The sequence below is a fragment of the Cavia porcellus genome, unplaced genomic scaffold (genome assembly GCF_034190915.1).
Source record: "Cavia porcellus strain 051 isolate PalLab524CR breed Dunkin Hartley unplaced genomic scaffold, mCavPor4.1 scaffold_26, whole genome shotgun sequence".
NCBI lineage: Eukaryota > Metazoa > Chordata > Mammalia > Rodentia > Caviidae > Cavia > Cavia porcellus.
Window position 1 is genome coordinate 44,572,545 of NW_026947509.1, and position 142,752 is coordinate 44,715,296.

Below are 142,752 nucleotides of genomic sequence, written 5' to 3' on the forward strand. Positions count from 1 at the left end.
CAGGGTGTTTTTGAGTGTTCAGAGTGGGTCCCTGAGCTTCTCGGAGAAGTGAGCATTTCCCTGAACACACACAGGGCCTTTGATGAAGGGCCCAGGCCAGGTGTGTTCTCCTTCTGGGTCCACTCTTTCACCACGGAAATATTCTGCATTAAAATTCTTCATTATTCAGTTACAGCAGGCACTGCACAATCCTCAACCCAAATCTGTCATTACCCGTTTTAAGAACTGCTCTTAGATTCCGCAGATACTGTTCTAGCCCTGCCCATGTAACAAGGCAGTTACCGTTTCTGGAATTAAACTTGGTGATTTTTATGCGTTTAGCTCATAGGCACCTTAAGAGCAGCTTATTTCACCTGGTTTGGTGGTACACTCCTGTAATCCCAGCCCCTGGGACGCTGAGGCAGGATGGCTGTTAAATTCGAGGCCAGCCATGGACTACAGGGCAAGACCCTTCTGCCTCAGCCTCCTGAGTGCTAGGATTACAGGCATGTGCCATCACCCCTGGCTCTCTCTTGATTTCTGTAGTCTAATTAAATGAGCAACTCTGATTCAGAGTGTCAAAGGGCAGGGTCTCAGCTGTACCCTACACTCACCAGGGGATTTAACCCCATACTGGGTACAGAAGCAAGAGTTTGGCTGTGTTGTGATCAGAAAATCCCAGTAAGGCCGATACAGGAATCTCCCTTTATAATTTACTATGCCGTCTTCTTTTCTCTGTTGCTCTCTATTCCTATGATGTACATTACAGTCTATCAGGAGAGGCCCTCGTCTCCCCGCAGCCTTCCCTGGCAGTGGCTTTATGTCCTTCCGCACTTCCACTCCTCAGGCCTGGGGGGCTAAGACTGACCTGGCCAATGAAGTACCATGGGAGCGATGCTCTGCCACTTCCAGTCATCAAAGGCCTCCTGCTTCCTTTTGGTGCCTGGTAGCAGGGTCACCACCCCTGTAAGGCCAGGGGCCCCCTTCCAGGATGTGGGTCCAGCCAGGGGTCCCACTGGCACGGTGATGCACAAGGGAACCAAAGCCTATCTCCACCCCGAGTCTCCCAGTCACCCAGGGCCAGCCTCTGGGAGCAGGGTTGCCTCCATCCCGGTCTCTGGTGCATGGAGGATGAGCTGGTGTCACGTTTAGTGACTGTGGGGTTGGTTTGATGCAGGAGCTGACCGCCAGCTGAAGGGACAGCTGAGTCCTACCTCTGGCAGGCAAGCAGCAATGCCGGGAGTCCCAGTCTCATTGGTACAGTACCGCGTGCTCCTCCAGGCTGATGCAGCGGGTGATGCGGGGAGCAGGGACCAGGCCCCATGGATGGTGGCTGTGGCTGGCTGGGGCCAGCTCCCAGCACAGACCACATGGGTAGCGGGCCTGCGCCTGTGCAAGGAAGCGGGCGACAAAGCGGGCAGAAGAAAGTTGAATTCTTATGATGACGGGTATCGTTATGTGTATCTAGAATGCACCAAGAAAAACTGATTTAAAAAGAGCAGGGAATGTGGAGTGGGAACGTGGAGTTGTAACTTGGAATCGCCACGAGCCTCTGCCAGTCCTACAGGCTGCAGTTGCCCCAGCGGCCCCAGATGCCAGGCCTTTCTCCCCGGTCTCCGGCCTGCACAGAGGCTCCCCTGGCACACACTTCATCACTGTCTCTTTAAGTAGTGGGAAGGAGGTGTGTGTCTCACCACAGTGTCCAGGCTGATTTCAAATGCCTGGGCTCAAGTGAGCCTCCTGCCAATTTAAACGTTGTTTCACTACAGTTATTTATTGAAAATGCTAAACACCACTAAAAGCAACTGCTTTTTTAATTTTTTTAGTACATGTCTTACTTTCTTATTGTTGGGAGGAAATACCTGACACCCACAAGCCAGAGGAGTAAAGGTTTGATTTCGCTCAGTCTGTAGTGTTTCAGGCAGAGTGGCCCAGCAGAGGGCTGCAGCCCGTGATCCTTGAGACAAGTGAGGTTTCCTTCTCTCCCTTGCACCCCACCCAGGCTACAAGCCTAAGGGCTGGGGCCACCCAGCAGGCAGGGTGGGCCTTCCCTCTCCGCTGACTCTACTGTCCGCACCCAGAACTGCCCTAAACTGACCAGGGGTCTCCCTGGTACCACGCATCCAGGACCTAGTCACTCCCAGTAGCCCCACCTTAGGAGCGCTATCCTGTTTGTAGTATGTGAAATCTAAATCCTATGTTTGGAGTTGCTACAAGCAGATAACATGGTCTCACTCCGTTTTATCCTCTTTCCTTCCCTCTTCCTCCCTCCCCTTTGAGAAAGATTTACTTCCCTTAATCAGTCATTTTGTTTTGTTTTTTGGAGACAGGATCTTGCCATGTGATTCTGACCAGCCTTGAACTCACCATGGAGCCCAGGGGAGCCCTGAACTCTCAGGGATCCTCCTGCCTTAGCCACTGAAGTCCTGTAATTACAGGCTTGCCCCACCACATCTGTCGCCCACTATCTACCTTTTATTTTGTTCTTTATTTATATGTTGGGTTTGCCGCAGAAGAGAAACCTTGGGATACTGAAGCTTGTGTGTCTGATTTATTTCACTCCACACTGTGGTCTCAAGGTCCATTCTTCTGCAAGACTCATTCACCTCTGTGGCAGAGTGGTCCACTGTTATCATATTTTCCTTATTCATTCATCAGTTGTGGACAGATAGGCAGCTTCCACAGTTTAGCCATTATGAATTGTGTTGCTATAAACATACGCATGCATGTGTCACTGCAATACACTGCCTGTAACTTTTTGTCTTTTTCATTTTTATTGGTATCAGGGATCAAACTAACAATCACACACTTGCAAAGCAGGCGCTTATGCCGCTGAGCTAACGCCCCAGCCCACTGCCTGTAACTTTTTCAGGAAGAAACCTAGAAGGGAAATTGCCAGATCAAACGCAATCCCTACTTTCAAGTTTTTAAGGATTCAGTGATTACACTAGTTTACATCCCCACCAAAAGTGTAGAAGGGTTCCTCCCTTGTTTGGAGACAAGGCCTCCCTGTGTAGTTTACACTGGCCTCGTGATCCTCCTGCATCAGCCTTCTGAGATCTGGCTTACAGGAGCGACCACACCCAGCTAGAAAGGTCCCTTTTTCTCTAGAGCTTTTGCTGGCACTTGCTATTGTTTCACATCTTAATAATGGCTATTCTTTCTGGGGTAAGACAGAATCTCGGCATTGTTTTAATTGCATTTCTCTAATAGCCAGCAGTGTTGAACATTTCTTCATGTATTTGTTGGCCATTTGTCCATCTGTGAAATACTCACTTCCACTGACCAGTTTTTGATTGTCTCTTATTTTAGGGAGTCTCTCTCTCTCTCTCTCTCTCTCTCTCTCTCTCTCTCTCTCAGCTCTTTGGCTATCCTAGATGTCAAGCCCTCTGAGGAATAGCCAGGAAAGCCTTTTCTCCCATCCTGCAGGTTTTTGCTCTGCAGCAGCTTTCTAATTTGATATGATCCTGCTTGTTTGGTACTATTTCATATGTAACCAGGCTTCTGTTCAGGAAGTCCTTCCCGACTTTTTGCCTCCCAGCAGGTTAGGTACTCCAGCAGTCAGTTTTCCTAGCTTTATTACGAAGCTGAACAGGAGGCAGGGCCAGGGGAGGAAGTGGTCACAGGGACCTCTTGAAGGCCACAGCTTTTTTCATTCATTTAAACTCACCAGTTGGCCCATATGACCTTGAACTGCCTCTGCTCCAGAGTGCTGGGACTACACGCTATTTAACTGCACTGTAACGAGGATTTCATCTTTTTGGCTCTCTTTCTGTCCTGGGTGCTGGGAATTAAGCAGTGATTTCAATCATGCCATAGGCCTAAAAGCAATGGGAGTCCCTGACCACAGACTTGAAACCTTTTTTTCTGTCTTTTAGAAACAAGGTCTCACTATGCAATTCAGGCTAGCCTTGAACTCACTTTGTAGCCCAGGCTGGCCTTGAACTCGCAATGATTCTCCTGCCTCAGCCTCCCAAATGCTGGCACCAAATGTGTGCACCATCACACTGGGCTTTTGAGACTCTTGAAACTGGCCACAATAAACCTCTCTTAAATTGTGTCACGTTTTCTGACCCAGAGATGAGAAGTGACCAACACACCACACAAAGAGTCACAAATATTTGCCTATGGCACCCAGAGGGGAGTTTAAGGGTCGGGACCAACTCAGCCATGTTCACCTTGTTTTGAGTTCTGAGTGTCCTTTTACCAACCAGGCACCAAGTCTGTACACATTTCACATGAAATTGGGCCGGGGATGCAGCTCAGGGGTACGGCTCCTGCCTGGCAAAGTGCGAGGTTCTGAGTTCGATTCCTAGTACCCCAAATATCAAAACTGGAGTGTGCTCGCTTAAGCACAGCACAGGGAGAGGAAATTCGTATTGAAGCCAAATGCTCTGGGCAAGAATTTACACACTTGGAGGCAGCTGGGAATCTTAAAGCTGTTTTTTGTTCTTGCTGTTTGTTTTGGTACTGAGGACTGAACCTAGGGCCTCATGCATGCTGACCACTGAGTTCCACTCCAGCTTCGAACAAAGTACTTTTTTTTTTTGTCTTTTTCCTTTTTATTGGTACCGGGGATCGAACTCATGACTGCCTGCTTACAAGGCAGGTGCCACTGAGCTAAATCCCCAGCCCCTCGAACAAAGTACTTTAAACACAGTACACAACCTCCTGATGCATTGGTGAAGATAGAGATTGCTGCAAAAGTTAAGCAGAGGCCAGGCATGGTGCCACACACCTAGAATCCCAGCACTGAGCACTGTGACTACAAGGCCAGCCTGGGCTACCTGGCAAGACCCTAGACCCTGTCTCAAACAAACAAACCAACAAACAAATAAATAACAAAAACAATAACAAAACACCAAACAGCCAAACAAGCAAAACAAACAAAAAGGTGATCAAGTGACGCATTTTTTGTTGTACTTCATTTTTGGTCCTGGGAGCTGAACCCAGGGTCTCATATGTACTTAAAGAATACTCTACCCCACTGACATATACCCTAACCCTAAGTGAAATATACAACTTTATGATGTGTCACTAAACTTTCAAAAAGCTGTTAAGGTGACAAGTTCTGTGCAATTACTTCTGTTTTTGTTGTTTTTGGTACCAGTGGTTGAACTCAGCTCCGCACACATGCTGAGCATGTGCTCCACCACTGCGAGCCCTACAGAGTGGGGTTTTTGTTTGGTTTGGTTTGGGTTTTTGAGACAGGTCTCACTATGTAGTTCAGGCTGGTCTGAAACACTCTGTAGTCCAGTATGGTCTCAAATTCTCTGAGATAATCTTGCCTCAGCCTCCCAAGTATGGGGATTACAGACATGTACCAACACACCTGGCCTTATTATTTTTATTTTGGTACCAGGAATTAAACTCAGATCTTGTACTTGCCAGGCAGGCACTGTGTCATTAACCTCATCCCCAGCACCTCTCACGAAATTTTTAAAGATAAAGATATTGATTATTCTAAACACCTTGTTCTTTGTTATGTAAGGAAAATGACATCCTACAGTTGGGCTAAGTTTTTAATGAAAGTAGAAAGGAATAAATATTACAAAACAAAAGAATTTTGAATACTGACTAAAACAACTTGCCAGGTGTGATAGCATACATATGTAATACCAGCTACTTGAGAGGTTTAGGCACAAGGATCTCAAGTTCACGACCAGCTTAGGCAATTTAGTGAGACTTTCAAGATAAAAAATAAAATAATAAAAAAAAGTGGTGGAGCACTTGACTAGCACATGCATGGATTAATTCCCCAATACTACAAACAAAACAATTTTAAAAACCAGCCTTTGGATTATCCTTTATGTTAGCTAAAGTTTATATGTCTTTTGAGTCTGACAACTGAAAATTATGAAAGCTGCTAATTTCTCCCAGTGTTGGAATGACTCAGCTGGCTCACCGATACAGATGGCTATCACACACAGACAGCATTAAAGAGGCTTCGGGTACAGCTCAGCAGGGGAGCAATGGCTGACACATACAAGGCCTGGATGTCACTCCTACCCCGCACATGTACACGAAGAGATAATAATGACATGAACCATCTCACTTGAGACCCACATTTCAGGAGTGTGCATGTGTATAATCTATTATACAAAGAAAAATTCCACACAAGTTACCATGACATCATAGAGACACATTCAAGGAGAAAAAGAAGAACATGGTATCTTCCATGCTAATCTCGGAAATAATAATCTGCCGAATATGGATTCGTGGGACAGAATTATGTACAGCAGTCAGCAGTGGCCTTGGAGTAAAAGAGAAAGCAGCTCGTGTTTGTGGCATGCTGTGTGCCTTTAGGAAAACTCCTTACCATACCTGGGCTCCAGTGTCTTTCATCTGTAAATGAGACACTACTACTATCTCCCTGGACTGCAGCAAAAGTCAAAGAAAGTGCGTGTAAAACTGGAGGGAGTGTTAGCACACAGAAAAAGCTGAATAATTATTAGGTACGCAATGATTATTAGGTACTAGTGTGATGAGTGAAGTGTTCAACATATGTATCTGATCATAGATTTATATATTTTTTCTATTTACCAAACAACCTAATGTTTAAATTTTTTGTTTTTCAGCACTAGAAAAATGGGAGACTTAATGGAAGGTCTTTTTGCCCATCTTAAAAACATAAATGATCTATAAAAACTCAGTTTAAAGATTCTCTTTGTATTTGTCACAAAGATTGCCAATGCTTTTACATGGAAGAGCAAATGTATAGTTAATACACATAATATAACCCGAAATTGCCAGTCTGTTTGATACCTGAAATACCACTTTGAAATAAGCACAGCATAACAGTAAATGTGACTCTCTTCGGAGCTGTTGGGCGAGTGAAATCTTGAGGAGTCTCTGTAATGTACACGTCCCTTTGCTATCTGCAGCTGTGTCAGGCTGCAGTCTCAGCATATGGACGGCTCCTCCACGGCCTGGGCACCCTCCGTGACAGCCTTCACACACTTGGCCATTGTCTGTGAAGCTCTGCTGATGGAATCTGAAAGATGGTAAGAAGACATACATTTTGTTAAATATAACTTCTTAAAAAGGACACAGTAAAACTTTTTTCTTTTTGGAGACAGGGTCTCATTGTGTAGCCCAGGCTGACCTTGAACTTCCAGCTCTTTCACCATTATCTCCCAAGTGCTGGGATTCTAGATAGAAGCCACCACAGCCAATGCACATATTCAGGCACAATCATGGAAAGCCTAGAAGGCTCTGCACAGTCACGCGGAGCTATAGGTTCTAAGATAGTTCTAAGATAAGGCCTTTACGGGCTAAAGGCTTTTAATAACTACCCTGAGGAGTAATATAATAGTTAGACAATGCACTGGAATGCAATCACGAGAATCACCATGAGTTCCAGGCCACCCTGAGCTACGTAAGTTAGTTCAAGAGGCAGCATGAACTGCATAGTGAAACCAGCTCACAAAAACTAAAGCAGCAACAAATATATATGTATATGTGTATATATATACACACACATATACATCTTATATGTGTGTATCTATCTATCTATCTATCTATATAGTATGTATACACACATACAAGTCTTCAAATGTAAGAAAAAATGCACATAATGCCACCACTCTCCTTTGCACCCTTTCTTTGAGGCAGGATCTTACTACATGGTGCAGACTGGCCTCAAACTAACAATCTTCTTGTTGTACCCTCCCCAGTGCTAGGATTACAGGTGTGTGCCACCATGCCTGGCTCCTAATGTCATCATCATCATTATTATTATTTCCTTTCCTTTTTTTTTTTTCTGATTTTTTTTGAGTTAAGAGTCTCACTATGCAGTTTAGGCTGGCCTTGAACTCACTATGTAGCAAATAAAACTGTATTTAAAAAAACCTCTGTAGTAAGAGAATAACCTTGTTTTCTATTTTAATAAAGTAAGTGTAACATCTCTAGAAGATGACTAACCAAAATGTTAAAAAGTAATCGTATGATTTTGGTTTTTTTTTGTCTTTTTCCTTTTTATCGGTACCAGGGATCGAACTCAAGAATGCCTGCTTTCAAGGCAGGCGCTTATGCCGCTGAGCTAAACCCCAGCCCCTACCGTATGATTTTTTTATAATAGCAAAGTTTCATATTTAAAATCTATTAACTTGTTTCACATTTTTCAAACGTCGCTTCAATTTTAAAAATGAAAGATTAAAGTAAAATAAAAAAAATTGGATATTAGTTTAATGTTTCGAAAACCTTCAAGTTTTCGAAGTAGCACATACTGCCAATCACAAATGATCATAATCACCCTGATAAGCATATGCCGGGATCCTTCTCACGTTCGGCACTATAGTGCTGTGCAGATGGGTACCTACCGGTCATGTAGAAGTCTTTTATAGTCAGCTGAGGTGGAACGAGTGGGTCAGCAAGAAGCTGCTGGTTCACCAGCTGCAAAAAAGGAGCAAGAAACCAGTAAGAGCACTGAAACTGACCCAGGTACCCTGCTAACTACACTGCACACGGGCAAGCTCTTACCTTGGCGAGCTCACTTGCTTGCTGAAAGTAATTTGCTCCTTCAACATCATCATATCGAACAAGGTTAGGGGAGACTTCTTCCAATCTGCTCCTCACCTGGTCCAGTGTGTCATACGGGAGAGTCATACCCGCAATCTACAACAGATCAGATGCCCAACAATGACATGAAGCTGTACTACTTAAGATGGCAGAAGCCAGGTCTGGTGTCCCAGCACTCTGGAATGACCTGACAGGAGAATACTGAGTTCAAACCCAGCTCAGGCAACTTAGCAAGACGCTGGCCCAAAATGAAAAACGAAAAAGGGCTAGAGCTGTACATCAGTACAGAGGCCCTGGGTTCAAACTCTAGTACCGCCCACACATAGAAAGAGCTGGGTAAGTATGTGGTGAGGCTCAAGGCCCTGTGTTCAGTCCCAAGCACTCCCTGACAAGACTCATTACAAAATAAATGACTAAGGGGACAAAGTTACACTAAACCTGAATGTGTCTGTTACTAACATGGTATTGGTCATATACAAAATTTACAGGCAATAGTGTATTGTTATTTTAAATATGGTGAAGATGACGATTTTATTAGACAAGGTCTTGCTAGGTAGGCTGTTCTTTTTTTTTTTTTTTCTTTTTTGCCTTTTTGAGACAGGGTCTTGCTGTTCAGTTCAGGCTAGCCTTGAGCTCACTTTGTAGCATAGGCTGGTCTCGAACTCACAATGATCCTCCTGCCTCAGCCTCCTGAGTGCTGGGATTATAGGCGTGAGCAATCACACCCGGCTTATAGGCTGTTTTTTTTTTTTTTTTTTTTTGTCTTTTTCCTTTTTATTGGTACTGGGGATCGAACTCACGACTGCCTGCTTGCAAGGCAGGTGCTTATGCCGCTTAGCTAAATCCCCAGCCCCCTTGTAGGCTAATTCTTGAACTCATGGTGATCCTCCTGCCTCAGCCTCCTGAGTGCTGGGATCCCAGACATATGCCACTATGCCTGGAAATATTTATTATATAGCGAAGAGTACTAAAAGAAGTGAGAAGTATTGGTTACGCAAAAGATAAAACTAAAATTACCAATTTCAAGTCCTCACTGTTTTAGCCAGACACAATGGCACACCTCTCCCATCCCACCTACTCAAGAGGCTAAAGCAGGATCACAAATCTGAGGCCAACGTGGTAACCTAGTGAGATCGTGTTTCACAATAAAAAGTGCAAACGGCTGGGAAAACAGCTCAGTGTCAGAGCAGCCCTAGCACATGTGAGTACTGGGCTCAATCCCTAGGGATGAGCACAGACCACTCACAGTGACACACACACACACATACACGCACACATGTACGCACGCACACTGGGCTCAATGCCCAGAGATGAGCACAGACCGCTCACAGTCACAAACACAAACACACACATGCGCAACAACCAACTTTCCATTTATGGAACACATTTTTCCCCTAGGCATGATCTGCACTCCCTTTGTTCTTCAGATTGATACTTTCCTTGACTCTGCAACTCATTCTGACAAGCTGACATGTCCCATACCCCTTAAAACAGCATCACTGAGAACTGCCTCGATGATAATACCTCAGAGAGAGCTCGGATAATTTTCCAGTCTTCTCTTGCCAAGCCGGGCGGTGTCACCGCCACTTTGGTCTGCTGAGCTCTGCCCTCAGTGTTAACATAAGTGCCTGACTTCTCTGTGTAAGCAGCTCCAGGGAGAATGACATCAGCGATGGGAGCACCCACATCACCATGATGCCCTGTGGGAAGAAGGAAAATGGTACACCACATTTCAGGAAAAACAGATTCACTGGTGTGAATGACACAGTACAGATCCTTTTTAATTCCTGTTTTTGTCTGTTGCAGTAGTAGAGATATCTTAGTTCCCATGTAAAAAAAAATTTTTTTTTTTGCCTTTTTGAGACAGGGTCTCTCTATGCAGTTCAGGCTGATCTTGAGCTCACTTTGTAGCCCAGGCTGGTGGTCTTGAACTCGCAAAGATCCTCCTGCCTCAGCCTCCCGAGTGCTGGGATTACAGGCATGAGCCACCACGCCCAGCTCCCATGTAAAAAATTAGAGTGCTTTAAAAATTAAAACAATAAAGGAAGGAAGCAATAAAAACTAAACCTATCTCATCCTCACTTCAATTTCCTTTCCTGCCAAAATGACAGTAAAAGCATGTGGTGTGCATCTTCCTAGATTATTGTATATAAAAACAAAACTAGTTATTACACACATGTATACTGCATAACCAAGAACATTCACACTTACAAAGTGGAGACGCTCAGACTTACTAGTGACATTTGGTAAAGCAGCCTTAAGTGGTGATGCAGGCAAACTATGAAGGACTATGACAATATTAACACTAAAAAAGGCACAAACAGAAAATTATGCAAATAGTACCCTGAAGGGCTAGTTAGTACCAGCCCATTAACAAAAACTGGTAGAAGAAAAAAGTTATGCAAAAAAGAAATAGTAGCTTTAGAAATTGACCTGAGTCAAATAAAAGAAAGCTGCACAACACTTAGTTTGATTTCATATATGTTGGTATGTATACAGGAAAATATATGGAGTACACATACCAAAACCATCATCGACTACCTATGGGAAAAACTAGGATAGGATTTTAGTTTATTAATTTTGGTTTAACTATATCAAAAATCCTAAATACTGTATAGTTCTCTTTTTTGAGACAGTCTTGCTTATGTAGCCCAGGCTACCCTTGACCTCACAGCAATCCTTCTGCCTCAACCTCGTGAGTGCTGGGACTATTGGTGTGTGCGATCAAGTCTGGCTCTGTAAAATGTTCTCTATGGCAATAAAAGTCTATTATACAAAATAAAATGGAAGCTGGTAACACTTAGCTGTTAGAAATCCAGGGATACACTACATTCCATTTATAACAGGAAAACTTAACTGCATCTACACAAGTTTAAGAAAATGAACCAAATATTAAAAACCACAGTACTGCATTATTTGTAATTCATTGTCTTACAGCACAGATGATTGCTTAACTTTTTACAGGCTGTATGGAAGTGCTAGCCTTGATTATGTAGCAATGCTAAACTTCTTGGAAAAGCTGATTTTTAATTCTTACTGTCATCTAGTACGTGAGAGAGCACACTCACACTGTTCGTTCCTGCTACTGGGCATTTAGGCAGCTCCTAACTCTAAGGAGACATCACCTGGCAGCTGGGACGACAGCACATGGTTAGAAGCCCAGCACTCTAGGAGGCTCAGGCAAAAGATTAACAAATACAAGTCAGGCAAACAGCCATTTATTAATACTTCACCTCAAAATAAAAAATAGAAAAGAAATGGGGATGTAGCTTAGAGCAAAGATCCTGCGTTTCACCCCAAATACTACAAAAAACAACAAAAATTAGACAGTTGCTCTCAACTGCAATCAACTGTGTTATAATACTGCTTACAATTTGGTTTTAAAAACAGGGTGGGGAGAGAAAGAATTTGCAAATGGAAACGAATATTCAGGCCACTAACTGTCCTGCCCAGGAGTTCTCGCTATACACAATGTGCCATTCTGTTCACAGAGTCCCAGTGCCACTCACCTTGGTAAATGATGAAACAATCCTTTGGCAAATCCTGTCGTGTGACACAACCGCCATCTGCTCCTAGCAGGAACAGCACTCTGGGGGGGGTCTTCCGAATCGCTTCTACCCCAGGCTTATAGCCCAGGTCCAGAGCAGCTACCTGGCTCGCAACCCTAGAAGGCAATCAAGGGACTGTGGTGTACTTGCAGTGTGTTCAGCGTAAGCAATGACTGAGACCTAATTTCTTCTACATTCAGCACTATGGAAGGCTCTTTGCTACTTAAATGTAAGATACTTCAGACACTGGGTCTCTTCATGAGATATTTAATGGAAACCTTAGGTCACCTCTGTTCTACATTTGGCTCACTTGGTACAGTGAGGCATAAAACACATGCTAAAGCCAGACATATTCATGAAAAGAAAAGTAAATGGTGGGGCTGGGGATTTAGCTCAGCGGCATAAGCACCTGCCTTGTAAGCAGGCAGTCGTGAGTTCGATCCCTAGTACCGATAAAAACGAAAAAGACAAAAAAAAAAAAAAAAAAAAAAAAAAAAAAAAAAAAAGTAAATGGTTTAGAAACTAAAAAGGCAAAACTTAAACACCACTCAAAAACCATAACTCAGAGAGAATCCAAGTATGTATCTAGCACTACTTGGTTTTTGGTGGCCTTGCATGTGCTAGGCCAGTGCTCCACCACTGAGCTATATACCCTGACCCTTATTTCCACGCCAAGTTGCCTGTGCTGGTCTCGAGCTTCTGACCTCCTGCCTGAGCTTTCCAAGTATCTGGGGTTACAGGTGGGTACTCGTCCCTAGCTTTTATGGAAGAGGCCTAGCATAACTATGCACAGTCGAGTTGTTCTGGTCCAGCTACTACTGCCCAGCTCTGAGGATCTGCAGTGTATGTGGTGAACTGGAACAATCCAAAACAAGTCAGAAGCAGCTATCAACAATGTTAGGCAAGCCCTCTACTACTGAGCTGCACTCCCAGCCCTCACCATGTTATTCACAAGGAGTTAGAACTGCTGTCCATGTACATCTTGTACACACACAAATAGAAAATGGCTAACTAATTTATAGAACACACGTGATATTAAGTAACTATTGAAGTATTTATAAAATTGTTTGGAGAGTTTTGTTTTGGGTAGCTTTTCGGTTTGCTTTTAGAGATGTAGTATCACTATGTAGTTCAGGCTGGCCTGAAATCACAATCCTTGTCTCAGCCTTCCCAGTGCCAGGGTTACAAGTGTGTGCTACTGTGCTCGGCTATTAAGAATTTCTAATCATAGGGAAATTCTCAGTTAGTAGTGAATGCTTCCAACATGTAACTGAAACATTTTCTAAAGAAAAACAAAAAAACCCAGAACTGAAAAGCAACAGAAACTACCTGTAAATGGTGGAATAAGGGTTACTTCCATTCTTGCATAATCCTCTAACTTTTCTAAAATAAACTTGTGTTACTGCTGGGGGAAAATGCACTGAAAACCTTCAGCACAATTCTAGCATTACAAAAAAACTACTGGAATTTCACAGTGTATAAAACAGCTACTCCAGCTGGGCATGGTGGCTCACGCTTGTAATCCCAGCACTCAGGAGGCCGAGGCAGGAGGATCACTGCAAGGTCAAAACCAGTCTGGGCTACAAAGTGAGCTCAAGGCCAGCCTGAATTGCAGAGAAAGACCCTGTCTCAATTAAATAAATAAATAATTAATTAAAAATTAAAAATTAAAATAAAACAAAACAGCAACTCCACAAACCTGTGCAGGATATTCATAACCTTCCAACCGCCAGCCACACCACTTGTCACCCGGACCTCCTGTGCAATGCTGGAAACAGCAGCGAGAATTGCTGCGCCATCGTTTCTCTGGAGTGCAGAGCTGCCTAAAACCACCATTGGTTTTTTGGCTGCTTTTAAGACCTATTTTAAAAAACAGGGAGAAAAATATTTGCTTTAAAAACATTCCAAGGATTCCAAATACCTCTCCATATCCGCAGTCACACTCTTCCCTCTCACATATGAGCTGTAACAGGACGAATGTCTGATATGCTGGCCATAGCACGCACAGAAACACAACCAGATGCTTTAATCTAAGCATCTTACTGATCCTACTGTGCAGTGGCTGACTGAATAGCAAATTCAAACAAGCTAGTATTAGAACAGTAACAATTCAGCGTAGTGGTGCACACCTGTAATACCAGCACTCCGGAGGCTGAGGCAAGGAGATTACTTTGAATTTGAGGCCAGCATGAATTAAAACTAGAGATGTGTCTCACACACACACACACCACACACAGAGGTTACGCTTTCCTTTGTTTAAGTAAGCACTGGGAATAAAATGTTACCTAAGTAGCCTCCCAGAATGAGTCTGGGGGAACATCTTTTAGAGGTTCAGATGGCAGGTAAGAGTAGACCACACCATGCTGAAGTCCGATGTCTCACCAAATCCCAGACAGGCAAGAAAAGGAGGTATTTCATAGTAATTCTCCTCATGCTAAGAAACTACACACTCGCTGGAAGACAGACTAGTAAGAAGCAAGCAATATACAGCTCATTCTCCCACTCATCCTGTGTCATTCTTAAATAACAGTAGCCGGGGCTGAGGATTTAGCTCAGCAGCATAAGCACCTGCCTTGCAAGCCTGTGGTTGTGAGTTCGATCCCTGGTACCGGTAAAAATACAAAAAACCAAAAACAAACAAAAAAAAAAACAGCAGGCCACCATCAAAGAATCAACATGAGAATTATGCCTAAAAAGCACAAAGAGCAGTACCTTCATTATAAAATCTATTTCCCAGAAAACAAAGAATTCAGGTCAGGCATGGTGGTGCATGCCTGAAAAAAAAATTTTTTTTTGTCTTTTTCCTTTTTATTGGTACCAGGGATCGAACTTACGACTGCCTGCTTGCAAGGCAGGCGCTTATGCCGCTGAGCTAAATCCCCAGCCCCATGCCTGAAATCTTAACACTGAGGAGACTGAAGCAGCAGGATCACCACAAGTTTCAGGCCAGCCTGGGCTACACAGTGAGCTTCTGTGTCAAACAACAACCAAAAAAACAGCAACAAAAAAACACAGAGAAACGCAACCAATCATGGTGGTGCATGCCTGGCATCCCAGCACTTGGGAAGCTGATGCAAGAGCTCAAACCCTCCCACACTACACAGTAAGATCCTGTCACAGAAACAAAAACATAAACAAAAACACAACACATTCTCACTTAAAAAAAAAAAAAAGCCCAGAGAAATGGCACGGATCATCATGTTATAGATATTCATCACAGAATTCAGAAAAGGAATGGAAAAGAAATTACAGAGCTGAAAACCACCCTGCAAACAGAACATGATGGTGAATTGTGACAGGAGACAGGCTATCAAAGATTATTCACAAACTAGAGGAAAACCAAACAGCAAAGTAGGAAGGACAGATGAAAGAGAAAAAGGAGGTCCAACACCTGTACTGCTAACAAAGAACTGCTGGGAAATACACAATATTTAAATTTACAATAGAAGAAAAAGTACCCTAAGAACACTAGCTGCCTATTAACGCAGAGATAAAAACCAGAGGGAAGATGGGGAGCATGCTCACTGAACACATTTTTATTTTTTTGATACCAGGAATTGAGCTCAGGACCTTGCACTTGCCAGACAGGCGCTGTGCCGCTGAGCTATGTCTTCAGCCCTGAACATTGTTTAATATGTTTTTGTGAATCATGGTAGTTTTTTTTTTAATTCAGAACCACCAAGCAGGGCTTGCCCACTTCATGGGTAAGGGTGTGGGTATGTGTGGTACTATAGACTGAACCCAGCCCTCACACATGCTGAGCAAGCACTCACAATGTGAGACAGGTAGGGATTTAGCTCAGCAGCACAGTGCCTATCTGGCAAGCACGAATTCTGAGTTTGATTCCTGATATTGGAAAAAAAATAATAAAAATCACAATGAGAGACATACCACCTTCAGGAAATATTTTGGTGAAACTACTGAACTTCAGGAAAAATCAAATATAAATTATTAATAATTTAAAAGTCAGTAACAACAACAACAACAAAACAAAACTGGATAGGGAAGAAGTAGCTTATCACAGGTTTTATCACAGTGACAAAGGCACTGTTAGCCTCCTGCACTCATAGGTGGGCTTTTTCAGAGGTGGCCGGATTTGGTGTGTGATGCTGGGATTGATTCATGGTGCAATGCTTGGATCAAGGGTGTGAGTGCTGCCTACCCTAAGCAGCCTGGAGAGATAAAAGGAACAGAAAGACCTGTGGTTGTCCCTTGCTGGTCTGCTGCCCTCCGCCTTCCATGAACTGTTTTTCCCCTGCAATGCCTGTCTGCTGTGCCACCCTGCCTTAGAGACAGCTGATGATGGACTGAAATTTCTATAAACTGTGAGCCAAATAAACCATTCCTCCTCTAACTTGTGGGTGTCAGGTAGTTTATCTTAGCAAAAGACAAGTAACACAAGATTTGGTACCAGAGAAATGGGGTTGTTCCTGTGACTGTGCCTGACCAAGTGGTTCAGGATCCTTTGCGACTGGTTTGTGGGAAGTTTGGGAAGACTTTGTGATGGAGGCTGAAAGAGTACAGCTGGAACACTTGAGGCATACTTGGTGGAAGTTTCTTTTTTCTTTTTTGGTACCAGAAATTAAACTTATGACCTTACACTTGCCAGGCAGGCACTTTGCTGCTGAGCTAAGTCCCTGGGCTACTGGGAATTTCTACTCAGAGCTCAGAAGACCAGAATGCTCATACAAATTCTGCCAGTAAAGACCAAGTTCCAGAGGCTTCTGCTGAGGACTGCACTGGCTGCCAGACTCCAGATGATGTGTGCTATGCTTTGGCGCTAAGTTTGTTTGGATTTTGCTGATGTCCAAAAACTTCTCCTGAGACTGAGATCAAGAGCAGTGGACTAATTAATTTTGCAGAAGTAATTACAAGGCAGTCTAATGCTAAAACAGTGGCATGGTTACTGTTGGAGGCTGTTAGCTGGATTTATGTTGAGAATCGAGAGCAAAGAGCCCAGCACAATGATTTAAGTGTTTTGAGTATGGCGAGAAAAGAAGCACAACTAAGTTATCAACTTAAAAGATACAGCAGAAGAAATCTTGATTGCTGATAACAGAAAAGATGGCCCAAGCATATTGTAAGAACCAGCAGGACTGCACCCTTGGCAGCCTCAAAATTACAAAAGTAAAAGACTGCTTTTATTGTGGTGTATGTGCTGCAAAACAAAGCATAAAGACTTTTCCTTGAGAAGACAGCCCCAGAGCACCATGGTCCAGACTGGCAGGGGCCTAGAGAAGTTGTGCGTAGGGATCTGCTTCATAGACCCTGGAGCCCTACAGCCAAGAGAAGCAAGCCTGGGTACTGCTACTGCTGGCAGCAGACCTTAGCATCATCCACGTGGTGCTGATTTTAGGTGCATGCAGAATGCAAGAGATGTTGGGTCAGGAAAGTTTCACCTAGATTTAAGAAGGCCTGGGAGTTGGTCATTAGTTGATAAAAAAAAAAAAAAAAAAAAAAAAAAAAAGGCCTGGGAGGCCAGGTAGTGTGGAGAAATCAGAACGTCATCTTCAAGGAAAACTACAAGGAGAGAGCAGAGCTGGCCCTAGAGAGAAGCCACAGGAGCTAGGTGTGGAGCCACCTAAACCCTTTGGACTTCAGAACTGCCTTGGAGGCTGCACATGGAACTTTAGGCCTTAATGTTTACCTTGCTGGATTGTGGACTTGCTTCAGTCCCATTTCTTGTTATTCCCCTATTTGTAACTTTTAGAATGGGAATGTCTATCTTGTGCCATTGCATGTTAGAAGTGTTTAACTTTTTTTTCATTTGTACAGGGGCTCACAGCTGAAAGTTTGCCTTAAATCTCAGAGAGGACTTGGACATCTCAGCAATGCTGAAACTGTTAGGACTTTAGCAACTCTTGTAGATGGATTAAGCGCCTTTTGCATAAAGGGTCGTGCAGGAGTCTTTGGGCTGGAATGTTATGGTTTGGGTCTGGCCTCATGCAGGCACAGGGACGGCTTTTTCAGAGGCAGACAGAGTGTGTGGTGCTACAACTGATTCATGGTGCAATGCTGCAATCGAGGGCACTAGGAGTAAGGGTGTGAGTGCCACCTGCCCTGAATAGCCTGGGTACAATAGAAGACATAGGAAGAGATGTGGTCGTTCCTTGTTGCAGCACATGTAAGCCAGGTATGGTGGCACATGTCACATGCTTGTAACCCCAGCACACGGTCAGGTGGGGCGGGAGCATTAAAGAGCAAGGCTACATTGTAAGTCCAAGACCAGCCTCAACTACATGTCAGACCTTGTCTCAAAAAGCTCAGTATTGTTATGGCTTGTATCTAGATGTCCCCTCAAGGACTCATGCAGTCATAGAAGGGTGTTTCAAAGGTGGCTGGATTAGAGCATGTGGTGCTGAGACTGAAGGAGCCCTGCTCTGGGTGTGGGTGATACTGCTGAAAGGCAGACAGCTTAATTCTATCCCACAAGGATGGAATACAAAAAGACAGAAAGAAATAGTGCTTTGCTACCTCACTGCCTTCTGACTGCTCCGCCCTGCCCTGCCATGGACTGTTCCCCCTCTGCGATGACCCTTTGCCATGCCAACCCTGCCTTGAAACCTATGAAGTGTGAGCTGAAATCTTTTCTCCTTTAACTTTGGCTTTTCAATATTTTGTCTCAGCAGTGACAAAAGTAACTAAGATAGGCATGGAGAGATGATCTCAGTTTTTGTTTCACCAGGATCTGTTCCCGGTGGTTGCAGGCTGTGCTTTTTGCCTCACACATTAGGCAATTAAGTACTCCACCACCAAGCTAGAGGAGCCCCACAATGCACCATATTTCATGCACTAACATTTTTTCACAATAATTACACATTGTTATTACAAAGACAATGCATTTTTAAAATAGTAATCAAGATCAATAATAATAGACACATAGAAGTTGAGAGCACCTGGCTGAATGGATGGTTTCCTGAAGCAATGTCTTGCAGAACTTTGGGGGACTCGCCCAGGTGGTTGTATCTGTACGTGAGGTCCACTGGACTGCCTATGAGGGCCACTTGTAAGTCGTTATGAAGCCAACTAAAATAAAAACACTTTTTAGAGCCAATAAAGGAAGTATAGCGTTAGCCTCATCAATGCAAAGCCCTACTTTTATTTATAATTACAAAAGTTAGAAGAACATTTAATCTTAACAGAATTTACTGTATACTTTTTGGTACCAGGGCGGGGGCTTAAATTCACAACCTTGCACTTGCCAGACAGGTGCTTGTGCCACTGAGCTAAGTCCTCCACCCCTGAATTTACTGTATACTTTTAAAAATGTGTTCCAAAATTCATGCCAAGGCAATTCAATGCATTAATTTTCTCAGACCTTGATCTAAAGTTTTCTATTTTGTTGTATTTGCGTGGCAGATCAATATCTAATTATTCCCTAAGGTCATTTAAATATAGTTCACAAAGATAAACTATGAAATTCATATTTATGCTTTAGGACAGGGAACTATGAATCTACCTTCTTTGAAAAGAGTTATAAATGCAATGGCTTCTCTGAAACAGAGCGAGGTGGTACCTGTTACCCTGAAGTAACTTCCTCTTTCACTCTCAACAATTTCCTAATTTAGACAATAAATTATATGACTGCCCTATTTATAAATCTCTAAGATACAAAACAACAAAGATGGGGAAGTGTTCTACAAAATAACTCACCTGTCCTCTTTAAAAAGTGTTTTTTTAGGGGCTGGGGATTTAGTTAAGTGGCATAAACATCTGCTTGGCAAGCATGGGGTCCAAAGTTTGATCCCTGGTCCCACCAAAAAAAAAGTGATTTTTTTTAGTCGGGATATAGCTCAGCACAGCACATGCCTGGCAATCGTGAGGTCATGAGTTTGATTTCCAATAGCAAAAAACAAACAAACTTTTTTTAAAAAAGCAGCCTGTGAGGCACGGTGGTGCATGCCTACAATCCCAGCACTTGGCGGGCTGAGGCAGGACGGGGGCCACAAATTCACAGCTAGCCAGAGCTACACAGTGAGGTTGGGACAGCCAGAACTACATAGTGAGATCCTGCCTTTAAAAAAACAAAAAAACAAAAAAACAAAGTAGCCTGAAGAATTATGATATTAATTGCAATATATGATTCTAGAAGATGCTGGTAGGAAAAATAAAACTGCTACAAAAGCAATCATGGAAAAACATGTAAAATATGTAAAATTTAACTGCCAATTATGCATCAGATAATATTCTTCTATCAATACTAAATTTCTTGACTGAGAGAATACTCCTTGGAATTCACACTGAAGTATTTAGGTACCATGCCTGCACTTTGATTCAGGATGATGATCCAGATGAGATACATACATACACACACATGGAACATCATACAACAAATATGGCAAAATGTTAATTTCAGTTAATCTGGGTAAAAAATGTTTAAAAATGGTTATACAAAGGCCATTTTATTTTTTTTTGGTCTTTTTCCTTTTTATCGGTACCAGGGATCAAACTCACGACTGCCTGCCTGCAAGGAAGGTGCTTATGCCGCTGAGCTAAATCCTCAGCCCAAAGGCCATTTTAAACACTTTAAGTTATTTGCAAATTAAAAACTAACAAAATCAAGAGATCAGTCGCGGTGGCTGGCTGTTCAAAGCCACACTCCAATTAGCTTTTGGATTCTCATTAAAAGTAGTACTTATAGGATATCTCTAAAATTCCAATTTTCACATATTTATCAGGAAAAAAACCCCACACATTTTAAAAGTCCTGAATAAATATTACTAACCTCTTCCGAATTCTGGCATTAAAGAGTGGCGCCTCAAAACGTGGATTTGTACCGACCAGAAGGACAACATCTGCCTCTTCCACACCAGCAATTGTAGTATTAAGAAGATAATTGGAACGCAAATCTGTTCTGGAAATACAGTGTATATAATCCAAGTTTTGTTTAAAGCTAATATACACTAAGAATCCATTGAATATCCTCATTTCATCAAACCCATGGCACTCTGGGAAGAAACATTTTGATGGAATATTTCTCAAGTAAACAAAGTTTTGATACTTATTGGTAACTGGATTTTATCATCCAGCTCTTGGTTTGATTTTTATCAAAACATGTGAAAACAAACTGATGGCGATGCTGGGGAATCCACAGCGGTCATTCACAGGAAAGACGTGACTGTTTTACACATCAACTGCTAACCACACGGAAAAACACTGGGCTGGGTCACAGGCTCACAGCTCTCACCCAGCACCCGCAGTGGGGAAGATCTCCTCCGTGCACAGGGTGTCAGAGTCCACTCGGTTCAGCAAATCCTTCAGGGCTATCAGGGCCTCAGCATCCACCAGGCCACCTGCAATTGCTGCCACATCCTTGCCTTGAAAACTCTGCAGCTAGAAATGGATGAAAACATCACCGAAAACCCACTGTTAGCAAAGACCATGATGAGTTGTTCAGAAAACAAACGACAATTATTTTGACATCTATACAAAAAAAGCAACAAACTTCTGACTGGAAAGCTTATAGTAATTAGGGTATAGCTTGCACTCCTATCACGTACATGGCCCTGGATTCCATCCCCAGTCCCATGATAAACAAGTGAAAGAGAAGCAGCAGTGGTTTATGTGAGGTATGGCTAATTAATACCACGTTGGAAGGAAGGTAGATGCATTCTTTGTCTATTTATTTATTCGTGAGACAGGGTCTTGCTGTGTGGTTCCAGATGGCCTCAAACTCGCTACATAGTTGAGGTCACCCTTGAACTTGCAGGGATCCTCCTGCCCCACAGCCTCCAGAAAGCTGGGATTACAGGTGTGTGCCACCATGTAAAATGGGAAGGTTTTATATGTAGGAACAAAAGGGCTTTTAAAATGAGGAAGATGAAGACTCTGGAGCTACAGTTACTTTAAATGAAACCTTTTTTTTGAAGAGTCTGCTATTCCCTCTAGGTCTTTTTTTTTTTTTTGTCTTTTTCCTTTTTATCGGTACCAGGGATCAAACTCACCACTGCCTGCTTGTAAGGCAGGTGCTTATGCCGCTGAGCTAAATCCCCAGCCCCTCCCTCTAGGCCTTTGTTTTACACTGCTGTTCTCTGATCGGGAAAAGTGTTCTCTCTGCTTTTGCTCTTTATTTTGGCACTGCCAATGAAACCCGTGTTGAAAGCAATGCTGAGCACAAGTGATGTTACTGACCTACACCCCTCCGTTTGCACCTCTGCTCATTCTCAGCCTTCTCTGGGAAGGCAGGCTGGGACACTGGTGCCAGTCAGGCTTGCCTTTCCTATGCGCTCAATCGGCCCTAGTGCAACTACTCATAGCAGCCAGCAGACGCGGCCTAAACCCGCGTCTTGGCCTCTGCAGCACTGTGAAGTGTAGGGATCATGAGCCCATGGCCCCCAGTAACATTCTATCAAGCGAAACACTGAGTACAGTTTTGGCAACAGGAAAGAAGTGAAAGGAAAGACATCCCCCTCTTCACAGGTAAGATGCTTCCCAACAATCACACACTACTGATCTGTCTGTCAAGGCTTTACCATGCCAGCTACACGGGACAGCGCGTCCTCCCAGGAGGTGTGGGTTAAGAGTCCCTTTTCATTTCGGACCATCGGCTCAGTGAGTCTCTGACGCTTCAGCCCGTCATAGGCAAATCTAGACAGCAGAAATCATACCATGTGTGGGAGCTCGCTGAAGAGGCAGCTGTAACTTCAAGTTTAACACCCACAAGAAATGTCATTTAAATACAAGATCAGTCAAAGTGTCAGAGAACAATACCTATCAAAATACAAATCAGCTATTCTAGTTTACGAGCAAGAAAGGCGTATTACTTTATGGACATCACTTAAAAGTAAAGTATGAAACAGTTTGATTCTTCAATATTTGTAGCTAACTGAAAACTTATAACACACAAAACAACAGCTGAAAAGCTAAAATTACTTGTAAAACTTAAATACCTATAGAGACTTTATCAATATTCTGTTGTATAAACTCTTTTACTTAACTTTTCTCCAACAGAGAATAATGAATTGACGTATCTTCAAATCAACTGAAAAAATTTGTTAATCTACTTCAATTTATCCATGCAGGGGAAAAAAAGATACCCTTCAACGGTAGTGCAAAAGCTATCATTAAGCCTAGGACAATTAGTGTCAGTTTTATTCCATTCTCTATATAAAAACTCTAATTTCAATAGTCTATCTCCTTTGGGTAATTTGTAAATATGAATGCTTTTATAAAAATGACTGTAAAATTCTCCTGGATGAACGGAAAGAGATAAGGAGAAGCAAGAGCACACACCTGGTCTTATCAGAGATCCACTCCTCATTGATGTCCTCGTGCATGCGTGGCAGGATCCGCATCACCTCCCCCGTTCTGGTGCTGACCACGATGTTACTCCCAATTGCATCCATGACATCAATAGACTCTGTCTTTCTGAGAAAACAAGCAGGTATGGACATTCTCTCTGTTGATTTTGAGAGTAATAGCAGTTTTTGTTACCGGGTTTACGAAAAAAATTGTTTTTAAAATTTTGCTTCTAAATGTCTAAACATAATAGAGCTTAGAGGAAGTGCAATTCAAACACATCCCAGAAATTCCCAATGTGCTAACAAAACCTTCAAAACTGACAACTAAAGGCCTGGGGTTTAGCTTAGTGGCATAAGTGTCTGCCCTGGCAAGCATAAGGTTGTGAGTTTGATACCCAGTAACAAAAGAAGAAAAAAAAAATCTGACAGCTGACACAAAAGCCAATTTAAAGGGCTCACAACTGGCTATCTCTGGGGCAATGTGAATATTAAAATCCTCAAGAAGAGCAGGATTTCTGGCTATGGATGATTAGAGCTCAGCCAATCCACCCTTCCAAAAAAATAATAAAGCTGGACTAAAGTGACAAAAAAATCCACTATTTTGGCCCTTGGAAGACCTACTCAGAGCTGGCAGGCACACACCAAGGCAGGCAGCTTTACGGCATGAAAGCTGCTCTGCTCTGCTCATCTGCACGTCTGCCTCAGAGCTGCTCCTCTCCTGCTCCCACATGGGGCAGGCTGCAGAGCTGAGAGTGAACACTGCATGTGACTGGGAGCAGTGGCAAACCTGCCCACAGATGCAATGGCCTGGATGCCCCCGAGCAGAGGAGTCAGGACGCTGCTCTCGGAGGCTGCAGTGAGAGTGGGGCAAACATTCCCTGCTGAGGCTACACTTAGTTACAGCTGAGCCCAAGCTATTCATAAGGCTGGACAACACTGAGACTCAAACAGCCAAAGAGATGCCAGGCTTGGGGGCACACACCTGTAATCTAAGCACTCAGCAAGCTGAGGCAGGGGGATCACTGTGAGTTCAAGGCCAGCCTGGGCTGCAAAGGGAGTTCAAGCCCAGTCTGAATTGCATGGTGAGACACTGTCTCAAAAAGACCCAGAAATATGAAAAGCAAAAACAGTGCCACAGAAAGTACAAAGCTAGTGCGAGGTGTGGCCCTGCCCCAGCCTGTGCTGCTGGGATACAGAGCCGCAGGGCAGGAACGCACTTGCTAGCCGGAAGGGTCTCTTGCTCTTCTCCTGCTCTGAGCGGCTTCCTCTGAGACGAGCTCCTGCCGTGATGCCTGCTTAACCACACACCCAGAGACAACGTGCAGACGACTGGCGGAACTCACAAAACTGCGCTCAGCAACCCTTTCAGGGCGCTCATCTTGGGTAGCCTATTACGATTGCAAGCGTGTGGCTGACCCAGCTGAGAAGACTTTCAAAGTGTCTGAGCTCTGACTGCGCCCCTCCATTCATACACCAATCCACTGGCAGACGGTCAGAGTTTTATTATAGCCCAATCATTATCCGACTACTAAGTTATGCAGACACAGGAGACTTTCCTAAGAAATCTCAGTTAAAAACGAAAACCATAAAAAGCTGGTGAGTAATTCTAGCACTCAGGAGGCTGTGGCAAGAGGATTGCCACAAGTTCAAGGTCAGCCTGGGTTACCACTGAGTTCAATGCAAGATTAAATTACAGGGCTGGGGAGTCAGCTGAGCAGCATAAGCACTTGCTTGGCAAGTTGAGGTCATGAGTTTAATTCCCAGTACCAAAAAAAAAAAAAAAAAAAAGAAAGAAAGACTAAATTCCATAGGAAGACCCTATCTCAAAAACAAAACAAAACCACCAAAAATAAAACATGACCAAAGAACCAAGGAATCAAAGAGCCAGGTGCTGTGATGGCACACATTGTAATTACAACACTTGGGTGGCTGAGGCAGGAGAATACTGGAGTTAGAAGCCGGCCTGTGCTACACAGTGAGTTTAAGACCAGCCTGAACTATACTGCAAAAAACCAAAATAAACCATAAATAAGTAAACAATAAAAATAAATAAATAAAAAATAATTAAGCAGGAAGCATGACACTCATGAGTCAACAAGTCAACATTTTTAGTAGGATACAGATACTTTTAGAAAACAACAACATAGAAATTGTGGAGCTGGAGTTGAAAAGTATAAAGTTTAAAACTGAAGAACAATTTGACATGTTTCAAGAAATCCTAAATATTCCTACTTGCTGGGTGTGGTCATGCACATTGGGTAATCCCAGCACTCAGCAAGCTGAGGCAGGGGATTCCTGGCGGCTGAAGGCCAGCCTGTGGTACGTAATGAAATGAAGGCCAGCCTGAACTATATAACAGGACCCTGTGTCAAAAACTAAAAAACAAAAAAAAAAAAGCAAAAGGAAATCTGCTGTATCTACCTACTCTACTTCTTGGTTTCATAAGAATTGGAAATACAATATACAAAAAAATTTATGAATAGCAATGTTTTTCCACAAGTTTGTAATTATAAAGAAATACAAACAAGCTAAGTATATAATAGGAACTGGTTAAATAAAGCCTGAAAAGTCAATACATAACAGAAGACTATGAATTTTTTTTTTTTTTTTTTTACCAGTACCAGGGATCGAACTCACGACAACACACTTGCAAGTCAGGCGCTTATGCCACTCAGCTAAATCCCCAGCCCGAAGACGATGAATTTTAAATATCAAGACTACTGGTGGGAAAGACTAAGGAAAAACACAGCTTTGTGGTTAAACATCTTAGAATTAATTTCCAAGAAAGCTCCAATAAAACTGCTGAGGTACACCCTAACCTTCAATCTTACTACTTCCAATAAAAGGGGTTCTACTTAGAATAAACAAATAAAAACAGCAGACCACCACAATTAAACTCATGAAGAGGGTGACACTGAATATTTTTTGAATAGCAGTGTAGTAAATTTTTTTTTTCTTTTGGTCTTTTTCCTTTTTATCGGTACCGAGGATCGAACTCACGACTGCCTGCTTGCAAGGTAGGCGCTTATGCCTCTGAGCTAAATCCTCAGCCCCGTAAATTTTTTTAATTGCCCAAAGATGAATACCTTGTCTCCCACGGGCGGGCGGTGAAGGCATAGGGCTTCGAGGTTAGGGCACCCACAGGACAGATGTCAATGATGTTCCCAGATAATTCAGACATGAACATTTTTTCAATGTATGTGCCAACTTGCATATCATTTCCTCGGCCTGTTGTTCCCAAATCATCCACTCCCGCAATCTCACTTGCAAACCTGTAAGATAAACATGGGTTGTCAAATGGTGGAGTCCAGCAAAATTATTTCATTTTCTAGTCACGAGCAGAAAGATAACGGTTTTCAAAACACTAAATGGGTAATGGCAGGCATAGACCTTGAATAAAACGTAATTCCAACAAGGTATTATGGCACATGCCTATAATCTCAACACTCAGAAAGGTCAAGGCAGCGGGGTCACAAATTCAAGGCCAGCCTGGGTAATTCAGCAATATGGCAAAAACCTGTCTCAAAATTAAAAATAGAAAAGGGCTCAGATGTAGGTCCATGTGAAGGCCTTGATTCAATTCCCAAATATTGTCAAAAAAAAAAAAAAAGAGCATGAACAATATGCAGTAAATGTTAAAATAAATTTATTCCAGAAAAAGACACTGCCATGTTGGTGTCTAGATGTCCCCCAAAAGCTTCATGTGGTCACAGGTGGGGCTTTTTCAGAGCGTGACTGGGTACCGTGCACTGCTAGGACTAAGTGTGCTGGGATGAAGGGTGGGTGATCACTAAATCAGTCCACTGATAGGTCTGGCACCGCCCTAATTCCAGGAGGCTGGTTACAGTACAAGGGACAGAAAGAGGTGTGTCTTATCCCTTATTTTTCACTACTTTCTGCACTATGAACTGCTTCTTCTCTGCCATACCACCCTGCCTTGGAGCCAGTTGATTATGGACTGAAACCTCCACAGACAGTGAGCTAAATAAACTTTTCCTCTCTTAGTTCTGGGCACTGAGTATTTTGTCTCAGCAATGAAAAAGTAAACAGACACGGTGCCCTTAATCCTCAAAATACCCCCTCCCCGATGGCTTCACAAACATGCTTATGCCACTGTTCTTCCCACCCTGTGAGGCAGTTCCAGAAACCCTCCTTCCTCAGCATCCTTACAGGTGAAGACTGCGCCTGGTGCCATCCAGCGGCAGGTGGCCTTGTGAAGACGCGATGGTGTCCTCACCCACCTGACTCGCCAGATCTGGCACTGTGACTTCTGGCTCTGTGACTTCTGGCTCTGTGCAAGGTTGGACGACTGGAACCAACAAATACTGTGAACATATTCAGGACACGAGAATGGTCTCAACAGTACCACTAAAGACACTCATTACCGAGGACTTCAACAGCTTCCTCAGAACGTTGCAAAAATGGGCTGGGCACACAGTAACACACATCTGTAATCCCAGCACCTGGAGGCTGCGGCAGGAGTACTGAGTTATACAGTGGGCTCCAGGCCAGCATGAATTTCAGAGCAAGACTGCTTCAGAAAACAAAACGGAAAGTGGCAACAATGATACCAAAAATGTGTTCAAAGCAAAAGGGAATATTTGGAGGATTAATAGCAACGTGTCTTTTACTGTGACAAATTTTAAAAACAAACACTACCATTTTCAATTACAGTGTACATACAACTTCAATAAATGTACACATTTAGTGTACTCAGGTATAACCCAAGTAGAAAACTGTACAAATCCTACAGGTACAGCATGGCAAGTTAATGTAGAATCTATGCTTACAGATTTCATTCATTCATTCATATGGTGACACGGAGGATTGTACCCAGGGAATGCTGAGCTATGCCCCTAGCCCTTTTTTCACTTTTATTCTGAGGCAGGGCCTCAGACCTGTGGTACTTCTGCCTCAGTCTTGAGCAGTAAGGACTTCAGGCATTCAACAGCTTATCAGCTTTATTGTTTTAGTCTTATAGCACTGGGGATTGAACTCAAGGCTTTCACACATATCTGGAACTGCTCTACCACTTGAGTCATACCCCAAGCCATCCTTAGCTTTTTATTTTGAGACAAGGGTCTTGCTAAGCTGCCCAGGCTGGCCTCAAACATGTGATCCTCCTGCTTCAGCCTTCCAATAGCTAGGAGTGTGACTCTTCATACTCAGTCCAAATTTAATTTTCAATTCAACTGAAGCTAGTATTAACTGAAAGTGAACAAACTACTCATTTTATTGGCCTATGTAAAAAATGTTGGGGCTGGGGATTTAGCTCAGCGGCATAAGTGCCTGCCTTGCAAGCAGGCAGTCGTGAGTTTGATCCCCGGTACCGATAAAAAGGAAAAAGAAAAAAAAAAAAAATGTTTACGACAGCAACCTTCTCCCACCAAAGAGAAATTGCCATCTTTTCCAATGTTGTTACCCCACCAAGCTTTGTGCACAGTAAGTAAGTACACACTGACATTCCAGCACAGAAAGGACAGAATTACCTGATGCACCGCGTACACTGAATGCATCTGGTCATGATGGTCTTCACTAAGGGGCCGATGTTCTTGTCCTCCACAGCACGCTTCCCCTCTAAAAATCGGCTTCTATCACTTCCGAACATCATGGACTGGTCCTTAAGCAGAGTACCAAAGGGTCAGTAAAATGCTGATAACGAAATTAAAAGTTGAGACAACCAAAAAGATCGATGAAATAACACTGGATACCTGCAGATCACATTCACCTCCCTGGTCACAAATAGGACAGTCCAATGGGTGATTTGCTAATAAAAACTCCATCACACCTTCTCTGCATGAAAAATTAAAATATGCAAAATGACATGAGTAGCTGGCACTCAAAATGGCTTTTTAACTTTCACAGACACATTTCTTTCTTTCTTTTTTTTTCCTAAAAAAAAAAGTGGTAGAGCTGGCACCTAGGGTGTATACCAAGGTTTGATTCTGAGTATCACAAAAAACCGAAATTAAATAAAAGCTACACATAATCAGGGACAGAAACTAGTAATAATCTCAGCTCAGGGAGCCTTCAGACTGTTGGTTAGCAGAACAAAGCACTACGTGAGGGCCCTTAACGCTGATCTCACTCTAGGCTTGCAGTGTTAGTAGGCTTGCAGTGTTAGTCCCTGACATGCGTTGGCCTACTGTGTGCTAGCACCTGTGTCCCGGAACCCAGCACATCAACCTCCTGAATCTCCAATTAAGTTACTCAAGGGCAGGGCTAGGACCACACGCAAAAAGTCTACCACACTAATAACAGCGAAGTACCTGGCTTTCTTAGTTTTTTCCGAGTTTGTCAGGATATTCCAACCTTTCATTACAGGCATAGCACAAGCAGCCACGACCTGGAATTTCAGGATTTGTATTTATTTATAGTTATAAGCAAGTCAGTATATAAAAACATTAAATTCTATAAAAGCATTAAATTATACATTTAAGAACAAGAAAAGAGTATTTCTCAAACTACAACTTTTCAAGTTTTCTAGTCACAATATAACCTGGCATATTATATTTCTTGTAGGAAAAGACTTAAGACATTGCTATGGTTATTTGACCTAAATGTTCATGGACTGGAAGTTTGATCCCCAATCCAAGAGTATTGAAGGGGGAGGGACTTAAAAAACTTTTCAGTACTGGGAATCGAGCCCAAGGCCTAATCACTGAGTGTCCCCAGACGTTTTTTAACTTGAGATGGGGTCTCATAAGTAAATGGTTCAGGCTGGGCTCAGACTTGTGATCCCTCTGCCTAGGCCTCCCAGAGTGTAGGATTAAAGGTATGTGCCACTACTCCCAGCTTAGAAGGTGGGAGGACTGTTCAGAGGTGCAGCCGAGTGGGGGATGACCTGACTAGTGACAGACTGATGCCAGGGTTCACAGCGCTCAGGTCTCATGGGAGTGGAACAGTCTCCCCAGGAATGGGTTATTAGAGCAAGCAAGACTGGCGTCTTCCCTGACTCTGCTGCCTCTCTTTTTTTTTGGTCTTTTTTCTTTTTATTGGTACTGGGGATCGAACTCATGACTGCCTGCTTGCAAAGCAGGCGCTCATGCCGCTGAGCTAAATCTCCAGCCCCTCTGCTGCCTCTCTTGCCATGTTGTGAAGTGGCCAAATGTGCTCATGAAAAGCCTTTCAGAGAGGATCAGCCTGATCTGGGACTCTCCATCCCCAAAACTGTGAGTAACCTCTTTACTTCAGGAAGTATCCAGTCTGGAGTATTTTTTAACAGCAACACAAAATGATCTAAGACAAACATCTTACTTCGTGAATAGTTCTCAAGCTTAGTCTAAGGGTCAGTGTAACTGCTGTGAAACAGAACATCACAGGACTATGCTTTTTGGCCAGAGATCCTTGCAAACATCTATAATCATGACACTATACTCACTTGCTCTATCTCAAAATTTAAAAAATTTAAAAAGGCTGGGCTGAAGCATGGTGTGAAGCAATGAGTCTCTGGCATCAGGGAAAATAAAACAAACAAGCAAAACAAAAACTGCCTTCATGTATAGGCACTACTGAGCTAAGCTGTATATGCCAACACGGGACAGCTACCTCCCAAAAGTGAAGCTCTTCACTGCTGGAGGATGTCACCTCTCAGGCACACAGACAGGTGCTCTCAAGCCTGCCCTGAACCCTGGATTTCGGCCTGCTGTGCTCTGCAATTGACATCCATTATTTGTGGCTCAAGAGGCGGGTGCACAGGAAAGTCAAGCTAAGGGGAGGCCTGCAACTCAGGTGGCACTGCAGTCCCAGGCTCCTCACTTCCCCGAGCTCCTCGACGTCTTCAGGTCTGTTCAGTAATGACTCTAAATAAAGCTGGCTGCAAGATTTAGATTGAAACTTTCCTGCTTTCCACAGCACAGTGAGAGATTTTACTACTAAGTACCTTAGGGGCCTTCTCAATTTCAACGAGGCACATCCTGCAGTTACCAGCAACGGACAGCCTTTCATGGTAGCAGAAGCGCGGGATCTGCATGCCAACCTTTTCACAAGCCTGGAAGACAAAACCAAACACAATCCATGGAGGTGCAGCAGTGCACATCTGTGACCCAGCTACTTAAAGCCCTGAGGCAGGCAGATGGCAAGTTTGAGGCCAATTGGGGCAACTCCCTGAGACCCCATGTTCCATGCCCAGCACTGCAAATAGATATAGACAGATGGAGAGAGAGACAGACAAATAGCTCTCCATTAGAATAATGTGACTTCACTCTGTTCTTGCTAAAACAGAAGAGGTTCTCTCACTATTCCTGCTGTCAGTGTCTCTGTTATTATTCCTCCTAAGGTCAGCCCCTAAAGACACAGTATTTCCCTACTCATTTGCTCCTGATTCCGACTCCTGCTGGCTCAGAACTCAAGTCTCAGCATGCTGTCACCCCCGTGGGAACCCGGGTAAAGCACTCTGAAGAGTGTGCCAACGGCTGGCTTTCCATGTCTACTCCGAGCCACAGCAGGCGAAAGCTCCCCCTTCAGAGTGGGTCCCAGCAGTTTCGTATCCTGCCTTCTTTGCTTGGTGCCTTCCTTTGGATGAGACAGCGAGTCACTCCATCCAGCTGGCCGCGGTCCACTTCTGCTCTCGGTTCCACACATGGCTCCTATCCCAGGACTCCTGCTTTCACTGGGTTGAAGCTCCTTCTGGTTTCTGTCCTCCAATGAAGAGAGGCTAGTGCTGCGCCACTCCCCGCCACCTCTTCTGTGCAAGTTCTATGAACATGTTCGAATACCCTCCACGGCCAGCGCTTCCATCCGCATGCCCACTCTGATTCCATTCACTTCCAGGGCTTTAACCATTCAGACAGCAAAAAACGTTCTTGGTTACAGCAAGCATACACAGACAGATGCTTTCCAGGTTCCACCCTCACTCACATTCCACAATCCCAACTAATTCTTTCCTTAGAGCTCTGACAGTCCACCTTTCTGGGCTTCTGATTTAAAGAGGGATCTGGCTGGGGATTTAGCTCAGCGGCATAAGCACCTGCGTTGCAAACAGGCAGTCGTGAGTTCAATCCCTGGTATGGATAAAAAAACAAAAAACAAACAAACAAACAAACAAACAAAAAAACCAAAGAGGGATCTGCACACGTGTTCCATGGACACTTTAAAGCCAAGGCATTTCTGTCCCCACATATGTCCCCAAACAAGCTAAAACAAGCAGAACAGAAAATCCTAAGCACTGTTTCCCTCACTCCTACAGGTCTGTCTGTCTTTAATGTATCTTTCTTGTTCTCATTTCCATTGTTACAGTTTTTTAGGTCCTTTTACTCCTTACTCCACATATACAAGATACTCTTTCTTTCCCCTTGTCCAGTTTCCCATGTTTCAAACTATCACCCTTTAGAGTCACTGTCAAACAGATGGTTAGCCACCAAAATTTCTGACAGGTCAAACAACAAGTGCTTCTCTTTGGCAGGTTACCTTATTTCATAACTAGACCTGCCCTTCCTCAGTAGTTTGATTTCCTGTTGTCTTTTTAACTTTACACCTTGTGATTTATCACTAATGAACTATTTGAAACTTCCTAAACACGACGAGCTATTTCAGCGTTTAGGACCGCTTCAGGGATCACCTGGGATGCCCTGGCATCTCTTCTCTGCCTAATGACTTTCCACTGCCTGCCCTCTCTGCCGCACCTTGGACACAGTTTTCCACAGTTAATGCGTACATGTCTATGTGTAGCATATTGTCTGGAAAAGACTGCTGCACATGACAGCCGACAGCTAGCTCCGTAACAACCCACAGGTGGAAGGAGCAGCACTTCTTCATGCCCAACTCTGCCATTTCTGGGGAAATTTGGAAGATTATGAACTCAAGAGCATCCTATGCTTCACTAACCTGTGTTGTAGGATGCATCTCTGGAAACAGTATTAAAAATAGAAAGGCTACAAGAAGGTGAGACGCTTCCAACAGGTCCACAACAAACTAAGGTTACTTTTTCATACACTTACCTATAGCATCTAGTTCAGGTAATTTCATGCTTTTTAATGGTAACACAAGGGAATAAGCAGTGAAACAAAGTAACCACCACAGTTCACTAAGAATGCCAAAAACATGAAGAACCACCCAGTTTGAAATGTGAAGACTGAAAATCAAATTATTTTCATATAATTTTGTTATTTGTAGTTCTTTTTAAGAAGCAATAAATGGTTTAAAGAAAATAGGTTTGCTTGTTTTGGTTTTTTTAAAGAAAACTCATGGAACACATATGCTAACGAAAATAAAAGCCCACCTGGAGGACAGTGGTTCCAGGTTCCACCATGACAGACTGGCCATCGACGAAGACTTCGATCAGGTTGCTGGCTGCGGTGGCGGTTGTTCGAACTGATATCAGACCACAAAGTGAAAAACAAACCCACATCACTGAACTTATTACAGCAAAACTCTTCATTCACTGTGTATAAAATTTTTTTGCATTTTATATTATTTTTCTATTTCTCTAGGTGGAAACTTTTTTTTTTTTTGTCTTTTTTTCTTTTTATCGGTACCGGAGCTCGAACTCACGACTGCCTTCTTGCAAGGCAGGCGCTTACGCCGCTGAACTAAATCCCCAGCCCTAAGTGGACACTTTTAAAATACTATACTAGAAGTAAAGCTTTTTTAATCTCATGTATCAAACAAAATACGGTTGTCTACTTTTGAAGGTAGTTCACACTGACACTTCTAACACTTTTCAAAAACAAAATGCCTCATTTTTCTATTTTGGCACTGATGTGCGGTTTCTCGTACAGTACTTCCTGCTATATATACTTTCCATAAACTAAGGCAAAGGTAATTTTGGAAAACTTTGTCAAGTTAAATCACTTATTTCTATTTTATTTAAAACAAATTAGGAGGGTCAGATTTTAGAAAAGACATTTGCACACACCTATGCATTTACAAAGGCGGCAAGTCTAATACGAATGCAAACATCCCAACTCACCATGTTCCGCTCTAGAAGACTTCGACAGGCCTGCCAAGGCCCTTCTAAGAGGTATCCTCAACATGCTGCTAAAAATGAAGCAAAAGGGCAGTTACTGCAGGGGAAAACCACCCAGTTACAAAGGTTTTGATATTGTTTCATGGATTTAAAGTACTCTGGCATATGGTCAGTTATTGTGTATTCACAAATCATGACACTGTCCCCCGAATTCTGTGAAATAGAATACTCAGTCTCAGAGCACTACCAGACAAGTAGGTAAGGAGCAGCTAGTGTATATATTCTGGCTTTTTCATGCACATGAAGGACAACTTTGTTATTTTCTGAGACAAGATCTCGTTATATAGTTCTGGCCAGCCTTGAACCCCCTACAGCCTAGGCTGTCCTCAAACTCTCAGTGACCCTCCTATGTCAGCCTCCCAAGTGCTGGGATGACAGGCGTGTGCCACCAGGCCCGGCAGCTTTGCTGTTTTATAACCATAAAGAAATGATGAAACTCAAACACTGCAGCTCACTACAGTGAATGCAATGTCTGGAGAGACTGTTGTCACAACTGGGGAGCGGTTGCTGGCAACTAATGGGGTGTTGACAGGGAGCTGCTCAGCATTCTATAGTGCATACGACCCCTCCAACAAAGGATCACCCCAAGTATCAAACAGTGGCGTTCTAAAAGTTTGCAGAGTCACCGAAATAAATAGGAATGGATTACCAAGACTTTCCCACCTTAACAAAGGCACTCTTAAGAAACTACAAACATATCAGAACTTTAGTATTTTTGTGCAATCATATGATCACATAGGTTAAACACTGTATTTTTTTCTGAGACAATATATCTTGCAATGTATAGCCTCAAATTCAACAGCAGTCCTCTTGCCTCAGCCTCTCAGGGGCTGAGATTACAGGCATGTGCAGCCACACATTTCAACTTTAGTAACTTCGAAACCTATGAACTCTTGTGAGGACAAGGAATTTCACCAGTTACTGTATTTGAAGATCTAGCACAATGCTCTTACAAAAAGGCCACCAAATTCCAGAATGAGGGACATGGGACAGAGTCACTGCTCTGCCATTAAAAGGATACACTTGAGGCATTTGTAGATGGATGGATGCACTTGGAGACCACTGTATTAAGTGAAATAAATCAGAGACCCAACTTAAAATATTGTATGGTCTCTTATGAGAAACCCAAAATACATATAAAGAGCAAAATAAAATTAATAGGAGGTAGGGAGATATTTTTCAAATGGGAAGGGGAACAAAAAAACGGAAGGATAAAAATTTTAAAAATTGAAAAATATGCAAACTGGGCTGGGGACATAGCTCAGGGGCACAGTGCCTGTCTGGCAAGCAAGAGTTCAATTTTCTGAACCAGGAATAAAAGAAAAAAGAAAATATGGAAATAGGGCTTTTGCAAATGGGAAGGAGACATAAGATGGAAGAGCAGGGAAGGATGGGGAGGGGGTGGAAAAAGCTGTGTTATGCACATGGACCAGTTTCCCACGACAAAAGTAATTATTATGCACTGCTGTACTACAAAATTAAAAAGCGGTCTACATTAAAAAAAAAACAACAACAAAAAAACTATTGAAGGCATACATATACTTTCACACATTTTCCTTCCTGCACTGGGGATTGAACTCAGGTCCTTCACAATGAGTTTCATCCCTAGTCCTTTAAAATTTTTTTGGTACCAGGGCCTTTCTCTTTTTATTTTTTGAGGCAGGGTCTCCCTAGGTCTCTTAACTGCCCAGGTTAGGAAAAATGTGTGAACTTCCTGCCTTGGCCTCTCAGAGGGCTGGGATTATAAGCGTGCATCACTCAGGCTGGGGATTTAGCTCAGTGGCATAAGCACCTGCCTTGTAAGCAGGCGGTCGTGAGTTCGATTCCTGGTACCAATAAAAAGAAAAAAGAAGAAAAAAAAGTGTAAATGAACGTGCATCACCACATCTGAGCAGAAGGGGTAGTATTTTTGTTGTCTTTTTGAGACACGGTTTCACAATGCAGTTCAGACTGGCTGCAAATCTTCCTGCCTCAGCCTTCTGGATGCTGTGATTATAGGTGAGTGTCACCATACCCCGAATTTTTTTTTTCTTTTTGAGACATGGTCTCACTATGCAATTCAGGCTGGCCTTGGGCAATTTGTAGCCCAGGCTGGTCTTGAACTTGCAAAGATGATCCTGCCTCAGCCTACAGAGTGCTGGGATTACAGACATGCGCCACCACATCCAGCTGTATCTTTATTATTTTTGGGGGGTGCAGGGGATTAAACTCACGACCTTTCACTTGTCAAGCAGGCGCTCACACCACTGAGCTAAACCCCTGGCCTTAGGCGTGTATTTTTAAAGGACTTCTTTTTAGGTGAGGAAGTACTGAGGTCTTGGCCATGCTAGGCAAGCACTCTGTCACTGATATCCTCACCTCTACTGATGGCATAAAAAGTAAACCTGAAACCGGCCTCAGTAGTACCTGCCTGTAATCACAGAACTCTGGGAGACTGAGGCAGGAGGGTTACAAATTAGAGCCTAGCCTGGGCAAATTAGTGACTTAGTAAGACTCTGCCTCAAAAGAAACCAAAAAAGTTTAACAAGGAATTCGGCTGAGCACAGTGGCACTCGCCTGTAGTCTTGGCACTTGGGAGGCTGAGGCAGGAGAAATGCTGCAAGTTCAAGGCCAGCTCGGATTACACAGGGAGGTCCTGTCTCAAAAAAAATTGGAAAAAAAAAAAGGCGAGGGCAGGATGCAGATCAGTTATGAAGGCCCTGGGTGCAATTCCTAGAACAGCACGCACACATGCTGACATACACAGTAAACCAGATTTTGGTGAATCAGAGCATTAAACAGACTCACAATCAACAATCTGAGCATGTAGCTCAGTAGTATAGTACTTGCTTAGCACTGGCATAGGCATCGGGTTTGATCTCAGCACAAGAAAAAAAATCAACAATCACTACACATTTCATACAATTTAAAAACCTTATTAAAACCTCTAGTACAAAATGAGTGCTAACTTTACTTACTGATTTAGAGTACAGGGAATTTTATTTTTTTGGCACCGGATATCAAACTCATGACCTTGCACCTGCCAGACAAGCTTGTACTGCTGAGCTAAACCCCTGGCAGTTTTTTGGTTTTTATTTTTATTTTTTTTTGAGACAGGGTTTCACTATGCGGTTCTGGCTGGCCTTGAACTTACTTTGTAGCACAACCCACAAACAACTAAATGTGGAGCTATGGAGGAAAAGTGTACTTCTATTAGGTGGGAAAAAGGTAACTGACCAATTCTAAAAGTAGTCTGGCCATTTCCCCACACAGGGACTACAGCAGTCTGTATTTTCTCACCATGTATTCACTTCTACCTCCAAAGCATTCGTCTAGTCTATCGCCTGGACTGTGTTTCTCTCTGCGGCCTCTTTCCTTTACCCTGTCTGAGCGCTCCCCATCCTTCAAATCCTGGCTTACAACCCTTTCCTCAGGCTTCCCTTATCAGCTCATCCAAACACTTCCTAACTACTCCCCCATCAATCACATGGATACAGGGGAAAATATGGAAATCCCCTCCCACCTCCACTTGCAATCCCATTAGATGTCAGGCACTCCGAGCCTGTGTTTCCTGAAGCAGAAGAATCAATTCTAAGGACAAGGGGAGTTAACGGTAGGAAAGCTTACTGGGGAATAGGCATGGAGTCAGGAATGGCTCTGGACAGATAGGAGGGGTCCCAAATGGGCTGCCAATGGGTCCACTTCTCTGAGAAAGTTTACAGAGCACAGTCAGGAGGTGGGTACAACATGGGGCAAAACTATAATCAACCAAAAAGATCACCAGGATATCTGCTTGGCCACCACTGATTCGACCCAAGGCCACCTGGATGACCTTGTTAACCTTGGTCAGTAACCACGGTCTCAATAGTCTGGGTCTTAGGGAGGCAGGCAGGAAACCTCAAAGGGGTGGCTCCAATAACCTGGGGCTTCCTCCACCCCATAGGGCAGAACTTGACTCCCGCCTTGCAGCTGCACTGCCTGTAATATTTCCAGCAGCCTCAGCTGTCCTTTCATTCTCCTCTGTAGATACATCTGGACTGTTACACATTTTGTGAGCACAGGTTTAGTAACTTTGCTAAGTGAATCACATTTTAATTTCAGCCTGTCATTAACAGAGACTTTTTCCTGGAATAAAAAGTGAGGGTGTTTGGGCCATAACACCCCATTTAAGGATGCACACTACACAAAACACTGTGCTCCAACCAAAAAAAAAAAGAGAGAGAGACAAAAGAAAAAGAAATTTTACACATTGTACGGTTTCCATAGTCTCAGTGAGTAGATGAAGTTATCTCTGATTCAGCTCTTAAAATGCATGCATCTGACACCAGCAGCTGGTGAATAACTTCCAGGTGTTTTTCGCTGCGGCCTTTAACTTTCTTCCTTTTCTTTTTTTTCGGTAGCAGGCATCGAACTCACGAACTCGCATTTTCCAGGCAGGTGCTTGTGCGGCTGAGCTAAACCTGCGGCCCTGAGCTAACTTCCATGAAGTTCTTTTTGTCATTTTCCTGGTTCGAGAAAGGAATAAAAAGTGCTTCCCAGGGGCTGGGGATTTAGCGCAGCGGCATAAGCGCCTGCCTTGCAAGTGTGTGGTCGTTGAGTTCGATAAAAAAGAAAAAGAAAAAAAAAGTGCTTCCCAACGTGATCAGTGGACAAAACGAATTAGAGGCAGGGACGCTGCAAAGGCGCCCAAGCGGCTAAGGAATGCCCGGCTGCTCTGGCGAGCCCTGCAAAGTCGGCCGAGCGGCACGCCTAACACCAGCACCTGGGAGGCTGAGGCAGGAGGCTCGCCACGGGTTCGAGGCCAGCCTGGGCTACATGGTGAACTCAAGGTCGGCCTGAACCCCACTGTGAGACCCTGCCTCAAAAAGGAAAAGGAAAGAAATCTGGGGAAATGGTCAGTGTCGGCCTGAACTAGCCGGGCCACCGGACCTCTCTCGCGGACAACACGGCGTCCTCCTGACAGGGCATTGCCCTGCTGTGCCCTGCAGAAGAAAGGTCGCCTTCACGCCTGCACTGGGACAAGCACTCTTGAGGGACCAGCAACCAGAGTCAACAGCTCTCACTTATCCGCTCCCAGAGGTTCCCAAGACATCCGGGCGGGAGGCGGTGCCCAGTCAAGGACAAGAGGAGAATGAGCTGCCTCAGCCAAAGGGCACATTCTCGTCCAAAAATAAACCCCAGACCAAGGCAGTATTGTCTTCCTACCTAGATACAACCTCACCTTTGCCCCGGAGCAGCCGAGGATGCTCGGTTGGCGTGTCCAGATCCCACGGATCCCTCAGAGACCCGGTCGCTTTACTCAATATGGCGGCCCCGGGTAAATCTGTCAGCCGGGCAGGGAGAACGGAAAGCCAAGAGGGACCAGAATCTCCAGGTTCGATAATTTCCGGATTAGATTGACTTCGGCAATTTCCGTCAGTTTGCCGGCGAGTGGGGAAGAGATGGCGTGGACGAGTTGGACCTGCAGTTCCGCCGGAAGTTGCCGGGGCCTCCAAACCGCGTTCCTTCGGTTGTCTCCGGCGTTTGAAGGGGCTATTCTTGTAGTTTTCGTGAGCCGTAGAGATAGAAGTTTCAGAAATGCCCACTTTATTAATTTGGTTCCAAACACATCGAAAAGTCAGCGGACAATTGATGGGCCATTTAATTCGGGACTCGCGGCGTTTACTGGAGGAATGAGAATAGGAGCGTACGGTGACCTTTAACCTCCGGCCGGGCGCGGTGGAGGGAAACGCCTCCGGCTCTATATAAGGCGTTTTCCGGTCTGGCGCGGCCCTCTTTTCTCTCTTAGCGCAGGGCGCCGGCCTTTTGCGCTCTTCGCTGCCCAGCTCCCGCAGACAGTTGAGGCCATGGGTTTTGGAGACCTGAAAAGCCCCGCCGGCCTGCAGGTGCTCAACGATTACCTGGCGGACCGGAGCTACATCGAGGGGTGAGCGGAGGGGCGGCGGCGCGTCCTGGGCGGGCCACGTGGCGGGTGCCGGCGAGGAGGAAGCCGGGCGCTGGGGAGCAGCAGCCGGGGAGTGCTGTCCTGTGTTCGCGTGGCCCAGCTCCCGTGCCTGGGCCCCTGGCCACCCGGGCCGGAGCTGTCCTACGGCTCGCAGCCCCAGGGTGGCTGGCATTCTCGGAACCGCGGGTGGACTCTGAGCGGCGGCGCCGATCTGAAGCAGTTTCTAACTTTCTCTTGAAAGGAAAGTAGATGAAGGTGTGTGGCAGATCGGGGATGGATGGGTGTGGTGTCTGCGAATGACTGGCGCGCGCTTGCCTCATTCCCCTGTCTGGCCAGGTTCGTGCCCTCGCAAGCCGATGTGGCCGTGTTCGAAGCCATCGCCTGCCCGCCGCCCGCCGACTTGTTTCACGCCCTGCGCTGGTACAATCACATCAAGTCTTACGAAAAGGAAAAGGCCAGGTAAAGGTAGCTTTGCATCAGCTCGAGGGGTAAAACTTGGCTTTCTAAACTTTCAAGGATTTATGTCACCACATTGGAACCCTCCTCCCCCCAGGCTACCCTCGCGTTGTCGGGGTTTATTGTAAGCTAATTTGTTTGTACTGTTAGAAAGTCAAGAGACTCAAGTCTTCCCTTTTTGCACAGATCAGGTAGAACGCTGACAGCAACAGTTGAGATTCCCCTCCATTGCCCTGCCTTTGTGCAGGACCTGGGGGCAGCCCTTGGGTGACAGGGTGGACATTTGGGGAAGTGGACCCCGATTCATTCAGAATGAAACAGCCGAACGAGATCTCAATGCTGATACTGAAAAAGTAATTCATAGTGGGTGTTGAGTGTAACATCTCATAGGGTGCTGACCTTGGCTGCGTGAGCAGCACTTCCTGGGCGTGCACTGAAGGGTAAATTACAGAAGGGATCCAGTTATAAAGAGCAATGAAAACATGTTGTGTACTTTTCTAGAACAAGACATCATACCAAATTAAGAGTGAACTTAAATTTGTTTGTCAAGTCTGCCAGGAGTGAAGAAAGCTTTGGGAAAGTATGGCCCTGCTGATGTAGAAGACACCACCGGAAGTGGGGCTGCAGACAGCAAAGACGATGACGACATTGATCTCTTCGGGTCTGATGATGAAGAGGTACGCCGCCCTTTCTTTTCCTGTCAGTAGGTGGGTAGGCTGTTTGTCTGCCTGAGCCTGGGCAGTGCAGCTAGCTTCCCTGAGTTTGAATCCTGGTTTTTCTCACTGGTTACATGATGAATAAAATCAAATCACCATCTTTCGGCTGAGCTCCTGATGGATTTGTTATTTCTGACAAAGCTGGTGTTTGAGATAATGGCACTATTAGCTCTGAGCAGAGGAACTACAGCTTTGTGAAATCTACAATTTTTCTTTACAGGAAAGTGAAGAAGCAAAGAGGCTAAGGGAGGAACGGCTGGCACAGTACGAGTCCAAGAAAGCCAAAAGTAGGTCATTTATCAGTGGTGTCTGTCTTCATTCCATGGCAATATGGAGATGCCTTTTATGAAACTTGACTGCAAAGTAATTCCTTCAGTGTTTGTCCGGTGGGTTAGTGTTTTAAAACCTTTTGTAGCAGTTCTTCCTCTCAAAAATGTCCACAGCTACTGGTCTGCAGCTGCTGTCAATCGTAGCAGCTGTGGCATTCCACTGTGGGAAAGGAAGTGTTACACAGTTAAATACCTCTTTCTTATCCAAGAAGAAAGTGGGCATGTGTGTGACAGACAGTGTATTCTGTCCTTTGGTTTGACTAAGGAGATGGTACCTTTCAAAACACAAATTTGGAAGTTTTATTTCTGTTTTTGTGGTACTGGGAATTGAATCTAAGGCATTTACACTTAGCTTACTCCCCCCCACCAGCCTTTTGTCATTTTTTATTTTAGACCAGGGCTCAAACTCTTGTCTCCCTAAGTGCTAGGATTTGTAGGCATGGGCCCCCATGCCCTGCTGAGATTTGGAGTTGGGAGAAAAAAATACAGCCGCAGTTAAATAATGCTGCTTCTTATCTTCTAGAACCTGCACTTGTTGCCAAGTCTTCCATCTTGCTAGACGTGAAGCCCTGGGATGACGAGACAGACATGGGGAAGTTAGAGGAGTGCGTCCGCAGCATTCAGGCCGACGGCTTGGTCTGGGGTTCCTGTGAGTTTCTTTTTTGCGTTTTGAAATTGGCACCTGAATCTTGATTGCATTTTTAATAAGACTTCTCTTAAATTTTTTTAAAAGCTAAACTGGTTCCAGTGGGCTATGGAATTAAAAAGCTGCAGATACAGTGCGTGGTCGAAGATGATAAAGTCGGGACAGACCTGCTGGAGGAGCGGATCACTGCTTTCGAGGACTACGTGCAGTCCATGGATGTGGCCGCCTTTAACAAAATCTAGACCCTTCCTGGACCATGCCCATCAATAAAAGGTTGAAGGACAGCCCTGGCTCGTGAATCTGTTAACTGGGCTGAACCATGGTGCAATCTGTACTCATTAACTAAGCCCTCAGCAGTGTGCAGGTTATGACCCAGTGTCTTTGGGTTGGAGTTTGTTGATGGAAAAGTTAACAAATCTTTCTTGAAAACAGCATGAAAACATACAGGGTGTGCAACAGTGCCATCCAGCCCAGCAGGAGGGAAGGTTCTCACCAAAATCTACCATCAGTAAAGGAAGAGCTTGTTTGTTATGGGGGCTGCATTGTGTTGAGATGGGCACTGGACAGCTGCACAGTTCCCCCACGGCTCTGCCTTTCTTAGGAAGGTCCTGCGGTGCGTGCTGGGGCCTCTATACTTGGATCTGGGAATGCATTAAATTGAGTAATCCAGGTAGACACTGGGGTAGAGCAGAAGCTGAGTCCTCGCTAAGAACTGGAAACCGCCCTGCCCTTTCTGGCATGCTGGACTTTGTTTCTTGGAATTGAACCCAGCACCTCTGCAGTCTGCATTTGTTTGAGGTACTTGTGGACCCTCGGTAGACCGCAGGCTGGGCTTGGGTTTGCCAGTCTGCTATAGCCTCCCTGCGTCCTCAGGTCACAGATGTGTGCCCACTGTATAGGCTCTTACTGTGTCCCCCAGACTGGGAGTTAGACCTGGTATGTTGCTAGAGTTACATTTTTTTTTTTTTTTTTTTTAATTTACAAAAGTTCTATGTAGAGGACTGGGGATGCAACATGGCCGCACGGCTCCTGCCTGGCAAGCATCTAGTCCTCATGAGTCCAATTCCCAGTACCACAGAAAGTCAAGTGTAGGAAAGGTTTTTATTTTTGTAGGAGGAAGCCAAAGAAATCAGGTGATTTGTTTTAGGTCCATGTTTTGTTAGGCTGGGGACCGACCTTCCCACACCTTTACTGGTGGTTGGAGGCAAAGTTCTGCTGCATATGCGTAGTCCAGGCTGGCCTTGGAGGCACAGCTGCCCTGCCCCAGCCTCCTGAGCGCTGGAATTACCTGGCCTGACCTCTTGGGCCTTTTTAAGATTTCATTTTGAGAGAAGGTCTCACAAAATTTATCAGAATGGCCTTGGACAGGTCATCCTGCTTCAGTTTCCTGGGAGCTGTGATTAGAAATTAATACTGGGATAACACCTCTGCCAGGAGCCCCAGTTCCTGTCAGTTCTTTCACAAAGCTAGATGGTGAGCTTTACTCTGAGTCTGCATGTTGTACCACCCTGAGTGTGGAAAGTGTACCCTTTACAGGAAAGGGTTAATCAGGAGCAGGTGGGGATGGCTGAATAAATTCACTGAGCAATGCAAAAACGGAGAGCACCAGCAGGGGGCAGCACCTCCCCAGAAAGCAGCCTGGGGATCCCGAAGTGCGTTAGCCAATCCTAAACAGACATACTGATTTCAATACTGCTGTCATTAGAAATATGGGAACAGAACGTAGAAATATGTGTCACCTGTATGTTCTCTGAAATAATGAGATTAGAGTAGCACGTCCACCATCTGTCAGTTTTAATGTGTGTGTGTGTGTGTGTGTGTGTGAACAGGGTCTCGCCTCACAGTGCTGCCCAGGCTGGTCTCAGGCTTGTAGCCATCCTGCTGCAGCCCCTAGGGACCTAGCTGGTATTCCAGTTGTGTGTTACCCTTCCCGGCAAGGACTGGGAAGTCACGACTGCCTGCTTGCAAGGCAGGCGCTTATGCCTCTGAGCTAAATCCCCAGCCCCACCAAACAGATTTCCTGTGTACTTTTAGATACATATAATGATCACATTCATCACAGCGCATTTGTACCTGTGCATGATAGAACATCTTGTTTTTTCCCCCATTCTCCTCTCCAACCCCCTTCCATTTATTTACAAAAGCTGTATTTTCATTTTCCCCTTTTCTCATTTCTTAAAATTTTCCCTTGCCTTTCCCCTCCCTTGTTCCCCGTTTGAACATTTTCTTCCCATTTCAGACCTGTTAAGGTCCTTACTTGCACATAGAGGGAGGGCCTGGGAGTTTCCATCCTGGAGCTGAGCAGTACGCCCACCCCAGCTCTCAGTCACCCTCCCCTGCAGCCCACAGCTGCCTTGGTTTCCTGAGCCTGTCTGAGGCAGATCTGGCTCGAGCTCTCTGCTGTCGGCTGGGGTTACCGGTGAGCAGCAGCCCTGGTGCAGCTTTGCTTCATTTCTGGCTTGTGCTGGGGATAGAGGCAGCTTGGTTGCAAGAACCCCTGCTGGCAGGCACCGGATCCCCAGTTCACCACCACGGGGAAAAATACGTCTGAACTGTGACATAGGAAATGGTCAGTTATTATATTAAGCAACTTCCAAGTTTCAAGGCAGTTTACTAAGCATCAGTAGTTAATAGTTTGTAAACTAATTATAAATGTGTATACGCTATCTAAAGAATTTATATGTTTTATTTGAGACAGGGTCTTACTATATGGTCTAGGCTGGCCTTTGAACTATGTCTAATGATTTACATGCCCCAAATTCCTACGAGTTTAAGCAAAACAACTTTTGCTTTCCTTTGGTGCTAGGGATTGAAACCAGGGTCACACACGCTAGGCAAGTGCCTTAACCACCACTGAGCCACATCCCCAGCTCCTATTAACTTTGAGATAGGGCCTCCCTGAGTTGCTCAGACTGGCCTAGAGTTTGTGATCTTCCTGTGTCAGCCTTCCAAAGACCTGGTGTTACAAAACTGCATCCCACAGTTGGCACCTGAGTCATATTTAAGATTGAGACCTTTTGGGGGCTAGGGATTTAGCTCAGCAGCATAAGTGCCTGCCTTGCAAGCAGGCAGTTGTGAGTTCAATCCCCGGTACCGATAAAAATAAATAAATAAATAAAAATTGAGACCTTTTAAGACAGACTATTTCAGCAGTGGTGCCAGGCCACTGTGGGATAATGCACAGCAGTGACAGATGGGTCACACCACAGGGGAGAGAAAGTGTGTGTCCTGCCAGAGTTCTTAGCTCCCAAGTCAACATACGCGTGGAACCTGGGAAACAAGTTTCACCGAGAAGTACCTGTCAGGGGGCCTGCACCAAGGTTTGCCCAGCATAGGAAGCCAGCTCAGCCCGTCCCTGGGTGCCCTCCCACAGCGGTACCATGGGGCTGGGGCATGTGGGGACCTTGCCCAGGCGCTGCCAAAGTGCCCATAGGAGCGGACTGCATAGGGGTACTTCAGCGCCTCACCTATCACCTCTGGCTGGGCTGTGCAATGGCCTCTCTGGGACACAAGGAAGAAAGCTGTAGAGCAAATGTAAGGAGAGGGATTCTACAGAACGAAAGTGCAGGCTGGAATGGGTGCCCGCCTGTCATCCCAGCACTTGGGAGGCTGAGGCAGGATCGCTGGGAGCTGGATACCAGCCCGGGCTACACAGTAAGTTCAAGGCCAGCCTGAACTGCATGGTGAGAGCCTGTCTCAGAAAGAGAAACAAAAAGTTCAGTGAATAATGAAGGAATATAACAGTACAAACACTTCACTTTACAAGCCAGACACGGTTGTTTTGTGTGTTTTTTGGTAGGGATGCCCAAGCGTGGACAGGGCTGTTCCCCTCATTATCCTCTGAGCTGGGGAGCTCACAGGGAGGTTCAGAGATGGTTCAGTGCCACTAACCAGCTCTCCAGGTGCAGTTCCTCTTTGTATCATGCATGCACAGATCATGCGGCTGGAAATCTCAGCACACTCGCAGCACTTACCACACCATTTTGTGGCAAGTGCAAAAGAAATACACAGCGAAGAGTTTAAAGTTTCAGATCTAGAAAGAGGCTCCACCCCATGTGGGGATCCAGCCACCTGACATCAAAGGTAAACACTGCACCTGCCTGGTGTGTGGGATTTTTGTTTTATTTTTTAGAGTCAGGATCTCACTAGGTAGTGCAGGCTGGCCTTGAACATGCTCATGTAGACCAGGCTGGCCTCAGACTCCTGGTGATCCTCCTGCTTCAGCCTCCCGAGTGCTGGGATTATGTGAATGCACCACCACACCTGGCCAATGTCAGGTTTTTTTTGTTTTGTTTTGTTTTTTTGGTGGTACTGGGGATCAAACTCACGACCTCGTGTTTGTCAGGCAGGCACTTGCTGAACTAAATCCCTGGCCCCAATGTCAGTTTTTTTTTTTTTTTTTTTGTCTTTTTCTTTTTTATCGGTACCAGGGATTGAATTCATGACTGCCTGCTTGCAAGGCAGACGCTTATGCTGCTGAGCTAAACCCCCAGGCCCCAATGTCAGTTCTTAAAACCAGGTTTACTAGATGTCATCTGCCATTTTCAATCTATTTCTTGTTCTAATTGTAATATTCAAAATCAGGGGCTGGGGATTTAGCTCAGCGGCATAAGCGCCTGCCTTGCAAGCAGGCAGTTGTGAGTTCAATCCCTGGTACCGCTAAAAACGAAAAAGAAAAAAAACAAAAACAAAAAATTTCAAAATCAACTGAAAAAAAAATTAAAGAGTTATATTTGGGGGCTGGGGATTTAGCTCAGCAGCATAAACACCTGCCTTGCAAGCACAAGTGCATGGTCATGAGCTGGATCCCTGGTATCAATTTAAAAAAGTTGTATTCAGTTCCTCCATGATTGGGCGATGTATGGGATTTGGGATTAGAGGGGAGGTTAGCATAAGGAGGTCAAAACATCTGGTTTTCTCCAGCTCAGTTGCCTGTCACTGAAACCACTATTTTACCTAAAATCTTTTGAGAAATCTGACAGCATGTAATTTTAAAAATAGAAGCAATTCAGTAGCTTCCTCCCAGACTTAGCCAGCTTCTTTTTATTCAGTATTCAGCTGAGATGCCACCTTTTCTTGGAAACATTTCCTGACATTGTCTTTGTGTAGATAATTTTAATAGTGGTTAATTGTGGTAAGTAGTAATGTTATTGGGAATTCAGTAGTTGCCAGGCCTGTCTGCTCTAATTTAATCCTCATAATCTTATATAGTAGAGGAGTACTATTTTTTTTTTTTTTCCAGAGAGTCAAAGAGAGCTACACTGCCCGGGCTGTCCTAGAACTTGTAACCCTCCTTGCTTTTGGCTCTGGAGTAGCTGGGATTCTAGGCATGTGGGTGTCACACTCCCAGCCTATTACTATTCTCAATTACCTGAAATTGAGGATACTGAAGTAGAGAGAAGCTTAGCAATTTACCACAAGATCATACAACCTGCAGTTGTAGTCTGAGTCTAAATTTATATCTGAAAGCAAAATCTTGAGTTATTAATTATTACGACATTCCTCTTCTGACACAGTATATGTCACTGATTGATTTTTAATTTCTCTCCTATCAGGCTATCAGCTCCTTGAGAATGAAAATCCATTATCTCTGGACCCTACAGTGCCCAGTAGAAGTCTTAATATATCACAGGTGCTTAATGTGCTTAATAAATGATTGAATCTGCTATAAATCCTGCTCAGAGCCAAAAATACATTTCAAGGTTCAGGGGACACTTCTGTTTTTGTTTTATCTTTGTCTTTTTGAGACAGGGTCTCACAGTGTGGTATGGGCGGGGTCTAAATTCATTTATATAGCCCTGGCTGGCCTCGAACTCCCAGCGGCCTCCTGCCTTACTCAGCCTCCCAAGTGCTGGGATTAGACCTGTGCGCTGACAGCCTGACAGGGGACACTTCTGTGAGTACATCAGTAAGCCAGCATTGGTTCCACAAACTTTGTAACCTTCACCACAGGTAGAACAGCAAAAATATAGGTAGAAAGGAGACGAGAAAAATCATAACTAGGAGCTGGGTCTGGTGGTGCACACTTGTAATTCCAGCATTTGGGAGGCTGAGGCAGGGCGAGTTCAAGTCCAGTCTGCACTACAAAGTGAGACCCTATCTCACAAAAGCCAAACAACAACAAGCCCAAAACATAACTAAAAATGGTAATTTAAAGAAGAATGCAACTTCCTGGACCCACTCAAAGTTTTGTTAAATTTAAGCTCCTTTCCTTTTAGACTCATCACACCCCAGATCCTCAGGAAGACCCTGAGTTCAAAAGTTGGCTTCATTAGGAAAGTAAAGACCAGGAACCTGAGCCTAGGACACAGGAACAGGTTGAGAGAATCTATAGAATGCTAAAATAATATCCTTAAAACAGGAATAGGGATTTAGCTCAGTGGCCATAAGGGGCTGCCTGGCAAGCTCGAGGTCATGAGTTCAGACCCTGGTACCAAAAAAGCAAAAGCAAAACTACATTTACACCTGTAAAATGGGGGTGGGGGTACCTTTTCCTGGGGTTTCCACACCTCTCCTGAGAAGCATAAATAAGGCCATTGTGGTGGTGCATGCCAATAATTTCAGTATTCTAGGAGGCTGAGGCAAGAGGATCTCTGTCCGCCCAACCTGGGCAAATTAGTGATTTAGTGGGATCCTGTCTCAAAATATAAAATTAAAGGGGGGGGGAGCGCAGAGTGAGAGCTGTGAGTTTAATCCCCATTTTAAAAGGGTGGGGGCAGAGACTTAGCTCAATGGCACAGCGCCTCCCTGACAAGCATGAAGTCCTGAGTTCTATTTCCAATAAATAATACCCAATAAATAAATAATTTACCCAATAAATTACCCAATAAATAAATAAATGAAAAGAACTGGCCTCTTGTATTCAATGCTTTGTTGGTCCCCATGCTGGGTATCTTCCGGGTTAAAAGCATCACACCACAGCGATATCTGCACTTCCAAGTTTACTACAGTTCGTAATAACTAAATATTGGAAACAGCTCAAATGCCCATTAGCCAGTGAATGGGTAAAGAGAATGTGGGTTGTTTATTTTTATTTTTACAGTGCAGTACTATTTAGCCATAAAGGATAGACTTGAGATATCTGTAGGTAAACCGATGTATCTTGTGACCAGCGTCTTAAGTATATTAATCAGACACACAGGTTTAGAGATGATATTGTTTCTCTGGTGTGAGAAACTGAAGAGAAAATAAGAACCACAAGGGAGGAGTAGATATTGGAAAGTAGGAAGCAAATGTTCATACGGGAAGGGGAAGAAAAAAATGGAAGTAAAGCTTTTGTAAATAAGGAGAGGAAGGGGATTTAGCTCACGGCATATGCTCCTGCCTTGCAAGCGCATGGTCGGGAGCTCGATCCCCGGTACCAAAAAAAAAAAAAAAAAAAAAAAAAAAAAAAAAAAAAAAAGGAGAGGAAGAGGGGAGGAACAGGGGAGGGGAAAATGAAGATAGATCACGTACAGGTACAAATTCCCTGTGATGAATGTCATCTGTATGCATCTCTAAACTGTACCAATAAAATTAAAAACTAAATCGCTCTAGCAGGGCTCGAACTCACGACCCTCCTTGCCTCGGCCTCCCGGCGCACAGGGACGCCAAGCCCGCCCAGCAGGGGGCGCACGGTCGCCGCGCCGTGGTTCGGGTGTGACACCGACCCAGCCGTCCCGGGGACGGCTCGCTGTTTCCTAGGTAACGAAGCTCCGTAGAATATGCAACCAGTGGCGTCAAAGACCGCGGAGGAGCGCGGGGTGGGCAGCCGCAGGGCGCTGGCCCACGCTGTCCCCGCGTCACTTACGCTCGAGTCCCCGCGAGGGGTGAGGAGCGCGACACCCCCTTTTTGGTGTGGGGTGGGGTCACCATTGCCGCCCATCACAGCACCGGGAGGTACAGCCACCACTTCTGAGCCCCGTCCCTCATCATCATTATTATTATTAGTGTTGGTATTAGGTACAAGGGATCGAGCCCATGGCCTCGCGTGCCAGGGGGCGCCCGCGCCGCTGAGCCCCGCTCCGGCCCGGCAGCTCTCCGGTCCTCACCCGCGCTGTCCCCGCTGGGTCCCGCCTCGCTGACCAGGCAGCTGCGGCTCCTGCCCGAGCCTCTGCCGTTCCCGAACTACGGTGTGCTTCCCGGGGCGCTGCCGGGTCTGGGGGCCGCACCTGCACCCCAGCTGCCTGGGAGGCTGAGGGGCAAAGCCGAGGGCTCCGGGCCATCCCGGCGACTTAGGGACGCCCTGTCTCAGGGTCGGGGAAGGGGAAGCAGCTGGGTTAGGGCCTCAGTACTTCCAAAGGAAGAGAAAAAGAAAAAAGGGGGAGGGGGCAAGACAGGAAAAGAAAAGCAAAGGGAATGGGAAGGAAAAGAAAAAGGGAAAAGGAAAGAGCTGGAGATGGAGCTCAGCAGGGTACAAGCGCCTGCCTGGCAGGCACGAAATCCTGAGTCTGATTCCTGATACAAAAAAAAGGAAGAAAAAGAAACGAGAAGAAAAACACTCTGGAAGGAGGCCAAACTGTTTTGCAGATGGGCTGTCCCGCTTGGTGGCCGTAGGGTCAGCTCGCTAGGAAAGGAGCCCAGCAGCTCTAGCCAGAGAAGAGGTGGCCATGGACCAGGGCGGTGGCGTGCAAGCGCATGGCGTGAGGCTCCTGCCGGTCCTCCCAGCTGTTCTAGAGGCCCAGACAGGCGGATCGCCAGCTTGGCACCCTAGTGAGGCCCCATCTCAGAATTTAAGAGGGTGCTGCCAGGGTCCAGTTCCCAGTCACTCACTCTCTCTCATCCACACTGAGAAGGAAACGGTGCGTTGTTTTTTGTTTTTGCAGTACTGGGGATTGAACCTTGGTCTCTGCACAGAGCTGGGTGCCCAACTAAGCCGACTCAGCGAGGCCCCGGTTCAAAATAAGAACTAAAAAAGGTGGGGCTGTAGCTGGGGTGAAGGTCTGGGCAGCTCACCCACCGCCCCGGTGGGCACCGGTTCCCACTGCTGGCCCCAGACCTACAGCAGTGGTTCTCAAGCTGTCCTGTGCCCTGCAGGGTTACCAGGAACCGCAGGGTGGGCAGGACTCTCAGTTGTCACAGCTGGGAAGAGGAGGGGACTGTGCGACTGGCAGCAGCAGGGCAGAGGCCAGAGCCACTCTTAAACCAAGAACCATCCAGCCTAGGTTGTCAGTGAGCGAGGGGAGGCAAGCCTGAGTTGCGGCTGCGCTCAGTTTGAATGCCTTGCCTAGACTTCCGGGGCAGCTGCTTCCGCCCTGTTTTCTTGGGCAGCGCCATCTTGGGGCCCTTGCCAGGACTTCCGGCCGCAGCTTCTGCTCTGTTCCCAAGAGCAGCGCCATCCTGAAGTCCTGGCACAGCTTACTGTGGTTCATCCAGTTACGCAACTGTATTTTGTAAAAGTTGCAAACTGGTCGGTGTGTGATTAAGCTAGCTGAAAAAGTGCTCTAAAATATTTGAACTCCTATTTGAGCATTGAGAAATTTCCTTAAAATTCCAAGTTTTCACAACTCTGACGATGTATGTTATCTGTTCACAACAAGCCTGCATGTCCTATGACGGTACTTGAATTCTTCTTCAGAGAAGGAATATATGTGCTCTCTTACTTCCCACCAGATCCAAATCATCCATTTATGATACTTTTCCAGAGTACTACCAGCAAATCATCCATTTATGATACTTTCCAGAGTACTACCAGCAACTGAATTTGTAGTCTGCTATAAGCCAAGCATGTGGCACAAGCTTATAATGCCAGCACTGGGGAGACTGAGGCAGGAAGATTATGGCCAGACTGGGCTATGTAGGGAGTTCAAGTCTAGCCTTGTAGAGAACAAGTAAATAGATAAATTGCTTGTTAAAACAACAAAGTCTGTAATTTATAAGAGCTTCCGAGTGAAATGATCATGCTACCTCAAAGTAAAAATGTGGTTTACAAAGAAAGCATGCTACCTTGCGTGTGTCTTTCTTTTTTCTTCTCATTTTGGGGATCAAACCCAAGCTCTCACACATAGTTAGCAAATGCTATTCCACTGAGCTACTTCCCCAGGCTTTTTCATTTTTTTATTTTTAGTTTTATCTTTTTTTTGAATTGGAGATCAAACTCATGACCTTACGCTTCCCAGTGAGGTGCTTATGCTGCTGAGCTAAATTCCCAGCCTTTCTAGGCTTTTTAAAAATGTTGAACAGATAGGCATGGTGGCACATGCCTGTAATCCTAGCACTCCAGCATTTGGGAGGCTGAGGCAGGAGGATCGTTGCAAGTTCGAGACCAGCCTAGGGTACAAAGAGAGTTCAAGACCAGCCCAAACTGCATAGTGAGACCCTGTCAGAAAAATAAAAGAAAAAAAGTGTCAAGGCAGAGTCATCCTAAATCATTCAGGCTGGCCTTGAACTTGTGATCCCACTGCCTAAGCCTGCTGAAGAGCTGGAATTACAGGAATGGATGACCACATCTGGCTTCCTTGTACATTTCGGTCAATGTAGAAAGCTTGCCACCTTGTGCCTTTCCATGGAATTTAAGGGACTGTAGAGATATCTAGGAAACTATGAAAACTTGGGCTGCAGAGAGAGCTCAGTGATACAGTGCTGGCCTGGCCTGTATGGAGTCCTGGTTTGAAACACAGGAAACAAAGTTAAACCCACTGGTATTGAGCTGGCAGAGGGACACCCATGTGTGCACTGCAGGCCCAGCCACTCCAGAGACAGAAACAAGTGGGTGCTGGATCCCAATGTTTTGGAGCCAGCCTGGGCAACACAGGAAGGCCCTGTCTCCAAAAAACCAAAACAACATTGATAAAAACCCATTCTTATTAGACTCTATACTCAATCATGTTGTTTTATATTTATTGGCCTCTTTGGGTAAAACAAGAGAACTAAGACAAATGATACACAGTGAGAAAATGAGAATAATTTCCCTCAATTTAGCCAAATGGAGACACATACAAACTTACATGAAAATTCATATACAGAGCGTGCTAAAAAAATAGATTCTTCAGCATTTTGCCATCCTATAAATGCCTGGAAGCTCATGGCCACCAATTTGAGCACCTCTTTTAATTATAGAGGCCAAAGGTAACTTTGCACTAATCTCATGATGTCTCAATCCATTTAGGTTTTTTCTTTTTTTGTATCGGTACCAGGGATTGAACTCACGACCACCTGCTTGCAAGGCAGGTGCTTATGCCGCTGAACTAAATCCCCAGCATTTAGTTTTAAAATAGCTATACAAGCTTTTCTTTTTCTGATGTACAAATTTTGCGTGTGCGAGTGCATGGGTATACGTGTGTGTGTGTGTGTGTGTGTGTGTGTGTGTGTGTGTGTATACTCTGGGTTTCGGAGATGATGGGAATTTTGAATCCGGGGGCTCTCAGGGCCTGGCTGGAAGGAGCTGGACAGTCACCAGAAATGAAGATGGAAGCAGCTGGGCATCAGCTATTTCAGAACAAGTTTAAGGGAAAATTTTTTTTTACCGGTACCAAGGATCAAACTCACGACCATGCACTTGCAAGGCAGGCGCTTATGCCACTGAGTTAAATACCCAGCCCTTAAAAAAATTTTTTTTATACAAAACGTTCTTTTTTTATCAAACAGTCACAACCAAGTGGCCTGGGCTGGCAATGGCTTTTACGGAGACAAAGGGTTTTTTAATTCGGAAGAGCACAACAATGCCAGGATGAGCCCCCCCCCCCTTTTTTGGTACCAGGGATTGAACTCATGAATTTGCGCTTGCCAGGCAGGCATTTATGCCACTGATCTAAATCCCAGGCCAGGATGAGGCTTTTAGAGCTGATCAAATAGGAGATCGCCTCTGGGGTTATTGTAACCCGTGCGTGCTGCTGAAAGGCAAGTAATCCCGAGGAACAGAAAGACAATGAGGATATTCAGTTCCATGAAATTTTGACTTGTGGCTCACGTGGTTGCTGAGCTGCGCTGTGGACGGGATTATACACGACTCAGCCAAGTCTATTAGGTGCAGAGAAGGTTTGGGGTGGAGCTGAGTTCGGGGATCCGGAAGGGTTCCTGAGGTGACAGGATGCTGACACCAGCTGCTGTGAGGGTCTAAATGATCACACCCCTGGGTTACATTTACCCAGAACCTCCAATTGCTGGCTCTAGAGCCTGAAAGTATGGATTGAATTAAACAAATTGATTTCTGATCTAGCTTGATTTAATAGATGGTAAAGTAGAAACCATTTTCTGAGCAAATAAATTTTCCTCCCAGTGTTCTGGCAGAAACAGTAATGACAGTCTCTAAAATGCAGGTGCCAGGGGAGAGGACATCTGGTAGAAACGTGTACGATTAAACACGCTATAAACACAGGCGGCCTCGCATAAGGCTGGCCGATGAAGAACAAATTTTGCTCATCAGTTTTGACAAAACAGCACAAAGGTTCCTTCTGGTCACACATGCATGTGCGGATGTTCTGGGCCGTGGTGGGGAGCTGGTGGAATCTGAAGGTTTCTCCTTAGACAGAGGAAGATTAGATGCTGCTGACCATGCCTATGTGAAGAGTTTGTAATTATGCCCTGGTAAAAAGAACCAGAGAGCCAAATATATCTCCTGTTAAAACCACGGAGGTCCTGGGGAAAAATGTATTTTGCCTTTTATTGGATAACAAGAACAATTAGAATCTATTATCCTGAGAGGAGCTCTGGTGAAAACCACAGATATAGCCAGATGTGGAGGCCCATGCCTGCTATCCCAGCACCTGGGAGACTGAGCTAGGAGGATTGTTGCAAATTTGGGACCAGCCTGAGCTACAAAGTGAGTTCAAGGGCACCCTGAAATGCATAGCAAGACCCTGTCCCAAAAGATAAACAAACAAAACAAAACAAACAACCCACAAATCCATGACCCTGCAATATCATATACTGGTCAACAAACTACCCATGACTTTGTCCTCTGGCAAGCAAAATTGTAGGGAGATGTGGAGGAGGGGCGAGGGTGTTTGGGGGAGCTGCCCAGCGTTTCCACAGTCAGACAGGAGCTCTGTTGTCACACCCCAGATTGCACTCTACATATTGGGCCCCAGTTAAGTATTTTTAGGTTTCTGCCTAGAAGGTACTGGGGCAGCGCAGTGGTTTATAACATGCTGTCTTGATTTACCCAAGGGGAGCAAAGGGTTTCGAGCTGCAGCTGAATGCTGGGCAGTGATGGCGCTGGCTCCTGCAGGGGTGGCCAGGACAATCAGGCCACACCATCCCTGTTCACAGCGTGCCTCACTGACTGCTACACGCTGAGTGTGAGGAAGAATGGAACTGCTTTGCCTGGGCTGCAGGGGAGGCAGCCCAGAAAGGACTGCCTGATGACGGAGGCCTTTGGATGTAATTCTTCAGGGTTTGGCTTTGAGTTCATTGCCAGCTATAATAAAGAGTAGGAAATGCAGCAGGGAGTAGTAACCTGCTAGAATCTGTGTTTTGTATGAATTGTCTGGTAGGAGTTTGGGAGACAGACTGGGAAAGGATTTGAAAGGGAGTAGGTGATTTGATCTGTCGGGAAACTGTTACCACCACTGAAATACAAAACTGGGAGGGCTGAGATGGTAAGAGAATGGAGATGAAGGAGACGATCTGAAAGATGCTGATTTAGGAAATGAATGGAACCTGGAAGGGTAACTGTGTCTGACTTCTACCCTGACATTTTCATTGATATGGCACCCAGAGTCTACTTTACATAGAAAATCCAGCTAATTTCAGTCTTTATTCAGTTTTAAAGGTAGTCAGTGATAGAACTGTGGGGGATTGGCGGTGGCTGAAAAGATAAGAAGTATGAAATATAAATGACCTTTATTTTGAGAATGTGGAAAGAGATACCTCCGATCCCCTGGGGTGCAGCATCTCCCCCCGGGGTCAGCCATCTCTCCGTGGAACACGTGGAGTGGGCACATACATGTAGCTTAGGTTTGGGGTGGAGCCTGAGGGACATTAGTGATGCACAGGTAGCCCATTGGTATTCTTTTGGCGCCATAGGTAAATTACTAGGGGTGGGGAAGATGGAGCTCCTTGGTTCCGCCTGAGGCTTTACAGGCTACAGTGTCCTGTTTGGGTCAAAACTCTTTCATATCCCGTCTTATGATTATTATTATGAAAAGGGGCAAAGATTTCTTTTTTTACTGCTTCCTGCTGGAAAGGGCCGTTGTACTGGGGTCTAGGGGAGTCGACGGGATGATGGTTGATGCCCATGTAGAAGCTGGTGCCAGGTGTTTTGTCAGGACAACTTCACTGGTGAATGCATGTATGTTAGACTGGAAAAACAGAGACAAGATGTTATGAGGAAGCATGGCACTGTCATATTTAAGGAACCAGGTGAGGTAGAAGGGAAGGTGCCTTTGATTTAGACATGTCATTATATCAGGACCACGTTGAGGTAGAATTATTGCCACAATAAGGAAGAATTCTGAAAAATAAATGTGGGGTTAGGAGGAGTGAAGTTATAAGAGGTGATTACTCCCCCATCTGAAAGGGTAAATATAAGAGGGTAAGGCTTGTCTCTGGTATGCATGATGTTGGAGTCTTTAGGAAATACTGTTGAGAGTCCTGCTGTAAAAAGAATAAGAAATTAGAAACCAAATTGGGTAACAAAACATGACAGCCTGAGAGTTGTGGTTGTGAGGCCTTGGTAAGGCAGAGTAGGCAAAAGGATGGTTAGATCTAGAGCTGGAAGGGCACCACTTAGCCTGAGTGATGTAAAACCAGGATGGCAATCTAGCAACTTTGATCACTGTTGAGGTTGCCAAGAATATCAGGTATGGCTTGCTGTAATCTGGTTGTAGCCCTTGGAATGATTTGCCTCAACAGGACTTTAGTAAGTATATCATCAGTTTCCCTGGTTGTGGGAAAGGCTTTTATGTGTCCTGAAAAAGTATAAACAAAGTGAGAAGGCAAAATGTATCTGTCAGTCTTGACCAGGGTTGTCTGAGAAATTGATGAATAAGAAAGGAAGGGGGTGCTATGTATCCTTGAGGAGAGGTTTACTAGCGATAACAGGTATAAGCTGTTGAGACCTCAGTGTCTGGGTCAGCCTGTATAAACACAAGGGAATATAAAGCATTTTTAAGATTTAGGACTGTAGAGTGAGTGGTGGTGGGAAGATTTGGCACCACTGGGTGGATTGGGAAGCAGCAGTCTGGGACCTGCACGAAATAGGCTCTGTTTGTAAATTGCATAGGTTGACTCTCAATACCCCCTAGAATTTGAGGACTTATTATAGACCTCTGTATGTATGGCCTCTATGTCCACAAATATAGAGAATGTCTTACCTGAGACTTTTAGTGGGACTTGGATTCTGAGACAGACACCCATAAAGGGGGCTGTTGTTGGTCCTGAGCCCCGTCAGTCTTCAGCAGCAAGTTTAAGCAGATCTGTTGGTGATGAATCTGGCAGTGTTGGCATTTCCTGTGAAGGCTGGAAGTTAGGATGGCTTACCCACTCTCTGGTGGCTAGGACAGTCCAGTAGCCCTGGGGTAAGGTCTCAAAGAAATGCCAGGATGGGGCACTCTCTTGCCCAATGTCTTCTGCTGCATTTGAGGCATGGTCCATGGAGGGGCCCAGGCAGCTCAACCTTGTGTTGGTTTACCTGTCTCAGAACTCCAAATGTCACTGTTATCTCTGTTGTTGAAAATATGAAAAGCCAGGGCTGGGGATTTAGCTCAGCGACATAAGCACCTGCCTTGCAAGCAGGCGGTTGTGAGTTTGACCCCCGGTACCGATAAAAATGAAAAAGGAAAAAAAAAAAAAAGAAAATATGAAAAGCCATATTAAGAAGATCTCTGTGCAGTTTGAAGGTCAAGTTTTGCCCTTTTTGTTTGGGATTTGGACTATAGTAGAAGGTATCTGTAGAATTAAGTAAGTATGCAGGAGTCAAATATAATCAACAGGGTATTTATAATTTTAGTAATGGAGGACATAAGGAGGACAAGTCCAGAGAATTTTAGGAACTGACATGTTATTTATGTCACATATATAAGTATCTCTTTATGTTATTAAAATGTCTAATGCCATCTGATTTTTTGAGGATGGCCTATTTAATTAATTTTTTATCTTTTTATTTAGGAGAGAAATCAGCTATGGTTTATTTAATATCAGTTGAATATAGTTAATTATGGCTCGGTGGAGGGCTGAGCCAGGGTAGGCAGACAGGCTGGGAAAGGTTTAAGCTTGCTTCTGCTGCGGTGTTAGTCTTGTTGTTTTGCATGTATCAGTCAGGTTGGGAGAGAGAAAGGGGGAGTTTTCTTTTATAAGAAATACAGCCGAGTGTGATGGCACACCTCTGTAATCCCAGCCTTTGGAGGCTGAGGCAGGAAGATTGCTGGGTTCAGAGCCAGCGTGGATCATGAAGTGAGCTCAAGGTCAGCCTGAACTACATAGTGAGACCCTGTCTCACTAACAAAACGAAAGAAGAAGTACACTTCACCATCCCCTAGCAGCATCCTAGCACGGAGCTGGCTGGCACCATGAAGATTTAGACTTAGGACTCGTGTTTGACCACTGTTACAGCAGCTGCAATGCAATACCCCAAACCCTGGGGCCCACACATGGTAGAGCAGAGGTGCTGGACACACAGACTGACGTGTGGGACTCTGTGGAAAGCTGTGTGGCGTGGCCTTCTCGACAATGTGGGGACTACAAGAACAAAACACATAGGCTGGAACATTCTGTAGCTGATCCTGCAGAGAAAACAGTGGAATTTAAATGGGCTAATATTTCATCTCCAAATATAGGTTCCGTAGATGGGAGACTTGTTTACAAACTACAGCCTCAGAGGAAAAGCGACTTTGAGATGAGCCATAATCACAGTGAAAAGAGTCAGCTGCTGATCACAGCCAGTACCTTCAAATGCTAATAGATGGGAGAAGTAGTGTGATGGGCGATGAATACATTAAATGAGGAGGTGGCTGAAGAATTGGCAGCTTCAGGGGGAGGAAGCCCCAGGACACCAGTGGCAGCTGCAGGTTCTGCAGAGAGGTGGTGAGGGGAGCAGCTGCACAGTACCAAAGCTCTCCAAGCTGACCAAATAGTTGTTATTTTAAAAACACGATTCTATTTATTCATTTATGTATTTGTCTTTTTTGAGACAGACGATGCGGTTCAGGCTGGCCTTGAGCTCACTTTGTAGCCCAGGCTGTTCTCAAAGTTACAATGATCCTCCTGCCTCAGCCTCCAGTGTACTGGGATCACAGGCATCCACCACCACACTAGGCTTCACGACTCTTATGTTAGGCAGAATTTTCTTTTGATAACCAGAGTAAAGCCATGTGATTTTCATCAAAACATAAATATCTAGGGGTTATAGATTTGCAAGGATCATCCATTGTTACTCTGACTGGGAAGGACTGGCTGGCAGGGTTCTGGTATTGATGTGACCATGTAACCATTTCTTAAAAAGAACTTGCAAAACATTGGTACTGACAGTGAGTCTTCCTAGGGTAGAACGTCAAAGCTATTTAGGCCTTGGGACTTCCCCCTGGCTGTGAACCAACCCATAACAAGTCAGAGCCACCGCACAGGTCCACGGTGGCCTCGCCGCTGCTAAAAAGACCTGTGTGCTCCAGCTCGCTTTAAAGGGAGAAGTTGTAAAGCTGTGGAAGACATGACTTTGCATACAATGACCACAGTGTTCTGACCTGGGACTGAATGATATTCTTGGAGTGAAAATTGTCCCTCCAGTAATCTATGACTCCAAGAGAAACATTATTTCATAGTACCAAGGAAGACTGCATTGGTTTGCCAAGGTTTTATAGGGAAGGGATTGCCTTCCTTGGATTCGGACTTAGACTTAGCACTGTGGGCCATGCCTGGGCTGCTGGTGCTAACGACAAAAACACAGCCAGCACCTGTGTTCCTCAGACTCTTCACTTAGCATTTAAGAGCAACCATCCTAGGTAGGCTGGGGATTTAGCTCAGCGGCATAAGCATCTGCCTTACAAGCAGGCAGTCGTGAGTTCGATCCCCGGTACCGATAAAAAAGAAAAGAACAACCATCCTCCACATCTTGCAGCATTTCACATCTGCTTGACATGTACACTGCCATGTGTCAAAACCAAGATTCCATAATTGCCAAGGTCTGGCATGTCAGGCTATTTGAATAGAATTACTTTTCAAGGTACTTGAGACCTCAGAACATCTTTCTGCATGAAGCATGAAGAGCTGTACATCATTTGAAAGTATTCAAATGATGTCTTTTTTTTTGTTTTTTTCAAATGATGTTTCTATCTGAAGCATACATCCCAGGCATTTAACCTTTTCATTTGTTTTGGGGGAGGTGGTGCTGGGAATTGCACTCAGGATCTCATGCTTGCCAGCAGGCAGACACTGTGCCACTGAGCTACATCCCTGGCCCCAGCATTTTTCATAACATGGTGCCACAGTGGTAAATGAAATGTTCTACACTTAGCAAATAGAACTGCAGGTTTATTTGGTGGAAACCTGCATTTTGGATCACAGGGTACTGCAAGTGAAACCCAGCTCAGTAAATGTCATTGATTTAATATTTTATGCTGGGCAGTTAACCTCTAAATGATACCTTTGATTCTTGGAAGTATTGTATACAATTGGTATTGAAAAGTGATTAGCTTTTGCTTTTATTTTACTGTGTTTAATATGATCAAGTTTTACTTGGGTTTCCTATAAGGAGACCAGTTAACACATGCACATACGTCAAAGAAATAGAACCAAGTTTTTAAACATTAGTGTTTTTCTACTTAAATTACTGTGTGGTTTAAGAATTCTTAGGACAGGTTTGAAGATTTAGCTAACTGGTATAAGCACCTGCCTTGCAAGCATGAGGTTGTGAGTTCAATCCTGTTACTAAAAAAAAAAAAAAAAAAATTCTTAGGACATTTGTAAATTGTATTAACTTTCTTTTTTTTTTGTCTTTTTCGTTTTTATCGGTACCAGGGATCGAACTCTCAACTGCCTGCTTGTAAGGCAGGCGCTTATGCCGCTGAGCTAAATCCCCAGCCCCATGTATTAACTTTCAGTTAGGATTCTGATTTCTTTTTGTAACCAGAGATAGTTTTTTACAACTGAAACACTAGTTCAGCTTTTTAAAAATTGCTAAGTATGTATTAATATTTGAGAAAAAGTAACTTAAATAATTTCTGTAAATTACATGTGTTCAAAAAAAGGTATATAAACTGAGCACAATGGTGCACACCTGTCATCCCAACATGTGGGAGGCTGAGGCAAGAGGATCACTGAGTTTGAGACCAGCCTGAGCTACAAAGTGAGTTCAAGGCCAGCTTGGAGTACATGGCAAAACCCTGTCTCAAAAAAATTAAAAAATAAAATAAAATAACATAAGGTTTAATGCTTAATTGTATACTATTTCTAAACCAAACTTTATCATATCCTTCATTTGATTTTATCCTTGATAGAGTTATTTCCAAAAGATGAAAAATATTAACAAAAGATGAGAAATATAAAATAAAAAGCGGCCTTTATTCTGAGAACACAGAGAGAGATGACCAGCACCCCCACCGCTGGCGTCCAGCAATCTCTCCAGCGGACACGTGGCGTGGGGGCCTGTAAATAGCCTCGGTTTGGGGTGGAACCTAAGGCAGGCATTAGGGATACACAGGTAGCCCATTGGTCCTAGGTTTGGCGCCATATGTAAATTCCCAGGGGCGGGAAGATGGCATCACAGGTTACTTCCTAGGGGCAGGGGAAATGGGGCTTCCTGCTTCTGGTTGTGGCTTTCCTGGCTACAGAGTCCTGTCTGGGCCAAAACCCTTTCAATCCTGATATAATCATGAAACAGCTATAAATTTTTATTTTCCAATGTAATTAGCTACATCTGCCTACATACCTGATGATTCGTGGCTTCTATTAAAATATAAGCAAGTTCATAGCACATGCATTGAAAAAGATTAAACTGGAATAAATTACTGAATTATAGCTATTAAGCGTCTCATCCTATTTAATATTGAGATGAACTTACAAGAATTAAAATGGCCTTTGCTAATGAAGAGTTTCTTTTAACCATAAAAAAATTAAATGTACAATTGTATGAAGTAGAGATGGAGGACCCCCACTGTCCCCCCTGTGGGATCAGATTCATGGAGCAAGGACTCTGGCTGCTCCTAGTTGAACTCCTGGGCTGCAGGGGGCAGCTGGGCAGGGGTGGGTATTGGGCACCACGAAAGGCAGCACCCCACACTCTCAATGCATCCTGGCTCGAACCTTCCGTGTAGCTCACTTGATGGCTGAAAAGAAGCCAGCATGCTTGGGCCAGGAAAAAGCTTTTAGGCTTACTTTCTTACAAGTCTTTAAGCTACTTAGCACACTGATGCAGTTTAAATATCAAGGAACAGAGTGGTCCTTAAATATCAAGGAACAAGGGCTCTGGAGTCAAATAGCCTGCCGTCAAACACCAGTCTGACCTCTCCCTGGCTGTAGGATCTTGGACTAACTAGCCATTACTTTGAAGCCTCAGTTTTCTTACTTGTAAAATGGGGATAAACAATAGAACTTAATTATAAAAATTGCTGTTATGATTATGGGAAGAAATCCTCCAAAAATGGCTAATGTAGTGCCTGACACTTAAAATGTACTCAATAGTGAGGAAGATTGATCATTACCAATTTAGGGCTCAAAGCAGTAGACAAAGAATGGAACTTTTTTTTTTTTGTCTTTTTGAGATAGGGTCTTGCTATGCAGTTCAGGCTGGACTTGCGCACACTTTGTAGCTGATAGAATTTTCAGCTCCGAAGGGAACCATCTGATAGGATTTTGGCACAGCTAAAAAGATAGAAAGTATGAAATAAAAATGGGCTTTATTTTAAGAATGTGGGTAGAGACTCCTTGACCTCGGGGTCTGGCATTCTCTCTGCCAGACACCACGTGGTGTGGGGGCATAAAGTAGCTTAAGTTTGGGGTGGTGCCTAAGGGGCATTAGTGATGCACAGGTAGCCCATTGGTATTCATTTGGAGCCACAGGTAAATTGCCTAGGGTCCAGGAAAAGTGACCTCAAGATAGAGCCCCTTGGTCCCGCCTCCAAGGCTCTACCAGGTACAGTGTCCCATCTGGGGCAAAAACCTTTCAGTAGCCCAGGTTTGTTTTGAACCTGCAAAGATCCTCCTGCATCAACCTCCCAAGTGCTGGGATTACAGGCATGCCCCAACACAACCAGCTAGAAAATATTTTTCTGAAGGCTAAAGATAAGCCAGATGTAGAGGGGCATGCCTGTAATTCCAACACTGGGAAGGCTGAGGCAGGAGAAGCCTGCAACCTGGGCTACCTAGCAAGACGCTGTTTCAAAACAAAACAGTAAATAAATATATAAGCTAAGCGTGACTATGCTTGTTTGAGTCTACCATCTTTAACAATGACCTGAAACTTCCCACGCCAGAGAGAAGCCGCAGAGGTGTCTGCACGACCACAGCTGTGCTCCCTGGTTCATTGTTACCTAGCACTAAGGGTGCTTCAATTTGCAGTCACATATGGCCAGCATATTTACAGCAGCAGAGGAATGCTTGGTTTCATGTGGGAACTGAATGGGCAGGTCCTACATTTTTTTTCTTCCTGTCTGTTTTTTGAGACAGGGTCTCACTATGTAGCTCTGGCTGGCCTTGAACTCACTGTGTGGCCCAGGCTGGCCTCCAGCCTCAGCCTCCGGAGTGCTAGGATTGCAGGTGTGCACTGCCACACCCAGCCAGACGTTAAATTCTTATTTTAATTTAAATCAAGACAATTCCAGTGCTGAAAAGAAGGCTGTTCTCCTAAAGGAGGAGGAACAATAGGCAGGGTTTTGAGGGGCCAGAGATATAGCTGAGGGGCATCAGCGCCTTCCTGGTAAGTGCAAGGTCCTGAGTTCCATTCCCAGTTCCAAAAAAAAAAAAAGAAAAGAAACACAAACCAGCAATAAAAAAGAAACATTTAGGTGTGGATCTGGTGCTAGACCAGTGTGGACAGAATCCTGACCACCAGAGGACCCAAAGACTTCGGGGATGGAAGTGCTCGGAGAAACCTCCATGGGTCTTGGATTTGCTCCTCGCATGAGTCAGAAGTAGGGAAATCTTAGGGAAAGTTAGTTCCAGCGAAAATCAGCATAGCTGGAAAAGCAAACCTGCATTGTGTCTCTTAGTCCTCAGGGTAAAAGTCCGGAAAATGCTCTCCATTTGCACACCTTGGCCCGCCCTCACCACCTGCCGCTTCAGTTTACCTGCCATTCTGAAACTCAGAGCCCTCTGCTGTCCTGCCTTATTCTCTGGATGCACCGGGAGGTGTCCTCTGGGCTACCTCACACCACAGACGGGGCCGGTTCTGGGGACTCGAGCCTGGTTCCTCGTGTCCGTGGCATCACAGCACGGCTCTCACAGCGCTGGCCACGGCGGGTCTGGCACAACCCTGGACCCTGGCGGAAACGACTACGTGTGGGGAACAGGCTGGCTGATTCTGCGGTAATCGGTCTCCGGGCTGTGGACACCGCCGCAGGTCAGGCCTGTGAGGGAATGTGAGCCTGGGGAGCACCTTCTGGAAACACACGGGTAGCTCAGGGAAACCTCGGGAGACCAAGCCGAGTCCTGAACTCACAGGAAGCCTCGCGAGACAGAGAGGAGGGGTCCGCGAGTTCGCGGCCATCCGCGGCTGCATGGTGACCTCACAGTCTTTCATCCCAGTGCCTCGAGAATCTTTGTTACCCTGGTGACACGTGACTGGGCAGATACTGGGGCTCTCACTCTGTGCCCCATCTCAAGAGCAGGACCCGCCGCTGTTGCTTGGCACAGTGCTGTCAGAGTGAATGGAAAACGCCCTTTAGACTTCCGGGAGAACATGGCGGACAGATAACAGCAACTACCGGAGGCTCTCTGAAAGACTCGGCTCAGAAGCCAGGAATGGTGCGGATTAAGGAGACATAAGCAGGTGGAGATATGCTCTGCTGACTCAGGAACGAACTGGGCTGAGAGAAACCAACTTAGAATGCAGTCCTGGTGCTAAAACAGGAACAGAAAAGCCTCGGTGTGGAGGCTGGACCCCGCGCCATTGTAAGCCGCGATTTGGGTTTCCCGCCGCGCTGCGGCTGGCTGCCTCCACAAGCGGCTCGGCAAGGAGAGACGCGCAGAAGCTCTGGGAACGGGAGTCTGCGAACGGCAGGGAGGCGTGCACTGACTTGTGGTGAGGTGAGTGAGAGAAACTGACACTCTACCACAGTTTGACTCCAGCAGAGGACTTTTTGGGCCCGAGCAGTCCTGCGGGAGCAGGGCGCGGTGGCGACTCCAGCCACACATCCCCCTCTCGGGCGGGATTGGTGAAAAGTGCCTGGCCTGCTTGACGCTGCCGGCGGACCTGGTAGACTGTCCCAACCCAGATCCCAGAGCCTGACGGTGGCCGGGAGGGGAGACGCGTAGGCTGCCTGGTCCGTAACTCCCTGGTGCGCAGTGGTGAGCGGGAACACCTAACTGGCGCAATTCGATCAGGCTGTGGCTGACTGGGAGAGAAGCTGGGCCTCTTATATAAGCTTGCATATATAAGGAACAGAGAAGAAGAGGCAGCATGGGAAGAGGCAGCAACAATAAAGGCTCCTCGGCCCCCAATTCTGAGAAACAGGCAATAGCAGACACCGCACCAATATACATAAAGCACCATATAGAGAGCCTCATAGACCAATTCAGGAATGAAGTTATCAACGACCTGAAGCTAGAAGTATGCAGAATAGTTAGAGAAATGCTAAGTACCACCCAAGAAAAAACAGGTGGTGGAATGGAAGAACAGAAAAAAAGGGGAGAATTGTTTGATGGAGAAAACAGAGAAAGCATAGAATACGTGAAGCAGGTTCAAAGGGACTACCAAGATACTAAGAAGTCTATAGAAGACTGGCATAACAGCTTGAAAGAAACTAAGGACAGACTATCTGAACTGGAGGGCAGACTTGTAATATGGGAGAATGAAATGAAAAACTTCTTAAAAATAACAAAGAAACAAACAGCAATAATACAAAGACAAGAAGATGATAAGAGGATCCATAACTTAAGGATTAAGGACATAAAAGAAGAAGTAGGGAGACAAACAAGTGAACTACAAAAGCTACTCACAGAAATAATCCAGGAGAATTTTCCTAATTTAGCAAAAGGTAAAGATACTCAGATGTATGAGGCATACAGGACCCCAGCTACCTACAACCCAAACAGAGCAACACCCAGGCATATAATAATAAAAATTCCAGAAATTCAATACAAGAACAGAATATTAAAAGCTGTCAGAGACAAGAAACAGACCACTTACAAGGGAACACCCATCAGAATTACAGCAGATTTCTCTGCACAAACCATCAAATCACGAAGAGCGTGGGGGGAAATAATTCAAGCTTTGAAAGATAATAATCTCCAGCCAAGATTGAGATATCCTGCACAACTGTCCCTGGAAATTGATGGAAAAACGAGGTGCTTCCAGGATAAAGAGGAACTGGGGGAATTTGCAACCACCAATTCAACTCTACAGAGAGTATTGCAGGATATTCTAAAAAAAGAAAAATACAAAGAATCCAGAAATAATGGCAGAGAGGCCACAATGAATGGAGCAGAGAACAAAATGAAGAAGACAAACTGACAGCTACTGACAGAAAAAGAGCTCAACAGAAATGAGACAGAGAAGATTGGATGATAGGAACAGCTATTTTGGAGAAAATGACATCTTAATACGTAATACTGATTTAGTATCATCTTGTTTTGAAGTCTCATCTAGCTTTTGTCCTTCTGTCTCCAATGGTCTAAATAGTCTGTATCTTATTGGATTTTATTATGTACAATAGTATAAGCAAAAACCTTTTAAAGACAAGGAGATTATACAGAAGCCATTGTTCATTTTCTGTTAGTCGATTCTAAATACTCTGTAATGCTGTCATTCTCTTGAATGGTTTTACATTGTTTTGATATACTTAATGCTACAGTATACGAAGTTGTACTCAAGGATTTCAAAGAAAGAAACAATATGGTAACTACTTTTAAGTTAGGATTATCTGGTGGTGAAACACTATTCTGCTTAAATGGTTATGTTTTGATCTGCGCTGTTTCGTTGTTATGCCCTCTTCTATCTCAATCTCCACTCCATTATTTACTTTTTTTATCTTTATCCTTTTAATTAAAGGAAAAAAATAGCAGGATATGTTATAGTAACCCACTTTGACTTTTCATTACCTTGATTTAAAGCCCTGTATTACTCTCACCATCTGGTTTTTAACTGATGTTCCCCTATTCTGTTTTGCTGGATAGTATCAGGTTTGAAAGTGTAGGCATCAGCTGTGAAGATAATGAGATTCATTATGACGTCCATTCTTGTTGACTTTTATCTACTTTTGAAGACGTACAATGTCTCCAATGTTTTGGTTTTGTTGGTTTTATTCTTTATTGTTTTGTTCAATTGTATTATAACTAACGATATAGGCAATTCTATTAGAGATAGCGGGAGGCATTATGGTAACCATTGTTGATCACCTTGTATTATGTTTTTGCATTATCTATTATGTCCACCCTTTTGACTTGACCGATTCTGTTCTGTTATGTCACATTTGGTTTTACTCTCTTCCAAAAAAGTAATAAGAACCGTGGGAGCAATGAAACCCAAAATGTGTAATAGTCATGGTACAAAAGAGAGGAAAAGAAAGTGCTCCAAACTATATAACTGCATGTATATTTAAGTGTATAAGATAGAAAATGATATCACAGAGTTTTATTGGATCAATGAACAGAACTGTTTGCAGTATCATTGATGGAATGTCCACTTTACAAGCTTTAATTTTGTGACTTCAACAATTATTTCTAAGATGACAATATGTAATCCATTAACTAGTGATTTCCTACTGTTCATTTTTTTTCTGTAAATCTGTATAACTTGTACCCTTTCCCTGCTTTTTTTTTCTTTTCTCCTTAAATAAAATTAAAAAAAAAAAAAAAAACGCCCTTTAAGCCGCTCCTTCCTCGTCTGTGCTAGCGCCCTAATGGCAAAGTCCTGCTTGGCTGTCCAGTTCGGTCCCTGTGTCCAGTTACGCCTGGAGCCCTGACCCAAATGGACCAAACCAGCCCGAGGTGGGGTGCAGCTGGCACACGAAGCAGCTTAACTAAGCTGGGCGACAGCGCTGGTTCCAAGTTCAGGGCCCTGAGAGCAGAGGGGCACAGTCCTCCCGGAGCAGGCAGAAAGGGCCTGGGGTAATCCAAGCGACCATGCCAGGGTGTCCAACTGTGGGCTACCAGATCTGTCCCAGATGTGGACTTCAAGCTAGCGGGCATAGTATCATGGGTGCCTGAGCTGAAGGTGGTGACCGAGGCTGTGTACCCTAAACACGAGCCAAGGCCAGTGAGGCCGTTGTGTCCAGTGTCTTTGGAGTGTGGTATCCAGGAGATCCCATTGAAAGTGCTGGGAGGCATGGGTAGCTGGCAGTCTCTGGTCTCCTTGGAAAGCGTAGCCAGCCCTCTCCAGAGCATCTTTTGGGTCCGGCTGAGACAGGGGCCTTTTCTGTTCTGGACACGCCCCTTTAATGGCGCAGCGAACAGAGTGACAGAGAACAGAATGACCGCGCAGAGAACAGAACAATACTGGCGGTCCCGGTGGGAATGTATTGTCTCAGCATTCCCTGGGTGCCAGGTTGCAGTGCCAGGGGAACTCAGGGAGCCTGCAGAGCAACTCTGGACAGAATGGCGTCGCAGGGCAGCTGTGGGGCAATAGCTTGTGCAGCCCGATTTCTCTAGCGGATGTAGGCTGTGTTCGCGGCCGCATTCTTGAGTAAGATTTGTGGCCGCGCTGAGCTGAAGAGGAGCCAGAAAAGGCTGGAAGCCTGCAATTTCCAAGGTTGGAAAAGTGGGGGATGCAGGGTGAAAGACTGAAACCCATCCTGCCGGGAGTGAAGAGGATAGGCCAAGTTGACCAGCAGCGGAAAGGCATTCTGTGTTACAAATGGAGGGCAGAGTGCATCTTCCTGGCTCCCTGGGAGGAGGGTGAGGCAGGAGGATCACAAAGTCAAGACCAGCTCGAGCACTTTCACAATTTAGCAAGAAACTCAAAGTATAAAGTTAAACAAAGACCGAAAAAAAAATAGAAAAAAGAAAAGAAAAAAAGCGCTGCTGGTGTAGCTCACTGCCAGTGCAAATGTTCAGGGTTCAATTCCTAGTACTGGGAAAGGAAAACAAAAGGGGGTTATGCTACAGGCATGAAGTGTGAAGTAGAGACATGCCCTCAGATGTGCACTGAGTTCAGCGGAGACAGTGGAAGGCGTCCTGCAGGCTGTGTCAAAGGAGAGCTTGTGACTTCTATGAGAAAGGGCTTCGGTGCTCCTCCCTCTCCTCCAGCTGCAGATTACAGACCGTCCCCAGGACAGGATGTGGAACCCAGAGGACAGGGGAAGGGCACTCACCACAGTTTAGAGTTGTGCTAGAGGCAAGCTTTCAGGACTCTAAATGGCTGCAGGGTTTGGAAGGCAAGCTTATGCTGCAGCCACAAAGCGCTGGAAGCTGGGATTATGGCTGGCGAAGCCTCCAGGGCACGGTTCTCCGAGGTGCAGATACTTGCTATAGAAGACCAACACAGGGTCCAGATGCGGGGACCCAGGAAGAGGAAGGTGCCCTGAGGTCCTGCTTTCCAGACATCACAGCTGCGAAACGTGATTCCAGCTCTGCACCGGCGCTGACAGGAACACTGCACCTCCACTGGTGGAAGCTCTGCACCCGCGCTGACCGGAGCCCTGCACCGCGCTGACCGGGAGCATAGCACCCACACTGACGGGCACAGCATGTTGCACTGATAGAACAGTGACTGATCTCCCTCTGCACTGGGAATGGAGACTTGGCTGTCTGGGCTGGCACCAAACTGTGTTTCCCAATTGCTTTCCAGAGAGGTTCTTCATAAACTGGTACATTGTTGAGGCTGGGTTTGAACTTGTGATCCTTGTGCCTCAGCCTCCCAAGTTCTACAATAACAAGCATGCACCAAATGCCTGGCTTCAAGCATCCAACTACCTCAGAGTTGTAACACCCCTTGATTCAAGGGTAGCAGCAGTCATAGCTTGCTATCTTGTGCCTCTTTATCTTGTTTGTTGTGTATCTGGGGAGTAGGGTGCTGTGCTCTGATCTCAGGCAGGAGTGAAGCACAAAGTGCTCTGTGGTCACTGCAGGACTTTTCATTTTTTGTGAAACAAAGTTAACAAAATGTCATAACCAGATGACAGGAGCATAACAATAGTTAACACATTGTGCATTATTATTAGTAGTAGTAGTAGTAGAAGGTATAGAAAATTGAACTCAGGATCTGAAGCTTTCCAGGTGGGTGCTGCACCACTGAGCTAAGTCCCCTAGCCACATTGTGTATTATTATCCTTAAAATAGTTATTCAAGAGTCCAAGAGACAGGCATAAAATATTCTCCAATCCATATTAGCACAAAGCTGCCTTTCCTATGAAGGAAGTGACACTGAAAAGTAAGTGGCATTTTTCTTCCCTTCTGGTCTCCTTCCTTTCCCACATCCTAGTTCCTTTTTCCTTTTGAATGAGTTCTTCCCGTTTCATGATATCTGCCCTACATTTCAGACCTCATTTACTCTTTCAGTGTCTCACACCAGGCAGCTGATGTGAAGTTCACACCAGTGATTTTCTGCCGGGAGGTGGTGCTAGGGACTGGACCCACAATCTTGTTTGTGAAATGAGAAAGTCCCCAGCCACCAGGACCCTCAAGAAGAGCTGGGAGTGGGGCTTCGGGAAGTGCTCTTAAAGGGGTCTTGAAGCCTCTGGTGTTCGACGGAGGGTGGACTTTTTTGAAGTTGTGCTGGCCTCGTATCAGGGAAATGGACAAAGCCTCAGTGTCTGAAATTCGTTCCTGTTTGCTGTGTCTCTGCCCGTGGATCCATTTGTAGACAGGTTGGTTCAGCACTTTGCAGGGAGAAGCAAAACGAATGTCGTAGGACCATGGCCTCAGGTGAACTTTGACAGGACAGTGTGTAAGGACTATGGATCTGTCCAAGGAGAAGGTAGGCTCTGCAGAGAACAGGGAGCCTTAGAGGGCGCAGGGGGGACTGCACCCCTGATTCAGGACAGGAATGTGTCCCGAGCTGAAGCAAGAGCTTGAAGGAGGTGATCAGCCCAGACAGGTCCTTTCAGGAGGCCGTGCTACTGCGCAGGGAGGAGGGTGCAGTGGTGGGAATGGGAGTCTGTGAGATCCAAATCCGACGTCCCCTAATGGCTCACTTGGATGCATCCTCCTGGGTGCGGGAAGCCTCCAGGGCAGTCGTGGGTTTCATTGGGACTCAGGTAGCATGTCTGGTGACAGTGGGAGATAAACCGGGTGCCCGGATGCTCAGGAGGTGCAAAGACTGTGAGAAGGGGATTTTAAGTTTCAAACGAACCAGTTTTGAGGCAGAACTGGTTTATTCAGAGAGACCCTGCTTCACAAACAGAACAACAGAGCAAAACTCAAAACAAATCCAACAGAAACTACTAGGCACAATCCAAAGAACACCAGGGTGACTGTGACAGCCGTGGAAACAGATTTGTTTGGTTCATTAAGTACTCATAGTCTGGCGTGGATCCAACTCCGTGGCCGAATGGGCACAGACCGATGGTTTGTCTGAACCCTGTGCGTTTCCGTGTGTGTTTCCTGATTGGTCCTGGGGTGAAGCCTGCGGTGCTCACCCTGAGATCTAGGACCTCCGGAGATCCTCCTGGTGGGACTCAAACTTTCCATCTTCCCGCCTCCTCCTCAGTACCGGGTTACAGATGCAGTGTGTGCACTGAATTCAGCAGGAGAGAGAAGGGCGGAGCAGGGCGACAGAAGTGGAAAGGTGCTGGAGGAACTTTTCCGTGCCACTGCCAAGAGGCCATGGTGGTGGAAGTGCGGAGCGAGAGTTGTTATGGAAGCTCCTTCGTGCCTGGATGCTTCCTGCCTGGCTGGTCCTTCACCAGTGCACCAGCTCTGTCCCATGACCCAGTGAATAGAGATTGCAATAGCTGCGGACAACTTTTACAGCCGACATGCCCGGTGGCGAAGCCCTGTAACTGTAGTAGGCAGGAGGCTCTGGTGCTCAGGTGCTGTATGTGTCATGGTGTGAGACATTAATAAGTTGTGTTTGAAATATGTAATATGAATTTTCTTGAATCTCCTTTGTATTTTTAGTTCTAGGGAAGCCAAGGTTCCTAGGTATTTTTTCCCAAAAGTGCAAAGTGGACAGGGAGCTAGCTTTTAAATTAAAAAAAGATTAATCTGAATTTCAAAATGCCCTGAGTTCACTCTGTATTGCCAGAGAACCAACTGTACAGCGTGTGAGGCCTGAGTTACCCAGCACCGGCCTCCAGGCCTCACAGGGACCACACCTGGTGTAACTGGGACCCACTCCACACTTGGATCAGCACAGCATTAAACACGATGGCTCAGTCTAATTTTTGGCAAACTCAGCTATTTGGAGATGTCAGTTTTATTGCAGCGAGATCACCTACTACATGGTATGAAGCAGACCCAAATCCCAGTATTATGGTCACCCACATGAAAACCTATTTGTACTGAGATGGGGACTGTGGAATGTAAATGACCCACATGGACTTCTTTCCCTGTTTGTATGGTTTGGACCACAAAACTTTTAATCTCCTCAGTTTGCATTCGTGAGAGGTGAGGTAAGTTCCTGTAGTCTAGTGCATTCCACGTAAAAGTAGAAATGATGTTCTAGTTTGCTTTTAAAGTGCTACATATGCTGCGGTGCCAATGTTTCCATCATAGAAGTCTCTGTGACTCACAGCAACCCTTAGGACAGATCATCAGTGAAAGGAAACCGATTCCCTCAGGCTGAGCATGAAGGGATGCAAAAGCCCTTTAGGCACCTGTAGACACAGATGTTTCAAAAATCCCCCAGCAGACATAAGAGGGTGGCAGAGTTGTGTAGGAGGAAAGTCAGATCAGAGACTTGTGTAAAGGGTAGCTACTGTGTAAAGTCAAAGCAGATTTAAAGATATTGGTAACAAGTATTTGTCCAGCGAAACTGGGACAAACATAAAATAGGGTAAGATTCACTGTTGGGGGGCCGGGAATTTAGTTCAATGGCGTAAGCGCCTGCCTGGCAGGAGCAAAGTCGTGAGTTCCATCTGAGGTTAAAAAAATTCACTGTTGTGTTTGTGTAAATCCACTCTCATTTTCATCAAAGTACATGTGCTGCATCACACACAGCATTAAAAATCCAAAGTACTCCAAGGCTTGTAATGAGGACATAAATGTCCTGCCCCTTGCCAAAAATAAAATAGGTACTCACTCCTTATCAGCAACAAAACAAATCAAGTTTGTCCGGACGCTGGGAAGCTGAAATATAAAAACTGTTTTGAGAAATTTTGTGGCTGACAGGCTGCTGTCAGCACCAAGGTCAGCTCCGTTCCTGCAGCTTGGGTGGACAGAGTCCTCCCAGCTCTCCTCTCTCCTCCTGCTCTGCATGGTCGTCCTCATCCTCAGTGCCTTCATCTCCTTTTTTCTTGGCTTCCTTCTTTCTCTTCATTTTCCTTACCATCACCCCCCTTTTCCAGTCCTCAAAGCTTTTTAGACACAGACTCAGCATTACTGAGTGACAAGAGCAACACAGTTCTGTTCCCCAGGAGCCTCCCCAGGAGGCTTGAGAGTGGCAGAATGGCCAGTGTTCAGTCCATTCTGAAAATCAGTTATCACAAGGACAGCGTGAGCCAGGTGTGGTTGTAGACACCTTGGGAGGCTGAGGCAGGAGGATCACTGGGAGTCCGAGGCCAGCCTGGTTTCCATAGTGACTGTCTCACACACACACACACACACACACACACACAAAAAGAAGTAGATTCACTTCTAGAATTGCTTCAAGACTTGTACCTAATGTAGCTTCCAGCAGGGATTTAACATATGTTTTAATACTTGCATTTTTGAAGGGGTACTAGAAACCAAACTAATAACCTTGTGCGTCCCAGGTAGGTGCTATGCCACTGAGCTATATTCCCAGCCCAATATTTAGATTTTTGATCCATTTCAATATTAGTTTAGTGCTCGGGGAGAGATATGGGTGTAATTTCAACCTTTAACACGTGGAAAGCAGGTTTCACCAACACTATTTATTAAAGAGCTTTCTTCCTTCCAGGGAGCGTGTTTGGCTCTTTTGTTAAAGATAAGGTGGCTGAATGTGTTTGATATTGTTGTGCATCTTCTAGCCTGTTCCACTGATCCCTGGGTCTGTGTTTGTGCTGTTAGGGCCGCCGCCGCAGGGAAAGAGACCCCAAGGACTCAACTCGTGGTGAGGGAAAAAAAAAAAGTTTATTTCCATGGGCATGGGGTCCTCCAGGCAAACGAGTGCGGAGGGCCCCGAGGGGAATTTGTGCAGGGTTTTTAAGGGCACAAGCGGGAAGCAAGCAGGTTTACAGAAGCAGATCGCATTGGTTAATTTTGAACGGCACAGGACTTTGTCAGATGCTGATTCAAGGGGTCTGGGGCTGAGTAACCATGGAGACTGAGGGTCCTGGTCTGATCTCAGAGTGCCAGGTACAACTCGGTCTCGTTTGAACAGCACATTCCTTTACTTATCTTTTCCTTTACAGAGGACAGAACATCTTGTGGTTAATGACTAGCAAATGCATTCCTTCCTGTCCTGCTCCGATATCTCAAGGAGGAATTAGGGAGTGAGACATTCCTTACAGCTCTGTTCTATAGCTCAGGGGGGTTACATCACAAACGGGGAGTCGATTCTCTCATTCCCCCCCCTTTTTTTTTGCAAATGACTTTTAATCTTAAAGGTCCTGTATGGGTAAGGGATCATATTGTTGACGTAGCACCATAACTTTTACTTGAGAAATCTGGGCCCTCACAAACCGGGTTACTCGGTTAATGAGGCAAGGGGCTATAGCTATGACCATAATGAATCCGGCCAGGGGTCCCAATAAAGGGAGAATATAGGGCAGGATTGATTCCCAGAAAGAGAACACTTTGGCTTCACTTGAAGGGGGCTCTCGAGATCTGATTCTCTCTCTCAACTTTTCCATTGCATCTTTTACAATCCCAGTATGATCAGTGTAAAAACAACATTCTTCTCTAAGTGCGGCGCAGAGACCCCCTTCTTTTAAAAACAAAAGATCTAAGCCTCTTCTGTTTTGTAACACTACTTCAGATAGAGACGAGAGAGATTGTTGTAATGCAGTTATAGATGTCTCTAGGGCCTGTAGATCCTGGTTCACAACTGCAAGAAGCTGCTGGCGGGACTGGTGCCCAGTAATGAGGGCTGCTATACCAGTTCCTATCCCCCCTGCCACACCTATCCCTAATAAGACTGCCAGGGTCAGGGAGACAGGTTCCCGTTTATATCGACCTTTCATGAGGGGGAGCATGTCAGGAGGGAGATATTTAATGCGTGGCATAAGGTCTATGAGGATGCAGGAGCTGTCCCCTGCAAGGAGTACATTTGTGGAAACACAAGGGGTGAGCCCCGTAGTACATAACCAGAATGCCCCGGTGGGAGGGATGAGGTACTGGTTTCTGGGGAAGGAACGGGTGTGTGCGAGGCAGCGATGGCGTAGGTCTGCCGGCCAATTATCAAGTGTCCCTATACAGGTTCCTCGGCTAGCGAGGCCGGGTAAAGGAAGGGTGTGGAACATGTGATCCCAATCGCACTGGTCGGAATTGGGGGTCAGCGTATAGGAATCATTTAGAGCAGTCCCCTCATAATATGGAGGGTTAGCACTTAGACATAACCAACAAGCTTGGGCCAGGTCTGGATGGGTAAGATTAAGGGCTTTATGAGCCCCAAGTATAAGGCTGAGAAGAGAGCTCACGGTTGGAGGCACGAGTCCCGACTCAGGAGGATTAGTTAAATCCCCGGAGGGGGTGCGAGGTGAGGTCATGTGTTCTCGATTTTGGGTAGCCTTGGGCCCCGGGGATAAAAGTCTTTTAGCAGTTGTTGGGGCCAGTGGTGGCGGGGACGGCCTTGTTTCCGGTTTTAATTCCTTTTTGATAAAAAAATATCCCCCTGAGTCTTTTCCACTTTGATAATATCTAAACCCCCAAGTTTTTCCTGTGATCCATGAAGGCTCTTGGGGGGTGAGGACCGTGAGTTGTAGGTATAGGCAGGGTCCAGGTCCCTGGCTCGACTCGGCGTTCCAAGCCCCACCATAACAAGTGGGGGGCTTTGGGCGAGCCCCAGTCAGCCTTGAAAGACTAATGTGTTGGTCCCTTATGGTGGGTGTCCACGCAGTGGCCACCGTCTCACATCCCCAGTAAGCACAGTAATACTCTCCTGGGGAGTTACAATATGTTCTCCCTTCTACTGAAGTTGGGCATAGGTAAACACCCTGAGATGGATCCATACAGGGGGCTTGAGGGACAATATCGCAGGAAAAGAAGGCAAAAGTGGGATTACCTGATCCTTCCCACTTGCCGACCACCTCTTGGTTGTCCCACTTAATCAATGACCAGATCCAAGGGCGGTGGGGGTTAGCTATTGTAGGGGTGACTAACACTAACATGAGTAATTTCATTATAGCCCAGGGGGTTACAATCTGGGGTTTTTACTGGGTCATCTTGCAATAATACACAAGGGGAGTGTACAGAAACAGCATCAAAGAGTCTTTCGGCTCAGTTTAAGTTTTGAGGGGTTATCAGACCGTTTGAGTTCCCAGGAGCCGTCCTCTGGTGCTGAAGCAGGCTTTAGATGTGACGCGTGGATCCAAGAGGCGATTCCGTCAACCTTTACCGCTGTAGGAGTAGTCAATAGGACCTGGTATGGTCCTTTCCAGTGAGGCTGCAGAGTCTCTTGTTGGTGGCGCCGGACGAACACAAAGTCTCCCACTTGGTATGGATGTGGTGCAGGGAACTCACTGGGGGCGTAGGCCGAGGCTAGTTGCGTCCACACGTCCCTCTGTAGATTGTCGAGGGCGATGAGCCTGTCAGACAGGGAGGTTGGCAACAAGGCAGCATGTTCAGTCAAGGGAGTGAGATCTCGAATGGGGGGTGGAGTGCCAAAGAGGATCTCGAAGGGAGTAAGGTTAGGGGGTTTGGCTGACGGGGTGTTTCGCGCGCGAAAAAGGGCATAAGGCAGGAGCATCGTCCAATCTTTTAAGCCAGTCTCATGAGCCAATTTAGTGAGGGTCTCCTTAATAGTTCTATTCATTCTTTCTACCTGTCCTGAACTTTGGGGTCTATAAGCACAATGTAACTTCCAATCAATCCCCAATATGTTGGCCAGTCCCTGACTTACCTTAGCCACAAACGCCGGCCCATTATCGGACCCTATTACCTTTGGCAATCCGAACCGGGGAAAAATTTTTTCCATCAACTTTTTTGTTACCATGGCAGCAGTTTCCTTTTTGGTAGGAAAAGCCTCAGTCCATCCAGAAAAGGTGTCCACAAAAACTAGCAGATATTTTAGTCCACATCGGGCAGGTTTAACTTCTGTAAAGTCCACTTCCCAGTATTGTCCAGGCCTGGTACCACGTAGCCTTTTGCCGGGGGCCAGCTTGGCAGGGTAGGCATTGGTCAATTGACATGCCTCACAATATTCACAACCCACGTGGTGACCTGGCGTATGGCAGTGGGGGATGCCCCCGGGAAGTCTTGACGTTGGGCCAGTAGGCAGAGCTTTTTAGCTCCCAAATGGGTGAGCCGGTGGGCCTGTCGTATGTAAGTAGTCAGGTCAGATGCCTCAGGGGTTTGGTTAATCTGAGCTTTCTCTTTGGGAGGAGAATCTTTGATATCAGTCACCAACATCTGTGAGCCTCCCATGGCTGCAGATTTTGCTGCCTGATCGGCCAGGTTGTTTCCCTTCGTGACAGGATCAGTCCCTTTTTGGTGGCTATTACAGTGTATTATCGCCACCTTCTGAGGTAACATAACTGCAGCTAGCAATTGAAGGATTTCCTGTTTGTGTTTTATTTCTTTGCCTGCGGAGGTCAGAAGTCCCTGCTGGCGGTAGATGGCCCCATGGATGTGGGCCGTTGCAAAAGCATATCGGCTATCCGTGTAAATGTTTGCCCGCTTTCCTTTGGCGAGCTCCAGAGCCTTAGTCAAAGCGATCAGTTCGGCCTTTTGGGCCGAGGACCCGTCCTCTAGCCTGGCTGTCCAGATAACACTGGAGTGATCGGTCACAGCCGCCCCCGCATACCGCTTACCTTGAATCAAGAAGCTACTCCCGTCAGTGAAGTAAGTCACCTCCGCATCAGACAGGGGGTAATCCAATAAGTCCGGTCGTACTCCGGCCTCTCCCGCCAGGATGTCTTGGCAGGTATGGAGGATGGGTTCCGGAGCTTCTTCCGGCAGCAGGGTTGCCGGGTTGAGAGTCATCGGGGGTCCGAAAGTTATTTTGTCCTTGTTGAGCAAGAGACTCTGATAATGAGTAACTCTGGCATTTGAGAGCCATCTGTCCGGAGGTTGGCGGATGATACTTTCTAGCGTATGCGGGGCAATGATTGTTATTTTCTGTCCCAAAGTCAATTTGTCAGCATCCTTAATGAGCAAGGCAGCCGCTGCGATGGCTTTTAAGCAGGGCGGCCATCCGCTCGCCACAGTGTCCAGTCTTTTTGAGAGGTAAGCCATCGGACGCCTCCATGGCCCAAAGGCCTGGGTCAATACTCCTCTCGCTATTCCTTTCTTCTCTTCAATGAAGAGAGTAAAAGGTTTGTCTACATTAGGAAGGGCCAGGGCCGGAGCGGATAGGAGGGCCCGCTTGATGGCATCAAAGGCCTGCTGGTGGTCCTTTTCCCAAACAAAGGGAGATCCCCCCTTCAGCAACGGGTACAGGGGAGCTGCCAAGGTTGCGAACCCAGGGATCCACAACCGGCAAAACCCCGCAGTACCCAGGAACTCTCGTAATTGTTTTTGGCTCTTTGGAGGGGGAATCTGGACCACAGTCTGTTTTCTAGCCTCAGTGAGCCATCTCTTTCCCCCTTTTAAGGAGTAACCCAGGAAAATTACCTCTCGTTTACAAATTTGAGCCTTTTTTGCCAATGTCCTATATCCCAGGATAGCCAACTCACATAAAAGGTCCTGAGTTCCACTGGTGCAGTCACCCTCAGAGTCCGCGGCCAGCAGCAAGTCATCTACATATTGAAGGAGGGTGAGGTTCGGGTGTTGAGCCCGAAAGGGGGCTAAATCCTTGTGTAGAGCCTCATCAAAGATGGTCGGGCTATTTTTGAAGCCCTGTGGGAGGCGCGTCCAGGTCAATTGTCTGGTGGACCCAGTCTCGGGGTCCGTCCATTCAAACGCAAACAAGGGCTGGCTATCTTTGTGCAAAGGCAAACAGAAAAAGGCATCCTTTAAATCCAGAACAGTGTACCAAGTCCTTGACGGATTCAAACCGCTGAGGAGATTATAAGGATTGGGTACGGTGGGGTGAATGTCCTCCACCCTGCTGTTGACCTCCCTCAAGTCCTGTACCGGTCTGTAGTCATTTGCCCCGGGCTTTTTGACCGGGAGCAGCGGAGTATTCCATGCAGACCGACAAGGAGTTAATACCCCTTGGTCTAAAAGTCTCTGTATGTGTACCTTGATCCCTAGGTGAGCTTCTCTATTAATGGGGTATTGTTTAACTCGAATAGGGGAGGCGGTGGCTTTTAGAGTAACCACCACAGGCGGTTGCTGGCTTGCCAGCCCGAGCCCAGCTGTCTCGGCCCAGGAGTCTTTAAAATCAGTTAGCCAGGCAGGGGCGATGGGCTGGGGGTCTCGGTGGTCGTAGAGCCTATACTCATCTTCCAATTTTAGAGATAACACTGTAACCATGGGTTGCCCAACCTTTGGGTTACGGAATGTCACCTGAGGTCCTTGGGGCTCAAAGGAGATTTTTGCCCCCAGTTTGGTTAATAAGTCTCGTCCCAGGAGGGGAGCAGGGCATTCAGGAATAACCAGGAAGGAGTGTTTTACTTTTCCTTTGCCTAGGTCAACTGTGCGCTCGGTGGTCCACGAGCGATATTTGCTCCCGTTAGCCCCTTGAACTAGAGATTTCTTAGACAGCTCCCGTATCGACCTCGAATTCTACGGGAGTCCCCTCCACTTTAAACATTACCCTGAGCTTGGGGAGGGGGTCCGAGCCCCGAAGTTCCTAGTCATCTTCATCTAAGGCGAGCATAGGGGCTCGGGGCCGCTGCGAGGACTGTTTTTTTCGTTCCTCTCTGGCTCGTTTCTTTCTCAATTTCTCACAGTCTTTGATCAGGTGTCCTTTTTCCTTACAATATGTACATTGGTCAGGGTCTAATGGGGGGCGAGTGGGCTTTCCCTTTCCTGTCTCAGGTTTTCCCTGAATAACTGTGGCCAACATTTTAGCTAGTTCCTTGCTTCGTCTTTTGTCCCTAGCTAACTCTTTTTCCTCTTCTGTCTCCCGTTTATAGTAGACTTTTTCAGCTTCCTTAACAAGATCCCTCAGAATTAGGTCTTGCAGACCATCTAGCCTTTGGAGCTTACGTCTTATATCAGGAGCCGATTGTCCTATGAAGGCCATGGCTATTGAGCCCTGTCGGCCTTCCTCTTCAGGGTTAAAAGGCGTGTACCGCCGGTAAGCTTCCATCAGGCGTTCCAGAAAAACTGAGGGAGTCTCAGTAGGCCCTTGGGTAACTTCCCTTACCTTGGCCAAATTAGTGGGGCGCCTTGCGGCCGCCTGGAAACCTGCCATTAGAGTCTGGCGATAGATAGAAAGATGCTGCCTACCGGTAGGTGAGTTGGGGTCCCAGTTGGGGCGTTTTAAGGGGAAGAAATCATCAATCAGGTCTGGTCTCTGGGTGGGTCTACCGTTTTCTCCGGGAACGGCTTTCCGGGCTTCCAGAAGGATGCGGTCTCTCTCTTCGGTGGTGAACAGGACCCCTAGAAGCTGCTGGCAGTCATCCCATTTGGGTTGGTGGGAGAACATGATAGAAACCATTAAACCTGTTAACTTAGACGGATCATCAGAGAAAGGAGAATTATTGTTTTTCCAGTTATAGAGATCTGAGGTAGAAAAAGGCCAGTACTGTAAAGCGGGCATCTGCCCTCCATCCGACCCGTCATCTATCATGGGCCCATAGGGGTGAAGGGGAAGGGTAACAACTGGGTCCTCAGGCCGTAGCTTGCTTCGAGTGTTCTGGGCTGGGCCTGTGGGCCCCGGAGGTGTAGACCCAGAGCAAGCCATCGTAGGGAGTGGGGGATACAGAGGGGACGTGGGTATCGGAGGAGAAGAGGGGTTCGGTTCAGGTGAAGAGGTTGCTGAAGGAGAAGGAGCGCTCGATCCGGACGAGGAGGCTGGAGGAGAGAGTGGGTACGGAGGAGGTTGAGTCAGCTGGGAGGGAGGAGGCCGGTCATAGTCGAGCAAAGGTAGATCAGGCAGGACCGGAGCTGGAGCGGGAGGCACTTTCAGAGCTAAGAGCTTTGGTATAGAGGAGTCAGAAGGGGGAAGAAAGGGTTTCACCCACGGTGGGGGTTCCTCCCTGAGGTCCTGCCATACCAAGATGTAAGCGACCTGATCAGGGTGGCCCCCTTGTCCTGGGCGGAAGATGATGTTCTTAACTGCTAGGATGAGGGGCAGATGGAAAGTCCCCTCCGGCGGCCATCCCACTGAAAAAGTGGGTCACTCAGTCGAGCAGAAATTCTGCCATTTACTCTTCTTGACCTGCAAGGAGAGATTGTGAGCCCTCTTCCGCACCTCCGACCAATGGTCGAGGGTGAGGGACAATGGGGATGAGGTCGACTGTCCCATGATGTTCTATAGTCACAGGGCAGTTAACGCAAGCGCGATACAACAAATAACTAAACACGACACCCACAACACACAGGACAAACAGGCCGGCCACTTCACTCTCACGCATCAGTTTCACTCCAAATGAGCCACCTTACAGGGTGTCTCCAGATTGGCCCGGATGAGTCACCTCAGAGGGTGTCTCCGAATTGGCCCGGACGGACCACAGATTGGGAATGAAATTCCCCAGACCGATAGGAAAATCCTATCACAGACGGTGAGTCACGGAAAACCGTGTGGGGCGTCCCCCGGTCACCAGAGAACAGAGAACAGATAACAAAAACAGGTAACAAAAATTGCCCCTAGATCGGAGCCGTTTGGCTCGGGGCGTAAAATACCGGTAGATTGATCCTCAGAGTAAAAATAAGAAGCGACCGGTCGTATTCACGCACCGCAGAGCCGTTGAGGTCACCTCCCGTGAGGCGTGCTATCTCGCTGGGGCCTCCAGAATGTTAGGGCCGCCGCCGCAGGGAAAGAGACCCCAAGGACTCAACTCGTGGTGAGGGAAAAAAAAAATTTATTTTCATGCGCATGGGGTGCTCCAGGCAAACGAGTGCGGAGGGCCCCGAGGGGAATTTGTGCAGGGTTTTTAAGGGCACAAGCGGGAAGCAAGCAGGTTTACAGAAGCAGATCGCATTGGTTAATTTTGAACGGCACAGGACTTTGGCAGATGCTGATTCAAGGGGTCTGGGGCTGAGTAACCATGGAGACTGAGGGTCCTGGTCTGATCTCAGAGTGCCAGGTACAACTCGGTCTCGTTTGAACAGCACATTCCTTTACTTATCTTTTCCTTTACAGAGGACAGAACATCTTGTGGTTAATGACTAGCAAATGCATTCCTTCCTGTCCTGCTCCGATATCTCAAGGAGGAATTAGGGAGTGAGACATTCCTTACAGCTCTGTTCTATAGCTCGGGGGGGTTACATCACAAACGGGGAGTCGATTCTCTCAGTGCCAGTACCATGCTAAACTTATCACCATAGATTTGTAGCTTGATTTCAAGTCAGGGATTGTGATGCCTTCTGCCTTTCCTTTGCTGCCCAGGATTGCCTTTGATATTCTAGGTGTCTTGGTTTGAAATGAGTTTTAGTATTATTTTTTGTAGTTCTGTGACATGTAGTATTGGTATTTTGATTGAGATTGCATTAAGTCTGAATACCGACTATGGAAGTATAGCCATTTTCACTATCTTGGTTCTTCCTACCCAAGAACAAGGTTTAAAAATTTCTTGTCTTTTTCAGAGTAGCATAGTTTTAAGTGTAGAAATATTATGTTTCCTTCATTAGCCTGTGTCGATGTCCGCTCCCGGCCGGCAGGAAGGACACACGACAAAGTCTGGCAGTGGACAACCTTTTCTTTTATTTTTCTTCTCCGTACAGCCTGCCCTGGGATCGCTCCCAGCCGAAGCCTCCTCTGGTCCGCTCCCCGCGGCTCCTTCCGGGCTTCGCTCCGAAGCCTCTACCGGTCCACGCTCCGCGGCTCCTTCTGGGCTTCTACTTCCGGGCTTCTTCTTCCCCCCCAGGGGTGGCACCAGTATATATACGGATACAGTGTCCAATCATGTTAAAGTAAGCAAGGCAAGCTGATTGGCTAACATCATCAGTTGCCAGGCAGACTATATTGTTGAGCGGGTTGCTTACGCGGTAAGCAGGAAACTAACGTGCTCGATGGGAGGGGTAATCTACCTCAGGCTTTGCTCTTTACTACAGGCCTCACGTCCGCCAAGTGAGGCGACCGGGCTCGGGGCTGCGGCTCCCAACATCTCCCCCTTTTTTATTTTTTATGAATGTGCGCATCGTAGCCCTTCCTGGACTGGGTGCAGAGGCTTATGCCCTATGTGTAGGCCCACCGTAGGTCCTTGGCTTAGACCCTGGTCGGCCGTCCCATGGTCCGCCAAGGCCCTGAGGCCCTCGTCCTTTTTCTAGGGCCAGGCACAAACTGGACGGAACCTGGATGCACACAAGCTTGCACTCATTTCCTCTCCGTAAAGAAATCCCCTCGGAGAGAAATTTAGACCTGGGCAGCATCTAACAGTCCAGCGGCTTACGTGCAGGATGGGGTAGGGCCTGGCTTAGGTTGAGTCGCACCGGGGGAGTACGCTCTTACCCGTCATTGACTCTCCTACCCAGCTATGTCATAATTTTTTAGAGGAGGAGTGTGGGAAGCTCACCGTCCCTAGACTCGGTCGTAGGCTAGGCGAGCGAGCCATGCATATGCCTGAGGATCTTCTTGTCCATTTCGGGCTACCGCTATTTCTATTCATCTTGTTGGTTGGTCTGTGATGGATCTCCGGTAGGGCAGGTCTGATCTTCAGTCGAGGGCTTTGTTGCCCGTGTCAGTCTCTCCGGTATCCACAGTGGTTCTCGTCCCGGTTCCTGTGGGAAAACACAAACCGCGCCTCGGTTCCAGCTGACCACTGGATCCGGGCCCATCCATTGTCCTGTCAGGACATCTTTCCACTTCACCCACCCTTTATGGTTGGGGGAAGGGTTGTAGTGCTCCACAGCTGGGGAGCGATTATCATTATTTAAATTTAAAAAATTGTGTGTGAATAGTGCCATGGATAATCGTGCCTTTGGGGCCAGGCCTTGGCCTACTCCCCCTTTTTGTTTTTGTAAAATTTTTTTGAGGCTTTTATGAGCCCTCTCAATGATTTTTTGACCTTGGGGATTGTATGGGATACCATGTTTTAATTGAACCTCTGTCATTTTGTAGAACTCATTGAAGGCTTTGTCTATATAGGCTGGTCCATTATCAGTTTTTAATATTTTTGGTTTGCCCCATGCGGCCCAAGCTGCCAGGCAATGATTGATCACATTAGACACTTTTTTACCTGTTTCTGCTGTTGCAAATATGACGTGAGAACAGGTGTCTGTGGAAACATGAACATATTTAAGAGTCCCAAACTCCTGTATATGTGTGATGTCCATCTGCCAAACATCACCAGGGATCAAACCTCGAGGGTTTACTCCCATCGGTATGGCAGGTTTGTATGTGGCACAGGAGTCACATAGTCGCACGATATCTCGTGCATCTGTTCTGGAAACATGGAAATGGTTTGCTAGTGTCCTGGCATTGACATGAAACTTATCATGGAAGGCACGGGCTCGCTCGATTGGTGTTAGTAAGGTAAAAATCCATAACGGGCGAGTGGCAGTATCAGCAGCCGCATTCCCCTGTGCCATAGGCCCTGGCAGGGATGTATGTGCTCTTATGTGGGTGGTGAAGACCTTATGGTGTCTGTTCTGAAGCAATGTCTGGATAGACAGGAACAGCCCAGCCACTGTGGAAGTGGATCTAATTAAACCGGCAGTCTCAAGCACTTGCATAGCATTGACCACATACCTAGAATCGGAGACAATATTAATGGCTTCTGAGAACCGTTCAAGAATCATTTTAACGATCTGCAGTTCCACCACCTGAGGCTGATCTGGTTCAAATTGTATGGTAACCGGGGGCTTGTCTAGGATCACATAGGCGCCTATCCCCGTCTTGGAGCCATCTGTATATATTGTAGTTGCTGGGACTAATGGCTCAGAGGCAGTAACCTTTGGAAAAATTATAGGGTGCTGAGTGACAAATGACAAGATAGGGTCTTTAGGGTATTGATTGTTTATATCCCCATGGAAAACACATCTCAGAATGGCCCATGTATCTATGCAGGCAGCCAGGGTCTTGATCTGGCTGGCGGTATAGGGTACTCGGATGGCTTGTGGTCCTGAGCCAAAATGTTGGACAGCTCTATCATGCGCTTCAAGGGCCAATGAAGCGACTGCCTCCGGGTAATGCTCTATGACTTTTGCAGGTGAGACCTTAGGGTGTATCCACAGTAGTGGTCCTTTCTGCCAAATCACCGCTGTGGGCTGTAGACTAGTCTGTAGCAAACAGACATCAAAGGGTCGCCCTGGTTCAATTCTGTGTAAGGTAGCCCCACCTAAGGCTTCCTCCACTCTCTGTAAGGCAGCTCTTGCCTCAGGAGTGAGCCTCCTGTGGGAGGCTATATCTGGGTCTCCCTTCAGAAGGTCGAACAGGGGTTTGAGACCTGAATTTGGTATATGTAAATATGGCCTAATCCAATTAATGTCTCCCAATAGCTTTTGCATGTCATTTAGGGTCCTAACGCCATCCGTCCTAGTGGTGACCTTCTGTATAAGTCTGGAGGCGACACTGAGGTCCACACCTGCTGACCCAGGGGTGGCCCTTGTTGAAGGCTGCCACCCTGAGCTGTCCTGTCTCTGGGGCGGGGGCCCGCCTGTGAAGGGGGCCCCCTCTGGCCGTTTTTTGGCTCTGTAGCATCTCGTCCACAAATACGGTTGCCCTGAGCATCAAAGACCGACCTACACTCCTCAGCTTTGTGTGATCCCCTCTTGCATCGCCCACAAACATATGGTTCTTCATTCCTAGGGCGAGGCCTAGCATCTGCATTGTTTGGGCAATGACGTTTAATGTGTCCTGGCTCCCCGCAGGCAAAACACCCTTTAGCCTTACATTCCCCTTCTAACCCGCGAGGTCCCCTCTGCTGTACAGCCGCGGCCAGGAGAGCAGCCACTCCCGAGTTGGAGAGCGGCCCCCCTATCTCTCTGTATATCCTAATTTAGGCGTTGAGGTCCTTGTTTTTATGAGGAGCTATCGCTGCCTTGCACTCTTTTGTACATTGCTCAAAAATCAGCTGCCTTACCAGCGGTCGAGCCACTCCCGGATCAGAGAATATCTTATCGGCAGCATCTTGCATTCGGGCCACAAAGTCAACAAATGGCTCTGTGGTACCCTGAATTATTTTTGAAAGACACAAGGAGGCTGTTCCGGCACCACTTACTTGCTTCCAGGCGCGGAGCCCTATGGCATTGATTTGTTCATAGACAGCGCCGGGGAACTGAGTCTGATCATCAGCGTGCCGACCTTCTCCCATAAGCATTTTTTTGTTTCACCCCCGGTTTGCCCGATTGGCGTTTCTCTCAGCCTGTTCTGCAGAGAACTCTGCGTACCAGGCTCGCCAATCCAGGTAACTGCCCGAGGGCAGACACGCCTTTGCCAGCTGAATCCAGTCCGCGGGGGTGAGGGGCCCAGAAGACAGATTCTCCAGCATGGCAATGGTGTAAGGCGCAGTCGGCCCAAAGGTTGTAACTGTATTTTTAAGTTCTCTAATCTGCTTTATCTCAAAAGGCTCCCATGCATTGCGTCCCTGGCCCATAGCTACTTGTACAGGAAATATCCCGTAGGGGCCACTATCTATCCCAGGTGGATGTACCTCATGAGACAAACGTCCCCCCTGCCAAAGCCGCCTGTAAAAATACCGACCCGCCGGCGGCGGAGCATAAGACAGCGGCCGTGATTGGGCGGAAAATGGGGGCCCGTGCATCACTTCCTGTTCTGGCGAAAGGGGAGGGAGCTCCCAGGCGGCCGCCTCGTGGCGAGGGATCGTCTCCCTCTCGCGCCGGGGAGCGCTCAGGAGCTCTCTACTCCTCCGCAGACCAGGTTGAGCAGAGCGCAATTCGCGGCGCAACGCTGGAAAAGAACCCTGTGACTCCTTATCGAGCGACTTGGGCTCCTGACAGCTGGTCTCTTTGGCCTCCTTGCCATTCAACTTTCCCTCGTCCTCGGAGTCAGACGACTCCGAGGCTAGAGCCCCGTCCTTCTCCTTAGCATCTTTGTTCCCCTTGACGGGCCCCTCTCGGGAGCTCCCTGACTGGGCCTGCTCAGATACCCTGCGTACTTTTGTAACCTCTTGAGAGCTTTCTCCACAACCACCCTCGCTCTTAGTGTTGCTACCTAGCATGTTTCCCATCATTTAATATGTTACTCACCGCGTGAGGCCCAAGGAATCCGCCACTTACGCGTGAGCCTGAGGGGAGTCTAAAAGCCCTGTAGGTGCGCGCCACCCAGAGCCCAGGCTTATCCCCAACTCACCTGTCTCGCAGCTCTGTACTGGAGCGTTGTCCGCTGTCACGTCTCGGGGGTGATCAGTCCCCGGGCGGGCCCCCAAATGTCGATGTCCGCTCCCGGCCGGCAGGAAGGACACACGACAAAGTCTGGCAGTGGACAACCTTTTCTTTTACTTTTCTTCTCCGTACAGCCTGCCCTGGGATCGCTCCCAGCCGAAGCCTCCTCTGGTCCGCTCCCCGCGGCTCCTTCCGGGCTTCGCTCCGAAGCCTCTACCGGTCCGCTCTCCGCGGCTCCTTCTGGGCTTCTACTTCCGGGCTTCTTCTTCCCCCCCAGGGGTGGCACCAGTATATATACGGATACAGTGTCCAATCATGTTAAAGTAAGCAAGGCAAGCTGATTGGCTAACATCATCAGTTGCCAGGCAGACTATATTGTTGAGCGGGTTGCTTATGCGGTAAGCAGGAAACTAACGTGCTCGATGGGAGGGGTAATCTACCTCAGGCTTTGCTCTTTACTACAGGCCTCACGTCCGCCAAGTGAGGCGACCGGGCTCGGGGCTGCGGCTCCCAACAAGCCTGATTGTTGTCTTTCTGAAAAAATTAAAAGCATTACCTGGGTGTGGTGGTACACTCCTCTAATCCCAGTAATTGGCTGATGGAGGAGGATCCTTTGAAGTTTGAGACCAGCCTGAACTACCAGGTGAGCCCACGGCCAGTCCAGGGTCAGCTGGACAACTCTCTGCCCACCCAACCACCCCCGGAGGAACCTTTCTTTGTACCCTTGTCCTAGGACCCCGTGTGTACTCCCTGTCCCCGCAATAGGGATACCTCCTCTGCTCTTGCTAAGCACCTGCGCCTTCCAAGGAGCTGCATCACCAATCTTCCACAACCCTTCTCCCTGCCCCGTTTTTTTGAGGCTGTGCCCTGGTTGGCTTGCACTTGTACCCTCCTGGCCCACCAGCTTCCCAGCCTCGGTTGGGGTGCAGACCACACCAGGCACTACCTTCTGCAGCCAGCAGAGGTTGTGGCATGGCTCTGGTCCACAGTGCCCTCCTCTCTGATGATCAGGCAGTGATCTCCGGGCTGCCACCAAGGGCGTCCTGTCATTTCCGCAGGCAGTGGGCAGGTGAGGGGGGCTGAGATAGGTGGACACGGGGCTGGGACGATGGGGCATGGCGGTGGGCCGAGGACGCCAGTGGGACAGTGCCTGGGAAGATGTAGGAGGGTGAAACACAGCCTCCACAATAAAAAAATTCAGGATTCCACATGAAGACATAAAAGGACTTGTGCGGTGTGGGACACTGAAAGAATAAATAAGGTCTGAAACGCACAATAGACATTGAGAAATGGGAAGAACTTGCTCAAGAGGAAAAAGGAACTAGGGCTGGGGGAAGGAAGAAAGGGAAACTGCAACTTATGCACTAGTGCGTCAGTGTTGCCTCCTTCAAGGAAATGCTGGCTTGCGCTAATGTCCACTGGAGAATCTGCTGTTTTGGGGTATTTTCGTTACCAGAGATTGAAGTCATGAGGTCCGTGCTGGCCAGGCAGGCATTTATGCTGCAGAGCTAACCCCCAGCCCTTTCTACTGGAGGAACTTTTATGCTCATATCTTGAATTCTGAGTAACTACTCGAAATAATACGCAAAGTGTTAACTATTGTTATTCTTCTATGAAATTGTTTTAGTTTTTTCATAAAATAGAAAATTTTGTTTACAAAACGAAATGCCTACAGTGACCAGTGAGGACTTGGTGCTTCACTTCATCCTGAGATCAAGACACAGCACCTTTCTACCGGTGCTTAAAATCAAGTAACTACTTTAAGGATAATAATACATAACGTGGCTAGGGGACTTAGCTCAGTGGTGCAGCACCCACCTGGAAAGCTTCAGATCCTGAGTTCAATTTTCTATACCTTCTACTACTACTACTACTAATAATAATGCACAATGTGTTAACTATTGTTATGCTCCTGTCATCTGGTTATGACATTTTGTTAACTTTGTTTCACAAAAAATGAAAAGTCCTGCAGTGACCACAGAGCACTTTGTGCTTCACTCCTGCCTGAGATCAGAGCACAGCACCCTACTCCCCAGATACACAACAAACAAGATAAAGAGGCACAAGATAGCAAGCTATGACTGCTGCTACCCTTGAATCAAGGGGTGTTACGAGTCTGAGGTAGTTGGATGCTTGAAGCCAGGCATTTGGTGCATGCTTGTTATTGTAGAACTTGGGAGGCTGAGGCACAAGGATCACAAGTTCAAACCCAGCCTCAACAATGTACCAGTTTATGAAGAACCTCTCTGGAAAGCAATTGGGAAACACAGTTTGGTGCCAGCCCAGACAGCCAAGTCTCCATTCCCAGTGCAGAGGGAGATCAGTCACTGTTCTATCAGTGCAACATGCTGTGCCCGTCAGTGTGGGTGCTATGCTCCCGGTCAGCGCGGTGCAGGGCTCCGGTCAGCGCGGGTGCAGAGCTTCCACCAGTGGAGGTGCAGTGTTCCTGTCAGCGCCGGTGCAGAGCTGGAATCACGTTTCGCAGCTGTGATGTCTGGAAAGCAGGACCTCAGGGCACCTTCCTCTTCCTGGGTCCCCGCATCTGGACCCTGTGTGTGTCTTCTGTACACATAGCAAGTATCTGCACCTCGGAGACCGTGCCCTGGAGGCTCTGCCAGCCATAATCCCAGCTTCCAGCGCTTTGTGGCTGCAGCATAAGCGTGCCTCGCAATCCCTGCAGCCATTTAGAGTCCTGAAAGCTTGCCTCTAGCACAACTCTAAACTGTGGTGAGTGCCCTTCCCCTGTCCTCTGGGTTCCACCTCCTGTTCTGGGGAAGTTCTGTAAGCATAGCTGGAGGATAGGGAGGGGCACCGAAGCCCTTTCTCATAGAATTCACAAGCTCTCCTGGGACATAGCCCGCAGGACGCCTTCCACTGTCTCCGCTGAACTCAGTGCACATCTGAGGGCATGTCTCTACTTCACACTTCATGCCTGTAGCATAACCCCCTTTTATTTTCCTTTCCCAGTACTAGGAATTGAACCCTGAACATTTGCACTGGCAGTGAGCTACACCGGCAGCGCTTTTTTTCTTTTCTTTTTTCTATTTTTTTTTTCGGTCTTTGTTTAACTTTATACTTTGAGTTTCTTGCTAAATTGTGAAAGTGTTCGAGCTGGTCTTGATTTTGTGATCCTCCTGCCTCAGCCTTCTTCCAGGGAGCCAAGAAGATGCACTCTGCCCTCCATTTGTAACACAGAATGCCTTTCCGCTGCTGGTCAACTTGGCGTATCCTCGTCACTCCCGGCAGGATGGGTTTCAGTCTTTCACCCTGCATCTGCCACTTTTCCAACCTTGGAAATTGCAGGCTTCCAGCCTTTTCTGGCTTCTCTTCAGCTCAGCGCGGCCACAAATCTTACTCAAGAATGCGGCCGCGAACACAGCCTACATCCGCTAGAGAAATCGGGCTGCACAAGCTATTGCCCCACAGCTGCCCTGCGACGCCATTCTGTCCAGAGTTGCTCTGCAGGCTCCCTGAGTTCCCCTGGCACTGCAACCTGGCACCCAGGGAATGCTGAGACAATACATTCCCACCGGGACCGCCAGTATTGTTCTGTTCTCTGCGCGGTCATTCTGTTCTCTGTCACTCTGTTCGCTGCGCCATTAAAGGGGCGTGTCCAGAACAGAAAAGGCCCCTGTCTCAGCCGGACCCAAAAGATGCTCTGGAGAGGGCTGGCTACGCTTTCCAAGGAGACCAGAGACTGCCAGCTACCCATGCCTCCCAGCACTTTCAATGGGATCTCCTGGATACCACACTCCAAAGACACTGGACACAACGGCCTCACTGGCCTTGGCTCGTGTTTAGGGTACACAGCCTCGGTCACCACCTTCAGCTCAGGCACCCATGATACTATGCCCGCTAGCTTGAAGTCCACATCTGGGACAGATCTGGTAGCCCACAGTTGGACACCCTGGCATGGTCGCTTGGATTACCCCAGGCCCTTTCTGCCTGCTCCAGGAGGACTGTGCCCCTCTGCTCTCAGGGCCCTGAACTTGGAACCAGCGCTGTCGCCCAGCTTAGTTAAGCTGCTTCGTGTGCCAGCTGCACCCCACCTCGGGCTGGTCTGGTCCATTTGGGTCAGGGCTCCAGGCGTAACTGGACACAAGCACCGAACTGGATAGCCAAGCAGGACTTTGCCATTAGGGCGCTAGCACAGACGAGGAAGTAGCGGCTTAAGGGCGTTTCCATTCACTCTGACGGCACTGCGCCAAGCAACAGCGGCGGGTCCTGCTCTTGAGATGGGGCACAGATTGAGAGCCCCAGTATCTGCCCAGTCACGTGTCACCAGGGTAACAACGATTCTCGAGGCACTGGGATGAAAGACTGTGAGGTCACCATGCAGCCGCGGATGGCCGCGAACTCGCGGACCCCTCTGCCTCTATCTCGCGAGGCTTTGCGTGAGTTCAGGACTCGGCTTTGTCTCGCGAGGTTTCCCTGAGCTACGCGTGTCTTTCCAGAAGCTGCCCACCAGGCTCACATTCCCTCACAGGCCTGACCTGCGGCGGTGTCCACAGCCCGGAGACCGATTACCGCAGAATCAGCCAGCCTGTTCCCCACACGTAGTCGTTTCCGCCAGGGTCCAGGGTTGTGCCAGACCCACCGTGGCCAGCGCCGTGAGAGCCGTGCTGTGATGCCACGGACACGAGGAACCGGGCTCGAGTCCCCAGAACCGGCCCCGTCTGTGGTGTGAGGTAGCCCAGAGGACACCTCCCGGTGCATCCAGAGAATAAGGCAGGACAGCAGCGGGCTCTGAGTTTCAGAATGGCAGGTAAACTGAAGCGGCAGGTGGTGAGGGCGGGCCAAGGTGTGCAAATGGAGAGCATTTTCCGGACTTTTAACCTAAGGACTAAGAGACACAATACAGGTTTGCTTTTCCAGCTATGCTGATTTTCGCTGGAACTAACTTTCCCTAAGATTTCCCTACTTCTGACTCATGCGAGGAGCAAATCCAAGACCCATGGAGGTTTCTCCGAGCGCTTCCATCCCCGAAGTCTTTGGGTCCTCTGGTGGTCAGGATTCTGTCCACACTGGTCTAGCACCAGATCCACACCTAAAAGTTTCATTTTTATTGCTGGTTTTTTTTTTTTTTTTGGTACTGGGAATGGAACTCAGGACCTTACACTTACCAGGAAGGCGCTGATGCCCCTCAGCTATATCTCTGGCCCCTCAAAACCCTGCATTTGCAGACCCAGATCTTAGCCGCCGACCCCCCCCCCCGACTGGTAATTATAATGTGATCACTTTTGCAGGAAGCTCATCAGCTTCCCAGGGTTCTCATCAGCTCAGCTCTTTGTGTCCCTGGGGAAAAAAGAAACCCTTACCAGGTGCTCTCTGTGGGCTGTGTTGGGGGACGCTGGGCACCACGGTGCCCTCCAGGCCTCTAAGTTCTGCACCTGCTGAACTTAAGAAAAACAACAGGGGCTGGAGATTTAGCTCAGCAGCATAAGTTCCTGCCTTGCAAGCATGCAGTCATGAGTTTTATCCCTGGTCCCAATAAAAACGAAAAAGACAAAAAAAAAAAAAAAAAAAAAACCAATTTGGGGATTTAGCTCAGCAGCATAAGCACCTGCCTTGCAAGCAGGCGGTCGTGAGTTTGATCCCCGGTACCAGTAAAAAGAAAAAAAAAAAAAAATATTTGCAAAGGAGAAACACACTAAATGGCAAATTGGAGTTATAATCCTGTAGTTTCTATGTCCCGAACGTTTTTAATTCCTTTTTGCAATACATTTCCCTACTAGAATTGTATTCTACAGAAAACCTCTCCTTGCTGTTAACTCTCCTACAATTGCATGTGCTCTGGCACATGTTATCTTTTGTTTATTTAGAAAAGAGGGCAAGGAACATGAGCAAGTTTTTGACGCTTAAGCTAAACAAGGAGTGGAGGGAAACTAAAAGCAATTATTGGTAAATAGTGGCTCCAGAACCTGGTAAAAGTTGGCAGCACTTGGCATTCACTTTTAAGTTTTTTTGTACCAGGAATCAAACTCAGTACCTTGCACTTGCTAGGCAGGCACTTAGGCCCTTGAGCATGCACCCAGCTCTCACCTTTATATGAACCTCGATTTATTTTGAGGTGTTTATCAAAATGTATGAATACAGAATAGCTAAAGAGCACACAGATTCCTTTTTGTTTTGTTAAGAAATGTAATGCCCTCTTATTTTAATTCTAACAGTGGTAAACAAATATATAAAGACCTCTCCTTGTTTAACCATTGGGCCATTAAAATTTTTATTTCAGACCTCTGTTGTGTAGACCTGAACATATTTTGTAATGACTGGCTTCAGAAAATTCAAATATATAAAGCTAGTTTATATCGCAAAGCTGACGGAGTTGGTAGTTGGAATATTTATGTTGTCGTTTTTATTTTATAGGTACACTTTAGAAGAACAGGAACCCTTATCTGAGGGGTATTGGAATGTATATTAGGACAGCAGAAAGGGAACCTATTAAGAGAGGCCTAAGGGCACATTTTGGTAGGGGTAGTAGGACTGGGCTCAAATCTTTTTATAAGTTATAGATGCAGGTGGAGACCCTCAGCAGATCAGCAGTGGTGATGTCTCATATATATATATATATGATATATATCATATATATATATGATATATATATATCTCATGTATATATATATATACACACACACACACACCTGCACACACACGTGAGACAGGCCCTCACTGTGCAGTTCAGGCTGACCTGGAACTCACAGGGATTCTCCAAGGTGAGAGACTGAGGTCTACAGTACCTCAAAGCATTTGAAATGAAGGGGCAGGAGCTCTCTTCTGCATCCTGTAGGATTCCAGGCTTCCCAGAGTTTGCCATCCACTGCTGTCCCAGACAGTGTGGAGTCTGCACCCCTGGGGTGCCCGCCTGCAGACCTGCCCCAGAAGTAAGGCCCTGGGAGACCATGCATGGATGCTGCCTTTTCACCGCCCCACATGGCTCATTCTACATGTCTCTTTTGTCTGTCAAGAGTTCTAACCTTCGTAATAAGCCAGGAATCCTTGTAATAAACCACAGAGTTTCCTGCCCTCTCTAAGCTGGGATAGCAAGCAGGCAAATGAAGAGAGGGTGAGAACTGAGTTCCAGGTGTCCTGGACCAATGTAACATATAAACTCTGCCTGCTGCTGTGAGGGGAGCCCGGTACGAGATCTGAGTCTTCTCGAGGCCCCAAAAAGCACACCTTTTTCTTCCACCTGGAGGCATCCCTAGCCTGGCTCCCATAAGAAGGAGACTGTTTTATACAACAGACACTCCCTGTTGCAGCCTGCAGCAGTCAGTTATCCTGGCTTCCCAGCTGGAAATGGGAAAAACAGAGCAATGCCCAACTAGAAACTAGGAAAGTAGGTGTGTGGGAGCCATGGGGGTGGTTATTATGTGGCCAGGGACCTTCACCTCCCCCCTCCACCGAATGCCTGACTGTTCCCAGCGCCTCCCAGTGTGGTTTGCTGGGCATAATAATACCTGTGCTGGGGATGTGGCCCTGGTAGACAAGCAAGGGGAGATGTGGTGCTCTGGGATGCAGCGGGACTGTCCTTGATCTTTGTAAGAGATGACCTTAACACCTCTGCCTACTGGTAAACACCAGGTGTGGACCAGGCAGCATGGGGCCCTTAGTGTGGCTGTGGTGCTTAATCCTGTTCTTCTGCAAAGCTAGCACCAGGGTTTGCCATCACTGCTGGCTTCTGTCCTATAATCACACTGAAACATGACTGCAAGAAGTTTTGGTTACCACATAGGGTTTTGTGTGTGTGTGTGTGTGTGTGTGTGTGTGTGTGTGTGTGTGCGCACGCGCGTGTACACGCTTAATAGGGATCAAACTCACAACCTTGTGTTTGCCAGACAGGTCTGTGCCACTGAACTTTATCTGTGTCCCCCATCGGAGAGTTCTGAGCTGCATTGCTCTCTCTCTCTCTCTCTCTCTCTATGTCTGTCTCTCTCTCTGAAGCATTTAGGATCCAAGGATAGAGGAAACAACCAAAAATGATGTTGAAGATGATATTATTGCTAAGTATCCTTTCACACAGTACATACTGAGACCCAAGCATGAGCATTTTTATTGTTATAGCTTAGTTTAAAACAGGAACAAAATGTGACTACTTAGCTTTGAAATTAATCTACAGAGCCGAATAAAAGGCCCAGCAGACCTTTCCGGGGATGGGTACCTCCATTTGTATGGATAATGTGGGGGGAGGTTTGGAGATCACACCCAGGCTCCTCCAGGGAGCTACATTCCCAGAGTTTTGTTTTTATTTTTTATTTTGAAACAGGGTCTTACTAGGTCCCTAATTACACAGTCTTTGCTTCAATTTGGAATCCTCCTGCCTCAGCTTCCCAGAGTACTGTGGTTACAGGTATGGACCACCCTACCCAGCTGTGGGGAGTCTCTGGAGTGAGTGTACTACCCAGGGTCTGTGAAGCCACCTGAGGTCAGAGAGGGTGCTGCCAGTGGCCCCTGTTATGTTAGTTTGGGGACTAGGCCTCCCAGCCCAGGTTCTTCTACAAGTGCTTTTCAAATATTCCCTGAATATTTTCTTTAGTGGGAACCGCAGTATAACAGAAGACATCTGTGTTAATCTATGAGCTCTAATACTTAGAACACACTGGGCTATGCAGTTCCCGAGAAAGGTGCAGTCTGCTGTTTGCTTTGTATCTTTTGATGGGATTAAAGATATCCTGACTCTTTTCTGTTTTGATGTTCAAGCAGTGTCGCTGCCCCCTAATGACCAGATACAGGAATTTCAAAAACAGATAGGTGGGGGAGCGCAATTAGTTTCGTCAGTTTTTGTTATTGATCATGTCAAGTCTTGATGTTGTTTGCAAAAGAAAATAAAAAATAAAAGTCCAGAACAAAAGCCCCGAAAAGGGGGCATATTCTCCCAAAGAGTCGATTTGTGAAAAATGGCAAAAGACTTCCTTTTCCATCCCTGGCCCTTTTGGGGTGAGGAGCCAGCTGTTATCACCTGTGTCAGGCCCTGCTGCTCCAGCCTTGGCCCTGCTGTCACTTCAGCGCGACAGTTCTCAAAGGCCTCTGAGGATTATGCCTCATTCAAATTCTTAGTTTTTTTGTTTTATTTTTTGGAGAAGGATTACCGGGGAATCAAACTCAAGGCCTTGCGCTTGCCAAGCAGGCGCTGTCATTGAGGTATATACCCGGTGCTAGTTTCTTGCTTTGATTCCTGCAGGAACAGGCCGGCTGGGAGTCCAGCCTCTGGATCTCCTCAGGAAGCTACCAGAAGCTCTGACCCCTGCCCCCAACACACACATGGGCGAAGCACTGGCAAAGCGGCTCTTTTCTAATGTGACTAAACCTTCACTTTTATGTGACTAAACCTTCACTTTTACGTGCCACACGCCCAGTCAGATGGGATCTAGATAAAAGGATGTAGATTGCTTTTCTTTCCCACAGTCTACTGACTCATGGGTCTGGGAAGGCGGGAAGCGGGGAAGAGAGTTTGGGGATACAAACACACACTCACCTCTCTGGGGCGCTGGCGCCTGGAGCAGGGAAGCAAGGAAGCCCCTGTTTCTGGAGCTCTGGGCTGGGAATCCTTAAGACTTAATGATTTCTCTCGGAGAACTGGTCCCAGCTGCCCTCCAATAAGGAAGAAGTATTTCCCCTCTTAAAAAAAAAAAAAAAAGAGGCAGATACTCTTACTGCCCTGGGAATGGCAGTGGGGTCTGCTGGGGTTAGATAAATCTGTTGAACATCACTTTGTCAGCAGGCGTCTGAGTGACACCATCTCAGGCCCTGATTCAAGCTCCTCTGCTGGTTCAGGGCCTTCCCATTTACCTCCTTAGGACACTACTTCTCTCATTGAGCCAGAAATAATTTTGAACAGGATCTAAGTGTATCTGGATTATTCCAAAGCATCATTCATCACATTATAGGGAAGGAAAAGGGTCGGAGAGGAAAACTTATTTTCTCCGTCTTTTTAAGCTGGTTCAGCTGCTAGTTTTGCATTTTTCATTAGGAAATCAGTAGCCTGGGGATGACTGCAGCTGTGAACATATTTTGCTTGTGCAGCACTGAGTTCTAAAGGTTGGATTAACTTCCGACATTTAAAAATTAAGAAATCTTAGATGACCATCTGGGTTAGAGGCTTCTCCTGAAGAACTCTGCTGGCCCGGGTATGCTGAGCGGGTGTCTCAGTCAGGGGGCACTCAGAAGTGGCCTAGGAGTGCCTGCTTCTGGCAGTGTCCCCAGCGAAAGCCTTCTTCCTGTCCCCTGGCTCCTGAACACCACACATCTTCATCCTGCGATAATTTGTATTTTCCATGCTTTTGCTCCCAATTCTTTTCCTGTTGAATTTCCATGTAAGGTGTTTGAGCCGGGCATGGTGGCACCGATCTGTAATTCCAGTGAGGAGAAGCTGAGGCAGGAGGATCACTGTGAGTTTGAGGCCAACCAGGGCTTCACAGTGAATTTGAAGCCAGCCTTAACTATAAGGCAAGACCCTGTCTCAAAAGCAATACAAAAAAATCCCTCCCCCCCAAAAAACAAAGAAAGAAAGAAAGTTGGATATACAAATGCACAGGAAAGAGGTCATTAAGTGATTTTATTTCTTTACTACAAGGACACTTTAGGCTTGTTAATTGAAATGAGCGGCTCTCCAGTGTTTTGCTAGTCAACCCTGCATGCATTAGAAAGGGCGATGGAGCTCACAATGCCAGCATTGATGAGGTCGTTATGGAGGAGCACAAGCCAGAGAAGGGAGGGCGGGCCGCTTCTACCCAGGTGGCGGCTCTGGGGGTGCTCTGTGTATGGGAAACTGAAAAGCAGTGATGACCCGAGCTTCCCCTGTGCTGCCACGTGCCAGCTGGTGCAAAGCCATCAGGGCTGAAATGTCTTCAAAACTCTTCGGTTCAGGCTCTGAAGCAGTAGCAGGGATTGCTGTGAGTTTTAAGTTTAGAGAGACAAGGTGATATCCACAAAAGTTAATTGATCTTGTTTTAATTTTTGTCACATTGAATGGACAGCACGTTTGCTGCTGGATGTAACTGACCAGGCTTCTCTCGAGGGCAGTGTGGACCCATTCTTGCTGGCTGGGGGGTCAGGCTGACAGACCCTCCTGGTCACGGTGTGGTTTGTGTTTACCCACGCAGTGCTGCATGCGCCTGCATTTCAGCAGTTGTCGCCAGATCCACAGTGATAAGGTGATAACGCGGTCATCTCCATGGTGCACAAACAGCTCAGGGGCTTCAGAGTCTGCACCACTGCCGTCACCCACCCTAAAACCTGAATCAAAAAATAAAAATATGTATATGCATGTAGGTATACACATATAACTGCTCAAAAAGAATAGTTTGGGGGCTGGGGATTTAGCTCAGCGGCATAAGCACCTGCCTTGCAAGCAGGCAGTCGTGAGTTCGATCCCTGGTACCAATAAAAACGAAAAAGACAAAAAAAAAAAAAAAAAGAATAGTTTGTGCTGTCGTTTGATTGTTTTATCATTTTTTAATGCCTAGGTCTTGTAACCTGAACAACTACTTCTAAGATAACCAAATGCAATATATTAGCTAGTGTTGATTTTTTGCTTTTTAAAAAAATTCTGTTTCTATCCTTTTTTCTGTTTTTTTTTTTTTTTTTTTTGTCTTTTTCGTTTTCATCGGTACCAGGGATCGAACTCACGACTGCCTGCTTGCAAGGCAGGCGCTTATGCCGCTGAGCTAAATCCCCAGCCCCTGTTTTGCTGTTTAAAAAAAGTAAAAACATGATAGCAATGATACGATTGAACAGTTGCCTAGGGTGTACCATCTGTAGTATTTCAGTTTTCTTACAATTCACTTAGCTGGAGTGGTGACCTATGTCTGTACTGCCAGCTGCCTGGGAGAATGAGGTAGGAGGACAGGAAGTTCCAGCCTAGCCTGGGCAGTTTAGCAAGGTTCTGCCTTGAGTTTTGAAAAAGGGCTGGTGGTGTAATTCAGCGCCCCTGGGGTTCAATCCTTAGTACAGTAAGGAAAGAAAATCCGTGATTAATTGGCAGGCAGTTATTTGCATGAGACACCATCTGGAGCCAGTGTATTCTTGCGTCATTCTGTGCTCACTAGGGCTGGGGCTAGCTCGGCGTGCAGCGCTGGCCTGACCTGTGTAAGGCCCTGACTTTATTCCCAGCACTGCCAAGGGAAGGAAGAACTTGGTGAATTATGAACACTGAAGAAACGTTTATTTTTTCTTTTGGGTTACTGTAAATATATATTACTTGCTAATTCTTAATTTTGCTTCTTGGCATCATTGTATGTGTTTGAAGTTCAGGAAAATCATCCTGCCCTTTGTATTCTGTTTTCCTTTTACAATGTTACTGAAGATAACTGGAGCCTGTGAAGGAAAAGGTGAATGAAAATTGGGCTGGTCCTCTGCTGCGTGAGACAGACACACTCGGGCTTCTCCCTCCACCCTCCAAGGCTGGAGCTGGTGCCCACGAAATAAACTGGCAATAGCCAGGGTAACGGAAGCAAGGGCGGGCGCAGGCACGTGGGAGCAACCCGGGAAAGGACTGAAAATTCAGAGAATTGGTGCATTGCATCATGGGCAACCCATGGTCCAGAGGGCCTGAACAGGGCGGACAGGTGGTCAGGGCCATGGTCTCAGTGATGACAGGAGGGCGGTTCTGGGGGAACAGAGGTGGAGGTCGTTGAGTTCTCTTCTCCTCCTGGTGGGAGGGTGATGCCTGTGCAGATAAGAGACCTGTGTACCCTTCGCAAGGGAAGACTCAGTGCCTTGCTTTTAGGCAGAAAGCTTTATACCTGTGCTTGCTGTTTCTTTATTGCTTTCAGCTGAGAATAATACTTTTTTTTTTTTTTTTTTTTTTGTCTTTTTGAGACAAGGTGTCCCTATGCAGCTCAAGCTGGCCTTGAGCTGACTGTATAGTCCAGGCTGGTCTCAAACTCGAGATGATCCTCCTGCCTCAGCCCTCCAAGTACTGAGATTACAGGCATGTACCACCATGCCAGGTTAAACATGAGTAGATTATTTAGAAAGTATAGAAAAGTTTTAAATGATGATTAAAATCATCCTTAACTTCACCATTTAGAAGTATCTACATAAGATTAGGTTATTCCTGGAGTTTTATAACTTACCCATTTTATTTACACCATGAGTATTTTTCTGTCATTATATATTATTCAAAAATATGCTTTTAATGTCTACATAAATACAGCACACTATAGATGTTCTTCAAGGCATTTCAAAAAATGGCAACTTTATTGCCACCCTAGAATACAAAAGTTTCTGTGCTTTTAAACTAACCTCCTAAGTAATTTGTTTCATCTTACATAGAAATAAAGTACCATCAAGCTGATTCCTAAAAGATAAGCACACTTGAAGAAATATTAAAGTGGAATGCAAAATCCTGGTAAATGCTGCAATGCAGGCAAAATAGAACCAGAATCTGGTGTTATCTGTCAACAAATAATTTAAGGTGCTTTTCCATAAAATTAACTGTTCTTTTCCATGAACCAGTAGAATTAGTTGTATGATTATTTTTGCTATTTTGTGTTTATACATATAGTTTTTTCTTTTTCCTTCCTTCTTTTCTTCTTTCCCCCATCCTACTTGTTGTTTCCCTTTAAGCAGTTTTTTTCTCTTTCACTGTATCTGTTGTAACTTTTGGATCTTATTTACTCTTTCAGTTTCTTATACTAGCAAGCAATATGGGGTGTAGACATGTGAGTCTGATTTATTTTACTTTCAGGAATGGTCTCTAGTTGCATCCATTTACCTAAAAAAGCCTTGAGTTTATCCTTATGACTGAGTAGTACTCCATGATATAAAAATATTCTATCTTTTTTTATCCATCCCTCAATTGAATGGGCATTTGGCTTGTTTCCAAGATCTGGCTATTACAAATTGTGCTGCTATGTGCACATACATGTATGTGCACATACATCCCTGTGGTATAATGTTTTCAATTTTTCTGGGAAAATACCCAGAAGGGGAATAGCTGGGTCGAATGGGACCTCCAGTGTTAGTTTTTTTGGGAATCTCCACATTGATTTCCACAGTGGTGGCACCAGTCTGTATTCCCACCAACAGTGGAGAAGGGTTCTTTTCCCCCTACATCCCCAGCAGCATTGGCTGATTTCTGGATATTAGCCATTTTTTCTGGGGTGAGATGGAATCTCAGTGTTGTTTTAATTTGCATTTCTCAAATGACCAGTGATGCTGAACACTTTTTCTTTTCTTTTTTCATTCTTTCATATATGCATTTGTCATTTGTATTCTTCATCTGAGAATTGTGTATTCATCTCAAATGCCCATTTTGGGAGTGGGTCTTTGAATTTGGTGGCCTGATATTTTCAGTTCTTTAACATTCTATATAGAAGTCCTTTGTCTGAGGGACAGTTGACAAAATTTTTTCCCAGTCTGTGGATTTTCTTTTCACTCTGTTGGTGATTTATTTTGATGTCCAAAAACTTTAATGAGATGATTCCGAGTTACTGATTCTTTGAAGTACTTCCCATGCAGTTTGGTTTTTTGTTTATGAACTCTCTGCCTACCCATATGTCCTTAAGATTTGTATCTTTGTCTTCCAATAGATTTAGTGTTTCTATTTTAATATTTAGATCTTTGATCCATTTTTTAGTTTAGTGGATGGTGATAGGCATGGGTCTAGTTTAAGTCTTCTGCATGTAGAAAGCTAGTTTTTCCAGCACCACTTTTCAAAGAGACTTTCTTCCAGTGAACATGTTTGGCCCATTTTTCAAAGATATGAGTGTGTTTGTAGTCGTGTCTATATTTTCTATTGTGTTCCATTGATCCTGGAGTCTATTTATTTTTTATTTTTATTTATTTGCCAGTACTATGCTGATTTTTGTCACAGTAGCTTTGCAGTGTAATTTTGAGGGATTGTGATGCCACCTGCTTTGCTTTTGTTACCCAGGATTGCCTTTGCTATTTTAGGTCTCTTTTGGTTTCAAATGAGTTTTAGGAATGTTTTCTCTAGTTCTGTGAGGCATGCTAATGGTATTTTTTTTTTTTTTTTTTTTTGGCTTTTTGAGACAGAGTTGTCTTTTTGAGACAGGGTCTCTATGCAGTTCAGGCTGTCCTTGAGCTCACTTTGTAGCCCAGGCTGGCCTGGAACTCACAATGATCCACCTGCCTTAGCCTCCCAAGTGCTGGGATTACAGGCGTGAGCCACCATGCCCAGCTACAGTATGGTTATTTTCACTATGTTCATTATTTTTATCCATAAGCAAGGGACATCTTTCCATTTTCTGAATTCCTCTTCAATTTCTTATTTCAGGGTACTGTATTTTTCAAATCCATATAGCTTACTTCCTTTGTTAGACTGATTCCTAAGTATTCTTCTTCTTTTTTTTTTTTTTTTTTGGATGTTATTGTAATGTGTGTAGTTTCCCTAACTTCTTTCTTAGTGAGTTTGTTGTTTCTGTACAGGAATGCTATTGGTTTTTGACTGTTGACTTTGTATCCAGTGACACTACTGAATTTGGTTATTAAATCTAGAAGTTTTTTTGGTGGTTTTGGGGTTCTTCAGTGTCTCTAATAGAGTATCATGTCATTCACAAACAATAATTGAACTTTTTCCTTTTCTATTCATATTCCTTTGATTTAGTTCACTTCTCTAATTGCTCTGGCTAATGTTTCCAGAACTATACTGAATAGGGGTGGTGATAGTGGACATCCTTGTTTTGTTCCTGATTTTATTATTTTATTTTTTTAACTTTAATTTAATTTAATTTAATTTTTTTTTTTGGTGAACTCATCAAGGATCGAACTCATGACCTAATCGCTTGGCAGGCAGGTACTTATATTGCTGAGTTAAATCCCCAGTCCCTTGTTCCTGATTTTAGAGTGAAAGCTTTCAGGTTTTGTGTGTTTATTCTTGAGGCACTGAAGTGTAATTCCAGCAACTTTCCTCCAAACTGCTTTTGCCGTGCTGTGTGTGTAAGCTCTTGTGTCACATCTCCTTTGTGTCTGTTGTTCTGTGTTGTCAATCGGAAAGTCACATACCCCTCACCATGTTAAATTCCTTGCCTGACCCATCATGGAAGATACCACTAGAGCAGAATTTTATCTGAGGGCGAGATAGAATGAAGAGAGTGCCAGGTGCATATGAATTTTATCCCAGGGTGAGATAGCCTGGGTAAGTGTGTTTTTGAAACAAACAAATGAGACTTTATTGACAGCAAACCGGACCTTACAAGTTATTAGGATGGGATGAATGGAAGGCACGTGCTGGGTGCCATAGCACACCGGTAATCCCAGCACTCAGGAGGCTGAGGCAGGACAGTGGAGAGCTCAAGCCCAGCCCAAGCAATTTAGCCCGAATGACTGTCTCAAAATATAAGATTAAAAAAAGTGCCAGGCGTGATGGTGCATGCCTGTAATCCCAGCACTCAGGAGGCTGGGGCAAGAGGATTGCCACAGGTTCCAGGTCAGTTTAGGCTACAAAGTGAGATTAGGGACAGCCTGAACTACACAACAAAACCCTGTGTGCAAAAAACAAAACAAAACAAAACAACAACAACAAAAAAACGAAGCAACAAAAATAAATCAGTTAAAATTAAAAAGGACTGGAGATGTAGCTAAGTGTGAAGTCTTTGGGTTTAATCCTCAGTACTGCAAAACAAAGCATCAATAATAACCCCCCAAATGAAAAAAAAGGCACATAATTTGCTTTACTAATACAGTCCCTAGCACACAGCGATTTCTTCATTCACAGCTGCTCCCAGGGAGGGAAGTGAGGTAGAGAAACATGGTTTGTCCTTGGAGTGCAAAGTGGTGGCAGTGTTTTACTTCCTGAGATGGGAGTCCGGAAGATGCATCCTTCCAGATGAAGAGAGTGCCAGGTGCATATGGATTCATAGTTCTGGAATTGAGGGAAACCACGGGCTGGAGCTCTGTCCTCATCCAGGCTCAGGAGGGCTGTCCCTGGGCACTGGCCTGGTGCTGGAACCTCGCAGCGTAGATCATCAGCAGCGTGTTCTGAAGTTTTTTTTCTTTTCTTTCTTTCTTTCTTTTTTTTTTTTTTTGAGACAGAATCTCACTGTGTAGCCCATGCTGACTTTGAACTCACAGTAGTCCTCCTGCCTCAGCCTCCCAGGTGCACTGCCATGCCAGGGCCCTGAAGTTTCTGAATGGCAAAGACATCTGCAAAGCCCCTCCCCGGGCTCAGTCCCCAGCCTATGACTAAGGAAACTTTGAAGCTCCCAGGTGGCATACAGCAGGAATGGAACTCAGGTCACCATGCATGTGCCCACAGGGGCCTTAACTGGCCTGTTCCATGTTAACAGCACCTGCTTTAGGAGCAGTGCGCGGCAGAGCTTGCTCTGGGCAGTGCCTATTCCCCTCACCTTAGGTTTCTTCTCCCTGGATATAGGGGCGGCTTCTCCAGACACTGCTGCTGTGTCCTGAGCTAACCGTGTTGCACAGCTGCATGTCCCGCGTGGTGTCCGGAACTCACAGCAGGTAAGATCTCTGCTTTTCTAGGTTCTGAGTGGCTTATGCAAACTGCGACCTAATTTACATGGAGGAAAGTGTTTTTTATGATAGCCATTCATAGGTCTGTCTACGGAGCTGGGGATTTAGCTCAGCGGCATAAGCACCTGCCTTGCAAGCAGGCAGTCATGAGTTCGATCCCCGGTACCGATAAAAATGAAAAAGACAAAAACCAAATATATAGTGTCATGTTGGTAACTACACTCTAAAATTTAGATCATCTGTGACATTAAAAAAAAAAAAAAAAAAAGGTAATTCAGCTGTATTCTGTAGAGGAGCTATAACCCTAAGTCAGAGAGACCACACTTACAGGACAGAGTGTTTGGAGGGTCTCTGTGCTCTTAGGTATGGTAGTAACCAAGACACATTTTACCAAGAAAGATAGATTTAGAACCACGATAGTTCTTTCTTTCTTTCTTTCTTTCTTTCTTTCTTTCTTTCTTTCTTTCTTCTTTGGTACCGGGGATTGAACTCATGACCTCGTGCTTGCCAGGAAAGTGCTAAGCTAAATCCCCAACCCCTTTTTCTCCTTTTCTTGGGACTGGAGATTGAACTCCAGACATCAGCTATGCTGCTGAGCTATGTCTCCAACCCTTAGATGCATGCTGTACTAGCTCACTTTTTCAGTGAGACAGAATGTAGGTGTGTTTACTTATAAGTAAAATGAATTAAAATGGTTGTCTGTAGGCAGGATGGGATACAGGACAGAAAAGACAGAGACAAGAGCTAGACTTTTCTACGTGGACCTTGATAAATTATTTCTGTCTTTAACAACATTTGCTTTGCATAATTAAAATAATGAAGTTGAATCAAATAAAAAGAGCAACCCTAAAATTGAAAACAAATTGCTAAGGAATCTGTCAAGTTGGTAGCACATACATATAGAGAAAAAAATTACTTCAAGTGATTTTAAAATACAATATTTTGCTTGTATATCCTTGTGAGACAGAAGAACTACAAAGAAATTTAAGATTGCGACTAGCAGTTACTGTTAGAAATTTTAGCACTGTTAATTTGAAGCTATTTTAGATCTATTGAAAAAGCAAAGTGAAATTAAAGCCCAGGTTAATGTTTAGAATTCTGAATGATGTGTGTGCAGAGAAGTCGTGTATAAAAATCAAAAAAGCTATGTTGACACAGGGTAAACTCAAAATTATTTTTCTCTAAAAATGTACATTTGGGGCTGCGGATTTAGCTCAGCGGCATAAGCCTTGCAAGCAGGCAGTCGTGAGTTCGATTCCCGGTACTGATAAAAAAAGAAAGATAAAAATGTACATTTTTGCTTGTTCTTCAAGACATCTAGGAACAACAAAAGTAGCAAAGAACACCACTAATGCCAGATTAGAACCTAAATACCCATTTTCTTCAAGAATCTCCTTCAAAAAGATGACAGGAAATGTGGAAAGTGTGGTTGATGTCTTCTGCTGGAAAACAGAGATGGTCTGGGTTAAGCTGAAAAGATCAAAGGGCCTTCTCAGGTCTCAAAGAGATGTTCTGGGTGGGGAGTAAGATAAATAATGACTGCAGCCCATTGCATGCCGTAATAATCTGTGCACTCCCAGTGTTATTTTTGAAAATACTTTTGCTCACTGTTTAGAGGTTGTTAGGCTTGTGACTCATTTATTCTTGTTGCCCTGGTAATAAGGAATGAGTGAGGAATTTTCCCTGAAGTTACACTGTATTATAGACGAGCTAAGTAATGTTATAAGATATTGAAACACACTGGATTTATTTATTTTTGGTATCAAGAATCAAACTCAGGGCCTTGCACTTGCTGGGCAGGCACTTATGCCACTGAGCTGTATCTCCAGCAACGTGTTGCATTATAGGATGCAACATTAGAAAGTTTTTCTCTGAGTAAAACCTCCACTTAATAGTTGGCAGGGAAAAAAAGATAAAATTAGAAAGCCACCATTTATGGTTCTAAAGTACACGATGGACCTAGGAAATGGTTTTCAATGGATGGTAAAATAACCAGATTAAAGGCTGAGGGGGAGGAGATCAGTTCCTGGGACCACTGGCTAATCTCAGTGTCCTCTCTCCGGGGGCCACGATGTGGTACCATAGGACATGCGGGGTGTCACCTGCAAAGTGTTTTCTCCTAAACCAAGTTGAACCAAATCTAATCCAGTCTCTAAATCTAACTAGCAGGGTCCAGGGGCATCAGGCTGCTAAGTAGAAACCCGCTGCCTTGGAAATGGGAACATTCTCAGGATTAATGATGCTCCAGCCCCTCTGGCAATGGAAAGAAGAGGACAGAGAGAGTGTTAGAAAATGAACAAGATTTAAAGGACATGGGCCTTGTTTGAATCCTGATTGCCTTTGAGGCAATCTGGGGAATTAAAAAAAAAAAAGATTCCACTTTTCCTTCCCCGCATCACTGTGGAGTCAGTGGATCTGACGCATGCCAGCCAGGCAGGCACGCTGGCCCTGAGTGGCCCTCCAGTCTTGAGTAAAATTTTCATATAGACTGAGTATTAGATAAAGGATTTCTTATTAGCTTTGTTAGAGGGGCTGTAGAAGGTGGTTTCTTTATTATTCATTTACAGTGCAAACTGAATTGGTTCAAATCAGTCCTTTGATTTTTTTTTTTTTTTAACTTTTTATCGGTACCGGGGATCGAACTCAGGACCTCCTGCTTGCAAGGCAAGTGCTTATGCCACTGAGTTAAATCCCCAGCCCCTAGTCCTTTGATTCTTGATTTTGAAAAGTATGCTTGTGCCTAATGCTAAACGAAAATGCTTAGGGTAAGGTTTTCAGACTAAAATCCTACAGAGAGGACCTGGAGACGGGAAAGGGAGATTCCTTAGCTGAAGGAGAAAACAATCCAGAAGGTAACGACATGGTCCCGGGGAGCTAGCTCCGTGGCACAGCAGCTGTCGGGAAAGCCTGAGGTCCACGGTTCAGTTCCTGGATAGATGTACAGGGAGGGGAGGGAGATGTTTCTTCCTTTTTTAAAAAAAATTTCATAATTCTGTGGCTCGCCCATTCCCTGTCCCACGCCGGCGAGATGTCTATGTGCTCCCCTGAGCCCCGAATCCCTCAGCTTGGAGCAGGGCCGGCAGCCGGCGCTGGCCACCCGCGGAGCGACACAGGCGGTCTGGGCTGCGCCATTTGGCTGCATGCGGGGCTCAAACCCCAGCGCCACCTCGCGTCGGCTTTCGGGACGCGTTTGGATGCAGTGCAGTGTGAGGTGTAGCTTTAATTAACGAGCCATGGTGGGGGGTGTCACTTCGGCGCGCCCCGCTGCTTATCACCCGCCGGTGTCCCTGCCTGCGCGCGTTCCCACTGCTGCGCCCCAGCCGGCCGGGCGCGGGGACAACGGTGCTGGCCTCATGGGTGCCCGCAGTGTCGCCCCCGCCGTTCTCTCCAGGCCCGTGCGCTGGTTTCTTATCTCACCACAGGAATGAGGTTAAACACAGAAACCCTTTTTGTCTCGTGTGTGTGTGTGACGGGAGCCCGCTGGCTCTCCCCTTCCTGGAAAGCGGGTTTTGCTGCAGCCTTGGGCTGAGTGACACAAAGGGCTTGGGGCCTCTACTGGCCAGCGGCTGGGACCTCTCCCAGCCCTGGAAGGCTCTGGGTAGGGAGGTTGGGGGGAGTGCCTGGGAATGTCTGCAGGCCTGGGGCAGCCAGGGCTGTCTCCCCATCTTCAGGCCACCTCAGGAACTTTCTGCCTGCCTGCCATGCTTGGGAGGACATTTCCCCCAACCTCAGGCACCGTGCCCCTCCGTGCCCCATGGGGCAGGAATGTGACTGTCTGCCCATGCACCAAGTCTCTGCTCACCTGCCAGCTGTTTTGCAGTCACCCTGAGTGCAGTGGCACATCCCTGCGGGGGCCACTGTCCACCTCCCAGTGGCTTCACAGGCTGAGCCCTGATCACCCCAGGATGCAGCCCTGTCTGGAGGGCTAAAGTGAGCCTGGCAGACTCCGTTGGTTTATATGGGGAGCTTCCTGTCATGGGAAAAAGGGGCAGATTCCCACAGGTGGGGTGGGGGAGCAAAGGGGCTGTTACATAGGGCAGGAGGCCCCTAATCCTAGGGCCACCATCGGGCCCTGAGGGGGTCCCCAAAGTGGTGGTGGGGACCACCGGGTGGGTTATGGGCTCATTTTCAGGATGTGTCATGGGAGAGACATGTGAAAAGGTTTACTGGGCAGAATTAAAAACCAGACTCAGGAAGAACTCAAGGCACAGTGTGGCCCAGGGTTGGGATCTTGTGGAATTGCAGTGTCCCTAAGAAGAGTGATCTAGAGCTGAATGAGACAGTGCACACCTATAAACCCTGCAAGTCAGGAGGCTGAGGCAGGAGCATCACCACAAGTTTGAGGACAGCCTGGACTCCATAGTGAGTTCAAGGCCACTTTCAATTACATAGGGAGACTCTGTCTCAAAACATAAAAACAAAATAAACAAACAGAAGAGACTGGTGATCTGGGCCTTGTATTCCTGCTGTGTGGGGGCTAGTCCTCTGGTGAGCAGGATTAGGTGAACTATTTGTAATGCTTAGAGGTCCAATTTTCCCCTTCTCCTTTCCACCTGGGTTGGTGTCTTATCCTGGTGATGGGGAGGATGAGAACAAACTGCCCTGCACAGTAAGTGGGCATGGAGTCAGTCCATTGTTACCTTCTGTAAGAAGTCTGGATCCTGGGTCTGGCCCGAGAACCCTGACCTTCCAGGTCATCTCTGGCTCAGGTTCCCCTGGGCAGCCCTCTCCCCTCAGCCCCCTTCTTTCAAAGGTATGATAGTCTGGGTGATTCGAGGCTCTGGGGCACTGACTCTCCACGACTCCTTCCCCACACCCTCAGTGCCACCACCAAGCAGGGGCAGGAGGCTCAGCACCCCCACCTCCAGCTCAGGGGGACAAGTCGTGTCTTAAAACTTTTATTAGAAATTGGCGTGGACATGATTCATGACAGTTACATTCCTCCTGGGGACTGTGAACATGGCATCTGACTCGACTGCACTTCCCAAGGTCCCCAAGGCTGGGCCTGTGCAAAGCCTGCCCCCCCACCACAGTGCTGTACCCCCTGCCTGCTCTTCTGCTGTCCCCCCTGCCGTGTCCCCCCTGCTGTCCGTGTGGGCTGCTCCATAGTAGCCTCCATGACTCAGCTGCTCCTCTCCCTCTGTGCTCTGCCCACCTCTTAGCTCCTGTTTCCTGGCAACGACTCACAAGCCAACTGCCTACCCGGGCCCTTCCTAGGGGCTGCTTTGTGAGCAAGGCTGACCCCCAAGACCCCTTCTGTCAGCTCTGCTTTTCCTGGGGTGCTAGCAATTTTAATTACCCACCCTCTTCCTTCCTCAGGCCTTTCACCATCCAGCTGAGGGCCCCTAAATTCTTTTTGGAAAGCAAGGAACCATCTTTCCAGTGTAGCCCAGGGGAGCCCACACAAAGGAGCTGTGCCCCCTTTTTGTTTATTTATTTATTTATTGGTGTAGCACTAGGGGATGAACTGGGAGCTTTTGCACTGACCTATGTCCCCAACACTGCCTTTTTTTTTTTTTTTTTTTTTTTTTTTTTGTAAGACAAGAGTTTCACCAAGTCACTGCATTGCCAAGGCTGGACCCTAACTTGTGATCCTCCTGCCTCAGCTGCCCATATTGCTGAGATGCCAGACCTGTGTGCCAACCTGCCCAGGGGGAGCTGTGCTTTGAAATCGCAGTCTTTCTTTCCTTCACACCTTCTCCCGGGTCTGTTTGCAGAATGCAGCAGTGAAGAAGTCCTTGCCCCTGGATGTGCACTGGGCATGTGCTACTGTAGCTCCTTAGCAAAATGATTGCAATAAGGTGAGGTGAGGTGGCGCCTGCCTGTACTCCAGCACTCTGGGCGGCTCAGGCAGGACGATGGCACATTCAAGCGCAGCCGGGCCCCTTAGCAGTTTAGTGAAACCTTGTCTGGAAAATAAAAAAAAGAGCAGGGGTAGGGGTGCAGCTCAGTGCAGAGGCCCTGGGTTCAATCCCCAGCGCCAGGCTGGGTAAGGAAGTCATTGTAGGCAGCTGCCAGAGATAAGTGGCTGAATTTTCAAGGGATTTAGGGGAGGATTTGGGTTTCCTGCTGCAGCCTGGGAGTGGAATCCAGCTTCCCTTTGAGGTGGTGTCTGTTTGGATGACTTTATCCTGCAGACTGTGGGGGCTGCAGAATGTGCACTGCTATGCTCAGATGACTGTGATGATTTCCCATGAACTCTGGGTTTCTGGATTCTGAGCAGCAGCTTTGAGGAAGCAGGCACAGAGCAAGACTGTGCTTGGTAGACACCAGGGGCTCCTGGAGTTTCTTTCATCTCTGATCTTGGGCAAGGCTTTGTGAGGGACAGAGACCCCCTCAACGGGTTTGTTCCCCCCCCCACACACAGTGGGGCTCCAATGGGGGGGGTCTCTGCACTCCGCTGGGTCTGCAGCCTGCACTCCCACCCCTTTAATGTTTTCTCCAATCAGATGGATTGGTGCATTTTAATTTATACACAGCAATCACATTGGTCATAGACAATCTGCACTGCACAGGTCTGAACCCTGTCTTTATTTCACCATTTCCCTATTGTCCACTCCTCCTCCCCACCTACAAAAGCTTTGTTTCTACCTTTTTGTTTTTGCTCATCTTTTTTTTCACTTTTCCCTTCTTTCCTTTCCCTGCTCCCCTATCCCTTGTTCCCCTCTCCATTTGAACATTTTCTCTCTATTTCACAATACCATTACACATTTTGATCCTTATTTACACTTTCTGTTTCTCACACCAGAGAAGCAATGCGGTATTTACAAGCGTGTGTCTGATTTATGTCACTTAAGAGTATGGTCTCAAGGTGTATCCATTTACCTAGAAATGTCTCAGGCTTACCCTTCTTTATGGTAAAGTGCTACTCAATTACATTAAACAACCACATCTTTATCCATTCAACAGTTGATGGCCATTTGGGCTGTTTCCACGATCTCATTATTAGAAACAGTGCTGCTAATAAACATAGGTGTGCATACATTGCTGTGGTACAATGCTTTGAAATCTTTCAGGGAGATACCAAGAAGGGGCACATCTGGGTCAAATGGAACCTCTATAGTCCTAGTGTTTTGGTTTTTTGAGGTAGGGTCTTGGTATGTAATTCAGACTGGCTTGAGCTCACTGTATAGCCCAAACTGGCTCCAACTCATGGTGATTCTCCTGCCCCAGCCTCTGGAGGACTGGGATTACATGCATGAGACACTATGCTTGGTTTAATGCTAGTTTTTTGAGGATCTTCACACTGATTTCCACAGTGGTTGTACCAGTCTACACTTCCACCAACAGTGGAGAAGGGTTCCTTTTTCCCTACAGCCCCACCATTTGCTCATCTTTTTTTTTTTTTTAACTTTTCCCTTCCTTCCTTTCCCTGCTCTCCTATCCCTTGTTATTGATGATAGCCATACTTTCTGGGGTCTCAGAGTTGTTTTAATTTTTTTTTTCCACCTGTGTCTCAAGCAGCCTTGGAACGAGCCTGACTCCCACCCCCAGGGCCTCTGAGAGCTGCTCTACCCCTCTGTTCTGGCTGCCAGGAGCAGCGGAGCTCGGGGCAGGCGGGCAAAGCTTGAGGGGACAGAGTTTTTTTAATTTGCATCTCTCAAATGATCAGTGATGTTGAACATTGTTTCGTATATTTGCCATTTGTATTTCTTCAACTGAGAAGTGCATATTCATCTCAGATGCCCACTTTTGGATTGAGTCTTTTGAGTAGGGTCTGATGTTTTAAGTTCTTTATATATTCTAGATAGTAGTCTTTTGTCTGAAGAACAGCCTGCAAATTTTTTTCCCCTACATCGTGGGCTGTCTCTTCACTCTGTTGGTGGGTTCACTTGCTGTGGCAGAAGCTTTTTAATAAGATGAGATCCCAGTTGTTGATTCTTTGTGATAGTTCCTGTGTGGTTGAGGTTTTGTTCATAAAGTCCTCTTCTGCACCAGTGTCTTCAAGAGTTCTACTGTTGGGCATGGTGTCACAGCTCTGTAATCCCAACACTCAGGCTGAGGCAGGGGGATTGCTTAGATTTTGAGGTCAACCTAAGCTACATAATGAACTCAAGGACAGGCTAAACTATATAGTAAGATCCTGTCTCAAAAAATTATAAATTATTTGAGGCAACGATTGGACGTCACTAAGCACTGGACACCACTGTCTTGTGGCTGTTCTTCCTCTTCTTCTTGGGGATGGGTCTTTCTGGGCAGCCGGGCAGTAGTGCTCTCACCCTGCAGAAGGTTTATCTGCCTTCTGGGTTTCTTTCAGATCACTGATAGGAGCAGACTGGAGGTGTGCTCCTGCAGTCCTAGCACTCTTCCAGGCTTAGGCAGCAGGGTCACAAGTTCAAGCCCACCCTCAGAAATTCACCAAACTAAAGAGACCCAGTCTGAAAATAAAAAAGGACTGGAGATTTGGCTCAGTGTGAAGGCCCTCATTCAAAAGAGCAGTTTATTTAGAACTACAGGTCAGGCACGTTGGTGCACCTCAGTCATTGGCTATGCTATACAGGAGATCACCAAATTCAGGCCATTATGGAAAAGATTACCCGACCCTGTCTTACAGAAAACAAAGGCATTTATCTTGCTTTATGGCAGAGCCGTACTAAGCACTCCACGGGGAGAGCTCACACACTTTCTTTCTTTATCCTCTCATCTGCGCATGGGCCAGTGAGCCCTGAGTAGATGCGTCCCTCTGGTCCCAGTGCCAGCTGTGGTGAGTGCAGCTGTGCAGGTATTTCTGGGCTTCTACAGGCAGAGGAACAGCTGGACTGCAGGCACTGCTGGTTTTAGTTCTGAGGCATCTCTACACTTGAGTGGAGCCCTGGCTGCTGAACTGGTCACTTTCCCAGGGCCCTGGACTGCACCGCCCTGCCCTCTGCGGTTGCCTCTCTGGCCCTGGTTGCAAGTTTGTTCTCTCAGGTCCATCCTTGCAGGCTAGGGAAGGGTGTGAGAAACCCACAGCAGCAGTGAAGAGCTGAGACCAGAGCCAGATGGCAGGAAGAGGGAGAGAGCACTCTCTCATGTGGGAAGGGAGTCAAGGGAGGGCGGGTCAGGGGAGATAAGGGTGCAGGAGCTGATCAAGCTGTGGCTGTACTTGTCCCAGCGCCACGGGGTGCAAATGCAGGGTACTGAAGGTGTTGGCCGGAAAAAGGAAAGGGTGGGGGGTGGTGTGAGAGAGGGAGAGGGAGAGAAGAGGAAGGGAGAGCAGGGCAAAAGATGCCTCACATGCAGACTAATGCGCTGAAAAATAAATGCAGGCATGCGACTAAAAATTAAAAACAAGAAAAGACAAGGAAACCCAGGGTGCAAATGAGTGGATTTCTATTCCCAGCCAGGTTAAAGGCTGAAAAAGAGAATTAGCCCCCACCCCACATCAAAACCAGGGCCTGAAGGGCTGGATTCTGCCGCTGAGGCAGGAGACACAAGGACACAGAGATGCGTGGAGTCCAGAAAACTGGAGTGAATACAGGCGTGGCAGTGCTCGTCTGTCATCCCAGCACTCAGGAGGCTGAGGCAGGAGGATCATTGCAAGTTCAAGACCAGCCTGGGCCGCAAAGGCCAGTCTGAACTGTATAGGGAGACCCTGTCTCAAAAAGAAAGAAAAAAAAAAGAAGGCAGGCAGGCAGGTAGGCAGGTAAGCAAGCAAGCAGCAAGAAACCTGGAGTGAAGCGGGAAAAGGGGGAAAGCAGGGCCCACCGTGTGGGACAGCAGCGGGGCCTGTTGTCCTCAGTGGGCTGCCTCCCTCACCCTGGTCCCACGTCCACCCAGTCCCAGCCTGCTCACCTGCCTGTTGCTCATGGAGGGGACGCACTTGGTGCCAGGACAGAGGTCACTGCCTGGATGTTGTGGTGCTGACCCTGGTCCTCCGGGACAGGGGTGCTGTGGGCTGGACCCAGATCAGCGGTGGACAGCTGGACAGCGAAGTCCATTTGCAAGCCGGGACCATGACCGCTGCTGGCTGCGGAAGACAGCGCTGGGCATGGTCTGCTCTGGGAACTGAGCCTGAAAGGCTGAGGCTGGAGGGTGCAAATGCGAGCCAGCCAAGGTGCAGCCTCAATAAACAAAAAAAAGGGGGAGGGGCTGTGGAAGGGTTGCCAGTGCAGCTCCTTGGAAGGTTCAGAGTTTGGTCCTCAGTACCCAAGAGCAGAGGGGATGTCCCTATTGCAGGGACAGGGCATTGCACAAAGGGTTCCAGGAAAGGGGCACAAAGAAAGGGGAGAGGAGGTGGTTAGGTGGGCATTGAGTTCTTGAGGTGACCCCAGACTGCTCGGACTCCCGCACCTCCTCCAGGTGGCTGGCAGGGCTGCAGGGTGCTGGGGGCCTCGGCCTGGGTGGGGGACCCTTCCCTCTTGTCACCCTTCCCCCTCGGCCCATGTTACACCCGTGTGTGACACAGGCTCCCCACATCCCGTGCAGGGTGCTGGTGAGGAAAACTGTAGGAAAACTTTCTTGCTACCTTCTGACACAGTGCTGGAAGTCCTGTTTGCTTAGTGTCTTTATGAGGTGTGATAAAAAATACTGTGAATGCCACTGCCGTGTGCCACCCGATGGAAGTGCCACCTGATGGAAGTGCAGGTTCTTAAATCTACTCGGTTCATTGGACCCAGCACTGAAAAGGCGGCTTTGTACAGGTTAGGGAAGTGCTGTATTGCTGGGTTAGGCTCCTAGCCCCGGAGTTTCTAAGGGCTGAATAATCCTCATATTCACATATATTACTTTTCCTTTACCCATTAGTCTTTCAGTGGGCATTGAGGTTGTTTCAGTAACCATCTTGGCTATTGTCCGTAAGAGAGTAGTGAATAAGGAAACCCAGATAAGCTTTTGACCCTATTTTTTTTTTTTTGTCTTTTTCTTTCTTTCTTTCTTTTTTTTTTTTTTTGTATCGGTACTGGGGATCGAAGACCACACACTTGCAAGGCAGGCACTTGTGCCGCTGAGCTAAATCCCCAGTCCCACAGATAGGCTTTTGAGATCCCAATTTTAATTTTTTTGGATGAATACCTGGGAACAGAATTGTGAGTTCACTTGTTGATTCTACTGTTCACTTTTTGAGAAGCTCTGTATGTACTGTTTTCGGTAGCAGCTACACCATTTTGTTTTCTGCCAACAGTTTTCAGGGCCTTCAGTTTCTTTTCTCCACCTTCTGGAAAGCACTTTGTCTTTTGTTTTCCGGTGGTAACTGTCCTGGCCATGGGAACAATAGCTCATCTTGGTTTCAATGAATTTTTGCTGGTGATTAGTGATATTGAGCAGCTTTTCATACATCTGTTGGCATTTGTGTGCCTCTTTTGGAGAAAAGTCTATTTAAGTCATTTGCTCATTTTAAAATTGGATTATTTATATTTATGCTGTTGAAGAATGGGCATCCCTTACATATTTGGGAGATTAACCATGTGGGTATTATGGTTTGTAAAGATTTTTTTCCCCTATCCCATGGACTGCCACTTTGTTTCCTTTACTGAGCATTAAGCTTTTTACTGTGGTTTTTTTTTTTTTTTGTGAGACAGCTGTGTAGTTCAGGATGGCCTTGAACTCACTATGTAGCCCAGGCTGGTTTCACACTCAGCACTCTTCCTGCTGGGATTGTCTCTTGAGTGCTGGGATTATAGTCATGTACCACTACAGCTGTCTGCGTGTTGAATTTTGTCTAATGCTTTCTCTTTTTTTTTTGTCTTTTCGTTTTTTATCGGTACCAGGGATTGAACTCACGACTGCCTGCTTGCAAGGCAGGCGCTTATGCCGCTGAGCTAAATCCCCAGCCCCTTAATGCTTTCTCTGTACTTGTTGAGTCACATGACTTTTATCTTTCATTCTATTAGTGCAATGTAACACAGTAATTGATTTGGGCATAGTGAAATGACCTTGGATACTAGGGAGAAATCCCCCTGGGTCATGGTAATAATGCTCCTTTTTTTTTTTACTTTTTTTTTTTTTGTCTTTTTCCTTTTTATCGGTACCGGGGATCAAACTCACGACTGCCCGCTTGCAAGGCAGGTGCTTATGCCGCTGAGTTAAATCCCCAGCCCCTAATGCTCCTTTTCATATGTTACTGAAATTAGATTGCTAGTATTTTCCTGAGGACTTTCCTCTCCATGTTTGCCAGGGATAATGACCTGCAGTTTTCTTTTCTCATAGTGTCTTTGTCTGGCTTCAGTGTCAGGGTAATGTTGTTCTTAAAAAATGAATTTCAAAGTGTCCCCTTCTTTTCTATCTTTTAGAAGAATTTGAGAAAGATCGTGTAAATTTTAACTGCTCTGTAGAATTGACCCTTGGACTCATCTCCCGGGCTACAGAGCTTTTATTTTGGCCTTCTATTTTTTCATAACCAATTCAATCTCCTTCTCTGTTACGAATCTTTTCAAGTTTCTATTTCTTCATGGTTTAATCGTGGTAGCTTATAGATTTCAGGAGTTAATCCATTTTTTAGGTTATCCAGTTTATTCACATAGGATTATTTATAGTAGTCTCTTATGATCCTTTATTTCTGTGCGTCAGAGCTTCAAATTATTGACACTCAATATAATCATTATAATTCCCTCTGTGTTTTGCTGTGATGATTGCTAATGACACTGGAGAGCACCCAGCAAACTCTGCCTTGTCCTTTGTTCCCTCCCCAGCCTGTACCCCTTTTGCAGCTTATTAAAACTGGGTATGATTTTATTATATTTCTGTCATCTTTCTTTTCATGTAATCTTTTCCTTGACTTTTTCTTCTTTCTTGTTTAGCTTTAAAAAGTCAATGAGCAGTGAAAATGCTGTGAAAATACCGACATGTGTACCCTGCAGGGTCAGTCTTTTGCTCAGCAACTGTTCAGCCTTAACATGGAAGTAGCTCCACAACATCCTTAAGAATTCAACACAGAACAGACTGTTTCAAACATTACTTAAAAGATTATAAATGTTAAAAGCCACCCATGATCTTTCAACTTGCACCGACAGAAGAGCTTTTACATTACCGACCATAAACCAGTAGGGAGCACTTATTTCTCTGAGGGAAGGCACAAATCTTGGTTATGAAAAAAATCAGTTCTTCCCTACACCCACTACCCAAAGCCAGTAAATACAGGTGATACCAGGAGTGTTGAGAACCTGTAGCGTTACTGGATTTGAGCTTGCCTACTCCATTTGTGTAGTGTTTTCTCAAAGATGTATCTGAGAATGGGCTTTCTAATTGCTCTGAAAATCATACTCTGGAGGTAATATAATTACCTCCAACCTGCTGGAGTGAGAAGGGATAGCTTTTCAGTGTGGGGAAATGGCCAGTCCTCTTCAAACCTTTTCTTTCTCATTATTCTTACAAACTAATCTGGGCAAAAGACTGGTGACAGCTCACTTGTTGGGGTCACTTAATTATAGTTTCTTCCTGAAGCAAGACAAGTTGGTGTGGGGTTAAAACTAGCAGATAGTTTTAACTAGATAGATAGATTAGATAGATCTGGTCATTCTGGTCATCTTTTTTCCCTAAAAATGCTAATTTCACCATAGTTACTATACAAAATGTATCTAAAGTGTAAAGCTTAACCTTTGGATTAATCAATAACTTGTTTGTAGAAGGCTGCTTTAGAATCGTACTCTGATCTAAGTTTACAAATGATGTAGTTATTGATCACACACAGGGAGCCCTGTGGTAGGTGATTGGGACTCCCAAATCCTGTGTTAAAAGTCTAAATACTACCTGATTTGTACCATGGAATTTTTACGTTACAAGAAAAATACACTTCTGTAAGATTTTACATTTCTTACCGTGCAGTTCTCGACAACATTGCTCATTTTTATCCCCCAGGGGACATATTACTCAAATCTTCAATAAATATTCTTGTATATATGCTCAAAAACTGTAAGTTCAATGCTGCAGATTTACGTCCAGCAGTTCAGTAGTTAGGCAGGAAGATACTGCGGTGCCTCTTAGTAGGGTGTGGGTAAACTTCAGTGGAAGGGCTTTTGCTTAGGGAGCACAGTGCCGGGTAAGCGCCCCATACTGCAAAAGTAAAATACAAAAAAAAATTTTTTTTAAATTAGCCTCTCCAGTGGTTTAGGCAGATGCTCTGGAATACACACAAATAACATGCCTTTTGGTATCATTGGCTAAACGGCAATTTTGTGGTGACAAAGTTCCAAGCAAGATGACACTAATATTTTACTCACAATCAGACAGGATGCAGATCAATATTCAACAAAAAGTAATCCATAAAAGCACATAGAATTTCATCATTAGGAAAGCATTTGTGGTGTGTGTCAGGGTTTGGGAAGAAAGATTTAATATAAAAAGGGGGGCTTTGAAGAGAAGGACTTTGCGAAGAACTCTGTACCCTGGCAGCTTGGAAAAGAAAGTTCCAGCAAACTGAGCTATACTGTTGTTGAATTTTTATTGGTATCAATATCTCTACCATGTGAAAAATAAAATATAAAGTTAGAGCCAAGTTGATCACTGACCATAGAAGAAGGTGCTTCTAGAAAAAGCATCCTTAATCTTTCATAAAGCTCTGTTTTTTGGTAGTTTATGGTGAGGTAGTTTGAGTGAGTTTATATAGTGGTTGAAGAAAAGAGAGTCTGGAAATAGAGCATTCTGCTTGATTGTTTAACTAAGTGGAGACATGGCTTTTTATTCATTAGTTTGTGTCATGGCTGCTGCTGGCCTGTGACTGTCTGATCTAAGATAATGGTAGTTTCTTCTGCTTCAACACAGACTGTGGATTAATAATTGAATCAAAGTAAGGCACGAGTATGGAATCATTTACGTTATTATGCTTGTTTTATTCGTGCACTTCATTTCTGCATCGTGTGCAGTTAAATGTACTTCACTTTACAGCCACACTAAATGTATGCTTTGATGACCACAAAAGTGCTTGCTGCTGGGTTCGTACTTCGGGTTGAGCAGCACCTATTAGCTAATGCCCAGCCCTGGCTCCAGCTGGGACAGAACGGGGACTTGCGACAGGTAGCCCTCACCCACCCAGGGGGCTGTCACGGCTTGGTGTGGAGAGACCGTGTGCTGGGGCCAGGAAGCAAGCCCTGAACTCAGACAGACCCACGGGTCCAGCTGGGGCTGAGCCACTTCTCTTAGCCTCATGCAGATGGGACCAGCACCTCCCAGGATGGGCATCACCTAACCAAGGAGTGCTTGGGGCCCTTTGGAGTAGAAGTGGGCAGCTCTTGACTGGACGAATGTAACCATTTCCAGTGTTTAACTCTTGTTAAGTTTGGGGAAAAAATCTCCCCATCTCCTCTGAAATGAGACCAGAAGCCCTGTTCTAATGAAGTGGCTGGACAGGTTTGGTTCATCTCTCAAGAGGAGGCTGGTTTTCCAGGGATCAGCATTCTTTGAACCTCTTTCATAAGAAAAAGGAACAGACAGAGAGACTCCCAGACAGAGGGACTCCTTAAGTTTGATGATACCAAAGGACTCCAGTTCCCTTCTTAATCTACCTTGGATTTTTCAGACAAAAATAAAGATACCAAGAGGCACGAATGCCTTTTATCCAAATCCTCCCAACAGAACAGTCTTTTCTTGTTATCAGTGTACATTATCTGAGCCCTCCTACTTATCAGGAGCTCTGCTAGGCTCTGGGGTATGAAGGTCGGCATAGCTACTGTGGGGGAGAAAACACACATACTCATCGGATAAGCATTTAACCTGGAGTAACAATTCTCTGTGCCGAGGAACCCTGGTTTAGACAGAGCATGGGTTTGTGGAGACCAGCAAGGAAGAGTTTATTTAAGAAAATCACATCTGAAATGCAGTGTACCCTTTAGAAGAGCTAATGATATTCTCCTTAATTTCAACACTGCAGCTACTTCAGGACATAAAACCTTAGTCAAATAAATTGTGTGGTTAATTTAAGTCGATGTAAAATATTTGTTGTGTTAGTCAATTTTAGTTTTAATGTTATGCATGACTTTTTCTTTGTCATTGTGCCTCATAAGACTTTCATTTTATAATTGCATTCAAAATAATTTATCTCTGGAGTGATTTTATCATTATTAAGGTATGCAAATATATAATTAGTTAATTACAGTTCTTTAGAGTCACTAGGCATGGAGCTGGGAAAATTGTAGAGAATGGTAAAAAGACCCCAGAGCAGTTCTTTGTTCAGAATGTGGCGTGATACCTTGCTCTGGAAAGATAGTGCACGTATAAACATGAGGCTTCTCTTTGCCTTTTCTTTGAGGAACTGGCTTGGGAAGTATAAATTTCAACTGCCTTGAAAGAAAGATTATAGTATGACAAAAACTACGTAAAAGTATTTTCTGATATCTTCAGAAATGTATTCTATCTTGCAGAACATGGAAAAAGGAAAATGATTGTGGAGAGATCACAGTCATTTATAATAGACTTAAATAAATAAAAGCTTTATAAAAAAATAAGACAGGCTGAGGCTGTTGCTTAGTGGTGAGGTCCTTGTGTAGCGTGTGCAAGGCTTTGGGCTCCATCCCCACTCCAAAAAGAAAAAAGAAAAGAAAAAAGAGAGAGAGAAAGGAAAGGAATAAAATTTTAAAAATGCAAAAAGACCATTTTGTAGCTATTGTCAGTGGAATCTTACAATATTGTAAGTGGAACCTTAAATTGATTGGGTGCTCTTCAGTAATTTCCTGCTGAATGACCCTTTCTTCCCTTTTACATTTTCTGAAACAATCAGCAAATAATGTATTCATCAAACTTAAGAGAGTAAGCAGACAGAATTTCTCTCTTGCTGAGGCAGATAATTGATCATTTTCAAGCCCCTTGGATTACAGGCAGTCAGTGAGACTGTAGCAAAGAGCCAGGCTGTTTTGTACTGGTAGTCATTACAAGAAATGAACGCAACCAGGGAATCATTTTATGCTAAGTAAATAAACTTGTTTACCAGAACGCTATCACAGAATCAGAATGTCCTGCTTTGGTGAAAACAGAACTAGCACAATACAGCTTTACAGAACAGCAAGGCACCATCGTGTGGGTCACGGTGGTGTCTTTCAGGTTTTCTCAGGGTTAAACATGCATGTGAAATGCTGAAGTGAATCACAGTGGTGCAGGGGTGTAGTTTAATATTGCAGCCTGCGCCTAGCATGTAGGAAGACTTGGGTTCGATTTCCAGCCCTGCAAAAAAAACAAGAAAAAAAAAACCAGAGAACAGGAGCACACACACACATAGACACAACTAACATAGATAATATCACAGATGAGCTCTGTGATCAGATCCATTGATGGCTGTAGGCTGAGAGTCGGAGAATTTGAAATGTTTCAACCAAGCTATATGCTAGGCATGCATTATTCCATGATACCCGGTAATAAAGAAATTAACCTAGGAAGTTTGTAAGAACATTGGATCACATTTTGAACTCTGTTAGCTAGGCATTTGTCTGTATTATCTTTTGTAATTCTTGTGACCAATGCAAAATGGTTTATTCATGGGTTTTCTCCCCAGACCACACAGCTAAGAGATGGGAATTGATTGTAATAAAAGCTGTGTGTGGGACAAGTGACTACTGTATTTGATTTGACATCTGTTAAATTCATTGGGGAAAGTACACAGTGCTGTTTACAACTAAGAAAACAGGAAATGGAAGGATGCTGCAAATAAAGGAAATTAGAAAACTGGAACAGAAGGAAAAGAGAATACAAAATAAGAGAATGTGTGACTATTGCTGGCTGTGGGGCGGATGAGAGCTCCTTTCGGACAATTGCAGGAAAAACCCATCCTTAAGGTAGGTGTTTTGCAAAAAAGGAGAATGCTTTTAATTTTGCCAGGCAGGCCGGATTTGGGGAACCCCTGGGCTTACAACGGAACCGCCAGGGTCTAGGGGCTTTGCCGGGAAGGGAGCGCGCGTGGTGCGTGGAGCGGTAGAGCGGATGGAGATGAGGAAAGGGCAGTGGCTGGTTGGCAGTTCGCGCAAAAACAACTCCAGGCTTCTTGTTAAGTGAGAAGCGGTAGGTTTGGCGGGACGGAGGATGACGCGGAAAGAACGCTCGCGTGCTTTCTGCAGGTCCCCTAGAAAGGGGGGGGGGGAGGGGCCAGTTTCAGCCAGTTTGAGCCAGATAGGGCTTCCTCAAAATTCCTTTTAAAAAAGCAAAAAGCTTAAAACAATCGTTACCAAGGTGACCAGGCAATGGAGGTCTTTTTCTTTAGAAAAGCTAGCAGGGGTCCATTCAAGTTTTCCCTGCTTGGGGGCTGGGGATTTAGCTCAGCGGCATAAACGCCTGCCTTGCAAGCAGGCAGTCGTGAGTTCGATCCCCGGGACCGATAAAAAGGAAAAACAAAACAAAAAAAAAAAGTTTTCCCTGCTTGAGTTTGAAAAGAAAGGAAGCGCTCTTTGATTTTTTTTTTTTTTTTTTAAATTTTAACTGGCTAAGGAGGGTGACTCCAGCGGCTTCTGGGAGCAAACTTTGTAAATTTCCAGAGGGGCATTCAGGCACAGTAAGAAAAGATGCGTTTCGCCCTGTGCTCCTGCAGCATCTCGGGATTCACAACCGGCGCCCTACTGGGGATTCTCCCTGCCCTAGGCAGTTGTGCAATTCTGTGCAGATAGCAACTGGTTGCACAAAATTCTGACCCTGTCTCGTCTGGAAACAGCGCTCTCCTCCTCCTCGGAGGTTCAGGGCTCAGTCTTCCGAGGGCTGCCCACCTCAGCCCCTGCCTTGGGAGCTAGCCGCAGGTTGTCAACCTGACCTTGTGACTGGGTTACAAATTAGGGGTTTCCATGACGACCCCGCAGATTCTGAGGTTTGCTGGAAGACTTTGGAGCCGTCGGGAACACAGTTTACCAGATCATCACTGAAAACCAGGAAGCACGGCTGGCCGGGGCTGCAGGATTGGTGGGAAGTGGCCTCGAGCTTCGGGCTCAGTACGGTGCCAGGACTCCTGTCCCCCGGCTGGCCATGTGTGGTGATCGAGGCAGGCTGTGACAGCAGCCCTGAGCCAGATTTGTCAGGAGCCCAGGTCACCGTGCAGCAGGACAGGGTGGCAGGTTCTGGGAGTGTCCGGGAAGGGCCCAAAGCAGGTGGTCGGGGCTGAGGAGGCAGGTTCAGTCCTGGAGAACCTGGGTCAGGCGGGTTCTGGCCTCTAAGACTTTGGGATGAGGGGACTGATGTGGCAGTGGCAGTGGAAGGTTGCACCCTGGACTTCTTGGAGCTGTGTCCATGTTACCTGTCCCCTGTGTGCTAAGGAGACCACCATGGAGGAGAACTCCACCCACTTTTTCAAGCCTGGTCCTTGGAGCCAGCTCCACAAACCTTCAGAGCTTAAAGTCTGCAGATGGGCTGCAGAAGGGAAAGTTCCTCTCCCACTGCTGCTAGCTGGCCTGAGTGAGCCACTAGCCAGGGTCACGTCTTTATTATTATTATTATTATTATTATTATTATTATTATTTTGAGATAGGGTCTCCCTATGTAGTGTTCAGGCTGGCTTTGAACTCATGGTGATCCTCTTGCCTCAGCCTCCCGAGAGGGCTACATCTGTCTTTAATGTAGGCTCATCAAATCCATTTCAGGGAAATAATTCAGCACCAGTAATTGTGACCTAAGCATGTTATTAGCTGGGAAAACCTGTCACAGAAGATGATATTTGCTTTGTGTAAAAACTGGCATTGCATTTAATGCTGGTGTTCAGTAAGTGAATTTTGAAATGGAGACAGGTAGTTCTACAGAGCTTTCTGACCACAGACTGTCAGTAAATGAATTCTGAAATGACAGGTAATTGTACAGAGCTTTCTGGTCCTGCCATTTTCCAGGTCAGTGAGGTGGAATTAGACCCTGCCCCTTCATGAATGTTAGTCAAGCAAAGTTAATTCTCACATCCATGGAATTAGATGATTTCTCTGTCTCTGTCTGTTTTCTACTCCCCGTACTACGGTTTTCTACTCCAGCCTACTACTTCTCTCGGTAGTGGGAAATAAGCAGAGCCTTTCCACCTACCCTGGGCTACACCCCCTGCGTTGTTACATTTGTTTTTTGGTACTAGAAATCAAACTCAGAACCTTGTGATTGCCAGGCAAGTGCTGTGTTACATTTTATTTTGAGACACAGTCTAGCTGTATTGCTGGTACTAACCTCAAATCTGTGATGCTCTTGCCTCACCCTCCTGAGTAGCTGGGATTAGAGGGTTTCCCACTAATTAGATTTTTGTTCCATTTTCTCTTGTTGTTGAGACAGGGTTTTGCTGTGTGTTGTCATCCATGACGGCTTTGAACTCAGTATGCAGCTCTTGCTGGCCTCAAATTTGAGATCTTCCAGGATTCTAGAATAATAGACTTGCACTCTTGTGCTCAATTTAAGGAATTAAATTATTCTTTCTCAGTATAGGGGATTAAACCCAGGACCTTCACTCTGAGTTACTTTACCAGCCCTTTCTATGTTTTGAGCCAGGGTCTCTCTAAAATTGCTAAATTACTCAGGTTGGGCTAGGATTTACCGTACTCCTGCATCTGATGCCTAGACTGCTGAGATTATACTGGCTGGAATTAGAGTTTGAAAGAAACAGTTTGTAAAGAAATAATTGAACAGCCATTCTATTTTTCTTAAGGCCTTCAAAATGTGTGTGTGTTCCTGGGGATGGAACCCAGAGTCCTGTACATATTAAATATAAGCTTTAACACTCAGCTATGCCTGTAGCTGAAAATTCTGTTTTGAATCCAAGCAAAATCAAAGTGCAGACTATGGCTGTAGCTCAGTGGTAGATCATTTGTCTTGCAGCACACTCGTGCATGCACACACACACAGACACAGAAGAAGAAGAAAAAAGAAAAGAAAATCAAAGTGTGTTGAACTGGAGTCGCTTAGGACAACTTTCATAGTATCAGTGTTACTATTCTTCAGTGATTTCAGAGTTGAACTCAGCGTCCATCCCTTCAAACTAGTAATTTCAGGAGTTATTCAGTATCATTTCAGAGAGTAAGATTGTGAGACTTGAGATGGTTTATTTGTCTGACAGCCTTTGAAAAATATTGTGATGAGCAAAAAAGATAAAGGAAACTAATTTAAAAAGAATCTTTTAAAAAGAAGTGTTGTATGGTGTGTTTTGTTACAATTTGTTCCAACATCCTCTTCATGGAGTAAACTGCTTGTATTATGTTTCAAGGGAGGTGTTACTCTATGGCTTGTGTAAGTGGCAACGCATTTTCTGATTAGATTCTTGACCTGCAGTACCTGGTCTAAAGTGTTGGAGCGGCTGGGGGCTGGTGGTAGTGGCCACTTGTGCATGTAGACACTGCCACCTGGAAAGGAGAACCATAGGATTGCAAGTTCAAGACCATCCTGGGTGAAATACCAAGGGCTGGGGTGTAGCTCAGTGAGAGCGCATCCCAGTCAGCTCCAGGCCCACATCAGCACTTCTCATGAACTGCCAATCATCCACCTGCTTAACCACCTTCTCTTTTCTCATATATTATTAGATCTTGGTTTCTGGGAAAGGCTGATTAGGATCAAATACAGAAGATAGTAAATAAATCCTCTCTGCCCAGGCATCATTTTTTATATCTGTGTGTCCTAGTATGCCCGGGCAAAGCGTACTGGGAGGGGCTGGAACCATAGGACTTTGGGTGGAAGAGGAGGTGAAGGTCCTTGGACACTCAGTAACCAGCCCCTATGGCCCCCGCATGCCTGCTTTCCTAGTTTCTTGTTGGGCATTGCCCTGTGTCTTTGTTACTTTATGCTCGTCGCTGAGACAAAATACCTGATGCCCAAGTTGGGAAAGGAAAGGTTTATTTCTTACAGTTTTTGGAGGTTTCAGTCCACACTCAGTTGGCTCCAACACAGGCAGGCATGGCTGGACTGTTGTTCATGGCGGCTGCAAACAGCAAGCTCGAACCAGCAAAGAGAAAGACACACCTTCTTCCTGCCATTACATCACATCCTGGCTCTACCCCTATGTGGGTGGAGCACTGACACCATCAATCCAAGCACTATACAATGAACTATCACATATGAACAAAGCAAACTCATGAGGCCTGAGGGGCACAAGCATAAACCATGACATTCCACCCCTGGCCCCCAGGACTCATGTACATTCTTTATACGAAAGACACCTCCAAGAGTTGCCAAAGTCCTAACAGCTTCAACATTGCTGAAAAGTCCAAGTCCCAAGTCTCCTCCAAGATCTATGGGAAACTCTTAACTGTAAACCCCTGTACAAAAGAAACAAGGTTAAACATTTCTGAAATGCAGAGGCACAAGATAAACATTACCATTCCAAAAGTTACAAACAGGAGAATAGAAAGCATTTGAAACAAAGCAATTCCAACATCCAGCAGGGCAAACATTAAGTCCTAGAGTTCTACACTCAGCATCTGAAGCAATCTGGTTGCATGTTCCAAAAGCCTTGGGTGATTCCACCCCAGGGCACTTGTGGTGATTTCAACTCCCACAGCTTTTCTCTTAAATCTTCTCTGCTCGCTTTTTGCAGCTTCCCTTGGATCATCCACATTCCTGGCTTTTCAAAACTTCTGGGGTCTCCACTACACCTTCGGCTTCACCTTTACATCTGCACAAATTGCCCTCTCAGGGGCACACTGTTTGGCCTCCCAGGCCCTTTGCAATCGAGGTGGAAGCCGTCTTACCCTCAGAATTCATGCATTTTCCTTGCACCTAAAATTAGCACCTTGTGGATGCCACCAAGGTTTGCTGTTAGCTGAAGCAGTAGCCAGGCTTTTCTCTCTCTTGGCTGTAGGGGTCAGTTGTCTGGATCGCAGGGCTCTGTCTACCTGATTGTGATGAAAAGCTTCTCTGTGTTGCCGCCATTCTGGAACCTCACGTGGCCTCTGTCGCCATTCTGGAAACTCACATGGCCTCTGTCACCATTCTGGAGCATGGCACTCTTCATCTTTGCTATGAGGCTGCACAGGGTGGGGACCTGCTTCCTGGGATGCCCCGGGGCCATCTTTCTTATCTCTCTGTTTCTCCTCAGGAATCAAAATCTCAACTCTGTCTTTACAATCCACACCCTTCCTGGAATCTTCCTTCGGGCCAAACTCACAGTATTGGAAATTATCCTGCTGGGCTCTTTGCTCCTGATTTGAAACATAAAGCTGGCTAAAAGCCCCCAACAATAGCCATGCCACAGCTTCAATGTTTGATTGCTTTTTAATTTCTTTTTCAAGATTAATCAGTCCATTGTGATAGAGTTATTTCCAAAAGATGAAAAATATTAACAAAAGATGAGAAATATAAAATAAAAAGCGGCCTTTATTCTGAGAACACGGAGAGAGATGACCGGCAACCCCACCGCTGGCGTCCGGCGATCTCTCCGGCGGACACGCGGCGTGGGGGCCTGTAAATAGCCTCGGTTTGGGGTGGAACCTAAGGCGGGCATTAGGGATACACAGGTAGCCCATTGGTCCTAGGTTTGGCGCCATATGTAAATTCCCAGGGGCGGGAAGATGGCATCACAGGTAACTTCCTAGGGGCAGGGCAAGATGGGGCTTCCTGCTTCCGGTTGTGGCTTTCCTGGCTACAGAGTCCTGTCTGGGCCAAAACCCTTTCACATTGCCCTTTGTCTCAGTCTCAGGCAAAGTCTCTGGGCAGGAGCAAAATGCAGACAAACTTTCTGCCAAGCCATAACACACATCATGTGGAGTCCAACAACCAATGCAGTCCTTTCCAGCAGAAACCTCCCAAGCCTGGTCTTTACCATCAGGCTTTCTATCAGCTTTCTGGTCTCTTGAGCTCTGACCAGAATCTCCTCTACAGAACAGCCTAAGCTGTTCCAGCTCTATGCATCCAGGTGACATGTCCAAACCTTTCCAAACTCAGCCCATAAGCCATTTCCAAAGCCTCTTGAAAAACATGGCCAGGTATAGTCACAGCAAACGACCCCACTCCTTGTTACCAAATTCTGTCTTAGTTACTTTTTACTCATCGCTGAGACAAAATACCTGATGCCCAAGTTGGGAAAGGAAAGGTTTATTTCTTACAGTTTTTGGAGGTTTCAGTCCACACTCAGTTGGCTCCAAGACAGGCAGGCATGGCTGGACTGTTGTTCATGGCGGCTGCAAGCAGCAAGCTCAAACCAGCAAAGAGAAAGACACACCTTCTTCCTGCCATTACATCACATCCTGGCTCTACCCCTATGTGGGTGGAGCACTGACACCATCAATCCAAGCACTATACAATGAACTATCACATATGAACAAAGCAAACTCATGAGGCCTGAGGGGCACAAACATAAACCATGACACCCTGTTTTCCCCACTTCCGGCTGGGAAGATGGGATAGCTGAGTGCCAAAGGTTGCCACAGGGAGTGTCTGTTGTAGAAAACAGTCTTCTTCCTATGGGAGCCAGCCTAGGGATGCCTCCAAATGGAAGAAAGAGGTGGGCAGATCCCAGGCTGCACAGGTGTGATTTATGGGGCCTCGAGCAGACTCGAGTCGCCAGGCTCCCCTCACAGCAGCAGGCAGAGTTTATATGTTACATTGGTCCAGGACACCTGAGACTCAGTTCTCACCCTCTCTTCATTTGCCAGCTTGCTATCCCAGCTTAGAGAGGCCAGGAAACCCTGTGGTTTATTTCAAGGATTCCTGGCTTATTACGAAGGTTAGAACTCTTGACAGACCAAAGAGACATGTGGAATGAGCCATGTGGGGCGGTGAAAAGGCAGCATCCATGCATGGTCTCCCAGGGCCTTACTTCTGGGGCAGGTCTGCAGGCGGGCACCCCAGGGGTGCAGACTCCACACTGTCTGGGACAGCAGTGGATGGCAAACTCTGGGAAGCCTGGAATCCTACAGGATGCAGAAGAGAGCTCCTGCCCCTTCATTTCAAATGCTTTGAGGTACTGTAGACCTCAGTCTCTCACCTTGGAGAATCCCTGTGAGTTCCAGGTCAGCCTGAACTGCACAGTGAGGGCCTGTCTCACGTGTGTGTGCAGGTGTGTGTGTGTGTATATATATATATACATGAGATATATATATATATCATATATATATATATATGATATATATCATATATATATATATATGAGACATCACCACTGCTGATCTGCTGAGGGTCTCCACCTGCATCTATAACTTATAAAAAGATTTGAGCCCAGTCCTACTACCCCTACCAAAATGTGCCCTTAGGCCTCTCTTAATAGGTTCCCTTTCTGCTGTCCTAATATACATTCCAATACCCCTCAGATAAGGGTTCCTGTTCTTCTAAAGTGTACCTATAAAATAAAAACGACAACATAAATATTCCAACTACCAACTCCGTCAGCTTTGCGATATAAACTAGCTTTATATATTTGAATTTTCTGAAGCCAGTCATTACAAAATATGTTCAGGTCTACACAACAGAGGTCTGAAATAAAAATTTTAATGGCCCAATGGTTAAACAAGGAGAGGTCTTTATATATTTGTTTACCACTGTTAGAATTAAAATAAGAGGGCATTACATTTCTTAACAAAACAAAAAGGAATCTGTGTGCTCTTTAGCTATTCTGTATTCATACATTTTGATAAACACCTCAAAATAAATCGAGGTTCATATAAAGGTGAGAGCTGGGTGCATGCTCAAGGGCCTAAGTGCCTGCCTAGCAAGTGCAAGGTACTGAGTTTGATTCCTGGTACAAAAAAACTTAAAAGTGAATGCCAAGTGCTGCCAACTTTTACCAGGTTCTGGAGCCACTATTTACCAATAATTGCTTTTAGTTTCCCTCCACTCCTTGTTTAGCTTAAGCGTCAAAAACTGGCTCATGTTCCTTGCCCTCTTTTCTAAATTAACAAAAGATGACATGTGCCAGAGCACATGCAATTGTAGGAGAGTTAACAGCAAGGAGAGGTTTTCTTTAGAATACAATTCTAGTAGGGAAATGTATTGCAAAAAGGAATTAAAAACGTTCGGGACATAGAAACTACAGGATTATAACTCCAATTTGCCATTTAGTGTGTTTCTCCTTTGCAAATATTTTTTTTTTCTTTTTACTGGTACCGGGGATCAAACTCATGATCGCCTGCTTGCAAGGCAGGTGCTTATGCTGCTGAGCTAAATCCCCAAATTGGTTTTTTTTTTTTTTGGTCTTTTTTGTTTTTATTGGGACCAGGGATCGAACTCATGACTGCATGCTTGCAAGGCAGGCGCTTATGCTGCTGAGCTAAATCTCCAGCCCCTGTTGTTTTTCTTAAGTTCAGCAGGTGCAGAACTTAGAGGCCTGGAGGACACCGAGCTGCCCAGTGTCCCCAGACACAGCCCACAGAGAGCACCTGGTAAGGGTTTCTTTTTCCCCCAGGGACACAAAGAGCTGAGCTGATGAGAACCCTGGGAAGCTGATGAGCTTCCTGCAAAAGTGATCACATTATAATTACCAGTGGGGGGGGGGCGGCGGCTAAGCTCTGGGTCTACAAATGCAGGGTTTTGAGGGGCCAGAGATATAGCTGAGGGGCATCAGCGCCTTCCTGGTAAGTGCAAGGTCCTGAGATCCATTCCCAGTACCAAAAAAAAAAAAAAAAAAAAAAAAAAAACCAGCAATAAAAAAGAAACATTTAGGTGTGGATCTGGTGCTAGACCAGTGTGGACAGAATCCTGACCACCAGAGAGGACCCAAAGACTTCGGGGATGGAAGCGCTCGGAGAAACCTCCATGGGTCTTGGATTTGCTCCTCGAATGAGCCAGAAGTAGGGAAATCTTAGGGAAAGTTAGTTCCAGCGAAAATCAGCATAGCTGGAAAAGCAAACCTGCACTGTATCTCTTAGTCCTCAGGGTAAAAGTCCGGAAAATGCTCTCCATTTGCACACCTTGGCCCGCCCTCACCACCTGCCGCTTCGGTTTACCTGCGATTCTGAAACTCAGAGCCCGCTGCTGTCCTGCCTTATTCTCTGGATGCACCGGGAGGTGTCCTCTGTGCTACCTCACACCACAGACGGGGCCGGTTCTGGGGACTCGAGCCTGGTTCCTCGTGTCCGTGGCATCACAGCATGGCTCTCACAGCGCTGGCCACTGGCAGGTCTGGCACAACCCTGGACCCTGGCGGAAACGACTACGTGTGGGGAACAGGCTGGCTGATTCTGCGGTAATCGGTCTCCGGGCTGTGGACACCGCCGCAGGTCAGGCCTGTGAGGGAATGTGAGCCTGGGGGGTAGCTTCTGGAAACACACGGGTAGCTCAGGGAAACCTCGGGAGACCAAGGGAGTCCTGAACTCATGCGAAGCCTGGCGAGACAGAGCCAGAGGGGCCCGCGAATTCGCGGGCACCCGCGGCTGCATGGTGACCTCACAGTCTTTCATCCCAGTGCCTCGAGAATCCTTGTTACCCTGGTGACACGTGACTGGGCAGATACTGGGGCTCTCACTCTGTGCCCCATCTCAAGAGCAGGACCCGCCGCTGTTGCTTGGCACAGTGCCGTCAGAGTGAATGGAAAACGCCCTTTAAGACGCTCCTTCCTCGTCTGTGCTAGCGCCCTAATGGCAAAGTCCTGCTTGGCTGTCCAGTTCGGTCCCTGTGTCCAGTTACGCCTGGAGCCCTGACCCAAATGGACCAGACCAGCCCGAGGTGGGGTGCAGCTGGCACACGAAGCAGCTTAACTAAGCTGGGCGACAGCGCTGGTTCGAAGTTCAGGGCCCTGAGAGCAGAGGGGCACAGTCCTGCTGGAGTAGGCAGAAAGGGCCTGGGGTAATCCAAGCGACCATGCCAGGGTGTCCAACTGTGGGCTACCAGATCTGTCCCAGATGTGGACTTCAAGCTAGCGGGCATAGTATCATGAGCGCCTGAGCTGAAGGTGGTGACCGAGGCTGTGTACTCTAAACAGGAGCCAAGGCCAGTGAGGGCGTTGTGTCCAGTGTCTTTGGAGTGTGGTATCCAGGAGATCCCTTTGAAGCTGCTGGGAGGCACCTGTAGCTGAGAGTCTCTGGTCTCCTTGGAAAGCATAGCCAGCCCTCTCCAGAGCATCTTTTGGGTCCGGCTGAGACAGGGGCCTTTTCTGTTCTGGACACGCCCCTTTAATGGCGCAGCGAACAGAGTGACAGAGAACAGAATGACCGCGCAGAGAACAGAACAATACTGGCGGTCCCGGTGGGAATGTATTGTCTCAGCATTCCCTGGGTGCCAGGTTGCAGTGCCAGGGGAACTCAGGGAGCCTGCAGAGCAACTCTGGACAGAATGGCGTCGCAGGGCAGCTGCGGGGCAATAGCTTGTGCAGCTCGATTTCTCTAGCGGATGTAGGCTGTGTTCGCGGCCGCATTCTTGAGTAAGATTTGTGGCCGCGCTGAGCTGAAGAGGAGCCAGAAAAGGCTGGAAGCCTGCAATTTCCAAGGTTGGAAAAGTGGCGGATGCAGTGTGAAAGACTGAAACCCATCCTGCCGGGAGTAAAGAGGATAGGCCAAGTTGACCAGCAGCGGAAAGGCATTCTGTGTTACAAATGGAGGGCAGAGTGCATCTTCCTGGCTCCCTGGGAGGAGGCTGAAGCAGGAGGATCACAAAGTCAAGACCAGCTCGAGAACTTTCACAATTTAGCAAGAAACTCAAAGTATAAAATTAAACAAAGACCGAAAAAAAAAATAGAAAAAAGAAAAGAAAAAAAGCGCTGCTGGTGTAGCTCACTGCCAGTGCAAATGTTCAGGGTTCAATTCCTAGGGGGGTTATGCTACAGGCATGAAGTGTGAAGTAGAGACATGCCCTCAGATGTGCACTGAGTTCAGCGGAGACAGTGGAAGGAGTCCAGCAGGCTGTGTCGGAGGAGAGCTTGTGACTTCTATGAGAAAGTGCTTCGGTGCTCCTCCCTCTCCTCCAGCTGCAGGTTAAAGACCTTCCCCAGGACGGGATGTGGAACCCGGAGGACAGGGGAAGGGCACTCACCACAGTTTAGAGTTGTGCTAGAGGCAAGCTTTCAGGACTCTAAAGGACTGCAGGGTTTGCGAGGCAAGCTTATGCTGCAGCTACAAAGCACTGGAAGCTGGGATTATGGCTGGCGGAGCCTCAAGGGCACGGTTCTCCAAGGTGCAGATACTTGCTATGTGTACAGAAGACACACACAGGGTCCAGATGCGGGGACCCAGGAAGAGGAAGGTGCCCTGAGGTCCTGCTTTCCAGACATCACAGCTGCGAAACGTGATTCCAGCTCTGCACCCGCGCTGACAGGAACACTGCACCTCCACTGGTGGAAGCTCTGCACCCGCGCTGACCGGAGCCCTGCACCGCGCTGACCAGGAGCATAGCACCCACAATGACGGGCACAGCATCTTGCACTGATAGAACAGTGACTGATCTCCCTCTGCACTGGGAATGGAGACTTGGCTCTCTGGGCTGGCACCAAACTGTGTTTCCCAATTGCTTTCCAGAGAGGTTCTTCATAAACTGGTACATTGTTGAGGCTGGGTTTGAACTTGTGATCCTTGTGCCTCAGCCTCCCAAGTTCTACAATAACAAGCATGCACCAAATGCCTGGCTTCAAGCATCCAACTACCTCAGACTCCTAACACCCCTTGATTCAAGGGTAGCAGCAGTCATAGCTTGCTATCTTGTGCCTCTTTATCTTGTTTGTTGTGTATCTGGGGAGTAGGGTGCTGTGTTCTGATCTCAGGCAGGAGTGAAGCACAAAGTGCTCTGTGGTCACTGCAGGACTTTTCATTTTTTGTGAAACAAAGTTAACAAAATGTCATAACCAGATGACAGGAGCATAACAATAGTTAACACATTGTGCATTATTATTAGTAGTAGTAGTAGTAGAAGGTATAGAAAATTGAACTCAGGATCTGAAGCTTTCCAGGTGGGTGCTGCACCACTGAGCTAAGTCCCCTAGCCACGTTGTGTATTATTATCCTTAAAATAGTTATTCAAGAGTCCAAGAGACAGGCATAAAATATTCTCCAATCCATATTAGCACAAAGCTGCCTTTCCTATGAAGGAAGTGACACTGAAAAGTAAGTGGCATTTTTCTTCCCTTCTGGTCTCCTTCCTTTCCCACATCCTAGTTCCTTTTTCCTTTTGAATGAGTTCTTCCCGTTTCATGATATCTGCCCTACATTTCAGACCTCATTTACTCTTTCAGTGTCTCACACCAGGCAGCTGATGTGAAGTTCACACCAGTGATTTTCTGCCGGGAGGTGGTGCTAGGGACTGGACCCACAATCTTGTTTGTGAAATGAGAAAGTCCCCAGCCACCAGGACCCTCAAGAAGAGCTGGGAGTGGGGCTTCGGGAAGTGCTCTTAAAGGGGTCTTGAAACCTCCGGTGTTCGACGGAGGGTGGACTTTTTTGAAGTTGTGCTGGCCTCGTATCAGGGAAATGGACAAAGCCTCAGTGTCTGAAATTCGTTCCTGTTTGCTGTGTCTCTGCCCGTGGATCCATTTGTAGACAGGTTGGTTCAGCACTTTGCAGGGAGAAGCAAAACGAATGTCGTAGGACCATGGCCTCAGGTGAACTTTGACAGGACAGTGTGTAAGGACTATGGATCTGTCCAAGGAGAAGGTAGGCTCTGCAGAGAACAGGGAGCCTTAGAGGGCGCAGGGGGGACTGCACCCCTGATTCAGGACAGGAATGTGTCCCGAGCTGAAGCAAGAGCTTGAAGGAGGTGATCAGCCCAGACAGGTCCTTTCAGGAGGCCGTGCTACTGCGCAGGGAGGAGGGTGCAGTGGTGGGAATGGGAGTCTGTGAGATCCAAATCCGACGTCCCCTAATGGCTCACTTGGATGCATCCTCCTGGGTGCGGGAAGCCTCCAGGGCAGTCGTGGGTTTCATTGGGACTCAGGTAGCATGTCTGGTGACAGTGGGAGATAAACCGGGTGCCCGGATGCTCAGGAGGTGCAAAGACTGTGAGAAGGGGATTTTAAGTTTCAAACGAACCAGTTTTGAGGCAGAACTGGTTTATTCAGAGAGACCCTGCTTCACAAACAGAACAACAGAGCAAAACTCAAAACAAATCCAACAGAAACTACTAGGCACAATCCAAAGAACACCAGGGTGACTGTGACAGCCGTGAAAACAGATTTGTTTGGTTCATTAAGTACTCATAGTCTGGTGTGGATCCAACTCCGTGGCCGCATGGGCACAGACCGATGGTTTGTCTGAACCCTGTGCGTTTCCGTGTGTGTTTCCTGATTGGTCCTGGGGTGAAGCCTGAGGTGCTCACCCCGAGATCTAGGACCTCCGGAGATCCTCCTGGTGGGACTCAAACTTTCCATCTTCCGGCCTCCTCCTCAGTACCAGGTTACAGATGCAGTGTGTGCACTGAATTCAGCAGGAGAGAGAAGGGAGGAGCAGGGCGACAGAAGTGGAAAGGTGCTGGAGGAACTTTTCCGTGCCACTGCCAAGAGGCCCTGGTGGTGGAAGTGTGGAGCGAGAGTTGCTATGGAAGCTCCTTCGTGCCTGGATGCTTCCTGCCTGGCTGGTCCTTCACCAGTGCACCAGCTCTGTCCCATGACCCAGTGAATAGAGATTGCAATAGCTGCGGACAACTTTTACAGCCGACACGCCCGGTGGCGAAGCCCTGTAACTGTAGTAGGCAGGAGGCTCTGGTGCTCAGGTGCTGTATGTGTCATGGTGTGAGACATTAATAAGTTGTGTTTGAAATATGTAATATGAATTTTCTTGAATCTCCTTTGTATTTTTAGTTCTAGGGAAGCCAAGGTTCCTAGGTATTTTTTCCCAAAAGTGCAAAGTGGACAGGGAGCTAGCTTTTAAATTAAAAAAAGATTAATCTGAATTTCAAAATGCCCTGAGTTCACTCTGTATTGCCAGAGAACCAACTGTACAGCGTGTGAGGCCTGAGTTACCCAGCACCAGCCTCCAGGCCTCACAGGGACCACACCTGGTGTAACTGGGACCCACTCCACACTTGGATCAGCACAGCATTAAACACGATGGCTCAGTCTAATTTTTGGCAAACTCAGCTATTTGGAGATGTCAGTTTTATTGCAGCGAGATCACCTACTACATGGTATGAAGCAGACCCAAATCCCAGTATTATGGTCACCCACATGAAAACCTATTTGTACTGAGATGGGGACTGTGGAATGTAAATGACCCACATGGACTTCTTTCCCTGTTTGTATGGTTTGGACCACAAAACTTTTAATCTCCTCAGTTTGCATTCGTGAGAGGTGAGGTAAGTTCCTGTAGTCTAGTGCATTCCACGTAAAAGTAGAAATGATGTTCTAGTTTGCTTTTAAAGTGATACATATGCTGCGGTGCCAATGTTTCCATCATAGAAGTCTCTGTGACTCACAGCAACCCTTAGGACAGATCATCAGTGAAAGGAAACCGATTCCCTCATGCTGAGCATGAAGGGATGCAAAAGCCCTTTAGGCACCTGTAGACACAGATGTTTCAAAAATCCCCCAGCAGACATAAGAGGGTGGCAGAGTTGTGTAGGAGGAAAGTCAGATCAGAGACGTGTGTAAAGGGTAGCTACTGTGTAAAGTCAAAACAGATTTAAAGATTTTGGTAACAAGTATTTGTCCAGCGAAACAGGGACAAACATAAAATAGGGTAAGATTCACTGTTGGGGGGCCGGGAATTTAGTTCAATGGCATAAGCGCCTGCCTGGCAGGAGCAAAGTCGTGAGTTCGATCTCAGGTTAAAAAAATTCACTGTTGTGTTTGTGTAAATCCATTCTCATTTTCATCAAAGTACGTGTGATGCATCACACACAGCATTAAAAATCCAAAGTACTCCAAGGCTTGTAATGAGGACATAAATGTCCTGCCCCTTGCCAAAAATAAAATAGGTACTCACTCCTTATCAGCAACAAAACAAATCAAGTTTGTCCGGACGCTGGGAAGCTGAAATATAAAAACTGTTTTGAGAAATTCTGTGGCTGACAGGCTGCTGTCAGCACCAAGGTCAGCTCCGTTCCTGCAGCTTGGGTGGACAGAGTCCTCCCAGCTCTCCTCTCTCCTCCTGCTCTGCATGGTAGTCCTCATCCTCAGTGCCTTCATCTCCTTTTTTCCTTTTTTCTTGGCTTCCTTCTTTCTCTTCATTTTCCTTACTCACCATCACCCCACTTTTCCAGTCCTCAAAGCTTTTTAGACACAGACTCAGCATTACTGAGTGACAAGAGCAACACAGTTCTGTTCCCCAGGAGCCTCCCCAGGAGGCTTGAGAGTGGCAGAATGGCCAGTGTTCAGTCCATTCTGAAAATCAGTTATCACAAGGACAGCGTGAGCCAGGTGTGGTTGTAGACACCTTGGGAGGCTGAGGCAGGAGGATCACTGGGAGTCCGAGGCCAGCCTGGTTTCCATAGTGACTGTCTCACCAAAAAAAAAAAAAAAAAAAAAAAAAAAAAAAAAAGTAGTAATTGCTTCAAGACTTGTACCTAATGTAGCTTCCAGCAGGGATTTAACATATGTTTTAATATTTGCATTTTTGAAGGGGTACTAGAAACCAAACTCACAACCTTGTGCGTCCCAGGTAGGTGCTATGCCACTGAGCTATATTCCCAGCCCAATATTTAGATTTTTGATCCATTTCAATATTAGTTTAGTGCCCGGGGAGAGATATGGGTGTAATTTCAACCTTTCGCACGTGGAAAGCAGGTTTCACCAACACTATTTATTAAAGAGCTTTCTTCCTTCCAGGGAGGGTGTTTGGCTGTTTTGTTAAAGATAAGGTGGCTGAACGTGCTTGAAGTTGTTGTGCATCTTCTAGCCTGTTCCACTGACCCTTGGGTCTGTGTTTGTGCCAGTACCACGCTGATCTTATCACTGTAGATTTGTAGCTTGATTTCAAGTCAGGGATTGTGATGCCTTCTGCCTTTCCTTTGCTGCCCAGGATTGCCTTTCATATTCTAGGTGTCTTGGTTTGAAATGAGTTTTAGTATTATTTTTTGTAGTTCTGTGAGATGTAGTATTGGTATTTTGATTGAGATTGCATTAAGTCTGAATACCGACTATGGAAGTATAGCCATTTTCACTATCTTGGTTCTTCCTACCCAAGATCAAGGTTTAAAAATTTTTTGTCTTTTTCAGAGTAGAATACTTTTCAGTGTAGAAGTATTATGTTTCCTTCATTAGCCTGATTGTTGTCTTTCTGAAAAAATTAAAAGCATTACCTGGGTGTGGTGGTGTACTCCTCTAATCCCAGTTTTTGGCTGATCGAGGAGGATCCTTTGAAGTTTGAGACCAGCCTGAACTACCAGGTGAGCCCAAGGCCAGTCCAGGGTCAGCTGGACAACTCTCTGCCCACCCAACCACCCCCGGAGGAACCTTTCTTTGTACCCTTGTCCAAGGACCCCGTGTGTACTCCCTGTCCCCGCAATAGGGATATCTCCTCTGCTCTTGCTAAGCACCTGCACCTTCCAAGGAGCTGCATCACCAATCTTCCACAACCCTTCTCCCTGCCCCCTTTTTTTGAGGCTGTGCCCTGGTTGGCTTGCACTTGTACCCTCCTGGCCCACCAGCTTCCCAGCCTCGGTTGGGGTGCAGACCACACCAGGCACTACCTTCTGCAGCCAGCAGAGGTTGTGGCATGGCTCTGGTCCACAGTGCCCTCCTCTCTGATGACCAGGCAGTGATCTCCGGGCTGCCACCAAGGGCATCCTGTCATTTCCGCAGGCAGTGGGCAGGTGAGGGGGGCTGAGATAGGTGGACACGGGGCTGGGACGATGGGGCATGGCGGTGGGCCGAGGACGCCAGTGGGACAGTGCCTGGGAAGATGTAGGAGGGTGAAACACAGCCTCCACAATAAAAAAATTCAGGATTCCACATGAAGACATAAAAGGACTTGTGCGGTGTGGGACACTGAAAGAATAAATAAGGTCTGAAACGCACAATAGACATTGAGAAATGGGAAGAACTTGCTCAAGAGGAAAAAGGAACTAGGGCTGGGGGAAGGAAGAAAGGGAAACTGCAACTTATGCACTAGTGCGTCAGTGTTGCCTCCTTCAAGGAAATGCTGGCTTGCGCTAATGTCCACTGGAGAATCTGCTGTTTTGGGGTATTTTCGTTACCAGAGATTGAAGTCATGAGGTCCGTGCTGGCCAGGCAGGCATTTATGCTGCAGAGCTAACCCCCAGCCCTTTCTACTGGAGGAACTTTTATGCTCATATCTTGAATTCTGAGTAACTACTCGAAATAATACGCAAAGTGTTAACTATTGTTATTCTTCTATGAAATTGTTTTAGTTTTTTCATAAAATAGAAAATTTTGTTTACAAAACGAAATGCCTACAGTGACCAGTGAGGACTTGGTGCTTCACTTCATCCTGAGATCAAGACACAGCACCTTTCTACCGGTGCTTAAAATCAAGTAACTACTTTAAGGATAATAATACATAACGTGGCTAGGGGACTTAGCTCAGTGGTGCAGCACCCACCTGGAAAGCTTCAGATCCTGAGTTCAATTTTCTATACCTTCTACTACTACTACTAATAATAATAATACACAATGTGTTAACTATTGTTATGCTCCTGTCATCTGGTTATGACATTTTGTTAACTTTGTTTCACAAAAAATGAAAAGTCTTGCAGTGACCACAGAGCACTTTGTGCTTCACTCCTGCCTGAGATCAGAACACAGCACCCTACTCCCCAGATACACAACAAACAAGATAAAGAGGCACAAGATAGCAAGCTATGACTGCTGCTACCCTTGAATCAAGGGGTGTTAGGAGTCTGAGGTAGTTGGATGCCTGAAGCCAGGCATTTAGTGCATGCTTGTTATTGTAGAACTTGGGAGGCTGAGGCACAAGGATCACAAGTTCAAACCCAGCCTCAACAATGTACCAGTTTATGAAGAACCTCTCTGGAAAGCAATTGGGAAACACAGTTTGGTGCCAGCCCAGACAGCCAAGTCTCTATTCCCAGTGCAGAGGGAGATCAGTCACTGTTCTATCAGTGCAAGATGCTGTGACCCTGTCAGTGTGGGTGCTATGCTCCCGGTCAGCGCGGTGCAGGGCTCCGGTCAGCGCGGGTGCAGAGCTTCCACCAGTGGAGGTGCAGTGTTCCTGTCAGCGCGGGTGCAGAACTGGAATCACGTTTCGCAGCTGTGATGTCTGGAAAGCAGGACCTCAGGGCACCTTCCTCTTCCTGGGTCCCCGCATCTGGACCCTGTGTGTGTCTTCTGTACACATAGCAAGTATCTGCACCTTGGAGAACCGTGCCCTTGAGGCTCCGCCAGCCATAATCCCAGCTTCCAGTGCTTTGTGGCTGCAGCATAAGCTTGCCTCGCAAACCCTGCAGTCCTTTAGAGTCCTGAAAGCTTGCCTCTAGCACAACTCTAAACTGTGGTGAGTGCCCTTCCCCTGTCCTCCGGGTTCCACATCCCGTCCTGGGGACGGTCTGTAATCTGCAGCTGGAGGAGAGGGAGGAGCACCAAAGCCCTTTCTCATAGAAGTCACAAGCTCTCCTGTGACACAGCCTGCAGGACGCCTTCCACTGCCTCCGCTGAACTCACATCTGAGAATATGTCTCTACTTCACACTTGATGCCTGTAGGGTAACCCCCTTTTGTTTTCCTTTCCCAGTACTAGGAATTGAACCCTGAACATTTGCACTGGCAGTGAGCTACACCAGCAGCGCTTCTTTTCTTCTCCGTCTTTTAAAAAGCTTTTTACTTTCAAGATGTTGCTGAATTGTGAAAGTGTCCGAGCTGGTCTTGACTTTGTGATTCTCCTCCCTCACCCGCCTCCGAGGGAGCCAGGAGGATGGATATATTTCCTCCATTTGGAGCACTGGGTGCCTTCAGCTTCTGGATACGGCCTGTTTTCCTCGGTACCCGCAGGACGGGTTTCACTCTTTCACTCTGCGTCTGCCACTTCCCCAACCTCCGAAACTGAAGGGCTCAGGGGTTTCTCTGACTCCTCCCCTCAGCTAAGCGCAATTGTGAATCTGGCCCAGGGAAGGCGGCTGCGAATCTGGTCTAGAGATCGGCTGGGGAAAGGGGGTTTCAGAAACCAACTCCCTAAACCTCCCCTGTGCCACCATTCTGTCTGGAGTTGCTCTGCTGGCTGCCTGAGTTCCCCTCGCCCTGCAAACTGGCACCTACTCACCAAGGATTCAGAGAACCCTGAGGCAGCGCGTTCCCACCACGACGGGCAGCATGCGGTGCTCTGCAGGATATGTCGTCAGCTGGGCGCTCCCAAGACAGAGAAGGAGCCGCCCCTGCCTCAGCGGACCCGAGGACTCAGCAGAGAAGGCTCGCTACAGCTTTTAAAGGAGCCCATTGACTCCTAGCTTCCCCTGGATGTGCAAATGAATCTCACACTCAGCTTCAAGAAGGGTCTCTCCAATAGAGTGCAATAGCATACATGAAATTCCAGCTCTCTTGAGGCTGAAGCAGGAGGGTTGCCAATTTGAGCCCTGCTGAGTAATGTAGCAGCATTGCAAGACACTGTTGCAAAAATAACACAATTTTAAAAACTGAGAGGGCTACAGATGTGGCTCAGCGGTAGAGCACTTGTTTACCATGTGCAGTTCCCGGCACTGCAATAGTTATAGTAAAGGGAAAAACAGTCACAGCACGTGAATTAACAAGACACAGGGGCTCTGAGCTCTGTAATCATTGGCTATACCAGAGTTCTCTTCCTGGATGTCAAGGTCCCCATGGGACCCGTCCTCCCTGG

The 142,752-nt window shown here is 46.3% G+C and overlaps 2 protein-coding genes and 2 non-coding genes across 6 annotated transcripts; 3 read left to right on the forward strand and 1 right to left on the reverse strand.

Annotated features, from left to right (window-relative positions):
• Window positions 1-6,628: 6,628 nt before the first annotated feature.
• Ndufs1 (NADH:ubiquinone oxidoreductase core subunit S1) lies at window positions 6,629-39,638 on the reverse strand. Of its 3 annotated transcripts, none has more exons than XM_063237344.1 (20): window positions 39,454-39,638; window positions 34,197-34,261; window positions 33,507-33,598; window positions 31,170-31,277; window positions 29,557-29,633; window positions 28,999-29,080; window positions 28,777-28,907; window positions 27,529-27,612; window positions 26,374-26,559; window positions 23,280-23,414; window positions 22,520-22,634; window positions 21,235-21,380; window positions 20,773-20,901; window positions 18,944-19,073; window positions 13,747-13,907; window positions 12,009-12,163; window positions 10,024-10,199; window positions 8,461-8,595; window positions 8,301-8,373; window positions 6,629-6,973 (listed from the first exon to the last, which is right to left on the reverse strand). In XM_063237344.1, the coding sequence occupies exons 2-20, from the start codon at window positions 34,258-34,260 to the stop codon at window positions 6,882-6,884; spliced, it is 2,271 nt and encodes a 756-aa protein (XP_063093414.1). In that variant the 5' UTR covers window position 34,261; window positions 39,454-39,638; the 3' UTR covers window positions 6,629-6,881. The 3 variants fall into 3 exon arrangements, with proteins under 3 accessions (XP_063093414.1, XP_063093413.1, XP_003474229.1); XM_063237343.1 differs by having other exon boundaries at window positions 34,197-34,264; XM_003474181.5 differs by lacking the exon at window positions 27,529-27,612 and having other exon boundaries at window positions 34,197-34,264; window positions 39,454-39,637.
• Window positions 39,639-39,954: 316 nt separating this feature from the next.
• Eef1b2 (eukaryotic translation elongation factor 1 beta 2) lies at window positions 39,955-42,607 on the forward strand. Its single transcript, XM_003474183.5, has 6 exons — window positions 39,955-40,158; window positions 40,513-40,635; window positions 41,183-41,309; window positions 41,569-41,635; window positions 42,201-42,326; window positions 42,411-42,607. The coding sequence occupies exons 1-6, from the start codon at window positions 40,079-40,081 to the stop codon at window positions 42,563-42,565; spliced, it is 678 nt and encodes a 225-aa protein (XP_003474231.1). The 5' UTR covers window positions 39,955-40,078; the 3' UTR covers window positions 42,566-42,607.
• Window positions 41,415-41,492, forward strand: LOC111758207 (small nucleolar RNA SNORD51). The gene has a single exon (XR_002792428.1). It is a non-coding gene; the product is annotated as a small nucleolar RNA SNORD51 (small nucleolar RNA).
• LOC111758211 (small nucleolar RNA SNORA41) lies at window positions 41,784-41,917 on the forward strand. The gene has a single exon (XR_002792432.1). It is a non-coding gene; the product is annotated as a small nucleolar RNA SNORA41 (small nucleolar RNA).
• Window positions 42,608-142,752: the final 100,145 nt, after the last annotated feature.

Coding starts and splice junctions, on each gene's coding strand:
- Ndufs1 (XM_063237344.1), bottom strand. CDS start 34,260: ATGTTGAGGATACCTCTTAGAAGGGCCTTGGCAGGCCTGTCGAAGTCT. Junction 13,908..18,943: donor GAAACCATCCATTCAGCCAG/GTGCTCTCAACT, acceptor TTTTTAAAATAG/GTCTTAAAAGCAGCCAAAAA. Junction 6,974..8,300: donor AAAAGACTTCTACATGACCG/GTAGGTACCCAT, acceptor ACCATCTTTCAG/ATTCCATCAGCAGAGCTTCA.
- Eef1b2 (XM_003474183.5), top strand. CDS start 40,079: ATGGGTTTTGGAGACCTGAAAAGCCCCGCCGGCCTGCAGGTGCTCAAC. Junction 40,636..41,182: donor TACGAAAAGGAAAAGGCCAG/GTAAAGGTAGCT, acceptor TTGTTTGTCAAG/TCTGCCAGGAGTGAAGAAAG. Junction 41,636..42,200: donor CGAGTCCAAGAAAGCCAAAA/GTAGGTCATTTA, acceptor CTTATCTTCTAG/AACCTGCACTTGTTGCCAAG.